Here is a 144,179-nt window from a genome sequence, read left to right on the forward strand (position 1 = left end):
CTAAAAACACACTTCCATTGAATACAATTTTGAAATAACAATTTAGTAGCACTTACATGGCACTTACTTATAGCACTTGTACTTTCCTGATTCTTGTTGTTCTGGGTTTTTACCCACATGGTTGAATACACTTATTGTAAGTCGCTTTGGATAAAAGTGTCAGCTAAATGAAATGTAATGTAATATCAGTTTAAATCCCCGTCCATACTAACACGCCTGAACACGTTTATCACATGAACAATCATGTACAATGCGCATTAGTGTACCAGTGTAAACAGGAAGCATTTGGTTGTTAGTTGCATAAGTGTCGCAGATTGCCTAAATAATTGCTTGAGTCTCCTGCAAGGCACTTTAAGCTCATCAAGGGGAAGACTGAGGGTTTCGATACCCCACCAAGCCAATTTAGCTCTGAATACCTGGAAGTGCTGGGAGTAACATTGACTGTGGAGTCAGATCTGGGTTACCAGATATTGCTCCGTCCTGGGGTCGTCCTATCCACTGCTGCTTTGCCTGTTGCCTCTTTTGCATTTGCACTGTGATTTGATATGAATTCTTTTATTCCATTAATGTGCGAATGGTTCAGGTTTATTTTGCCATCTCTTTGGATTCGCTAGTACCTCTTTACATTTTTATATTTGCCTGATTTGACCTCAGCCCCTTACCTTTTCCCTTTTTTTACTAATTCCCAAGTCAGGCATATACTGCGGTGTCGCATAGGTGCCCTTCTCCCTTGCACTGCATGTTGTGTAATTAGTTGGTGCACTTTTAACCGTCACTAGTGTGTGGTGTTCATGCGTTTGTGTGACAGGGTGTGTGTGTATGTGGTGGTGCCCATGTGGCCTGGTAGCGATGAACCCCCCCTATTTGTCAGGCTTGACCCTAAAGTAAATTTCCACATGACTGAGCTTTACTTTTGAAAAGTTTGTGTTTTTAAGTGTTTTTTGTTTTGCTATGTGTTTTTATGGCCCTATGCTATTGTGAAATAAAGGTGCCATCATAAATCAGAATCCACGTCTCTGTATATCATTACCAGTTTAAATAAATCGAACAATCATGAGGTCCAACCTTAGTTTCTTATTGAAAAATTTGCCAGCACTTGCCGTTAGCCTGCATTCAGCAAAGAACACAATAGAAAACAGTAAAGCTTACATGCAGTATTATTATTTTTTCTTTCTGTGTTATGGCAATCTTTGTTTTTATAGCTCAGTTATTTTGAACAGACTTTCTGAGCAGAGATAGACGGACTGTGTGAGTTAAAGATCAGCTGGACTTTGACATGATAACAGTCACAAGTGCACACACCAAGCAGACTAAGATCCTCCTCCACAATCCTTAGCTCTCATGTAAATTCACTTCCATTCAGTAGCCAATGTGGGGAAAAAAGGTACTGCTAACATAGATCACTGGACAGGACAGAGGCATTTAACAAAGGAGTAAATCTAGAAAGAACATGAGAAAGGCTTCATGTTCAACTAACCTCTGACTCAATGAAAAAGGATCCCATGTCTGACAGGCTAACATCAGAGCTATAGGAAGTTTCAAATTAAGATTCTGTTGGTCTTTAATGTAATTATTTTTGGGTTTTGTCAATAACACCTCGTCAGTAAATCTAACCATTACTGCTAAACTATATATTTATATATACATATATATATATATATATAAATATATATATATATATATATTTTTTTTAATTTTTTAACTCGTGCAGTTTAGTCTTAGATATATATTAGGTAGGGCTGGGCAAGTTAACTCGTTTCAATGGAGTTAACTCGAGTTAACAAGTGATGAGTTAACTCAATTAATTATTTTATCTCGCATTCACTCAGGTTTGATTATTTATTGTTTTATTGTGAAAGTCAGGCTTTTATTTTGTGAAAGTCTGTTGCTAACTGCTGCAGAACAGGAAAAAAGAAAATAATGCTGCAGAACAGGAAAAAAGAAAATAATTGGTGGATAAACAATCGAGTTAACTCATCACTTGAGTTAACTCGATTAAAACGAGTTAACTTGCCCAGCCCTAATATTAGGGCCCTAATATTAGGGCTGGGCAACGATTAAAAGTTTTAATCACGATTAATCGCATTTTTATACGCAAAATCCAATAATGAATTAAAAAGTAGTGTATAGCGCAATTTTATTTTCAATGTTCTGCCATATGAACGAAAGTGCCATAACATTTGTTGTGCAAACACTTTTAACATCAGCATTTAATCCAGTAGCAGTTAAATAAAATATTCAGTGTAAATCTCAACTTAACAATGTTATCAAAGCAAATACAAAGTTAAAGCTCAATGCCACTGCCAGGGCATTAATGTTATCCTCTTCGTTATGAAAAATGTATACTCCTCCCTGCGTCTAACGTAGTCTGCCGAAGCCTCGCTCCACTCGTTGTTTCGTTGAGTGATTTGCTGATATCAACTGTGTGTTTTGCATTCAGGTGATATTTTAGACTGGAAGTACTCCGGTGATAAGAAAATTCACCTTGGCAGTGGCTACAAATAACTTTGGTTCTGTCGACTCCGCCGTCTGGAAGGACTTTAAAATGAAAATGGCCATGTAAAAGCTCCGTAGCCTTATCCATGGTTGTTTATCCGCCAATTATTTTCTTTTTTCCGGTTCCGCAGCAGTCAGCAACAGACTTTCACAAAATAAAAGCCTGACTTTCACAATAAAACAATAAATAATCAAACCTGAGTTAATGCGAGATAAAATAATTAGTTGAGTTAAATAAGTGATGAGTTAACTCGTAATTAACTAGTTAACTTGCCCAGCCCTAATATATATATTTTTTCTTTGGATCATCAACTCATGAAACTTCTTGTACTTTGACCTCAACACAGTGAACTTCAAATCAGCATTCACTATTTGTCATACCTGTGGGTTTGTTGTAAATTGACCACCAAACTCAAATTTCAAGACTGATATAAAAACCTATAGATGGTGTGTGGAGTAAAATGGCAAAACAAATCAATGTAATAGCAGAGCTCTAATGAGGAGAGGGCTGGAGGGCAGGGCCAACACATCCACACAGTAGATGGGTCTGATAGTGGTGAGGGGTCTCTGCAGCTGAACACATGACCTTTAAACTTATGACCTGATAACCAGCTCATGAACTCTATCTAGGCTTCGTTAAGGGACCACAGCACTGGCTCAGCACTGACTAAACAGATCCATTCTCTCCTCTGTTTGTTTTTACAGGCGGCCTTTTGTTTTTGGACCAGGCTCAATCAGAGCTAAAACACCATGAAATGACGATCCCTCTTCGTTTTGTACGACTGTTTCTGTCAGAAACACTTAGTCACGATGTTCGCTCACACACACACAAACAAACACACACACACACACGTACACGCACACACACACAGGCCCCATCAAAACCCACAGATAGAGTGTATTGTTGAGTCAGACGATTAACCCATGTGTTCCTCTGTGTAGCTGTCCTCTCCTGTCATAACATTTCATTCATAATCCTCTTATCATTCCGTGTCCTGTATTTGCAGCATGTGTCATATTTTCCTTCCTATGTGTCTGATCACCTCTAACCTGCTTTTTCCTGCACCCACAAGGCAAGTATTAGTATTTTTCGCTACAACCTGTATATATAAATATGAATTCAGTGACCTGCAAAATGATGAAGAGTGCAGAGGTTGATACAACAACCTCCCTCTGCTCCAGCTCTATATTCTGTATTTACATTCTCAAGCATTTTCTTATTCATAGTCATGTACTGATTCAAGACTGACAGAAATAACAAAATGAAATACCGTCAACATCATCTTCATCATCATGACGATATCGATAATTCTGTATGATCCTCATATTCTTAAATGTAAATGGCTCTACATAAGAAAAAAACGTCCTTCATCTTCCAAGGATGAGGAGATGGTATGCAACTTTCATCTAGTTGAAGCCACGCTCGTTGAGATAATCACCAGAAACAGAAACAACCTTTTAAAATGTTGGGGCAGGTCAGACACTGTTGACCTGCTCTGACTCTGAATCTTTAGCAGAGTTGTTATTGAGAAATGTGTATGGAGACCTTCTGCACATGTGCCTCTAAGGCTTCCTCCTGTGCCAAAAGAGTCATTATGGCGATTGGTCATGGGGGCCTCATGTGCATAACGAATGCATGTGTGTGTGTGTGAGTGTGTGTTTGTATGTGTGCGCCAGTTGTCTTTCACAGTGAAACGTTGGACCGCAGCTGGTACTCAGCGATACAGTAAAGCTGTCGCGAGCAGCTGTCGTTTGGACAGTGGGAAAATATCTAATACAGACGACAACCGGTGGAGGGTGTTTATGCCAGTTATATAAAAAATGTGTTTCCACATGTATATCATGTTGATCAATTAAACTTTTCTTGCACACAGATCAGCACTGATGTGAGCGTGTTGCATGATGGCTTCATTAGTACATTAAGCTTTAAGCTAGACTTTTCCAGCATTTCATTTCCCAGAGGAACACAATATGTCTGGTGCCTACAATTCAAAAAGGATTCAATTTGATTCCGGCTGTGATTCCCTGCTGAGACACTAAAGTGACTGAAAAGCTCCTGGGAAGAGAAGCACGATTTCACAAATTGACCAGAATTTCCAAAGGAATGAGCCCAAATCTCTTCTTTTTTCTGAAAACAGCCTAGAACAAAGAGAGAAAGGAAGAGCCTGAGGCATCCCAAACACACACACAAACACAGACACACACACACGTACACACACACACACACACACACACACACACAGCACGTAAATAATGCACACAACTGCAACATTTTCACAAACAATGACAGCCCTTTATTTCTCTCTTTCAGGTCGGCTTTCATCCTCCTCTGTCTTTCCCCCTCTTCACTGAGCCGAGGAGATTTACAGGGAGTAAAAAACGCGCTCTAATTACATATGCACGATGTAGCCCACTTTTGGATCCAGCTAATGTCCGTGAAAATGCCTCCGTAAGGCTTCAAATCTTATACTCGGCTTCACAATCAGGCTCCTCCGTCACTCTTCTTTCAGTAAGGCGTGCAGTACGTCTCACGCACCAAACAAGCACACAAAAACAAATTGGCCTTTTTCTCTTGCATGCTAATGTCATGTGTCATCTTGAATGTAAAGGTTTTGTAAGTGACATTGATATCTCATACACAGGGAATGGAGGCTGCTTTGGTGAGTCAAACACTGTTTGAGCTGCAGCATCCTGTCAAGCCCAGAGTGTGTAAATGTTGTGTCACATTAATCTGTGCGTGTGCCTATATCCAGCTTTCATCAGGAACCTGCTTTGATGGGTGCTAAACTGATTTCGAGGGCGGCCCTGGCATGTTGTCTTTTCATCTTCCAAACCGGGCCACAGAGCACCACACTGCCAGGGGGCTCCTACTAAATTATGATGAGAGCAATGGAAGATAGTCAAAAGAAATGGAGCGATTTTAATGTGAAATAACCTGGTGATCCAGTGGGAAACCTCCTGACATGTACGTTACGGTGTTGGTTCTTCTCTCGTCAGCCACTCTTCACCACTCATATGAGGAAGAGTCCGCCTTTGAGCCTGGATTAATATTTCACTATTGTTGTACAAGGGATTTGTGTGTGTGTGTGTGTGTGTGTGTGTGTGTGTGTGTGTGTGTGTGTGTGTGTGTGTGTGTGTGTGTGTGTGTGTGTGTGTGTGTGTGTGTGTGTGTGTGTGTGTGTGTGTTTGTGCGTGTGTGCCTAGACGTGCAGAGGCTTTAACTGTGTCAGTGCAAGCGCGTTTGCAGATTCGTCAGAGTAGCATGCTGCATCTACTGTGCTGCTTCTGTATATGTCTTCATGCACTTCTCTGGGTGTGTGTGTCCTCAAGTGTGTTTGCATGTACACTGTAACTGGGCCATTATCAGTTTATCAGGTCAAAGGTCACTGTTTGGTCATGATGCTCCACAAGCCCAGCGGACAAATACTGATCCATACTGACCTTTAACAAATCGTAAAGGTCAGTGGCTTCTTTTTGCACCCTTTCTTTTTACTGTGATCTGTTTCTGTGTGATTCTATGTACTCATATGTATGTTCTTATAATTTATCGTAGAAATACAAAATATAAATATAAATCTGAAATGTTTAAATTCAAGCTGAGCTCAGGGACTTCCTGTTTGCTTTGATTATTGCTGCGATATCTCCTAAGCAAAGTTCAATTAACATGATTCAGAAAGACACACATGTAAAGGCTCTAGGCCACATGTAAATTCCTATAGTTATAGTGAATCACTCCAAGCTCAAAAGAAGTCTCTGAGGATATGTGTGATCAAATTGTGTTGAAGGAAATTACATTTCTACAGCTTACTGTTCTCGGAATCTCAATGGGCTTTAATGGACGACATTTTGGAACCACCACAGATAAAATAAGAATTAGATACATCAGTATGTTTTTGCGTTGTTGATGAGCTCTCTAGTATGGAGCAGGTTGGTTGTGTCTGCAAAAAGATTTCTCTATCTCTTGGAATTCTGAGAAGAATATGGTTTTTTTGCCTTATATTATGGCTGACTTTATCCACATTTAGCTTATTGCATACTTTTTCCAAAGTTGCTTCACTAAGTGCACCTCTCTTATATAAACTGCAGTTCCTGACTTGTTTCTAGTTGGAAGGACACATATTTCAGTAAAACCTCCATGTTCCGCTGCCATATGCCTTTTACTCCTGAGTAACAGCTGGAGGTGGTCAAAAGACACTTAAAGGCATCTGAGATCATAACTGTTCCCTGGCTGGAAGCAAACCTCCCATAAGAGCTCCACACAACCTCAGACAGCAGGAAGGATTCATCTTTTGACACAACCTGAGGCCTCCAGCTAAAACAGCACTCGAGTGACTTCAGGATAAGTATCTGATCGTCCTTGGATGGCCCAGCCAGAACCCCAGAGAACATCTGTTCTCATCCGGTCTGACTGGGCGTGAGAGGAGCTGCCAGAAAGAACAGGACAAACTTTTTAGATCCAGGTGCTCAGACATAAGGACCTTTTATAACAGTCCAATCCTGTGGCAAAAATAATTTTTCTGCAATCAGTAAATTCATTTGTAGGGGGTAACTTACATTTCCACAAATGTTTGATGTTGAGTTCAATTTTGGTTAATCCGTCATAGGCCTTTGCACTGTGCTAATCACAGACTGATTATAAAGATGGACAACGCGACTCTCCACATCCTCTAACTATCCAGGAATGGTAGATAAGTCTACAAGTACAACATTAGCAACCCTAATTCACTAAATGATGTGTGACTGTGAAGGTCCCCTGGTGGCCGTGGGGCCCTTAGCAGCTGCTTGGTTATCTTATAGGAAGAGAAGACTCAGACCTTAAATGGCAGAACCATCTTGAGGAAATATCATTTTGACTTCTTCTTTTACTTTTTAGTTTGGTCCACATCCCATCCACTAATATGGAGGAGGCAGGATTTTTGACCTATACTGCAGCCAGCCACCAGGGCGATCAGGATGCTTTGGCTTCACTTTCGAAGAGCAGGACTGTACCTTCTTTGATTTGGCTTCATGACAGTGTAATGTTCATCTGTGCTGCCTGTGTATAAACTGCTTGACACATGAGCAGATATTGATGTAGCAAATCTGTCTTTTAATTACTTTTGTGTATTCTACTTTGTGACAGTGCTAATGGGACAACTCTCATGGAAACTACACACCAGACATTACTTATTTTCCTGTATTGTTTTGTTAAAGTCAACTTCCTGATATGTTCAGTTTTCCTGACAGTTTTTCTGTTCACCTGTTTTCAATCATCCTATTAGACAGCCGCGTATGTATACCAGCTGTGTTGCACTTCATGTTTGCCATAAAGCTATCAGCCATTTTTGTATTTTCTAAGTATTTCCTTATCACGCTTTCCTTTAACTGTTGTATGGGATCCTTGTTACTGAATTAGATTCTGTGTTTTGATCATCACAGCTTATGACCTTTTATCTCTTTATAATTTGTTTATGATAGATTTCAGTATTATTTAAGCTTAGATTTTTCTACAAACATGGGAATGGCTGTTGATACCTGTCGTAGTCCAATCCTATCGCTTTAGGATGAGTGAAAGTGAAAGTGAAACACAACACAAAACACAAGCAAGTCCAGTTGCCTACATACACTTGTACAACTTCTGAAAGATACAATGACCTGGATGGCTGAGAATTGTCACAGATACTATGATATGTCAATATCATCAGTTGTGACATGTTTGTCTCTTTAATTTGTCTCATTAATTCACTATTTCATACATATGTATTTACACAAATTTTCCAACTAGTGCAACGAACCAAAGGCCAGAAAGAAATGTGAGAGGTGTGTAGATATGTTTATGAACACAGATCTGTCATATCATCATTCAGGTCAACAAAACTGGATAGCTGACTTGTTTAAGCAAAATATATAAATATAGCTTTTACTATTTATTCTGTCAGGCTGCAGAGAGAATTGATCATAAGCTCTCACCACGGGAGAATATTTATTATAGAGTGATAAAAACTGATATGGTTAAGTGAATAGTGAACAGTGCTTTTTCCTCAAGTCTTGCCAGTTGGTAATTGAGCGATTTCTCCTCCTCCAGCTCTATAATGGGCTTGTCATGCTGTGCTGCTCAATGCATCTTCAAAAGCAACCAACTCTCCGTGGCTCAGAGGCGAGAGTTGTAAACTAGGTCGCCAGAATGAGCCAAGGAATTTTGCAAGACAAGAAAGAAAGTTTGCGTATGAGTGTGCTCAGGCTAGAATAGTGCATTATTAAGGTGTAATGGCTCAGGCCTTCTGGTTAGATTTATTTGGGTCCGGGGAGACATTTTTAAATAGGTCTTGTGTGCTTTAGAAACTGCCATAAATGCATTTGTTTATTCAAGGGGCATGTTTCTACCATTTGTTGAGTGTTATGTAAAAGTGAGGCCGAGTTGAAGGTAAGATGAGGGGGAAATCACGAGGCGTGCAGTGTGAAAAGAGGACAGGATGTTCCTCTGCGAAAAACACTAACAAATCCAGACACTTCCTATCAGGGCAGGCAGTCAGACGAGGGCAAGTTTCACCTCCTCGTGCATGAGCATCCCGCTGCCCCACTGCCTCCTGTGTGTGAGGTCGAAAAAATGATGATGATGGCATTCATCGTTATCACCGTCCACCCTTTGCTGCCTGATGGAAATGGTCTTGTCCATAAAAGATGTCACACCATAAAAAGGTCTCCTCTGCTGTAGTGTGTTTGTGTTCCGACGTTCTACATTTGTGAACAATCAAAGTTTTTGATGGCGGCTCTTCTACAAATAAATAAAAATGGAGTCATAAATAGTATTTTCTTTCTTGGTGCAGCTGTGGCTCAGGAGATAAGAGCGGGTCAGCTGTTGTATGCCAAAGTGTCCTTGGTCAAAATATTGAGCCCCAAAATGTGCAGTGTGTGAGTCATGAGTGATAGAGAAAATGCTGCACAAAGATGCACTGTATAAAAGTGTGTGTGAATGGATGAGTGGCAAAACTGTACTGAGTGTTCATCAAGTCTAGAAAAGCTCTATATAAATACAGACCATTTACCATATGTTTGTGTCCAGATCCCCCCCCCCCCTAAATCCACTCCCCTTAACATGCAGATTGATAACAGCCAATCACAAGAAAATAAAAAATTGCAGACCTCCAAAGACACAGCAGCATTTAAATAAACTTTAAGTGACAATAAAACAGGGTGCCATATTTTCTAATTTAATATATAATTAAAGCAGATTCAATCTTCACTGCAATGATGTAACTCTGTCAGTCAGTGTGTCTGTGACAGTCTCCAGCTAAGAAGTCAATGATGAGCCATTCTTTTGAATACCTCTCAGAAATTAACAAGAGCCATAATACTTGTTGTGTGTGATGATAATAACCTAGTTGAGTGCCAGCTCTTACATTAGATGAGGTGAAATCCCATGAGCCTTTTAAACATCGTTTTGTCAATCAGAGAACACAAACTCCGGCACTGTGTGTGTGCGTGTGTGTGCGTGTGTGTGTGTGTGTGTGTTTGTCCATCCCTGCCTGTGCATTGAGTCGCAGTAGAAAGACATATAAACTAGTAAAAGTAGGAAGTGAGAGAAAAAAGTCCCATATATAAGTGTGTGAGTTTGTGTGTGTGTGTGTGCAGAAGTGTGTCACAACATTTCACCTTTTAAACTTGTGAATGCACGTAATCAGGTGACACCTGGGGGCCCATAATTCAGCTGCATTTCTCCATTAAGACTCAGACCTGGATGTCTAACTCATGAAATATGTAAACAGAGAATGTGTAAGTGGTTTTGTTGTAAGCCTGGCCCTGTGTGTGTGTGTGTGTTGGCAATTGTGAATGTATGCCTGCAAGCATGCATGGCTGGGTACGTGCATGGATGCATGTGTAGAAATGGTGTAGATGAATTATAGAGAGGCACTGGTTTTTATGAGCTGAGGCCAACAGAGAAGAGCAGCAGCTGCTGATGATTATGGTTCAGGTTGACTGTGCTTGCAGTGTTCATTGACCAGAGTGAACATGCAGCCCAATGTATTAATACACAGTCCATTCAATTAGCAGAATCTGCCAATGTGTTAGCTTTTACAAGTTTAGCAGTGTAGCCCAGAAAATCGAAATCGCAAAAGTCGAGACGTATCTCTGAAGAAAACAAACAGAAACATCGGATTTGGCTCAGTTTCCATGTTAATGCATAAGGTTTTACTGCAGAATTTACTGGTGAAGGGACAAGTATGTAGCCCATTTACGTGGTTTCCCCACGTAGCCCGCGCTGTGGCTGTGGGATCAAAAGGAGCAGAAAATTATGAATTCTGGTGGTTGTTCATGCAAAAAGTCTCATGTGAGAAGAAGACGCCTCAAATAGCACTGGTTAATAAAATTGCCTGGAAGTAAGTAGACATTAGAGCTCGTATTTCAGCACTTTGGCTGATGCATGAAAATGGTGGAAAATGACGGCACTGTATGTAGGAGGAGGCTGGGTGAGAAAGATTCACTGGAAAGATGAGAATAACCTAGTCCAGGTCAGTGACATAGTTTCTATAGCCTGTTTTATTTCTGTGCTTTGTACATGAGGTTGGTGTATTAATTTCTGAGAAGACTTTTGAGTAAATTGCTTTAAATTATAATTATTGGATTGCCAACTTGACTGGATATAAAGATGGACATAACAAGGTCCTAGCCCCTGAAAGTAAAGCCAAATCATCTGGTTGTGTCCTGGTGGCTGGCTGCAGTCTAAGTCATGAACCCCATCTCCTCCATGTTAGCAGATGGGACATGGACCTAATTAAAAAGTCAAAGTACACATCTAATAAAATGTTCTCAAAAGTGCAAAATGACAGCAGCCGCATCCAAGATATTTTGGATACCTTTTAATACATTATGAGGGAGTGGTGACATGTTGTCGATCTTTATTCACAGTCTATAATATGACAAGCAAAAGAGCCTATGGTCACGCTTAAAGTTGAATTGCGCTAACTGGCTTATTTTAAGCACTTAATTAAGCACAATTAAGAAATTGAGACAGGAGAAAAAAACTGAAATGTCTGGCTGGAAATAAACAAAGGATGAAGTGGATTGAAAACATAGGTCGTCACGATGTGTGACTGACAATCAATCCAGGTCACAAGCATGGGAATCTTGCATGATATCACTACAGCAGTGGTGCTGACAGGAGACAAAACACTGATGTATATCAGCCTGAGGAGCGAGAACATGGAGGTGGAGAGAAAACTGCGGGTAAAAGGGAAGACATTAACATTGGAAAGGAGTGGAGGGGGGCGGCCAAAGGGGGTCAAACAAAAGAGGATTAGAGGAAAAAAAGAAAGAAAAGAGCGGGGGTCCCATGTGGGAAAGACTTTATGAGTATTCCGTTGTCTTTGTTGTATATGAAAATGGAAAGCTGAGGCTTTGGATTGTGAAGTGGCCGTTTCCATAAAATTAAAAGAAACGGTTTGGCAATGTGAGAAAACACGTGCAAGGAATCTGTCTGTTCGTGCACAACATGTTAGGCAGGGGGAAAGTGTGACGTACTGTATATGTGTGTGTGAGTGTGCGTGTGGCACATGTGTGCAGTGAAAGAAAGAGGCCAGGTAAACATGGAGCTGAAAGTGTGAGTCCAGATGCCGTGAAGAGCTGATTCAAACAGATTTTAATGTGAACATACAGCTTCAGTGTGACGCGAGGGGGGTGGGCCTGTATCTGAAACACTGCCATCTTCAGCTCTGCTTTGAACTGGGAACATTTCTCTCTGCTTTGCCTCTCTCTCTCTCTCTCGAGAGATGAAACCCAGTTTCATCTACGGCTGCTTCAAATACTTGCATGCAAATTATAAAAACCATGATTTTGAATGATTGATCTGGAACGAAAAAGTTTGCTACCACAAGAATTTCATGAACGGATCAACAGGGAAATATGCTTCTCTGATTTGTTACCAAGAGTCAGATGATCAATACACTCTACTGTCTGAAAAGCTGCTCTCAGACATGCACTGAACTTGGGTGATCCGGACATTCTCTGGAAGGCCTTTCTATAAATTTGAGCCCCTGCCCCTCTGACATCATCTGCATGTCAATGCAACCCAACCTCTAGATAGACATTCTGATCATTATCATGTGTTAAGATACTGTGCAAAAATGCATTTCTCTTGTTATTTTGTTTCCTTCTTAAGTTGCTTTCAGAACTGGGCTAATAGGACAAATAACTCAATCAATATATCATCATTGTTTTTCGTAAACGATGGCAGAAGGTGTCATTTATCCAGTGTAAACATCAGCCCAGCCGCTCTCTGTTATGGACATGGGGGATGTGAACGCCTGTTTCAGCTCACACAGGATTCTGCCTCATGACCTACAATTTTCCTCATTAACAGAAGAGGAATGGGGGTACTCAGAGGGTAAAGGGTGACTGGAGTAATGATTATACTAAACCTCTTTCGTATTGTGTGATTGGTGCGTGAGAGAAGGGGGGTGGAGGGGATGAAGAGAGAATGAGAAGAGAGGGTGAAAAGAAACACACAAAAATGGAGAAATCCTGGTTGATGGTGGCAGATTATGATAAACTGTTGTTGACTGCAGGCTTACAGCTGGTTGATTGTTCATCTGTCTGTTTTCCCCACAGACTATTGGACACTGGACCAATCCTCTTACATGTACCCCGACCTGCAGCCACCTAATCCTTGGCCTCTGATTCCCAGGCAGCTCCACACTCACTGCAGTCTTAACCTGCAGCACACATTGATTAGAAAGCAATATTATTAGACACATTTTCTATAGAACGCACTGATGCCTATTAGATACACCTTTACTTTTGAGCACTTTTGGTGCCCTTCTACCTCCACGGTCCCCCTCAGCCTCTGACCTTCAGCTCAGACTCTGCTCTTTAAACACACAACCTTTTGCTTGATGTCTGTTTTGCTGCTGCATGCTCAACAATGACAGTGGTGAAATAGGAGTAATTCAGGCAGACAGCTTCAAACTAGAAACCAACTGTGAAGATGAAGAGTAAATTGCACAGGATCGCCTAAGTCGAATTATCAGAATGGTGACTCCACGTTATCCACAGCTAATAATATGTATTAAACCCTAAAGGCTCCAGTATGCTTCTAGGTATCCGTTTCTCGGAGAGGGCTCCACAGAGGGCGAAGAGTCTTTTTGAAGCTAGCTCCCCTCCCAGCTTCCACACACAGTCAACAGGGACTCCCGACACTAACTACTACTATCCAGTGTTTGCTTCTAACCTGGCGGTATTATAGAAACAGTGTCATGATAGAAGTGGAATTAAAGTCGTGACCGCGGGTTTTTGCTCTGTTACCACCGCAGTTAGCATGGTGGCTAGCCCGCTAGCCTAGCCCGCTAGCGTCGTTTTGAAAGCTCGTTATAACCGTATGTGACCGTGCACGCATGCCGTCAGTGCTCGAACGAGCCACCGTCAGCCGGACAACTCCGCTGGCTTAACACACACGTCACATTAATCATAGAATCGTAGTTGTGTATGTGTTTATTGTCAAGCAGGACGTTTAAGGTCCGGAAATGTGAAATCCGGAAATGACGTTGTAGGGAAATGATGTCGTTCGCAGACCAATCACAGCCAAGGTCTGTCCGTGGCCTCTCCGACATAAACACGGACAGTTAGAAAAATCAGAGGTGTACGAAAAGCTCTCCGAGGCGCTCGGAGAGGGCGTTCCACGACGGATAGGGCGGTCTTATCTGTCCGTAATAGAAAAGACGTAGAAGCATAAATTGGCCTTCACTGTCTGAATCCTTACTGACATTGGTTCACTGGAGCCAGTCCCGGCCCACATGCTGGGCAGGGTAAGGCCTGGAAAGGTCCCAAGTGTATCACAGGTCTGGCAGAGATAAACCCATACTCACTCTCACCTTCACACCTATGGTCCATTTAGAATCTCTAATTAACAAAAACCATACATCACCTGTCTTTGGACTGTGAGAGAATTTGAGCCAGGAACCTGTCTGCTGTGAGGCGCGGGCCTAACCACTGTAACAATGTGCAGAAAACACCAAATGGAAATAACATGGTTAATAATTTCATTGGGAATTTCTTTGCATATGAAGTAAGAGTCTGTACTTCATTAGTTTAGACGCATAAAAAGTGGAATATAGGGGAGGAATACAAATGTCTGCCCCTAAATAATTACAATCACCCCATAAAACCACAACACTTTAGCTTTACGCTTCTGTTTGAGCATTAAACAAGTGATATGTTGAATAGGGAGTTTAGATGTTATGAGGCTTATCGACATTCTCAGACAGCGAACAAGAATACTGCCCAAAATGTCATCCTATTTGGTGTGTAGACATACAGTGGAGTGAAGAATTTAGTTACACATAAGTGATGTGGCTCGAACTGCATTTATCTTCATGTACCAAAGCCTAAACACAGCACTTACATATAAAGTTGAAATGTCAAACAAACCTGTCTGTATGAAAGGCTCTGTTCTCTTCCGTGTTAAAGCTCAGGAGCTACTTCAGAATTATTCCTCATCATTAGTCCACCTCAAACAGTTCTACAATATACTGTCACTTTCTAGTGTTTTTTGTGTAGAGCTTTTTTTCAATCTATGGTGCAGAGTGAAGTTAGAAAACTTTTTGTTCATCCCACCTGGTTTTTCTGCAATAACGTTGTCATTGTAAATGTTATCAAGTTCACAACTTTTCAAAAATGAAATCTCTCTAACTCAACTAATTATAGAGCATTGCAGCTACAAAACAAACGTGCTTTTACTTTCAAGACAAAATGCTCAAGAGGAAGTGATTCTTTGAATATTTTTGCAAGGACGGAGATCAGCACCAGCGACTCCCACGAGTGTTTGTCAGTCTGACCTGGTGAAATAATAATAATAAAATGAACACACATATCCGGGGGGAATTTAGACCTGTGGTTTGACCCAGTTACTGAGCACTGCTGTAGTTTATCTAAGGAAGTAGAAGAAGACATGTCCACAGACTGTACCACCACACTGACTGCTACAGAGCGCTGGTCACCTGTAATTCAATTCTTATTAATATTGAACGTACCACATGTCCAAAATGCACAAAAATATACTGCATTTTCTTGGGCAATTAATGATAGAAATGCCAAGTGTGAAGCCAATTAGATGAATGGTTCACTGGATACACTTTCAACAGACAGACAGACGTTTGTGGAGTTAGCAGGCAGATTTGGACTTACTTTGAGACAAGTTTTCCTCTTTTACCACAGTTATTGATCTCCACTAAACTTAGAGTGAAGAAATGGTTCTTTAGCAGCTCTACAATGTTCACGAACCAGTGACTAATCCTGCTTCCACACATGCACTGCCACCCTGAACCTCTCTTGACAGTACCCGAGGGATGTGTGTGTGTACGCAAATGTTCAAATCAGCTGAACCGGACATTAACAGGAGTTCACTCTTTCCCTGGTACAATATTTCGCTTTAGCTCACTGGGGAACAGAGCAAGTCAATGTCTGGAGAAATTAACAGTGAGTGAGCGGATGTGTTAATCACATCTCTATCATTTTAATTCCACACCCTCCACAGGCTACATCTCTCCTAAACTCTGTCTACATTTTCTTACACTCATAGTATATTATATTATCTATTGTATAGTCAAATACTTATATTTATACCTCTACTATATATCATATCATATTATATCATACTCTTTGTATATTCTTTGTATATATAAGTCTATATACACATATTTATACATGTGTACATGTTAGTATTATTATTATTATATTTACTATTATTATTATATATACTGTTGCTGCCATTATTACTATATACTGCTATTATATTGGTATAATTACTATCATATATAAATATATATTATGTTGTATTATATACTATATATACTGTACTATTTTTATATACTGTCTAACAATAACATTACCATCATATCATCAGTACTATTACCATCATCTTGCCACTGCACCTTATTCTTGTGTTTCTGTTTTTATTCTTTCTACCTCAATATTTTTTATTTTATTCTATTGTATTGTATTTTATTGTATTCAAATATACTGGCTGCTATGACGACTTAATTTCCCTTTGGGGATGAATAAAGTAATCTATCTATCTATCTATCTATCTATCTATCTATCTATCTATCTATCTATCTATCTATCTATCTATCTATCTATCTATCTATCTATCTATCTATCTATCTATCTATCTATCTATCTATCTATCTATCTATCTATCTATCTATCTATCTATCTATCTATCTATCTATCTATCTATCTATCTATCTATCTATCTATCTATCTATCTATCTATCTATCTATCTATCTATCTATCTATCTATCTATCTATCTATCTATCTATCTATCTATCTATCTATCTATCTATCTATCTATCTATCTATCTATCTATCTATCTATCTATCTATCTATCTATCTATCTATCTATCTATCTATCTATCTATCTAAACCGAACAGAATATTACCAGCATATGTGAACACATCACACACAGACAGTCTTCTGTTATGTGCTGCATGTGTGAAAGAGCAAATGTATCTGTCTTCTGTTTGGCTGCCGATATACTGTATATGTATTTTTGTAGGAAATCCTCTGCCTGATTCAAAAGGGCACCCATGAGCTCTGAGACCAAACTTATCTGTGGACCAAAAAAGCCCTTTCCCTTTTCACATGATCCCATGATTCCCACTACCTGATTATTGTGTGTGGGAAATTGAAATACTGAGAGAAATCTGAATTTGATTATAACTGTGAAATTCCTTCAGCTAAGGACTAGGTTTTGTTAACGTCAGTGTTGCCTCATGGAAGACCTGAGGCTGGGCACACCACATTCATCACATGTCTGTTATTCACCCGTTAACTCCTTCGCTGCACTGTGGCTTCACCTCCCGGCTTCATGTAACACCGCAACACGCTCCTTTGACTCATTGTGCATTTCCACACAGAGGAATTCTGCTACTGTGTGAATCATCAGTGGAAAATTCCCCCACATTTTTCCCAGTGTTGGGTACTATTCAGATTCACATATCCAAGGTTACAGAAAGAACAGGAAAGATCAATAAGAAGGTGTGAGTGTACAAACAATCATGTCCAAACGTTCCAACGTCAGTGCTTCCAGGAATAGTTTGTTCTCATATCAAGTTGTCATCATCTGGCCAAATTCACCTGAAGGGTCAAAACAGATTTAGCAGATAACAGCTTTGGCTCACATCAGTGTGAGTTGGCAAAAACAACTAGGATGCTAATTATGAAGCAGATTTATTTGCAACTAAAACTTTAAACTTAAATGAAAACAAGAATTTGTGTTAAAGTTTACACGTCAGTAAAAGTGAAAGTGCTTAAATGAGTGGAAAAGTTTGAGGGATAAACTGAGCTGGAAAAGTTAGTTAGGTAAAAGCTAAGGTTCAATCAGGCAAGACTTCAATTGAGGAATAAACCCAATTTATTGCTGTTCACAATAAGAGAAGAAAGCTATGTAAATTAAAGTCTAACTGGCACTTCGACCCCTCCTGATGTCATCAAGGTTGAAAGGCAGTGTGGCTGCCTAGTACAGGAGACCCTATCAATCAGATTGGATTAATGTAAACACCCAATAGTAAATTGTAGAGAGAGATTTGAAGCGTTCTCTCCTCAGTAGCTGTGACAGAGTAAAGTGCTGAAAGCCCTCAGAGTAAATCATTTTTCCTCAAAAGTGAAGACTGAGGACTTGAACAGGTTTGATATGCCCATCACTGAAAGTAGAAGAACTCACAGCCAAAGAATAAGAAGTAAAAGCAGTGGCACTGTCATCTGAGGAGTAAGAAATAAAAGCTGAATTGTCAGGTTAAGAAGTCAGAGATGAACATGGTGGTTATGTTTTGAAACGAGAGCAGGTCAGACTTTAGTTAACATGAAAGCAGTTGAAGTGTCGGTGGACAGATCAGTGTGTGCAGCGTTTAGAATGAGGTGTAGTTGTCAGTTCAACAACCTGGAGTGAACGAGTGTGCAACGTAAACAGTTCACTCATCTCTGCTTTTAAAAAAATCCTCCTCCATCATTCTCTTGTTTTTCTTAGTCAGGTTCTGTCAGTGGAATAGCTGCTATTCATGGAGCACAGTGTAACCTGAGGCAGGACAGAGGGATGGTGTGGAATTTCACTGGAAAGGGTGTGTGTCTGCAGGTGTGTGTGTGTGTGTGTGTGTGGAAGTGATTGCTAGATAGTGTATGTGTGTTGTGTTGTTGGGCATGTGTGTCTCTACTGGAAACGTGGTTGGACTGTTACGGACCCCTCCTGGCAAGGGAGAGCTAATATCCCAGTGCTTTGGTTTCTCTTCCCACTCAGAGCTTATTGCATGTTATTATAGTCTGTCATGTTGTCATCAGCTCCACACTGCAGGGCCCTGTCCTCTCCGCTCCCCCTCTCGTGTTCCCACGTCACTAAAGCCAGGTGAGAGATCCGATCCAGTAGCTGGGTCACAGCTGAACACTACCACAAACACATGCACACGTCATGCTTTCCAGATTAGAAACAAATTGAAATATGTCTCCAAAATGATTGGACGCTATCTTTGCAGCTGAGAGCGGCAGGATCTGGGGTCACTGCAGGAGAGACTTGCTCAGTGACTTATCAGCAGGATGGTTGTTTGCTAACAGACGGAGTCAAAACCTGATCCGTCTGACCCTGAGCTTCTATCAGTCCTTCTGTCTGTCCTCTAGACCATTGTGTTTTCAGACATGTACTGTCAATGAGAATGAATTATCTTATTTTCTCAGTTTACCCGTTGTTGATTCTTGGAAATAAGCCAAGGGGATGAGACAATTTCAAAATGTGAGTCTGCTTATACTCAGAATATCCTTGAATTGTTTTCATGACCTCAGTGAGATAGTTTATGTTTTTTCTCTTGTCAAGGTGCTGTCACATGTTTGAAAAAGATTCTGGAGTGCTGTGCATGTCTGACAGCAACTTTAAGTTAAGAGCTTGATTTGTGCAACTTATTTAAAAATAATCAAGAGGCAAAAAAAAATAAAAGGCTAAATGGGTTCTTGATGGGGATATTTTTGCAGTGGGTGTTTCTCCCATCTTTCACTTCTCATCTTTTCATCCTAACTGTGCTGTCAACTGCTTTAAATCCTTCCCACTTCTAGCTCTCTCCCTCTAAAAGGTTCTATCAAAATCAAACCCATCACGCTCCAACACACACGCACACACTAACACACACACACACACACACACACACACACACACACACACAAACACACACACAAACACACACACACACACATACACACACACACACACACACACACACACACACACACACTCCCACACTGGACTAAGAGACTGAATCACCGGTGGCCGTCACTGTGACGTCAGTTAAGCTGAGGAGAGTTGGGTGAACTGCACACACACAAATAAACAACCACACTCTTGTACACTATAGAGCTCAACTTACACACTCTCACATGCACCCCCCTCCCCCGATCAGCCCTAAGCCATCATTGAGCATCTGTATACCTAGACAGAAAACACACAACCGATGCAACACTGGCACAACTTCTCAAAATGGAATGAACTTCCTATTTTTCCATCAACAGTGGAGGGTTCTTCCCTGTTCTTTCTGCTGTTTTACTTCTTGTTTTCAAAAGTCATTCAGTCGGACCAGCCTCCACAGACGTCATACTGGCTAATGTTTGCTCTGTCTTCCTCTATATGTTCACTTAATGGGCTTGTTAAGTTTTGTGGCGTAGTCAGTGGACTGCATAGCTGACATAGCTGTGAACTGACAGATGAGTCTTCAGGGGTACGGGAGGAGGGAGCAGATCTAAATATGATGTTACTTGAGCTGAGTGCTAGATGTGAACCTATTGAATAAATTGTAACTGTCTTGTTGACTGATCTAGTGTGTCATCAGGTTTGTGTGTTAGGTCCCACTTAATCTCAACGGACCACTTTCAAGCTGGCGATTTCCTAAATCTGGTTGAAATGTTTAATGTAAAGACACAAGATCTGTCGAAAAATACAAAAATTGTGTCCGATCAAATTCACCTGATTTCTTCCTTTGGTCCTGTCAGAATTACTGTGGCCACTAGAGGTCAGCCCTGCTGGTACATCGACATGTTAAACAGATTTTAGTAGGGTTGGGTATTGTTTTGGCTTTTTCTGATACTGGTGCGGAATCATTACTTTTGAAACTGTTCCGATGCCTCAACTGATACTTTTTTAATTGTAAACAGTGGCGGCTGGTGAAAATTTTTTTGGGGGGGGCGCACTTGGGCGGCGCGGTTTAAATAGCCCACCGCAATGAGAGAAAAAAAACTCCGGGGTGCTCCGGTCCTGTGCTCCGATCCGGACGTCCCCGGGGACGTGCTCCTCCGGGACCGTCCCCGGGGACGTCCCGGTCCCCGGGGAGGTGCTCCGGTGCTCCGGGAGGTGCTCCGGTCCCGGTCCCGGTCCCCGGACCGAGACCGGGTCGGAGACCGGGTCGGAGACCGGGTCGTCCCCGGGGAGGAGGGAGGTGCACCTGGAGAGGTGCTCCGGTGCTCCGGGAGGTGCTCCGGTCGCCGGGACGTCCCCGGGGACGGTCACGGTCCCCGGGGAGGTGCTCCGGTGCTCCGGGAGGTGCTCCGGTCCCGGTCCCGGAGGAGCACGTCCCCATGCACGTTAACATGTGGTTAAAAATTTCAGCTGATTATTACTGATCGATAAAACTACACACACGACACAGTAAACAACAATGATTCTATCTGTCCACTGTCTGTCCTCTACCTGTCTCACTCATTGCTCCGGGATCGGAGCTGCACCTCCGTGCAGATTAAAAGTATCTGCTAACTATGCAGCTCCTGTAGATCAGTGATAAGGTCTCTGATTGGACAGTCCTGTCAGCATGATGTATAAGAAACCCTTTCATTGGCTGTAGGCGCAAGTGAAGTGCGCCCATGGCTCGAACTGTCATCCGCCATTGAGAAGCTGTCCTTGCTCAAATGTTCCTGCCCCTTTTGTTGGCTTCCATAGACTTCCACTTGCCCGGCGCCCACAGGGAGGAGTGGCTTCTCTCTCAGTGATAATGAATGGCAAATATATTACCAAATATAATATATTAAGGGGTTTTTGACAGGGGCTTACGGTCTCCGGCACACATTTAACGCTTTAAAAACAGTACATTTCTTATTAAATTATTTGATATATAATGTTTTTGGACATGTCATTTTTTTTTTTTTTTTTTCTTTTTTCATCTCAAAATTGTAGGATGGGCGGCGCCCCAGCGCCCTGTATGACGAACCGCCACTGATTGTAAAGGCAAATTGGTAACAATAGACCAGCTCCAGACTTGGCGTCATACAAGCAGTGAAAGAAGATGCATCCGTCTTTCATTAAGTTTGTCCCTTTACTCTTGGTTTCCCGCTCTCTGCTTTGGCTCAGACATGCACGTTATGCTCCTTAACGATATGCATTCCAAAATGCCTAAACTTCTACCATTTATATATTTTGCTGTTGAACTCACTAACTGTAGTTTGTGTTGCCACCAGATTTTAGTGTAATGGTAGCTAGACAAGTGATGTTCTATGCTGCCTGTAAGCAGGGCAACTATTTCAGTACAGAACTCAGGCACTGAGATGAGGCACAGATATCTTCATTATGATTTGGTCTGTTGGTACAGGCCGTTTAGGACCCTTTGCACGATTGGATTTCGATACCCAACCAAACCAAGGATTTAGTCAAGATTAACTTTTTTTAATTGTGAAAACAAACTTTGCACACACGTCACTCTGCACAGTAAAGCTCAAACACTGGAGAGAAAGAGCTAAATACAGTACATTTTCAAGTCAAGGGAAAGGCCTGAGCTGCTGAAGAAATTGTAAGGAAACTCACCCTATTTCCATGTAATTGTTAATCCTTTGTAAAAGTAGGTCTGATTTTGTTAAAGACAGAGACACGTCTGTGGCAGAGTTAGAGAGTTCATGAGTGGGAAGCATCTAAATGGAAGGAATAGAACTCCATCATCATACAACTGGAATCCTGTCTATTCCTCATCATCATTATCATGCTTCTCCTAGCTGATATGCAGATAGATGTATTATGTATACATTTGTAATCTTGTACACACATACACACACACACACACACACACACACACACACACACACAAACACACAAATAAGATACAAGAAAAACAGCATAGGATGCCTCTTCGGGGCGTCAATTAAAAATGTATGTAATGCTCTGGTGAGCTGTTGGATGTATCCGATGAATATTTGATAAATAGTCTGAGTTTCATTTTAACATGGGCACCATTATGCTGCCCCAGGTTTATGGAACAGGAAGCCACTCTCCACTATTTCCTGTATTTCCTGTCTGATAACACAGACTTGTGGGAGACGGGAGGAAACCGCACCAGTAGAAACAGGGATGAGGAAAGGGGAAGGTGGGGCGTCACTTTCACTGCTCGTGAAAAAAAAGAAAATTGGGGGAGACGCTGTTATACGGATACATTCAGAAAATAATATATTTACCACCATTGTTGAGTTATTCTGGATGAGGCAGAGACCAAATGGGAGCTGCCACGCAACTGCCTAATCAAATCAAAGCAGATAAGAGGCTGGGAGAGAGTTTATGTATGAATGTATGAGAGAGGATAACAGGAGAGACAGGACGCGGGATGATAGACAGTTTGAGAAAGCAGAGCCACAAAGTAAAACATATAAAGATAGCTCTGCAACGACTGTCACAAGATCCAAGGACTTGTTTTGTCTTTGTGAGAATCAGAGAGAAGAGGAGGAGGGAGCCAGGAGCTGCTTGTGTGTGTGAAAGACAGGGATGAGGTGTGCGATGCTGGTGTGTATATTTGTGTGTATCTGTGTGTGTGAGAGACAGAGGGTGGAGGGACTCCAGGGAGAAAGAGCCTCGACTCAGCCTCCAAAAATCCCTTTCATGTGTGATTGGGGCTGTGCCTCCGTCTCCTCGTTATCTCCGTGCACAGGCCGGGTATCGCTCGCTCTGCTCCGGCTGACGCTGTAACCCACCCCAAGTGTCTGCAACACAACTTTGGACTGCTTCCCTCATGCATTCCAAAACTAATCTGAAAAAAGAGACATTTTGAGCTTTACTGGGCTCCAGATTATATTTTAAACCTCTTATTAACAATGTGTTTTCACTGTTGTTAGAAATTTCACGAATCAGGTAAAGTATGTTGCATCCCATCATAGGGGGGAGGGGTACAACACTAAAAAGTAACTGACTACCACTAACCGAAATTAATAATAATTATTTTGATAATAACTGAAATTTTTAAAGCAGCTTTCAAGGGATCCACTTTACATGTTTAAGGGGCAAATACATATTTTAGGGGAGAAACATGATGACAAGGGGGACAGAAGTAGGAGTGATTTTTGACAGATTGTATTATGTCAGTTTATATGTAGTTTTCAGATAAGATTTTAAGAATTTTTTGAATGTTCAGACGGATGTGGCATTGCAAATCCTGTTGGCAGTTCATTCCAGCAGGTGGGGGCCACCAGATTAAAAACCTCTGTCCCCAAAAGTCATCAATGTGGTGTTGGGGATGATGAGCAGACTGCAGGCGAAGGATCGCAGATTCCTGGACAGGGTGGACGGTTGCAGTGGGTCAGGTAGGTACTGCTGAGCAAGGCCATGGAGCGATCTGTGAGTGAGGAGAAGAAGTTTGTAGGTGATTGGAGATTTAACTACAGAAAACCTTTAAAACAACCACAATGATGGGATTCATTAACACAACAAGACACAAAATCAACACAAGACATTGTAAAGAAACAAAAAATTGCACTCTGAAGCGCAGCAAAACCAGCATTCCCCTCGCTGGAAGCCTCTACCTCTGAGCCTGACACAGGAGCTTTATGCCTTGTCCGAGATAATGCAGAAATTTTGCTAAATATCTTTGGATTTCACGAACTCTGGTTTCTGTGTGTCCGTGTAAAGATATAAAATGGAGCATTTGGGAAACAATGATGTCACAGATGATATCTGCCAAATAACTATGAGCAAAGATATAACTAAGGTAAGCTGCTATTTTGAAGTTACTATGTTTAAAAAAAAAATCGTGACAGGTGTCTGGGTCCAGGCTCTGGTATTTTCAAGATGCCGCAGCTGTGTCCCTTTCTATAATTTCTCAGATGGTAGAATGGATTAAATACGAGTTGAAACAAAGTTGGTCCTTTGCAGATGTCTGCCAACATTAGCTGGCTACAGTTAGCCGGGCTGCACAGGATTGTAAAGAACTGTGTGAAGACTACATGAAGTTGATCAAATGAGTTGAGTCAGGAGAGACAGGAAGGGAACAGGGACAAAGAACATGGACACATACAGCTGTAACTATTTCCGGTCAGATTTTCTATTATATTAAAAGGAAACGTCTAACCTTAAAGTGAGTTTAACATGTTAATATCCTGATGACTGGGTATGTGAGAGTCTGTGTCTACAATCATAAAGATCTGACCGTCACACCTGAACCCATGATGTCATCGGGTGGCTGAAATCCATCCTCTGCCTGAACCAGTGACGTCTGTGAGATAATACACATCTGTAGAGGTCCCATGGCTTCAACGTCATGTTATAGACTAATGAACGCTGTGTATTCTTTTACAGCGTCGTTATGCTCCTGAGATACTCCCTCAAAATGACTGTTATTTCACCATAAGGCTCACAGCTGTGAAACAAATAACATGGACATTAACATCAGTAAAATCACCTCAACTGCAGTTCTTCCCTTTTAATGAGAGACTGGTGGAAATGTAAAACTCAGACCTGTGTTGTACAGTATCAGAGTGTGAGCGCTTGGATTCAGTTTAACAGGGGTGGTCATTGGAGATGTGGTAGTGTTTGTTAGTTCTGGGTTTATCTATGACGCATGCATGCTTGTTTGTGTCAAATGTTACATAACCTAGGTCCAGCAGTGGCAAGTTTACATTCATTGATCAACTACGGTTACATGATCAAATGTTAGCCTGACTATATAAATTGTTTCATCATGTTGAGAAGGCATTTAGCTTAGTAATATTACAGGGTACCATGGTTGTAATAGGTCTTGTATTACACTACCCGCCCACTCTCAATGGCTCTGGTTCTGGAAGTAAGTTTCTCAATCATTTTCTCCATTGATGTTTTGAGAAAATCTTTGAAGCAGGCCGATGAGCTAGGAGAAGAATTGGGACCATAAAACATTTGATCCGGAACAAAAAAATATATTGTATAATGGAAAAAAGGTTAAGGTACAAGACTTGATAATTATAAAAGTGACGGAACCATGCATCTCGTAAACCATTGTGACTGATCCCTTTCCAAGATCTTCCACAGCTTCTTCAATTTGACTTCCTGCTGTAGTGACTCTTTTCCTCACCTCAGCATGTTAGAAAAATAAATCATGGTCGCTTTGTGGAAAATGTTATGTAACACTGAAAGATGTGATCATAGCCAACATCATTTTTGTAAACATTTCCATGGTAGCAGTGAGATGCACCCAGGAGAGAGGTCACTTTTACTCCTTGAAATCACAAATAAAACCAGATTTTTTTTACAGGAGCTTATATCATTTTTACAATCTTGTAGCTTGTGGTGAGTCTACATTGGATGGATAAAACATTTTGGCTGATAATCTAAATCTCTGTTCAGAGAACAAATGGGATTTTTTCACTACCAGATCCATAATGTTGAGCTCTATTGATGTGGCAGTAAGCTGCCCATAGATGCAATAAACTGTACTGTAAAGCTCTTTTAGTGGTCATCAATACTAGAAAAGCTCTATATAAATACAGACCATTCAAATGATGACAGCAAATGTTATATAATGCAGTGAGGAACGTTGCTGCTTCTTTCTCCCTTTTTTTTCATCTGTTAGTCTGCCTTTTCACAAATAAACGATAAAATGACAAACAATATACAAAAAAAAGAATAGTGAATGATTATGGAAAAAGTCTTAAAACATCAAGGTCAACAGAACAAATTTGACCAAATAATGTCTTTCCTATTGGTGATTCATACATGTCAGGACATCATTTCTACACCCAGAGTAGTCATGGGAGAAAATGGCGCACAGTTTATATTTTTATTTGAGAAATATTAATAATTCTGACATCTGTTCAATAACTGTCTAAAAACATCTTTTTCAAAAGGTGAATTTTTTCTTTCAACAATATTCTTAATGTTACTCAACATAGAAAAATGACGCACTCCTGGAAAATAAAAGGTTTATATTATGACCACCAGCTTCTTCTTGCTTATCTCATTTCGTCCCTCAGTTTGACATGGCGGTAAAGCTCTAAATACTAAAATACCCAGGAATAAATAGCATTTAATGACTTTTCAGTCACAGGAAGAATGTGAGTGACCATTTCTGTCCATGGTGTGTCCATTACTTTAAGATCTGTCCAAATCAACAAATCCGCCCTTTGCCACATATCTCCCGGTGCAGTCCTCTAAGCTTAAAGAGATTAGTTCATAGATGCCACTTTTGCCAACTTTCTGAACCATTCTTGGAAAGACAGCTCCCCTGGGCTCCTCCAGTTTCTCATTATAATTTGATTTCTCACCATTATAATGGTCTGCACAAAGTCCCTTGAAGTTTAATATGTCCACAGGCTTGTACCTTTGGCTTTTTTTTCAAAAACAAATTCTACAAATGAGGGCTGCACTGATGATTCCACCAGGAGACTTCCAGGCCCATCCAAGCTGTAGAGGTGCTCCAGCTGTGATGGTGTAACATCATCTACGGGAGAAATTATAGATTTTTACTTCTGGAAGAAGGAGATCCCATTTCACATCTCCAATAAGCTGCACTGTGTTGGTCTGTCTGGCTCTGCTCCCTGAATTGAGCTGTAACACTGTCTGTCAAAGTTGAAATTGGAAGTGAAATTTAGCTGTTTTAGCGTAGTAATGAGTTGTATGTTCTGTTCTATTCTCTTGTCCTAAACTTCTGGAGCTTCTTCAGAGTTATTCCTTGTCATTAGTGAGTCCTCCTCAAACAGTGCTACAATATACTGTCAATTTGTATTGTTTGTGTGCTGGTCATTGTGTGCAGAGCTTTTTATAAACAGTCTGTGGTGCAGAGTGAAGTTAGATAAACCTCATCCTTCCTAGTTTATCTGCAATGAAGATTTTATAGTCAATGTTCTCCATAAGATGACACAGAATTTGCTCTATTACTTTTTTATAAATACAAGTTTGAATGATTTACTGAGCTGTTGTTATTTTTCATACACTACATACAACATGCAACATGGGATCTAGAGCCTTCAGCCGCTCTGCTCCCCGCCTCCTGAACTACCTCCCACCAGACATTATTGTTATTATTATTATGTTCGCTATTTCAGAGGTAAGTTAAGCCCTTTTCAAAATAAAAGTTCTATATTTCAGCTTGATATAGAGCACAACATGTAAAGCACATAAAAGACTAATTCCTTGAGAGGAAGGGATTCTATGAATGTTGTCGTCATGATAGAGATCAGCTACTGTGACGCCCGCGAATGTCTGTGTTTCAGTCCGATAAAAATGAAATACTGATAATAAATAAATAATGATCTGCCTGCAATTTTTGACCCGCAGTTTGACCCAGTTACCAACCACTGCTGTATAGTTTATCAGATAACATAGGAGAAGATTTGTTCAGCTCAGTCCACACACTGACGGCTGCACTGACAGAGCACTGGTCGGCTGTTTATTTTATTTGTATCAATATGAAATGTATCATGTGTTGAAATTGCACCAAAGTCAGCACTGCACTCTCTCTGTATTCATAATAAGTGTGAAGGTGATGAGATTGAACGTTCCATGAAACAGACAGACGACTGTTTGTGAAATTAATAGGTGGGTTCCCTGTGACACGGAAAATAAAAGCAAACATCCTGCTTTAATTAATTTTTTCACAAGTGATATTGTGGCGTCATCAAAAGTTTCAGCTTTTTTGTGTTGGTTCGTATGAGATAGAATAGTCAACAGAATGGTCAACATGCTGCAGCGGACATATGTTGATTACATAACCGTTATATGGGTCAAGCTTAAAATACACAGATCCTACATTTCCCACAAAGCAGCCCATTTGCATGTTTTTTTTCAGGCTATGCTTTTTTGCAGCTTACTGCTGAAAATGTTTTGTTTTTAATTCCATCTGCAGTGTAAATGTGTATTTGAAAGTTTTCATCGGCTGTTACAGAAAATGGCAAACTCTCTGAGGAAAACGTCATCACTGCAGCTGACTAGCCTGCAGCTACAGAGGTATTAATCGTTATTGGGCGGATTTATTCATCAGTGCGGACAGTGATTTGTACGGCTTTAGCAACAGTCATGCATCTGTATAATCCTGTTAATTGCTTTCAGTCTTTCCAACTCTGTGCTTTGTCTCTCTGTCTCTTTCTCTCTGTTCTCTCCATCTTTCTCCCTCACTCTGCATCTTGCTTTTCTGTAACAATGAAATTTCGGTGGCTTACATAAGCACATGCATGGAGGGAGAAAAGCTGAGCCTTTTTCAAAGTGCAATGGCTGTACCAGAAATTCAACCCCCCCCCCCCCCCCAACAAAAAAAAAGACAACAAATAAAACAACTGATGAAAAGAAGATGCTTTGGAGCATGTGTTTCGAGTGTTGAAAGGCCAAGTTTGGATAAACCAAATCAAAACATTACCCAAAACAGTCATAAATAAGCATGCACAGCGTTAACAAAAAACTAAAAGGTGTCAGAACATGAGAAGTAAAACCTAGGAGCCACTGACTGAAGTCACAATAAAAATATGTATATATTTTCAAATTCACCACAGAGTCACCAGCCCCTCCCCCAACACAAACACATCCACTGCACTGTACTGTACACCAACTCAGACACTAAAGGCTGCCAAATGTCAACTGAGATCTGGGGCAGTTTCCTCGCAGGCATGGCACAGACGCCCGTATGCAGCCAGATGAGGTCCTGTATCTAGCCGAGCATGTGGTTACCACGGTGACCCTGGTCTCTCTCCCTAGCCACCAATGGGAATGCTGGAAAGCTGCAGAGGGGGGATTGTCTGGGAGGCATTTAGAGGAATGTCATGTGGCATTACCCCCCAAACTGTGTGTGTGTGTGCGTGTGTGTTCGCTTGTGTCTGTGTGTGCATGTGTGTGCATGCACATGTGTCAGTATTGGACGTTTAAATGGTTTTAAAGGGCTTTGGAGGCTGTCTGGATGCTCTGGTGTGGTAATAAAACACACACAAAGAGACCAGGCTGTTTAATGTGTGTTTATAGGCAGTTTTTTATCTGTGTCTGATTTAGGTTTAGTAGCCATTAAGAGCAGCGCACAGCGCCGAGGGGCTTTATTACCCTGATGATTACACAGGCTCATTGACTCTTTTTTTTAGTGTTAGGTGCTATTTAAATGGACACATGTGACCCTGACCACATATTCTGTGTTTTCTGCATTTCCTGATGACTCTTGCTTGCAGTTGCAGGCACCAAAACAAAAATATAAACATTAAATCATGGAGTATTAAAAACTGTCCCTACAAAATGATTTTGGGAAATTGGTAATTAAAGTGCAATTGTATATATGTTTGTCTACAAGAGAAAACTTTGAGTCCTCTCTTCAGTAATCATATTATTTTAAAGCTATTCCAGTCAGGAGGCATAAAGCTTAAGGCTCTTATATACTTCTACGTATCCGTTTCTCGGAGAGGGCTCAGCGGGAGACGAAGAGTCTTTTTGATTTTTACTTCTCCGACCACTGTACGTCGAATAAAATTCACCGCCAAACCCATATGTGGCGCAACGGAAGACGAGCTCAGAGAAGCCTACCCCAATTATCGGAAGAAGAAGTCCACTTGTGTTTATATTTCATATGTCATAGCCTGCCTCCCACACACTGAACCATGGCAACTAACAGAACTAAATAAAGTGACACCCAGCGGGTCAAGATGCTGATGTTATCGTTTCTTAGCGCAGCGGTTCCCCGGTCTTGTTTCCGAACTGTGTTGCTGATTCCACAGCTTGAATCTGCTTGAGGCTACACAGAGCTAGCTAGCTCCCCTCCCAGCTAGCTTCAACCTCAGCTTCCACACACAGTCAGCAGGGACTCCCGACACTAACTACTACCCAGTGTTTGCTTCTAACCTGACGGTATTATAGAAACAGTGTCATGATAGAAGTGGAATTAAAGTCGTGACGGCGGGGTTATGCACTGTTACCACCGCAGTTAGCATGGTTGCTAGCCCGCTAGCGCCGTTTTGAAAGCTCGTTCTAACCGTCTGTGACCGTGCACACATGCCGTCAGTGCTCGAACGAGCCACCGTCAGCCGGACAACTCCGCTGGCTTAACACACACGTCACATTAATCGTAGAATCGTAGTTCTGTATGTGTTTATTGTGAATCAGGAAGTTACAGGTCCGGAAATGACGTCGAACAGAAATGACGTCGTACGGAAATGATGTAGTTCGCGGACCAATCACAGCCAAGAGCTGTCCGCGGGCTCTCCGACACAACACGGAGAAGTTAAGGCCGATTTATACTAGGCTTTTTACGCACGCACGCACGCGAGAGACGCAACACGCCCCTCGCGTACTCCTGCGGCTTGCGTGCGTCAGCCAATTTTTTTGACTATACGACAAAGCGACGCGAGCCTCACGCAGCCCGCAAGGCTTGTGATTGGTCTGCTTACTACATCCCGTCCGGAGTCTAGTTTCCGGTTTCAATCCCGGAAACTGCGGAAACCACGGAAGATTTAGAAGAACGAATATGGACCAAATAGAAGAGCACTTGGCAGAAAAGATCCGAAACCATGTCCACTAGTATAACCCGTCACTGACCGGCGGATTTGTCCGCCAGAAAAAGGCTCTGAGGAGCCGCCGTGGCGATGTAAATTAACGTGTGCCACACACGAAGAAGAGCCGACTTCAACAAAAAACACTACTCCGCCTAGTGGTCTGGCGGTGAATTGCGTTGCAACACCCGCAACTGTGAGGGAACTATAAACCAAAACGAGTCCGTAGAAGCTGCGTGCGTGCGTGCGTAAAAACCGACTATAATTCGGCCTTTAGAAAAATCAGACGTGTACGAAAAGCTGTCCGAAGCACTCGGAGAGGGCGTTTCACGACGGATAGGGCGGTCATATCTATCCGTTTTACAAAATACGCTCAAGCATAAATTGGCCTTTAGTTTAGAAGAAAGGAAAGAGGATGAGGGAAAGATTATAGCTGGCTCACCGACATTCAAAAATAAATGCTTACCATTACCTGTAATCTGCACTTAAAGAGATAGATCAGCAAAAAGAGATCACTTTGGCTGAAACACTGTTGACCCCTGTTACGCCTGTGTTTTTTTGTCTCAAACACTTCACCCACCCCTCCATTGGCATAGTGGTGAGTAGATACTGGGTGAATTTAGATGTTTCTGTGAACTATCTCTTGAAGTTGTTTTCAGACATGAACTTGGAGCATGTCCTCAGAATCAAGTTCGGACTTTCTCCAGAGTTTGTCACACATGAAAAAACGGCCCCTTCGTATAATGTGCAGAAATGATCCTGAGATCAGTGCATGTCTGAAAGCAGCTCATGTAAGTTTTGCTGAGCAACAGTGACTTCTGAAGCCATAAGTGTTAACTATTCCTGTTGAGTCTGAGCAGTCAGGAGGTTTTAAAACTATCACTCCTTGACTGTGTCCCACTCTGAAACAAGGCTGGATGTTGCAGCTTCCCTAATGATCCCCAGCATCCTGTAACAGAAGTCTGTTTGTGTATAATCACCTAAAATTGAGAATCATTGTTTTTTATAACCTTGCAATGAGCCCTATATATATTTTCTAACTAGGACGAAGACTGAAAACAGTGTGAAACAGCTGATTCTGTCCATTTGTAATAAAATCCAACGTATATTATTTCCAAAACTTAATTGTATTAAACCAGTATTTATTGTAGATACCATAGCACATGTCAGTGGTCAGAGGTGTTGGAGCCACATCAGTCTAGTGTAATATCTGTGTTCCATTCTGTTGACCTCTGACTGTGTCAGACAATTGTCCATTATACACATATCAGATCTCATAGTGGATCATCAAAGAAAAGAAAAGAAAGTGCTCTGGTGGTTGGGATGCATAAATGACAGGGTTTGTCCTGTTATCGCATCTCCAATGACGTAGAGTATATCCAAAACATTCTGGCAGGTTCTTAAAAGGTGAGGTCTGAAGCTTCAGGTTCTGAACTGTGAATATCCCATGGTGAAAAGCAGTAAATGGATCAGACAAAGAATTTGTGAAACATATACTAAATACACTTCATGAAAGTAGTATAAATGTATGTATATATCTGTGTGTTGCACTTACGAAAGACACCATAAAGTTAAACTCTTGTGACATAAGGAGCAAAAAAACAACATCAAATAATGATTCTGTCTCAAACGTTGAGTTTTAACTATAATGCACTTCCCTCATCTCATTAAGTCACATGAAGTAATGAGAGCAAATTTAATTGAAATATTCTTGAATCAAATATGATGAAAGTAATTTACATAACCACTTGTTTTCTACAAACAAGTCAAACAGAAAACTAATTACAGATTGAATCTGTATCCACGCTGTATCCACGCTGCCCTAAAATTAGAATTGAAAGTGCACAAGATAGCAAATCCTATTTTATAAAAGTGTGTCAGCTGTAAATCACTGTGGGTTTAATTAAAACTTGCACACTGCTGTGTCAGTGTGTTACAATGTGGGAGTGGTTGGTGCTTGACCCTTGGTGACGCTGATGTGGAGGGAGAAAACGTACAAAGTAAAAAGAGGAAATGTTGGAAGGAAAAGGGGCAGGAAATTAGGGAATCGAGAAAAGGAAGAGACAAAGGTGTGAAAATAAAGGAAGGGGGAGAGACGATGGGGAGGAAGGGGGAGACAGCACAGTGGTTGTAGTAAATCTCTCTCTGGCAGACGAGCAAGGAGAGGGTTGTGTCCAGATTTATGACTGCCTGCTGGGGTAATAAGAGAATGGATTGGATCCTCTTCAATTGCCCCCTTCACTGCGTTGCATCGCCTGCAACCAATATCAGAGGAAACTCAGTGCTGCTATATGATGATCTATACACTCTGTGATCTGCTACATTAAGCATGTTTAATCCAGCATGATTCAAATTCTTGTTATATGTAGGTCAGTGGCTCCTCTCTGCAGACAGGGTTGTGCCAACTGTATCAAGTAATTGTCTGCCGCCATGGATGTAGTCAAAAAAACTGAGCTGGCTCTTTGGTGTTTAGAGAGAGAGAGTCAGGCAGAAAGACAGATTTTGAGTATTCGTACGTGCAGAGAAGCACCTTGTGAGATGCAGAAAAAACCTAATGAGCTATCTCGACAGCATAATGGCTGCATAGATAATAAGCCCCTTCCTCTTCCCTTCTTCCTGTTGATACCAGACTGTTTCTCTTCTTCACATTGTACTGAATGGGCTGAACCAAAGCTAGGGATGATGTTGTCTGGATTACCACCCTGCCTCACATTACTCAAGGGAAAGTAGTGATTAAAAATGTAGATATCGGTGCCTACAGCAGCGTTGTGTTACTTCTCTAGAATATTTCACAGTTGTGGAAGGTAATTATGTTCAAGCAGTGTACGCAAAAATCTTAACATGCTTAATTTTGATGCTGCCTCACTGTATCTGTAGCTAAATATGCACCTTACTGAATCAGGAATTGTTCATGGATGTTGGACATATAATTGGTCCCTCCGCGTAGATTGTGGCCGCTTTATGGCCCCTGATTAAAAAATATCCTTTTTATATATGAAAGGTTATGGTATCTCTGAAGTTATAACAGTGACAGACATCGTGTGGGAAACTTGTCCGGACCAAGGTTCCTTGCAAAGTGTCCAACAGTTGTTTAGATACTTCAGTTTGGACCAAAGTGGTCAACTGGCCGAGAGATTTCTTTAACAAGTCTAAAAGCTCCACCAGACATTTTCAGGGCATCAGGAAATTAAATACTTAAATGGTTTTGCCTTGAGTATTTGCACTTTTTCTACCACTACAGGTTGATGTCATCATATTTTGAGATCATACAACTTGCTGCAGCTTATCTTTGTCAAGCATGTGTTTCTGTTCAGGCATCAGGACTCAATGTCACACAATTATCAGTCATGAACTGCCTTCCATCCTATTTCTAACCTGTTTCCATGACTCTGTAGCTGAATGTGCTGAAGGTAAAATGTTATTGTAGATGGTATTGCATCTAATGAATGGGGACACACGCTTCTACTTGGGCCCCTTAGTGCCTAATTCTCCACATATTTAACACATTATAGAATGATGTAAGGTATGTCCCTGGTGTATTACGTCAGCCAGACCCCAAGAAAAAGATTTGACAGTTTGTAATTATGGTTGAGCTCTTGATGGGGGAGAACAAAGCCCCACAGTGACAGAGAACCCCCGGGGCAGCTGACTTCACCTGGACTTCAATGATGGTGTCTGGTGGTCAAAAGTTTCTCCTAAAGGGAAATACCAGTGTAACAATGTAAATGGTTTCAACAGACTAAACCACTGCTGGTGATGAAACTGATACAAGCAGTCTCCTCTGTCTCCTTAATAAATATATAACATCCTACTGGCTACACATTCTGTGGTAAACTGAATGAACATTTATCTACTAATCTAACTTCTCATTCCACAAACATCAACAAAATAAACTGTAGCAGATGAACAAACGTGTTGTGTCGATGAGAAGTGTCAAGTGTCTGTCAATGGAACCCATACCTTGGGAACGGTCCATCTAATCAGCTTCATGCTTAGCATGAATATTGTTAAAGGACAGGAAGTGCAGAGTCGAATCTAGTGCAATTTGGACATGATATAAATTCAACAAAAATAAAAAATGGAATAAACATATGAGTATATGACCAATAATCTGTAGCAGTCAGTGAGGGCGCGGCAGTTCATCTTCAGTCTGTGGACTGAGTTGAACATCTTTTCTACGTCTTTTAATAAATTACAGCAATTGTTGACAGCTGGGTAAAAAACGTGGGTCATTTTATTAATTTGATCATTTTTATTTCACCATTACAGACTGAGATGAAGACACAGCCCCACGACAGGAGCAGATCTCTGTCATGGCAACAACATTCACAGAATCCCTTCTTGTTGAACACCCTTCTTTTGTTGCTGCAATGCTTTATATTTTGCGGAATTACTTAGCTGTTATTCTGAAAAGGTGTGAACTTGGTTCTGAAGATTGTGTCATTTGCAGACCTCTGAGATAGCCAACATGTTATAACGCGAGACAAGTAAATCGTTTAAACTTAGAAAACACACATGAACAATAATGAGGCAAATCCAGTTTCATTTTATGAAAAAAACTGAATTTAAAATTTTCATAGCAGATAAACCAGATAGGATGAACACAACGTTTTGTAGCTTCACTCTGAACCATGGCCTGTTTATAAAAAGCTCTGCACAAGAACAATATAAAGTGACATTGTAATGCCAAGGAATAGTTCTGTAGAAGCTCCAGAGCTTTAACACAGGACAAGAGTACAGGCAGGTTTATAACAGACACTGCACTAGTAAAGAATAATTCATCATGTTGCAAAGAAAATAAAACAGGGTACTCGAGTACATAAATATAACTGATTGGATAAGGTGTTATTGCCAAACATGTTTTTTTTCTCGAGCACGTGTTGACCAGAATCCCCCTGCATGCTGGCTGCTCATACATCATGTCCAGTCTTGTTTTCAGATTCCCACTCTGAAGAACCAATGGTTTGTGACTGTTGACCTTTAGCAGGGCAGTTAACTTAACACAAGGCCTTGACCCCTCACAAAACGATGCCACTATTAGCTACTGTCTGGAGGCCTGGAGGAGAGGGAGATATATTGTTCTGCTTGACACTCCTGCAGTGGGAGGAGAGTGAACAAGAGGTGTGGGAGAAAAAATATACTTATGTTGTTATCTATTATGAGCCTATCAGGGAACAGGACAGTCCAAATGACAGGTAAGTGTAAGGAAATAAGTTTATTTTACCAACTATGCTTTTGATGTGCGTTTGCTTGCTGATCAGATCAGAACAGAAATTCCCACATTTAATTAAACAAGTCAGAGATAAGATGTCTGATTTGAATGTGCCTTCACTTCCTTATGCTTCCCATAACGTATTATTCAAAAGTGCATTTCCATCAAAAGGTTAGGTGTTTTCCTGAAATGAGACAAGTTGAGATCAGGGTGGGGTGACAAGACATAAACGATGCTGAGGTTCTCCTTTCAACATGGCGCCGTTCCCTGAGGGAAGGAAAGAAGAGCAAGATAATTTAACAACTTGTGCATATGTGATTTATAAGGTGGGTTACACAGATATGGAGGGAGGGTCAGGGTTTATGGATGCTTGTCCAAATCTGCTCGGTACATCAGGTTCACTTTTACAAGCTGCTGTTTTACCTGTCTTTCACAATGCTCTGCTGGTTATTGACCTGCAGGTGGCTCAAGGTTAAACTACCCTGCATGGCTGCTTGAGATATCTCAGAACAGGTATGTATTTTTTCTCAGATGGCAGAGTGCATGAGGTCAGATAATCAGGATAATCACACAAGACCTGATCTTCTGTTTTCAAAAATAAATGGAATTTTTGAAGAACATTTAGTCGTAATGATGAATGGGGATTTGTATTTAAATACTACAGTATGAAGTTTACATTGTTGTTGAACTGGAAATATTTTTGCATATGATCAATCTGCCTTTTACACCTTGTGAGCACAACGTCATATTTTTAAATCAATAGCTCGATATGTAGGGAAAGATATTTATATGTATGATGTTAACCATGGGACTGGAACCAGGAGGCATTTAGCTTAGCTTAGCTTAAAGGCTAAAGGCGGGGGGAAACAGCGAGCCTGGCTCATTTCAATTCATAATATATGCTTAACAATAACTTAAGTTCATTAAGATATGCTCTTGAAGACATTAATTCATCACTCTAATATCAGTAGGGGGATAGCTGTGTCTCGATTCAGGGGCTGAATCCTTCGGAAGCTGCGTTTGAAGACCGATATGAAGACAGCAACTGGTTGTCACATTTCGAAGGCTCCTTCAAATGTGACTGAAAAAATGCTTACTATCATCCTCGAGAAATGAAGGCTCCAATGCTTCAGGTCAACAGAACAGTGGTTAAAAAATACTTTTTCAAAATTCCATTAAATCTTTCTTGACGAGCTAATGATGCAGATGACGGAAAGCCTCTGTGGACCAGACAGTCTCATATTGGTTCAGCCCCCACATCCCACGTGACCCGCGGAGACCACCTCCTTTGTGGGCCAGGTAGACACCTGACTTGAGACAAAATTTACGTGTGACGATGCAGGAGAATTCAAAGATGAGATCGCATTCATTCTGATGTAAGAAGCCCACTGGGCACATAACCTGAAAAAGTGTCCACGGGCGTCCTCTTGGTTCAGCATTTTTTTGCAAATTGAGCTCGTACAGTCAGAGCAAGGCTACCAGTTTGTCCTCACATGCAGTCTTCATGCTAAGTCACACTGCAGCTTTAGCTTCATATTTTACAAGTAGACATGAGTATGGTATAGATTTCCTCATCTAAATCTCACGAGAAAGCAAAAAGGTATATTTCTCAAAATAATTTCCGGCAAAGTATTCTATTTAAAGTATAGTGGCTTTATGTTTGCTTGTCTCACCTATTGACTATACTGAATACAATTCATACACTTTGTTTCTTTCCATCAGGTTCACTGGATCCGTTCCTTGCATTGTCTTTTCTCTCTGTGTTCTTCCTCTTGAAGACTTTCAGGGCTTCAGACATTTGTCTCTTTGTGCTGACATTCAAATTGACATGATGGTGTCCACTGTCTGTTGTGAAATGATACACTGGTTGTGATATTACAAGACAACAACATGAGATAAAGTACATACATGAACACATGCCCTCAAGGCTTTCCTGAGGCGACATCCACAGCTGTCAACCCTCCACCTTATGTTATGGCTGACTCCGACTCTCCTAACCTGGTGTGAACAGTGTGAGGTACACAATACCAATGTCTGATTTATCGCTGTTGTCTGTAGTTCATTATTATTAGGGCCCGAGCACTGACAGGTGTATCATGACCAGACAAACAAAAAGGTCTGAGGTGCAATTGGAAAAAGCCTGCTATTATGCATTTAGTGGCAATTTTGGCCATAGTCCACATTTTTACTTTGATGTACCAGGGCTTTCATCAGATCAACTTCAAATTGAGATGAGTGTCATCACAACAAGATGGAGATACAAAGTTATTCACAGATCGATTTTTCGTCACATGGTGTGACCGTGGCGTGGCGTCAAAGTTTGATTACACGCCATTAAAACACGATGTTCTTTAACGCGAACATACATGGACCATGAATCCTTTGATGCTGAGCCGTAAACTAACAACTCCACTCCTGCAGTGTCAGTGTTCATAGATCAAGCACTGACAGGCACTGACAGGTGAGGCCCTATTGAAATTGTAAGGATTATTATTATTATTATTATTATTATTATTATTATTCAGGCAAATTAATTGGCTTTTTGAGGGCTTTACCATGCTCAAATTCTTACCAAAATTTGCAGAAAGTTAGAAAGTGGTGAAAATTTACGTATTCTGAAGGAATTTTCAATTGGCGTCGCATAATGGCTCAACGGTGTATCATGACCAGACAAACAAAAATGTCTGAGTTGCACTTGGAAAAACACAACAGGAAGCCTGCTATTTTGCATTTACTGGCCATTTTGGCCATAGTCCACATTTTTACTTTGATGTACTTGTACCAGGGCTTTCATCAGATCAACTTCAAATTTAGATGAGTGTCATCACAAGAATTGGCTTTTTGAGGGCTTTACCATGCTCAAATTCTTACCAAAATTTGCAGAAAGTTAGAAAGTGGTGAAAATGTACGTATTCTGGAGGAATTTTCAATGGGCGTTGCAAAATGGCTCAACCGTGCCCCCGAGACTCCCGGAACGTGTTCACATTGACCGATCTTCACAAAAATCGATACACAGGTGTATCATGACCAGACAAACAAAAAGGTCTGAGGTGCAATAGGAAAAAGCCTGCTATTATGCATTTAGTGGCCATTTTGGCCATAGTCCACATTTTTACTTTGATGTACCAGGGCTTTCATCAGATCAACTTCAAATTGAGATGAGTGTCATCACAACAAGATGGAGATACAAAGTTATTCACAGATCGATTTTTCGTCACATGGTGTGACCGTGGCGTGGCATCAAAGTTTGATTACACGCCATTAAAACACGATGTTCTTTAACGCGGTCATACATGGACCATGAATCCTTTGATGCTGAGCCGTAAACTAACAACTCCACTCCTGCAGTGTCAGTGTTCATAGATCAAAGGAAACTTTATGTCTTGCAAAGCTCCCATCTCTTTCTCTCTCAGAACTGATTATTAGGGCGTGAGCACTGACTGGCATTGACAGGTGAGGCCCTATTGAAATTGTCAGGATTATTAGGGCCCGAGCACCTCCGGTGGGAGGCCCTATTGAAATTGAAATGATTATTATTATTATTATTAGGGCCTGAGCACCTCCGGTGGGAGGCCCTATTGAAATTGAAGGCATTTTTCTTCTTCTTATTATTATTATTTCCCTTTTCTGGCTTTTTAAGGGCCTAGAAATAGTTAAAAAGTTTTGAAACTTTGCAGGAAGTACAAATATCCAAAAAAGTAATTGGATTCTGGAGTAATTTGAAATAGGCGTGGCAAAATAGCTCAACAGCGCCACCTACGGAAAGCCCACTCAGTTAGCTTTCACCGATCCTCACGAAAATAAAGACAGTTGTGTATCATGACCAGACGCACAAAAAAGTCTCTCAGTGCATTATGAAAAACGCAACAGGAAGCCCACCATTTTGGATTTAGTGGCCATTTTGGCCATATTTTACTTTTTTACTTTGATGTACTTGTCGTAGAGCTTTCATCAGATCAACTTAAAATGTATATGAGTGCCCTCCGAGACCCCCAAAAATCGATACACAGGTGTATCATGACCAGACAAACAAAAAAGCCTTTAGGTGCAATTGGAAAAACGCCACAGGAAGCCTGCTATTTTGCATTTAGTGGCCATTTTGGCCATATTTCACATTTTTACTTTGATGTACTTGTAACAGGGCTTTCATCAGATCAACTTCAAATTGAGATTAGTGTCATCACAACAAGACGGAGATTAAAAGTTATTCACAGATCGATTTTTCGTCACATGGTGTGACCGGGGCGTGGCGTCAAAATTTGATTACATGCCAATAAAACACAATGTTCTGTAACGCGGACATACATGGACCATGAATCCTTTGATGCTGAGTCGTAAAAAACAACTCCACTCCTGCAGTGTCAGTGGTCAAAGATCAAATAACCTTTATGTCTTGCAAAGGTTACGTCTCTCTCCCTCTCAGAATTGGGACATTTCCTCAAACCGTGTAAACATTGAGGTACGGCGAAGGTTCATCCTTCGCCAAAAGAGTCCACTGTGCATTGTCCTATCACAACCAAAAAGAGACGATCATAACTCCACTGTCCATTGTCCTATCCCCACCAAACTTCTGTCTCATGATCAGAGTCCAAGCCTGAACAGCTCTATGTGTCAATAATTATTCAGGGTCATAGCACCACCTACAGATAAGTTTGAAAATTAAGTTGTTATAACATTGTCCAATTGACACAAAATTGCTCACGCTACATCAGAGCCTCTACTTGAACAGATCTATTAGTCTGTATGTAATAATACTGATGGCGCCACCTACTGGCAAAAGGACATGAGCTTTGCTTTACAAATATCAATCAATTTACATAAAATGTTCGTTATTATCTTTTTCAAGCAAATTGGCTTTTTGAGGGTTTTAACATGCAAAATGGAGATATAAACTTTCAATAATCACATTCACTTCGTATGGTTTTTTTCTGCGATACCTGAAATAATAGCTCGACAACTTCACACATTAGTATTAAAAAGACAGCTTCACTCATCAAGTCAATCAATCAAAGTTTATTTACATTGCTCAAATTCACAAATGTGATTTCTCTCTGTGGGGTTTACAAATATTTCTTAAAGGAAAAAAATATCCTCATAAAACACCACTCACAACATAAATTTGGCTGTACAACTTTCTGACACTTGTCTACTATAAAATCAGACATAGTGATTGCGATGTGTTGGTTGAAACTCTCTCCATCTCAGCTTCCGCACCACATGAATCCTTCACTGTCCCCAGCTCCACTGCTTGTCAATTCCCAGGGCACTCCCTTGCCCATTGCCCAATTTTGTCACATTTGTAACAGGCGTCAGTTATTCCCCGTCCCCTTCCTCTCCATCTGTGACCATTTCCTTGGTTTTGATGTGCCGCCAGCTGTGCCATTTGCAGTTTATCTGTCAACTGCGCACTCCTTCTCTTTTTCTTGTTGTTCAAGAGTTTTTCAGCACGGAGAGCATGTAATTCAATTGTCCCAAGATTTGCACCATCTCACTGATCTCCATCTTCATTAGCAGTCTCTGAAGTTCAGTGCTGGTAGGTTCAAAAATGTTTCAAATTGCCCTGTTTTCTGCACTCCCCCACTCAACACTTGTGTGTTAAATGAAGAGGTAGATTCTTCCTTATCAGTGAATGTCAATGGTCTTTGCTCAGTTGTTTCATCTTCTGCAGCCACTTCCACTCTCGGTGCTTGCGAGGTTGCATTTAGGCCATGAATTGTTCTTTTTACATTTTGCCGTGGAATATGGGCTGCCACATATGGAGTGGTGTATGCTGGAAGCATGTCCACATCCTCCGCTGCAACAAGGTCGGAGTCTGGATAGAGGTTAGGGGCGTCTGGAGCTGCTACCTGCGCCCTCTGCAGTGGTAGCAGCTGAGTGTCCAGCTGGTCATCAGGCTGCACCACTACTGGCTGTGGTTGTTCTCTTGGTGGAGCTGAGTCCAGATCAGGGTGAAGTCGGAGACACTGACACTTGGAGATTATTAAGTCCCTGATATTCACTTCAGTTAAACAACAATCATTTAAACCTATTTTCTCAAATAGGTTGTCTCAGCAGTTGTGAACCCGACTTTCAGGTTGTTTCTTTTTCCTTTTGCTATTAGCCTCAATGCAAACACCTACATCTTTTCTAAACCAATGTCCCTGTTAATCGACCTAGATATAAAAGATCATTTAATCCCCTCATGATCACTAAAATATGTCAGCAAAACTACAGTTTCTTTGTCATAACATGTTGTTTTTATATAGATATGGTCAATCAATGTACCCTTCTCAGTTGTTGCTTGGGTGACATGTTGGATATATTTCCTTTGTCTGCCATAAATTTAGAAGTTTTAGAAGATTTGAAAATATTATCATTGAAATCTCCTATTACAGCAACTGTGGTACTTATCGGATTTAACCAATCAATTAACTTGGTAAGATTGTCTTTGAATTGAGACATAGGATATGATGGCGGCCGATAAATGACTGCTATAAGTATCCTGGATGTTGTGTAGTTTTACACCAAACATTCCAAACTCAAATTTGGTACTTTGATGACCTCATATGGTAAACTATCTAAACTATAAATGCCAACTCCACCATGTTGTTGTTCTTGTATGTTTGCCAATGTGTGGTTATTGCTACTATAAGACGTAGTACGTGGCTGGTTTTGAAAGCTATAATCTTGAATCCTTACAGATTCACTTGGGAACGCTTCTGGCAGCCATGTTTCTGTAACAGCAATACAGTTAAACTGCAAATGCGTTGTTCATGACACCAAATCTGTAATATGTCTGCTTAAATTTTGTACATTCATCAAAAACAATGTGAAACTATGTGTGTTTGCATTTGTAAAGCTTGGCCTTGAAATAGTTTCGACCAAGAGGGGAGGCATATTTATAATTGCATCTTTGATGTCATCCTTGCAATATATGACCCTGTCTTTAAAATCCTGTATAATTTTTCTTGTTTCCTTCTCGGTTTCTCCTGCACACCTCTTCTGGATCTTAATGCTTCACTCTGTGGTAGCAGCTTTCTCTTATTCCCAATGTCTTCCTGGTGTCTTTCCCTCTCTTGCCCTGATTTTGGGTGCTGTTGCCTCATCTCACGTACCCTGAAGCTTAAAACATCCAAAGGGGAAACAATAAATTGTAAAATCGCTGCTGCATAAACCGCGCTGCATTTTTTTTCTGATTTTATTTTTTTTCTTTGTGTGCATCGAGGAGAAGTGGGGGTTGGGCTCCACAAGGTGATGTGACAACATGGTTTTCGCAGTCTGCTGCAGTTTAATTAGCCCCAAAGATCAAGGAACCAACAGTGAACGCATGAAGGTTCGTCGACCTGTTTCCCACCAGAAACAATTAAGATGCTCCCAATCTGTCTGGTGCTTATTGCTTTGTGGCATCGGACCAACCTGCTATCACAACTTGGGTACCAGGTTATATCCCATGGCAATGCTCTCTCCATCTGTTTATCACACTGACATCAGAGGCAGGTGTTTACTGGAACAGTTTGTCAGAGGTGAGCTGTCTCCCACACCTGTTTCACTGCGGACTGGCACGAGGAGACAAATTTGAGATTGGGGCTGAAAAGAGAAATGAGATAAGACACAGATGATGTGACTGCTCTATTAGAACCTCTGCGGTATAATACTGAGATGTCACATATCACTTATTTTACAGATCGGAGTAAAGTAAAAGGAAAGTCATACAAACAAATATAGGATGGGTGGAAATAAGACACCCCTGATAAGCTCAACAGTCCAGACTGTGCTTGTATAAATACATTTACTACCACAAAATACCTAAAACGCCAAATCATGCAACTAAATGGTTGCAAAGCACCTTTTTCATCATCATCATCCAACTGTATTTCATACTGCTTATCTGTTTGAGGGTTGCAGGGGCGCTGGAGCTGGCATTGGGCGGGAGGCGGGGCACCTTGACAGGTCATCAACATATCACAAGGCCAACAACTCGTCACGCTCACATAAACACCTAGGGTTAATTTAAAGTAAACAACTAACTGTAGTTGCAAGTTTTTGGACTGTAGTAAGAAGCACAACTAGCTGGAGAAAACCCAAGTTGGGAGTAACAAACAAATAATTGTTTAAAGTTTCAGTGTGTAGGATTTAGTGTCATCTAGTGGTGACTTTGCCACTGAATCATCATCTTCCCCCTGTGGCTTTCATCATCATAATCCAATAAAAAATGTCCTAGAAAAACACTTTGAATAAAGTAAATATTTTCCATCAGATGGATTTGTACTATGTGGTGGATCATGATCTTGGTTGTGATCATGGACTACGATTAATTTACAAAGAGACAGCTTGATATACATTATATACAGTGTGTTGCCAGCATCGACACATTTTATTGGTCTATTGTTTGTCATTGTCAATCAATCATGGGCTGACAGGCTCAGAGAGCCCTGACAGTGCTGTCAATCACAACACAAACCGGGGGCGGGGGGAGCGGGACCTCATGGCATTGGCGGGGGGAGTCGCGGGACGGGCTGCTGCTGAGACAGAAACTTAACTTAATGGATAATAAGAGTAAAAAAACGCCCGGGTGGCGCTGAGAAGCATCGGGAAAAAAAAGCTGAAGTCTCTGGAGGTGGAGGCTGCTAAATGTGCCAAACTGACGGACCTATTTGGTGCCGGGTTCACCAGCCCAGCAGCAGCAGGTGCGCCGGGAGACGAGCGAGGAGGACTCGACAATGATGAGTGAGTGGAGGCAGACATGTGAGCGCGCATTTTCAATTTTCAATACATTCTCAAAACTGGCTCGTTACTTGAGCAGCGGAGGTTGGCGTCGCACGCCTCTACCCACGGCGCACCCCCCCCCCCTCTCTCTCTCTCTCCCTCTCTCTCTCTCTCACTCTCTCTCTCTCTCTCTCTCCCTCTCACTCGCTGCCCCCTCCCTCCTGAGATGTGCAGGTCCGGTGGCGTGTTTGCCGTCGGGGGGGGGGGGGGGGGGGGGGCGAGAGGGGGGAGAGGTTGGTCTATCCCTCCGCAGGTTCACCTTCAGAAATCTTGTTACGACTTTTACTTCCTCTAGAATAGAGATAGTGTCTTATTTTGTCTGCCTATAGTATAGTGGTTATACTGTGGTTTATTAATGTTCTTGGGCAGACACAAGAGGCACTTGTTTATAGTTAATTAGAAGTTCAGATGCACTGGTCCATTACTATTTGAACCTCAGCATCTAGGGTTCAAAATTGGTAAAATTATACATTATATGCATATTGTTGTTGTAATTTTTCAGTCAGTTGAGATAAATCTTGAGGAGAAACATTTTGGGTTGTTTTGTGTCTGTATAGACCTACTATAAAAAGCACTTTGCATTTTTAATTTTAGTTCTTGTACTTTTGATACTTAAGTACATTTCAACACCAGATACTTTTGATACTTAAGTACTTTTAATATGAGCTACTTTAAGACATTTAGAAGACATAAGTTACGTCAATTTAATGGCAGATGTGCTCGGCTAATTATGTGGGCCGGTCTGAGCCAAAAAAATGCCCGGGCCGTTTTGTTCTCCCAGTCCAGCCCTGAATAAGCCTACTCACATTTTCTAACACTACTGGCAATAACTTCTCTAATTCAATTGTTATTGCTGCTCAGATCCTCCTCAGTTTCTTTTGTCAAACATAAAGACTTTAAATCACAAGTCTTATGCACATCTTTTGTGATCCCCGAGTCAACGCTTCAGACCTTTGGTTCTACACAGACAAAGCGCAGGACCTATTGTGTAACACGTGGATAGCCTGCCACCTAGTGGTCAAAACAATAACAACGCCATAAATCGTGAATGTGATAAAACTGTGGACTTTCAAAATAGGTAATCCCAAATATTCTTGTAAAAATTATAGAAACGTATGTAATACACACGTTAGTCCTGTTATTATACTTTATATGTGTGTCTACGCCTCTGGGATGATGGTTCCTGCTGTGACGCCACATAGGAACCATCGGCTGTTGCTTGTTTCCTCAGGTGGAGCCGGACGAGTTGGCGGAGGAGCAAATCAAAATGGCGAGCCAAGAGGAGTCAGTGAGGGAGTTCGTCGCTGTGACCGATGTTGACGAGGAGAGGGCCCGCTTTTTCCTGGAGTCCGCCGGCTGGAACCTGCAGGTACGTCTTCTCTTTGCTTTTCCGCCGAGTTGCGGTTCAGCGTTGTGCGGCCAGTCCCGAGGAAACGGTGGCAACATGTCATGTGTCAGTCGGATAGCTCGCCGGCTAACGCTAGTCCTTGTTGCCGGTAATTTGTGCAAGTCATCCTTTGACAATGGCCCGGTCGCTTTCTGTCACCAACAACCCGGCTGCTGTGCTGCTCGTCAGCCGACGCGGTCTTAGCTTCAAGAAGTCCCTTCCATTTCGTCTCATTTAACATGATCTGCCGTTAAGTGTGGCTGACGCTAGACTGCGTCCATTGAGCCATGCTAGCTAGCGTTAGCCTGGGTTATTGTTGGTTTAACCTAGCTAACAACTTCGGTAAGCTACTAATGCTGTTGAAGTGAGTGTCTGTAGCCAGGAACATGAAGTCGGACACTTAACCACTCGTATTGTAATCCTAATGTGAGTGAGATACATAGAGAATGAAACCGAACGACTGTTGTGATTCCTTTTCTCTCCGGTTAGAAAGAGAAAGTACATGAGTCAGCTGCGGTGCCATGTTGTAAACATCAGTCATGAAGAGAACAGACAGGACATAGTTACTGAGGTGATCACACGTGTCACCTGTTAGACAGACGGTGAGATGTCAGGACTTAACAAATCAGGGTCTTGTTTCATGAAAACATGTGAGGGAAAAGTCAGTGATATGTGTCAGAGGAACCCTGTTAGAGAGAGAACATGTTTATTTATTTATGTTTCATTGAGAACCAAAGACTTGAGAGAAAAATGCATCAAAACCTGTATTACTAATTTCTCACCTTGTGTTTTGATGTATGCCTATGAAGTCCCTACCCCATTAATTAATATTAATCTAAAAGATTATACATACACGTACTTTCATTAAAACCTCCACTAATCTTTCTTGTATAGTTTGTTTATGCCCTTAACAAGTTCCTGTTCCCAATTTATTTAACACCTGCAAACTCCTTAGAAAAGTAAAACTGTAGGAAAAAAAATACCAGAACAACATTGAATACATCTCTATGTCTTTGGAGAGAAACAAATGGCTGATAATGCATTTGAATTTCTTAGAATATAAACATAAGAGTTTTCCAGGTGTTGCAGTTGGTGGAGAATAACTGATCTACTACCCAGCATGCACTGTGTTAAGATCAGTGTGCATCATGTTACGTCAGCACTGAGCAGAGCCTCGTTAAGTGGAATGCATCTGTTGACTTGTCACCTTTGTCTCTTTACAGCTCGCACTCGCCAGTTTCTTTGAGGACGGAGCTGATGACGACATAGTGACGCTCCCTCAACCTGAGGGAGGCTCCTCAGTCTCACGTTCTGCAGGTCCAAGGTGGGTTTGTATTGTCTTTTATTAATTCTCTGCCACGGTATCCACATCAGTACAAAGACTTGGCTCACTCCTCATCATATTTATAATTTAACGACATTCAATTAAATGCATGAACCCGGTGTATTTCTTTATATCAGCTCGCAGCCCAGAGTGACGTCCTTCAGAGAGCTGATGCATGAGGCAGAGGAGGAGAGTGACGAGGAAGAAGGTCAAAGGTGAGTTATATTTCCTGCATTGTCTGTTTGTTTATCAGTAGTCTTTACTTTAACGGTAGGGTTAGAAAAACATTCATGGCCCTGGTAGAGATTGAGTGTCAACCTTTGAGTGAATCAGGGATTGATATAGACGCTGGGACAAATATATAAATATAATGACTTCTTTGTGTGTGTAGTACCAGTAGCTCTCGTTGGGACAAAGTTCTAAAGTTTTACGAAGCGTTATGTCGGGGCTCTACATCCACAGTGTTTGTATGGTAGAAAGTATCACTCAGTGGGTGTTAGTCCAGAATGCACCAAACTATTTTAGGTTTCACCTCATTCATTGTGGACAGGTCGTTCATGTTTTTTCTGCAGCATCAGCATATTGTCCTGCTGGAGCAGTGCAGTGGTCTGGCTGTTAAGGGACTGTGTGATGTTGCTAATGGAATTTGTTCATTTAGATTGCAGTCCCTGAGCAAGCTGAACTAATAAACATTAATTGTTAGTTTAGAATCTTTTATACATAATTTATATTAGGGCAGCATGATGAATGGAAAAGTTATCTTCTTCATGATGTCAACATGGGTGATATACGTAATGCAAAAGACAGCTTGAACTGCGATAAATGGTGTTGCCTTCATGCTCTCTATGTCAATATATTTGGCCAATCAGATGGAGCCCTGCTCCCTTAGATAATAAATTAAAGATATTCATATCATAAACAGTTTTTTCGTCGGCTGCTCTCTCTCTATATATCTCTCTCTGTCGCTAAGACTATGCTGACGTCTCTGACTATTTTCCTTATTTGACTTAGTTGATCATTCATTTTATATTCCTTAATCTCTACTCTGTTACGTGTTCTATGGAAGAATTCCCTACTGTCTTGATTCACCCTCCTATGTCTCCCTCCAGGTTTTTTGCAGGGGGATCAGAGCGCAGTGGGCAGCAGATCGTTGGGCCTCCTAAGAAGAAGAGTTCCAATGAGGTGGTGGAGGATCTTTTCAAAGGAGCCAGAGAACATGGAGCTGTGCCTCTGGAGCGAGGTGCAAAAGGTCCAGGAGAGACCAGTAAAGCCAAGGTAAGAGAAAGCTCATCAGAGCAATCTCTTAATAGTAGCTGAAGTTTGTGTGTATTTAGATTTGGTTTGGGCAATTTTATGACCGTCTTTTTTGTTTATAATTATCCTTCCTCTTGGTGATCAAAATCCCATTGACTCATATTGTGTTTTTATTATCACCTCATCACCCAGCCCTTTTTGGGGGGAGGTTACAGGCTAGGAGCAGCGCCTGAGGAGGAGTCCGCCTATGTGTCTGGAGAGAGACGCGCCGCCGGCGGCAACCAGCAGGATGTGAGTGTACATCCTGATGGACTTTTTTCAGTTATTGTTTTGTATCAAGTACCTTTGGCACTATGAGACACCATAGTTAGGGGCAGGCACCGGTACTTACATGGAGGTTACATACTGGACCGACTAAAAATGTTGATTTCAGTGCCTCGTTTTGGTGCCTGAGGTCTTTACTGAAGCTGCCTGCTCACTGGCAACAAAATACATCACCATACGTGGCTAGTTAACATTAAACGTAACTCTGGTAGCATCATACTCTACATGGTTCTGGCAGCACATAACTTTAGCCTACTGGTTAGCTAGTAGTCTAGCTACCTCCGATTCGAGTTGACACGACAACCAAATTATTAAGGCTAAATGTTCAAAAGTGTGGCTGTGTTTCATGAAAAATAATTCCGACACCAGGGACGTACAGCAAATGTTTGAAAACAATTCAGTGTAAAGGGAGGAACACGACAAAGTTAATGGGGCACCGAGTGATGCACAGGATGCATCTGAAAGCAGAGGGATGCTCCGTGTTTGACTGCTTGTGTGACCCCATTCCAAGCGTACATGTGACCAAAAATCAGTCTTAACATTTTCCTTGAGTAGTTCAAGAATTTATGAGACACTATTTAACACATTGAATAACAGCCCAACATTTTGTGCGCACTCTCTGCTACGCACAAGATGAGTGTTAAGTGACCAGAACAAACCTGATTCATGATGCAACACCATTGATTCATAACTAAATAATTATGATCGTCTGTGTGAAGAGCGACAGGGACGAGCAGCCGAGCACACAATCCTAGAGGAAACGTGGGAATCCTAACCCTGATACAATCCAAAGCTAAAAGTTCATGTAAATAATAACCATCCTGTTTGATCGTCTGATTGAATATTCTATTTAAAATTGTTTCACAATGATGACAATTTCAATCAATCAAATTGTATTTGTATAGCCCATATTGATTGATTAGAATAAACACTTTGTAGCATAAAAGAAAGGTCAATGAATTGATGGATTATTCTCAGTATTGGTCGAGTATCTGATGAGAAATATAGTATATCCAGCAGTCTTGTTGTATCATAGTCCATGGTCAGCAGCCACCACGATCATGATCCACCATCACAATCGGATGCCACTATAGTCCACATTCATTGTGCACTGCCGCCGCCATCAGGATCCACCATCAGCTGCCACCTCAATCGTGGTCCACCAGCACTATCAGATGCCAACACGATACAGGATCCGCCATTATTATTACGATCAGCCAGCACGATACAGATTCCGCCGTTCAGGATCAACCATTACGATCATGATCTCTGATATGTGATCCACCATCATAATCCACGATAAGGCAAAGGGACTCCGGGAAGAAGTCATGTCAGTAACATGTATTAATGAGATATTATTTTCTTTAACGTGGTAAGGATGGAGTAGAGGAAGGAGAAGGTCTATCAAAATGAAATGGGACATTTTGAAAAAGCAGCTGTGCTCACTAGAAACTAGAAAATAATAACCAGATTGTTCGACTGAGGGGAAAAAGTTTTGTGGATAAGCAGAATACGTTTGCATGGTTGAAAAGAAAAACTCTTTCTGACCTCAGAGCAAGTCAGAAATCATTTACTAGATGCAAACTGTCTTACTGACAATATATGGTCTGAAGGCCATCTCTTTCCCACCTCTGCTTATAGTGAAGGTGAAGCTTAATAAATCTGAGATGATAAAAAAAGGTCTAATGATTCTAAGATACAAAGGCTTTCATTCAGTTTGTGGTTTTTAAATTTCAATAGTTATTTACAGAATGGGCTAGAACTAAAGAGAAATTATTTTTCTATAATTCTTGTTCACAATCAGGTGGGCAAACGCATTAAATACGCATCAATTAAGATTAACGTTAATAGCTGGTTACTTTATCACACTGGCTTGCTACCTCATATTTGTCTTGAAAGCCCTGAACTTAAGTGTGTGTGTGTCTGTTTTAGGTTCACGTGGTGCTCAAACTGTGGAAGACAGGTTTCAGTTTGGATAATGGAGAACTCAGAAACTACAGCGATCCCGGAAATTCCAACTTCCTCGAGGCAATCAGAAGGGGGTGAGAACACTCTGCCAACTACATCTAGGTTACACATATGGTCATCATAGGCCTGAGAAAACACACTGTCTGTTATGTTTGTGTGTGTGCACGCATGTCTTTCTTTATTTATGAGGGTAAATTTTGGTTAAATACCATCATTGTGAGGACATTTTGGCTGGTCCTCACAAATTCAAAGGGTTGTTTGAGGTTAAAGACTTGCTTTTAGGGTTAGGGTATGTGGCTAGTAAATGCATTATGTCAATGAGTGTCCTCACAACTATATTTCACCACAAGACACCATTTTCTGCTTGAACAGCACACATTAGCAACACTGACAGCATTCAGCCCCTGTTACTGTTGGTTGTCACCCTGCAGAGAGATCCCCCTGGAGTTGAGGCAGCGGTCTCGAGGGGGCCAGGTCAACCTGGACATGGAGGACCACAGGGATGAGGACTTCAGCAAACCCAAGTTGACTTTTAGGGCCTTTGGAGGTGAAGGACAGAAGTTGGGAAGGTGAGATTGATGAGTCTTTTTTTTTCTATTTAACATGGTTTGTGAATCTTTACAGTTCCAAAAAGCAGCAGCTGAATTCAGTGTAGGTAAAGGCTGGCAACCCAGTCTTACTTCATATGGGAATGAATCATCCTAATTCTAGGTCTTGAATGTCAGACGATGTTGTTATTTTTATTCCAAACTCTTGTAGCACCTTCAGCTCTCAATCAGAGTTGTCTGTCCTGTCTAAAAATATATCAGCATACATTTCAAATAGCACATGTGCTTTACGTTCTACACTTTTTTGTATCGAGTGAATACAAATCTAATATCCACTTTGTGCAGCTTCTTTCATTTTTAGCACAGGGATCATATTTTATAGAATTAGATGCCAACTTAGAATTAATTAAGTAAAGAATACTAAGCAACTTTACCTGCTTACAGCAAAGTGGATGGTTCATCTTTGAGAGCAGCTCAGGACAAATCATTTGTAAGCTCAAAGCAGGAATTAATCATGAAAACCCTTTTAAAACCACTGAAAGCAGTTCTTGGCCTTACACAGGATCCAAATATCTTCTTACAAAGTTTTTAAGTTCATATTTGTTTGAATAAAGAAAAAATGTTAAAGCTATTGTCTACAGTTGTTAAGTTCATATTTATAATAAAATTACCAATAATGTACTTTTATTGCACTTTAAAAAACGTAATTACCAAGTACAGAAATGATCAGTTGAGAGAACTCATATTAAAAAACAACATTCCAACATAAAACAAAATATTACATCTGACAAACTGAAATATTTATCCTGGGTAAATACGATCCATCATGACCACGACTCGACAAAATATGAAGTGTGATCTTCTCCCCCCCCTTGTAGTGCCACCCCAGAGTTGGTTACAGCTCCGTCCTCCGCCCAGCAGGACCAGGCTGCCAACGAGGTCCAAGCCAGGACCTCAGTGGCCCTCGACCCCTCCCAGCCCGTCACCAACATTCAAATCCGACTGGCTGACGGTGGCAAGCTGGTCCAAAAGTTCAACCATACCCACAGGTGACTGTGACAGAGACTTGTGTTCCTGCATGTTTACTGTGCCCTGATAAAACACCACGAGCAGCAACTTATTGCGGAGAAATTAACCTATGCTTGTGTCATTGGAGCAGCTGCTTACAAACACCAAAGGTCAAAGGAAAAGTGCATAAATCAGTAAATCATACTGTACTATATCCTAACCGTACATGTCGCTGTTTCCAGCCATGTCCAGCTCTCTCACATATCATTTATAAAATAATTTGGTCAAGATGCAAGCAGAATTACCATCGGCCAGTTACTATTTACTTTAATCGCTAATTTTTTTCTTGCTCAGTAATCTGACAACATACAGTTATGACTATGACAAAACCTGATGCAGTTGTTGTTTTTTATTAGTTGATGTTTGGGTTTGGTTCAGATGGGTTGTCTTCAGCTTTTTATCTTGAGATATTTGAATCATCAATCATCTCGATCATCAATATATCTACATACATTTTTTTTTTTATGCCAAAAAGTAGATACACAATTTGAGCACACACCTCCATATGTTAGAGTTTACGTTCATAGAGGGGATGGGGTTAATTTTACAGTGGAAGAATGATACAAAAAACACAAAGATTTGGAAGCTCTGTATTAAGTTCATTAAAAATAATTGATATCTTACCGATTGTAAGGAGTCCAAGTTGATGTTGTAGTAACAAAATGTTATTTGAAGATCTGACTATAGCCATTAAATAAGAACCCTGCATAACGTATTGTTGTGTCCCTCAGAGTGTCTGACCTGCGCGAGTTTCTGGTCGCGGCCCGGCCTACCATGGCCGCCAGAGAGTTTGTTCTCATGACCACCTTCCCCAACAAGGAGCTGACGGACGAGAGCCAGACACTGCAGCAGGCCAACCTCCTCAACGCCGTCATCGTTCAGCTGCTAAAGTGAAGTGCGGAGAGTGTAAGGTCAATCCCTGCTGGTGAGGCCGAGTAGTGCAGCCACGTGAAACCTGCTGCCCCTTCTGAGGGAGGAGAAAACATGGACTTATATATGGACTTCTAATTTCTGAGTTTTGTTTTTCTAAAGTCAAATGTAACATTCTGCTCCCCCCCCTACCCCCCCAAACACCACCACCACTCTCACCCTCCACCCTTGCGTGGTCTGTGATGGCACTAATAAAGGGGGGAACTTAAAAACCTTCCTAAATCAAGCAGAGAACTCTCAAAGATCTGGAAAGCTGCAGATGCTGTTGCTGAGTGTGGTCGTGATGGGGACGTGTTCCCCTGACGGTCTAATCCAAAAACGCAGCAGCAGTCCAGCTTTCTGAGGAGCAGCTTGGTTGCAGAGATGGCCACTAAACCTGGCTCTTTTTTTCCATTAACTTGCTCCCCTCTTCTCCTTTTCTATTAACCTTCCTTTGGCCCTTCAGCTGTGTTAACTGTCAGGTGCTGGAGCCCTCACTAGACCACAGGCAGAGTCCCAGTTCCAACCGCACAAACCAGAACCACATAAGGAATACTAGTCTTATTAAAAGTACATGTTGACAGTGTGGTTTTGTAAACGTGTCCTTTTCTCTCCGTAAACTCTGCTTGGAGAGAAAAGTACAACGTTGTCACAAAACACTTTTATCTTTTCATCCAAACTAACCAATACCAGTAGCCTTACTATCCTTTATTCACCTACACAAACACATTTGTTCAAAATCAAGATGGAATTATTTTTTTAAGCTACCTTTTTTCCCTCTTTTCTCTTTTCCTTTACAGATTGTAAGATTGTCCCTGTTACACATTTTGATATTGTGTAACATCACAGCTGCACATGGCTTTTTTGTCAAACAGAAGATCATGTAGATTGTAAACTCTGGTTTGTAGTAGTGGACTCCTATGACACACTGACATCTTCTATGCATCCTGGGGCAACACAGAAATATGTTTGGACCTCCTGGTGAAATAAATCCATTTTATGGTTGATGTATAAAGAACTTAATTGTCTTGTGTTTTTGTTATAGTTAGAACAATGGCATTTAGACCATATGTGAAGTGAGGAGCATGGATTCCAGATTTTTAAGAAATGTAACTGATGCCTCTCAGGCCCTCCCATCAGTCCTCTTTCAAAGCTATGCCCCCAAAACACATGAACATGCAGTGTTCAAAAACTGCTGGAAGCCGACTTGTACATTACTTGCCAGATAGTTTCTGACTTTAGTTTCTGACACTGGTTATGTCTCCAGTTTGTGAAGACTCATCCAGAGATGTGTGGGCAGGGTGTGCGAGGCAGGTACGCCATAATTGGAGGTGTTTATTACGATCCTGCAAGGTCCGAAAGACATCGCCTTGTTTTCCCCCAGAAGATTTTGTTATTGCTATTGGGACATGAAGAGGCTTTCAAATAATAAGATAAAGTGTTTCAGAAACAACTTACCAACTCTACCTTGGCACAGAGCATGTTGAATCATTCATTGATCATTTAAATGTTTCTGTTGTGTTGGAGAGGGACCTTGTATCTTTGTATTCACATTTCCAAAATATCTCACCATTGATTAAGAGTGTATGCAAATAAAAAACACCAAATAGGTTGCTGCATCATAATTCAATAACCCAATTATCACCTAATTTGTTATATACCTGGTGTTTAAGCAAACTTGAAGGAAAAAAAGTCAAGCTAAAATCAACACGGATCCTTAAACCATGTTTTAAATCCGTCTTGTTTATAAGAACCGTCTTTTACTGCATAATCTTTGCTTGAAAATGATTTATGCTTGTTCTCTCCAGATAATGTGTGAGGTCAGTTTTACTGAACAAGTGTTGGATTCTTACAAAACGGTGAGTTTTAAAAGAAATATATTAGCTCTGATATTTAACCAAATGCTGTGGTTTTGTTGTACAGTTTTGCATAGAAGCAGTGCTGACATTTTCATAGTGTCTATGCTGCTTAAAGATCTTATTGAGGGTTTTCAACTGTGAGCATATTACCTATGTATATCAAAAATCTTTGGTTGAAGAAATGTGACACAGTCATGTAGTAGAAGAGTTAAAGCAGGTGTTTTAAGCTGCTTTCAGACATGCACTGAAATCTGGAGAATCTCCCAACATTTTCCGGGGAGGGCCTGTATGTGAAAACACAAATGCCTGAGGGAGTGGCTCTGCAGTTTCTCCTGCCAGCCCCCTGTTGAAAACTCTGGAGAGTGTCCTGTGAGAAAACAGCAAGAGAATTCATTGCAAGCGAGTGGGGGTGTTGTTGATGTGTTTTTTTTTACAAAGCAACCTATGCAAAAATTAAAAAAACTAAAAGAACACATCTCAGGGTGAAAAAGCAGTGCCTTAAATACAGCAGACATTGATGAGAGCTTTTGACCCCTGCTTGTTCATTAAACCTGAACTCTTGCTACATCTTTTCTCTACAAGTGTCGTGCTATTGGGTTCTCGTTTGCCATTTTGTGTACCTTTCTACAGAGTTATTAACTTAACAAACTCAGTCTGACCTGCTATGCTGGATGTTCAGTGACACCTCCAGTTACAATCCCACTCTCACAAGTGTTTTTCTTCCTTCAGTTTGATGTATTTTGAACCAGCACTTATCTCCTTGCTTGTGGACACTAAGGGAAAATTCAACTGACCAGGTGTCTCATTGCTGTGGCCTTGGAAAGCAGGGAGTTTGCTACAGCGGATGGACACAGCAGATAGACAAAGAGGAGGGTTTCATATCTTTTTCATATTACATTTTATGAAGCACCTCTTTGTATAAGTACTGGCATTTTGAACTTGCAGCCCAGTTGTTCCATTTTGATCACCTGTGCTTGTTGTATAAACTCTGCAGAGATAATTATTATCAAGACTCAAAAGCAACTCCGGTCTGGGAATTTCATTATTTCAAATCAATCATTTCAAATCAATTCAAAAAAATAAAATGCACCAACAAAACTGTGTCGCTGCAATTAATGAGTATTGTGGGGAGTTATAAATTAAGAAGTTAAAATGTGAAAATAATTGACGATTCTAAGAATAGAATAGAAAGTGAGTGGCTAAGATGCAGGTGTTGCTATGGCTGCACATTTGCTGTGGTGATGTGAGGGCCTGCTGGGACAGTGCTGTGCTTTGACTCAGAGTGCCTCACCTAGAATAGCATCATCTCTCTCTGCCACTCTGCCTGCTCCCCTTGTTCACTCTCTTTTCATTAGTTTTACACTGCAGTGGCATCAAGGATGGCCTTAAGCAAACTGCAGTCACCTCAACCTGAACCTTAAACAAAATCTAACCTTAACATAAACCTTACCTTGACCTCAAAAATGTCTTCACCTTTAAATGTGTTGCATTATGTTTGGGGGACAAGGAAGACCAGCCCCCTTAATGTAAGTGTGTAAACAGATTTAACATGAGTAATACTTGAACCACACACATGCACACACTGGATAGTGTCACAATGTGCACACTGCCTAGCAGATATCAAGTTAGTTGCAGATAAGGAAGAAAAGAATAACCTTTCCCTTGTGCCTTCAAAATAAAAGCATTTATCTCACCTACCGCTCCTGTCAGTCCCCAGAATCAATCGATCAATTGATCAAAAAGAGACATTTTACAGACCAAGACCTCCAGGGGCCCTAAAAGCCTAAGGATTTATTACATATCCTTTAGGTCTACACAATTTGATTCATTACAAATATACACCAATGCACTCCTGAAGTCCAGATGAAATCAGAGTAGAAATCTCCGCAGATACACAGAAAATGTTCCATCCCTAACCATAAGGCTAGAATCAACATAGTTTGTAAATTATTTTAATGGTTATTTAATAAACAGGAAAAGTCCCACTTGTATTTCCTGAGGCCCAAGGTAATACTTTCTAACAATTTAATTTGGTCTAACTGACAGTCTAATCCCACAACACGTGTTTACTGTCATAGAAAACATATCTATGGTGCAGAGTGAAGTTAGAAAACTTTGTGTTCGTCCAACCTTGTCTATCCACAGTGAAGATTTTGAAGTCAGTGTTTTTCATAAAATGAAACTGAATTGGCTTTATTACTGTCCATGTGAGAAGTTTGAAAGCTTTACTTAACCATTGTTATTTACATTACGTGTCGGCTATTTCAGACGTCTGTGATCGACAGAATCCTCCAAACCAAGTTCACAACAGCTGTAGTTTTTGCGAGGATACTCTGTGTGTTATCTGCTGTGTCTGTCCGTACGCGGTACCAGTTGGAAGAAAAACAGCACCAAATAAGGGTTCCATCCTTGGAATTGGAATTATATTTTTATTTTTGGGTGTATATATTGGATGTATATATGCAGTCTATGGTATATACATACGTTACAGTGCCTCCTGGTGGTTGACATGCCTCTGTGAAGGTTTTACTTTGGAGGTTACGACCGGAAGTGGTGTTGTGTAATATGATAAGTAACGCTGGTGTCCCTGCAGAGGAGAGAGAGAGCGAGAGAGAGAGCGAGAGAGAGAGAGAGAGAGAGAGAGAGAGAGAGAGAGAGAGAGAGAGAGAGAGAGAGAGAGAGAGAGAGAGAGAGAGAGAGAGAGAGGACAGCGGGGGGAGCGCGCACATTTACAGACAGGCTGCGGGAAGAGGAGTGTCGCCGGGCGCAGGGAGAGCTCCACAACACACCGCCTCAAACATGGGAGTCGAAATCGAGACTATAACCCCGGGTGACGGTAATGCAACTGCACAAATAATATAATAATCATAATAATAATTATCATAATTATAATATAATATGGAAACCGGCATGTGTCAACCACTAGGCGCATGTTTGCACTTCTCTGTTTTCATGTAACTAATACAGCCGCAGAAAACACCGCCTTAATTGCCCGTTATTCCTCTTTGGTCTCTCCACAGGAAGGACTTTCCCCAAAAAGGGGCAGACGTGTGTGGTGCATTATGTGGGTGAGTAGTTGTGCGTGCACGGATCAAACTCTGCTGCACATTTCAGCCCGTGCACTTGGGCATTTTTCTACTAATGCAGGCCGCTCAAGTGGAGTGACGGCCGCGGGCAACTGTCTCCTGCAGCCGTCTGACAAATACCCAGGCATGTGGTAATCCTGCAAGTGCCCCAGCGAGCACCGTGAATCCCCACGGGGACGCGGGGTTGTGCGGGTACTAAACGCCGTGCAGCGCGTTCAACTGTGCGATCAGACATTTATTTTGCAGGCAGTGGTTCCTCAGTAGGGCAAAGAGTAAAATGACTGTCAGTCAGCGGCATGAAGATTTAACCCCTTCAACACACCATCACTCTCTGGAAGCACATTGGTGTTCACGGTATGTGGAGGAAGATAGTGGTGTTGTAGCGGTGGTGATGGTGATGGTAGTGATGGTGATTATGACGCTGATGATGGTGACGGTGGTGATAGTGATTATGATGGTGATGGTAGTGATGGTGATAATGATGGTGGTGATGGTGACTATGATGGTGGTAATGTTGGTGATGGTGGTGATGGTGACTATGATGGTGGTAATGTTGGTGATGGTTGTGATGGTGTTGGCGATGTTGTCGACTTAGATGATTATGATGAGACACTACAGTTTGGGCCAAAGGGTTGTGAGAGACAGACATACAGGCAGAGAGAGACAGAAAGAGAGAGAGAGAGAGAGAGAGAGAGAGAGAGAGAGAGAGAGAGAGAGAGAGACTAACATAGAGAGGGAGATAGATATTGAGGGAAAGAGACAGTCACCTCAGACAGACATTCAGCTCAGACAGACATCTCAAGCAGACAGACAGACAGACACACAGACTGCTCAGACAGACAGACAGACAGACAGACAGACAGACAGACAGACAGACACGAAGAAGACAGCTCCGACAGACAGACAGACAGACAGACAGACAGACAGACAGACAGACAGACAGACAGACAGACAGACAGACAGACAGACAGACAGACAGACAGACAGACAGACAGACAGACAGACAGACAGACAGACGCTCAGACAGACAGACAGACAGACAGACAGACAGACAGACAGACAGACAGACAGACAGCTCAGACAGACAGCTCAGACTGACAGACAGACAGACAGACAGCTCAGACAGACAGATTTAAAATCCTGTCTGATTTCCAGCGCCTCTCTCTTTGTTGGAGTTTCTGGGTGGGGGGTTAGTTGAGCGGATTATAAGCGTCTGGGCCACAGAAATAATGTCAGACTTACTGTAATAAACCTGTCACATTCCCTCAACACACACACACACACATACAAACACACATACACACACACACACACACACACACACACACACACACACAATATTTAAATGTATATGATTACACTAAATAATGTAGTGGCTCATCTCAGTCGGATTCTATAGTCTTCTCTATGGTAGATATTTTAAAGGACCAGTACTAGGCTATATCTAGGGAGGCAACTAAGGCAGATCATTTTGATAATTTGAATATTTTAACAACATTCTCAGAATCACTTCCTGTTTGAAAATTTGTCATCAAAGTTAAAGCACAACGTTTGTTTTGTTACTGCAATTCTTCATATCAAGCTTAATAATTATTATTTAACTTTGTGAGCTGGAGCTTTGGTCTGAAGATTGTGTCAGACTTATATATGAGCCACATGTGTGAATAGTTATGAAGCAAATTCAGTTTCATTTTATGAAAGACGTAGACTATAAAATCTTCATTTGAGGTAAAGCTCAGCACACTATATCCAGCACACAAACAATAAAAAGTGACAGCATATTGTATAACTGTTAAAGGACTCACAAATGACAAGGTATCATTCTGAAGTAGAGCTTTAACACAGGACAAGAGAACATGACATTACAAACAGGCAGGTTCAGCACAGGTACTCCATTAGTGTTGTATACAACACTATTTGAATATAGAACCAGTAAGGAAACATGTAGCATCTGTAGAAAATTGGGATTTCAGATGTCTTTTCAGATGTCTTTTACATCCTTTACATGTTAGACATTTGTCTGCATCTATTCCTTGTTCTGCAAAGCTGTTCTCAGCCTTCTCTCCTGGTCAGACAGACATAACTCTCACTGTAATACAAGCCTGAGTTGAACATGAAGTATACGATCCAACTTGGGCTGTCCTCAGTGAAATATGTTTTTGTATTTCTTTTAAGGTATGAGTCTGCATTCTTGTTTTTTTTTAATATCATACAAACTACAGGATTTCCTCTCTGGGCGGTATCCCTTCCTGTCAGCCCACAAAGCGGCCTTAAAATGGGACATGAAACAGGATTGTCCCTTACACAAGCCTTTTGAAATGCAGCACATGTGAAGATGAAAACTTGGATTTGCTGTATTTTTTTTGAAAGGCTCTGTCTGCAGGAAATGGTTGATGTGAGAAAATGTCAGCGCTGTGTTGTGTGATGGTGAAGTGGGAAAATCAGTGTATTGATGCTCATTGCCTTTGATACTTTGGTAGGGCCTTTCAGCTCCTGCACATAATTCCATTGGATAATATCTAGATGTCCAGAAGAGGACAGAGCACCCACTCCACTGCCTGGATTAAAGGCTGCATCCTGCCAGACGCCCCCTGATGTGCCCAACAACACGTGCAATTGTTGCACCTTCTCCCTTCTCCCACACACACTCACATCACAGTACACTAAACCATTACACATACATGCAGCCTTTCTACTGCTAATGACAGTAATAGTTCTGGCATAAATAGTCTTGGAGGGGGTGCTATTCTGCGGATTGATGCTTGCGATCTTCCAGACTGTCACACTGAAACCCACCCTGCAGACAGCTGCAGCGGTTATTCTGAGATCCTTGGAATCCCTTCATTTGTGCTCTCAATATACACAGAGCAGGGAAGGCGGATGTCAGACCAGCTTGGAGACATATTTGTTTCCTATGTTTTTTATGAAATGTTATTGATTTAATGTCTTAAGGCTGAGGTTTTCTGCACAGGCGACCTGTATTGTTCAGGTGTAAGAGCTGGATTCTGTCACCCTGTGCAGCTGCTCGATGTTTTGTCCTGACTGTACCTCTCTCTGTCTCCTTGTTCCTAGGCTCCCTGACAGATGGACGCAAGTTTGACTCATCCCGTGACAGGGACAAACCTTTCAGGTTCAAGATTGGCAAGCAGGAAGTCATCCGAGGCTGGGAAGACGGAGTGGTGCAGGTGGGCTTGAGAGCATGAATCATACATGTGCATCTAAAATGCACATATATTTTGATGAATCTGATTTTAAGGATTGTGAACTGACATAGATTCTGAACTCAGCCCACTCAGAGTACACCTGACATTCTACAGTCACTGTATTTATGCCACCAGTACACAGAGATTGAAGTAAACACATTTTGCTGCTGATGTTGCTGCTGAAATGTATTAATTTGTAGACACGGTTCCATTATCGAGTTTTAACGCAGCAAGGTTTTCATTCACTCTGTAAACATGGGGCCATACAGCCATGGACACAGCTCTGTGTCTTTCGCACTCAGCCGTGCAGGCCAAGTGGCTGATGAATAGTCCTGCCTGTGTGAAGGTCCTGTAGATTCATGGTGGCTTGGTGTCTTAGTTATGTTCTGTTTGTGGGTTAGAACATCACCTTTAAACTCTTTTTTCACTATTACTGTACGAGTCTGCATCACACAATGAACTGTATAGCTAATATCTCACATGTTATTGTCTGACACCTGTTGTCTCTCTCTCTTTCTCTCTCCTGTGTTTGTATCGTCTGCTTCCTCCTACCTCCAGATGAGTGTTGGTCAAAGGGCCAAATTGACCTGCTCGCCTGACTACGCTTATGGAAACAAAGGCCACCCGGGCATTATCCCTCCTAACGCCACCCTCCTCTTTGATGTTGAACTGCTGGGTTTGGAATGAAACAGATCCAAAGCCTATTTTCTTTTTTGTGTTGTGTAAGTAATTTAGTTTTAGCTACAAATCACTCCGTTCTTGGGTCATGCCAGAAAGTGGCAGAGCAGAAGTCATCAGTGTGAATTAAGGGATGACAGAGCCTTAGGGTACATCCACACTACTACGTTTCCATTTGAAAAGGCCTCTGCTGCGAATCCATCTGGTGTCCACACTACTATGAATTTTAAAGCCACTAAAATGGATAAGTTTAGAAAGTTGCGAGCCATTAATTATTTTGAAAACTGCAGGGCTGCATTTAACCCTGGATGGGCAGAAACAGAGATGTTTGGAAACATTGACATTAACACTCCCGGTCGCTTGGTGATTGGGTCTTTTTGGTCTCAACGCAGCCCTTGCTGATTCGTCAGGCTCTACCACATGACCCCCATCTGGAAGAAAATTCCCGTCATTAGCCTTGGCTACGAGCATAGAACACAAAACATACATGGATTACAAGTGTTACTGATCCTGTTGTCTTTGATATCAACTGTTGTGTTATCAAATTCTGCATTTTGGAATGAAACAACTGTTAACCTATGCAGGAGACAAGTTATTAAATTTCCTGTTAATACTGGCACACACATGCCCAGTGTACGCGAATGGTTACACGATATGCATTTTCAGGCAAGTTAAGTTAGGGATTAAAACTGATAAAGATCTCCAATGCTTATGATGACAGAACGTTTTAGTTACAAAAAAAACCATAGTAGTATGGATATACCCTTAGTGACATTTTGACAACTCATAAAGCTGTAGCTGGTGAACTAGTGTATTGCAGTTTGGCCATTGTTGGTGAACTAACAGTTAACACGTGAGCAAGGAGCATTTTAGAGCTGGTCAGTCAGAGGCCTTTAGTTTCTGTTTCCTCTGTACTGTGCTACTGACTCTTCCCTGGTGTAACTGAATGTGACTGACTCTGCTTTAAGCAGCCTCTTGACTCTGTGTTGTTGTGATGGGTGGAGGAATGATGGATGGAGGGCCTGTTTCTAGCTTCTCTTTCTGTGAAGTCATATGTTATCTTGATAGAAACAGAATAGTTCTGTTTGACATTTTCACATTTTATTCAACAATATCAAATACATTCATAATTGTGATTTTCCTGTAAAGCTTTGATGTGTTTTTAAAAAGTCCTTACTAAAAAATGGTCAAATGACTAGAAGTTGTCAGGGACATTGAACGTCACCAAATGTAAATAAGACAATCTACTCTTTAATCTCCTTTGATAGCCCCAGTGACTACATTTACATGGACACTCACATTCTGATATTAACCTGAAAAATAGTCAAAATATTACTTTACCATGTGAACATCACTTTCAGTTAACCATAACCTGAATAAGGTCAGACTCGGAATAAACGATAAACAATTAAGATGTGCTGTATTCTGACCTCAGTTATGTTATGTAGACATGTATAATTGTTAATCATATTATAACGTCCTATTTGAGTTTTCACAGGATTTAGCATGTATTGTCAAGCAGTTAACAACTGCTTGACAATACATGTCCTGGTTTCAAGTGTAAACAAGTACTAGGACTTAATTTGCTCTTTTCTATCTAAATGAGTAAATGAAACAAAAAAACTATTTCCAACTAATGTTAACATCATAATCAGAGTAATGTCCAATTCAGAATAAGGTCAATAGTCAGGATTTTGTAGGCCAGGTAAATGTAGTCAGTGTGTTTACAACTGTTAGTAACTTTCCAAGAGGAATGGCCTTTGTAGTCTTACCTTTAGAGGTAAGACTCTAAATCAATCTTCAAGTTAGAAGCTAATGATAGTGACGTTCAATTTAAGCATATAATAATAACTTTATTATATAAGTGTAAAGTGCTGCACAACAGAAAATAATTGGTTAGAATACAGAACAATATAATAATGGTTATAATACGATAAGAGATAAAAGACCATAAATAGCCTGGCACACCAAGTTCATTTAACGGTAAATTGAGTGAATAGGTAAGTGTTTATTTGAGACTTGAAAGAAGAGATCTCAGACAGCCTTATTTCCTCAGGTGATTCATTCCAGTGCCTTTGGGTCGTGTTGGCAAATGCTCTCACCACCCGAGTTTTCAGTCTAGATTCAGGAAGTTACAGCAGACCCTTGCCTGATAATTGCAAGTTGAGCAGGTAAATAGGGAATTAAAGATCAGAGATATACACTCTTGTATGTCCCATCAACTAAGCCAATGGAACACCATTGTATTTTAGAAAAGAAATGAAACAAAGGAACTGCACTAATGCATCAGAATGTACACTGGTCTGTGGTGCCTAACAGTGACCTGAAGCGTGCTTTTACTTGTGCGTAATCCTCCTTTCCTTTCTTGTTGTCTTCACAGGTGACTTCCTACCTGGGTGACTTGGAGAGAAGCTATAGGAGAGTCTGCATTTGATTCTATAAGAGGCTTGAGTCTATAGTTCCATTACGTATTTCATCAAACTATGAAAGTTTGTGTTCTTTTGTCTATGTGACTGAGTTCATTCTATATTTTCCATCATATCCTTCCTAGTGAGAAGTATGGGCCATAACCTCACAACCTCCATGTTCTCAATCTTGAATTGTTTTGGATTGCTCTTTACTTTTCTTTTTTTCTTTTGAAGTGCTGGTTGTGCATGGTTACACTGAGAAGTACAAAATAGCATTGAACCACTGGCAGCGATAGTCATCCTTAATGAGTCAGTGCGTGTCGGTATAATCACGTTTGAGAGCTGGTGGTTGTTATATTATAGAAACAAAATAAAGCGCACTTAAGAAAATGAAAAGCACACAGCAAGTATCCAGCCTAAAACCAGATCAAATGCAATGAGTCTCAGTTAAGGAGATGAATTTACTGGCGACCTTGAGTGAAATGTCAAGTCATGGGAGGCCTTAATGGCAACTGTGCCCTAAATATAAAATATAGTGCCACTGTGTTTTCATTCTCTTTTAAATTGTTAACTGAAGTGAGAGCTCCAGAGGGGTAGTTGACAAAAAGTAGAACCAGTCCCAGTTGTAGATAGCTCTAATGTGTGCCTAAGTATTCTCACCAGAAACATGGTTCATACCTTACACTGTCTGCATGTTCAAGTGCCGATGGAAATCTTAGTATGTAGACGCTGAACGCTTTGCATCCGATTTTGCGTTTGTACCGCCTTCTCATCTCGCCAAGTCTTTAAACCCCATTTAAAGCCATACACAGCTCGAACAGTGCACAGATCGGATTTGTGGTGATGCACAACAATTGGAATTTTTTTGTCTTAGAAAAAAGGGAAATGCTTGAAATTTACTAAAGGGGGTTGAGGAATCAATAAAATTGTGACCTCCCCAAACCTTATTTTGTGTAACAACTTCAACTATGTATTTTTCCGATGCCAACTTTCTATTTCTGAGAATCAACAACGTTAATGAACATGTAAGCTATGATGAATAATGATGCTCTTCTTTTTCTTTTGTATTTTGTTTTCCTGCCAGGGTCAGTAAAGTACCACGCTGCCTACCCAACGTCTGTGTGGTTGTAGAAAAGAAATGCTGACACACAGGCATCCTAGCGGTTTTGTATCTCAAATGAATAGTTTTAAATGGAGTTTAAATGAAGGAACACGCTGGCCTGGCTGTCAGATATTGACTGTGGCTGTCGATGTTACATATTGGCCAAGCTGCAATTGGTGTGGCAGCAGTCCACCTCTGTACTGTGTAGTTATGTGCTGATACGTTACTGTATGCAGGCTGAACCAATGATGACGTATTTAAAATAAAAGAAGTACTCTCCACCTGCCTATGGTTGATTTTGTTCCTCATATTTTCTCTCAACTACACCACATATTTGAGTTATTAGAAATGTGCCACATACAGATTTGGCGTGGTCCACCCTCACATGAGGCCTAACACAGTGCAACAATACTCTACTCTACATTTTGTAGTCAATATTTTTCATACAATGAAAATGAATTTGTTCTGTTACTGTTCACATGTCTGGCTTAAATATGAATTTGTAAGATTTACTTAGCTGGTGTTATTTTTTCATACATTACATGTTGCCTTTATCAGAGGTCAGTTAAACAACCGACAGAACCTTCTGGTCCGAGTTCACAACTTTTCAAATAAAAGCTCTGCAATTCAGACAGATATAAAGCTTGTCAGCAACAAGACCAACATTGTGCTTTTACTTTGATGACAATTAGCTATTTAGGAAGTGACTATGAATGTCGTCAAGATGGATGTTAGTACCGACAACTATTGTGTTAGTCCGATATAATGAAATAAAAATAATACAGTTTTAAAATGATGTGGCAGCAATTTTTAGCACTGCTGCAATTAATCCGAGGAAGTAGAAAATTCATGTTCATGACTGAATGTGTTGCTATTCTGATGCAGATGAAATTTAAGTCTGGGATGAAGATAAAACAATCGCACAAATAATTATGTTTATTCATAACTCTCAAAATATCAAAGCATGTGTTTATCCTCTTTAATGTTCAATGTGGAGCTATCAGGTCTGTGATCAGTCACCGCCCATGTGACCCACACGGGGCGTGGCTTAGGGCGTCAACAGTGATTGACGTGGGCACCGCGAACCAGGAAGCCAGCCGTGACATCACTTTCCAGAATTCCCCCTCCAGGAGCGTCTCATCGACGGAAGCCAGAGCGACTCAGGAGAGCGAAACCAGAGAAATAAAGAGAGGAGAGTGCCGCTGTCAGCCGTCCACACGTGTTTCAGTCTGTTTCAGCCACCCACACATTAAAGGTGAGTGTCTCCATCAAGCCCGCCCTCGAACCTCAGCCTTGCTAGTTGCAGCTAACGGTCACAGCCAGGTTTACCCAGCAAGCTAGCGTTGCGGCTATAAGGTTAGCTGCCTGCTCCGCTGCTGTTTGTGTCGGAACAAAGACGCGCAGCTCTCAGCCTGCTCCGCTGTCCTTCATGTACTCCACAGTGTGGGCTTATTCCACACATCTGTTTGCTAGGCTGTGGAATAGTCTGCCCGGATCAGCTAACAGCCTGTGGTTCATTTTTAATGACAGTGGAGTGGGGCACCGCAGCGTTAGCTAACCTTTATTAGCCAGTCAGTCATATGACATACACAGGGCAGTTATACCGGCCTAACATTACACACACACACACACTTCCTCTCAGTATTATAATATGCTTAAGAAGCTTACGTGTGTTCAACCTGTGTGTTGTCTCTCAGCCTAAGGAAGTTGCTGTGTTGTTATAGCGTCATTACAACGACTCCTTGAGCCTGTTTACATGAGATAACTGAATGTGAGCCTCTGGACTCGTGTAATAGGACCTGGTCTATTTAACATGTACATTAGGAGAGAAAGGGTGTGGGTCACTTCAGTTTTTTCTTTTTCCATTAACAGTCCTCTTCCTCCCACTCCTTCTGTCTCTTGCCCAACCATATCAATAGACTGGAATAAGTTGCCAAGCAGACCACATTCTTCTATTTAACCAATTCGTTCAGGCTGGCTGAAGTTAGCTCCGTCTTTCCTCTCCAGGATCCACCAAAGCTTTTTGGTTTGCTTCCTTTGCCTCACACCTTGAGGCAGAGGAACAAGTAGCACAAAAGCTAAACCACTCTGAGTAATATAAATTTAATCTTACATGTTGTTGTTTTTTTGTGTGTTTTTTTTTACAATTGCTGGAAATTCCCCCTTTTACATTCCACTTGTCCCTCTCATCTGAGCTGCAGTAGCAGAGGTGACTCGGGGGATTAGATTATGTCATTTTTCCCAGGCTTATTTACTTATAACTCTAGCCTGCACGTCCGAAGGTGGGAGGGTGAGGGTAATAAACGAGCAAACAAGCACAGCTGAAAAGTAAACACTAGAAGGTACTGAAATGGCTCTCTGTGTCCACTAACACAATGGTGCGCTTGTCTGCCAGCACTGACCATATGAGACTGGAGTAGTGGCTGGAGTAGCTTGGAGAGTGAGATGTCGCAGTAATGTGATTGTGGTTTATTTCAGGGAAGACTTGGGCTTTTGACCTCATATAGTGATGTCCTGTGTCAGATTTTCACACATGAACTACGACACAGACATCTCCGGAAGTGAGCGGTTCTCGAGCAGACATCACACCATATGGCCAAAAGCTCTCTTGTCGACACGTATGGCACTGCTTTTTTTATCATTAGATATTTTGCCAGCGTTTCTTTGACTTGACCTGAGTGTGTTTTTCATATAGCTGCCTTCTGTGACTGTCATGTCAGTACCTATTCATTTTCACAGAGGATCAACATATCTGTGTTTATATAATACTGTTCTCTTCCTTGCTTTGTTTTTCTGTGTTTTTTTTTAGCAAGATAACAGTTAACATGTCTTGTGATGGTGACACAGTGTGGTGAGGAAAATCTGTGATGCTTCGGTTCCATTACTAGAGGGTCTGGAAAGAGAAAGACTGAAGTTCAGTCCGTCCCAGGTTAAGCGGATCATGTATTGGCTGTGACATGATCACATGACAACATTGAATATAGTTTTCTTTGTCACTGTCTTCATAAAATTCAGTGTTTTCTTTATCAGATCATTCAGTCACGTAGTCATCGTAGGATGCCAACTCAATTTGGCCCTGTGGCCACTAGAACAAGTTCCTAGCTGTGTGATTGATTTTAAATTTGAGTTTGAGCAACTGAAATTGGTATTGATTTGCACTACTTCAAATATTAAGTATAAGTTATAAGTTTTAACCCAGAAATAGGGGTTTACCATGAAAGACAGATGAAAAACATTTAAGGCTTAGATTGGGAGTTTTTGTGCTTTTTTAATATTCAATTAATGATTTATATAGATAAAGTGCTTTATTTTAGTATTATTTGGAAAATATTTTTATGCAATTAGAGTATTTTTTCTAATATTTCAGAAACAAAAGTTTATGTTTAATTTTCGTACAATATCATGTGAATATACAACCCCAAAAATGTTACATGTATTTTCACTTTGGTAATTATTAGTAATTATAATTATTCTTATTACAGATTTATGGCATGACACTTCATATCTTATTCAGCTACCAGAGAAATAAACAGCAGGGAAAGATTCCATATGACAAGTCAAGTGAGTCAAGAGAGAAATGGAGGGCTGCACCCAGTGCTAACAGAGAATGTAAAGATATGGCAAACACTGTGTTAGACCTTATCCCGCCATCTGTGGAGAACATTCCACCAGTTGTGGTTGATGTAGCACAAGAGCGGCCAGAAAATGCATGTCCAACATGCCCCACTTTAACATGTCATGTTTAATGAATTGTTTGTTCACAACAATGTGTGCTGCACTTAAATGTTCTTAATGAGATTTTTATTTTTAAAAATGTTTATGAAATGTTTGTGTTCATGAAAATTCTATGAAATAAAAAAAATCGGGTTTAAATCGTTTTTTTTAATGGAATTTATTGTTTATTGATCTCTCTAAACGCAACTACTTTGTTTTTAATGACTTTATATTAGTGAGAAATTGTAAAAAAAAATTATGCATATTAAGGAAATGAATTAGGGCCACAGCCATTCATCTAGATCAGACATGGGCAGAGTACGGCCCGCGGGCCGTATATGGCCCGTTGGGCTTTTTAATCCGGCCCGCCGAACTTGTCCAAATTAAAAAAAATTAAATTAAAAAAATTCTTTTTTTTTTTTTTTTGGAAACTAACAATTTTGTAGCACTTATATGACACGTACTTATAGAACTTTGTAGTTTTGCTTTATTTTTGAAGAAATCGTACTTTCTTGATTCTTGTTGTTCTGGGTTTGAACCCTCGGGGTTGAATGGACTTATTGTAAGTTGCTTTGGATAAAAGCGTCAGCTAAATTAAATTTGCCAGGGAGTGTGGTGTATAGGGCTTGAAAAGGCACATGATCTCCCTTCACCTTTTCCCTTTGCCCTGTGAGCCCTTCTGTAAAATGAGAGGATCAAGGAAACAAAAAGTGGACAATGAGTGCCGAGTGTTTAACACGGAGTCGACAACAAAATACTTTTTCACTGATGTCCAATCGAAGGCTGTATGCCTGATATGCCGAGAAACTGTCGCAGTTTTCAGGGAGTACAACATCAGCCGTCACTTTGCTACGAAGTCAGTCAACGCAAGAACGGGTTGCTGCAGCTCAGAGGTTGGCGACTTATTTACAGACTCAGCAACATTTTTTTTCACAGACAAACTGCGATTAAAGAGTCATCTACCAAGGCATGTTTTTTGGGGGGCATTCGAAATAGCAAAGGCTAGCAAGCCTTTTTCTGAAGGCGGGTTTTTGTTAAATGGCCTTGCAAATAAGTGCTTTGCTACTTGGTAAAGGCAAAAATCCTTTCATGTAATGATTTTTCCATGTCATTTATATTAGTTCACAAAAACACCCCATCCATCTGTTCCTGGCCCGGCCCCTCTGTCAAATTTTGGAACCCATTGTGGCCCGCGAGTCAAAAAGTTTGCCTAGAAATAACGTTTTTTTGTAGGTCATACCACATGATATCCAAATGTGGCAATTACATACCAGCTCTTGAAAAGGTAATTAGAGAGATTTACAAACCTGTTGCTGCTTCCATGGGTCCTTGGCAAAATGGTTTATGATGCAACTTCCTGGATTTCAACATCAAAGTCCCAAATTGGTCATTTCTTGATGGTGTGATCGTTGCACCACATGATATTTCATAAAACGGACAGCATCTGAGAAAATTTGTTCGTGTAATATGATGGAAATATAAACACAAATGCGTTGCAATTTTGTATAGGAGAACAAAACAATTTGGAAATCATGCAAAATATGGCAGAAAATAAATTTGAATAGATTTTGAGTAATTTCAAAGAAGTTTTCACAACAGCAGACATGGCCGGACATTGGCACCACATGATATTTTTTAAACTTTAAAAAACAGAAACATTGAAATAAGTAATGGTTTTTGGAAATTTAAAGTGTGTACATATACATGAGAGGAACTAAATATGGTATTTCTTCATGTATATTTAAACCTTTTAACTGAAGAAAATGCAGTCGGACAGAAAATATAGGCGGCACGTCAGTGACTATCTTTATTATGTCTAATTGGATCTGTACACCTTTACTTTGACAGTTGAGACTGATAGAAAATACGTTGAGAGGAGGGGTGACATGCAGCAAATGTCTGCAACTTGAGTCAAACTGGGGACATAGCTGTTTATATAACCCTTGATATAATAATTGTGTACCTTTTATGTAATGGTTCCAAATCACCATAGACAATATGGCACAGAGAGAAATGTGTTCATTGGATTCAAACGAACTGTTTTCTGACTCCAACATACTTGTGTTTACTAGCCGTCAGATCATATCTGCATGTCTCTGCTTGTGTTATTGTGCTATGGGCGTGATGCTGGTCAGGTGACTGACTTATTGCTCACTTCCTCTTCAGGCTGCTGTTTAGTTTCTGTGCTGTACTAATGAATCTAGTTTTGGTTGGAGCTGGACCACAGGAGTTCCCACTGTCATGTAGAAACCATTATGGTTTGTTACATAATGGGATCCTGCGAGCCAGCACTGCCTGTGCTTGGGTGCTTTCATGCTTTATAAAACTCCATTCATGTTTACACATGTATGTCCTGCATCAGCTTATACTTGTCACATGTCAAAGGTGTGCACAGGTTTTTCATTGTAATTTTGCAGTTTTAAGTGTGTGTTGTTAGTGTTTGAGCAACAAGTAGAGCAAGAACAGTCTGGAAGTCCAGTTGCCCAATGTAGCTGAACTACTTCTGCTCCCTCTGTCCTCCTTTCTCACTTTGGTCCACATGTAAGTCATTTGCAATAATGATGCCAAAGCTCAAAGTCATCACACTCATTTATCAACCGTGTGAGAACAGGTTTAGATAAGAAGATGTGGTGCCTGGGTTAAGTGATCCATCGTGAAGTTACAATATGTGGCCCTCTTATTGTCTCAGTGCTTTACACAGACTGACAGTGTCTATGCAGGCACCCGTCCATAAGCTGATGTGCTGTGGTAGTTTGTGCTATTTCTGGAACATTGCTGCCAGTGCTTAACTGTGTTTTCGGAAATTGTACTGCATAAACCTGGCTATTCTGTGGCTGTATATTATATATATATGTTTTTCTACCAAATGATGTTTGGTTCCCTCTGTTTTTTGTGTTGGACAATAAACTTACATTATCTGCTCATTATCAAGCAACAAACTGCAGAGGTTTAAAACAATTCTGTCAACATATATGCCAGGAGCGGATTTTACTTATATTGCCCATGTTAAGTTATCCTCCTATAATTATTAATTGCGACATAAATTCCATCCATATATAATTAGCTTGATATAATAAATACACATTGTGCAAGCACAGTGAGGACGTATAATAGTTCACTGACCTACCTCGTATTTGTAACATTAGTCTTTAAACTTCATAAGCCAAATACTAATAATATGAAATTTATTATTATAATTATCAATACCGACTGATTTTTATTTGGCCGAATCGTTTATTAGGGCCCGAGCACCGACAGTGCGAAGCCCCTTTTGCTTTTCCTTTGATTATTTTCGATCTTCACGAAATTCAGAAGACACGTGTATCATGACCGAATTAGATTAGATTAGATTAGAAGTAGATTAAAGCAACGGGAAATTGGCAATTTTGGATTAAGTGGCCTTTTTTTTACCATTTGCACAAGACAAACTCCTCCTAGAGATTTCACCAGATCAACTTAAAAAAATTCAGTGAGTGTCATCTAGACAACATGGAGATTAAAATCAACTGTTGTAATGAAGTTGTTGTAACTCCGCTGTATATGGTTGAATCTGCCCCGAATTGCTCACACTTCATCAGAGCCCAAACCTGTGATAGTGATAGCGCCACTTACTTTACAACCTTAATTTGGTTTACATAAAATGTTCACCTTGTGGTCTGCACTTGATGGCATGGACTGTACTGTGTGATTAGTAGGCGGAGACCGGCACATGTGACGGATGCAGGAAGTGACGCCTTTATCCCTCCTGCGGTGAACATAACGCACGCACCACAGGTCCGTTTTGCCAGTCCCCATCCACCCTCCCCATGGCAGCATCAGGTTCCTGGTTCGCAAATGTTCGGCCTCAGTGCTTTATATAAAAGATCACTTTTAAGGATTCATTAAGCGAAGAATTTCTTGTCAGTTTGCTTTAATGTCACAGTGTCAGTGGTCATAGATTCCTTTGATGTCTTGATTGACTGTTGCAAAGGTGAAAGATTTATACGATGTGAAAAGAAACAGTGTTTTTGACCAGAACAGATCTATGCCTAGTCTTTCTGTTGAGATAGTGATAGTACCACCTACTCCAATAGAAAGTAAGCCTCGTTTTACAACTATAATTTGATTTACATTAAATATTCACTGTGTGGTCTACACTTGATGGCGTGGACTGCAATGCAGTGATTAGTGGGCGTGGTCCACTGCTGCGGGACAAGACACACGCAACGCAGAGCCGTTTCGCCCGGTCCTTGTTCGCCCCACGGCAGCATCGGGTCCCGAGTTCGCAAGTGCTCTGGCCCTCACAGTGCTGCTTCACAGCCCTAATTAATTATTATAATCATGTTCTTTTATTACTTTTTTCCTTAAAGTTAAAATACGTTGTAAAAAATTTTTTTTTGCTAAACCAAGCGTCCAAACATATTCAATTTACTGTCATAAAAAATTATGAAAAGCAGTGATTCTAAGATTTAAGAAGCTGCCTGAAGCTGTGGTTAGTGCTGCCAACTCCTGAGCAGAATATGTGTCTCTCTTTGGTTTTCTTCATCAGTTTCCTGTTTGTCAAGTGAACAGCACTGTTTTGGTTTTGTCTGTTGTTTGTAGAAAAAACACACTTAACCAGAGTTGCTTTTGTCTGTCTGGAAAATTGCAGGACTAGCATCCCTTTAGAATCACATGGTAATTTGATGCATTATCAATGTAGAATGGAGCTTAAAGGTAATGGATAACTTAAGTCCTTTGCTGAGGCCTATATAGTAGGGTTATTATCTGATTCAGCCATTCTGTCCTCCTTCTGTTTAGGTCATCGACTCACTGCTGTTTGTGTTTTCTCTTTAAGATGTCTCTGTATCCATCTCTTGAGGACTTGAAGGTCGACAAGGTCATTAAGGTAAGTTTTAGTTTTTTTCAATTTATTCTACTAGTCTACTGTAATATCTTTTAGATCTTTAGAGCTTTTAGAACTTTGAAGATCTCATAGAAATATTATAATAATCTATAATAGTTTTATGGGCAGATCAGGCTGCTTTAGTTTTTGTCATTCTTTGTTTGATCTGTCTTTTATGAGTCCTAAATTAATAAAAGTCAATAAAAAGTAGAGCTGCACAATATATATCGAAAAGGCTTCTTCATCGAGATATCAACATGCGTGATATACGTATCGCAAAGTAGGGATGTCACGAGAACCGATACCTACGATACCTTTCGATACTAACATAACAAAACGATGCCGATGCCCAAGTTTTTGAAGTACCGTAGGCACCGTCAGCTTCGATGCCAGCAGCTGTTAGCAACTTATCATTAGCATCGGTGCTGCGCCAGTCGACGTTTACATTCTGAAAACCAAGACGGCAACTGCGGCTGCAGCGTTCGCCCCACCTCGACTTGTTTATTAAAAAGGCACAAAGAGTCGTGTATGGAAGTATTTTGCGTTTGACGCCGGGTTTACACCGGACACGGAAGCAACGCCGCCGCTCCGCGCTAATCCTTAGCGCGCCTGCACATGGTTGTTTACACCGGAAGCTGAAGCGGCGCATGGGAGTGGATGGGAGCCAGCTGTTATTTAAGGCTTGGTGCTGCGCTTACGAGTCGCTTTGGCGTCGCTTCAGCGTCCGGTGTAAACCCGGCGTGAGGCAGATATATCATTTAATGCATAACGTGTCTCACAACAAAGCGTCACTCGCATGCGACCGCAACTACCGTATAACCCTCAGTATATGCGCAGCGCAAGCACATTGAATTACCGTATATGACATTAACAACATCCAAATAATGCACTTTTTTTTTGCCGTGGTATCGAAATTGGCATCGAGAATCGTGTTATTTTACTGGTATTGGCACCGACTACTGAATTTTTGGTATCGTGACACCCCTATCGCAAAGCACGGCTTAAACTGCAATAAAGGTTGTTCCTTTTCACATGTATTCACGCTCTGCATGTCAATGTATTTGGCCAATCACATGGATCCCTGCTGCCCTACATAATAAATTAATGATATTCATATCATTGACGGGTTTTCCTTCAACGAATCATTGTCGGAAGAAGAGACTTAGAAGAGAATAGAAAGAGAACAGAGAATTCCTCAAATCTTGCTCTGCCTGCTCCCAACTAAATTCTACTATGGAAACTTAAAGGGCTTGCATTTCTTTTGAAACTTCATGTGACCTTGTGACCAGCCTACTTCAGTTTCTTCTTCCTTTCTTCTCATTTGTATTGTATTGATTGCATCTCACTGCCATCCACTGACTCTAGGCCCAGGCCCAGTTTGCTCAGACCACCACCCCCATGCCGGCCATCACTGAGGGAACCTACCAGCCTCAGCTTGCTACTCTTGGGATGCCAGGATCAGGTGAGTGTCATATATAGTTTCAAAAGCTTTTATAGAATATTTTATCCCTCTTTTGTGAAGAAAACGTGTTTACACATTAAACATTACAAGTCAAAGCCATTTTCCATTTTCTTGTTTGTAAAGGGTGTCTGTGTGTGGGGGGTCTGCGGTTCATTGAATAAGCACAGATCTCTAGTATTGGGGGCGGATGAATACGTGTGGAGTGGAGTGAGGAGACTGGGGTGGGAGGTGTAGTTATGCCCCCCCCCGACTATGATTTCTCAATCTTTCTTTCTGTTTCACCCGTTGTGTTTTGGCTCATGATATTGTGTTTTTTGAGATTGTATGAAAATGGGACCTAACTGCAGTAAATTTTACTCGGATGGAAGAAAATAGAGAGAGACGAGTAAGGCACCCACACATGATTAAAAGTGGGTAAAAGATGGACATGGGGCCCATTAGAGATTAGAGAAGACAAACTTTCGGCTTATTCTCAATCACATCTTTCAATTTTCTCAATCTCCAGCTCATTCTGCTTCTCTTTTCTCTGTTTGGATGTAGAGTCCTGTGGGCTTTTGGTCTTTTGTTTTTATCTCAGCAGTGACCAGAAGTTACCATGGAGACTGGCTCTGGCAGTTGTGCTAGGACAGGGCATGATGGGAGACAGAGAGAGGAGGAGGAGTTGATTTGAAAAAGAACGAGGAGGGAGGGGGCGGGGGGCAGCAGTAAGCTTGAGGGGTAAAGGAAGAGTTTGTACTCTTAGTGGTGAGGAAAGAAAGAGACAGGGAGGTGAAAGGAGATGGCCTGGTTGACATCCGTGCTGGACCACAGCCCACTCTGTTCCATCTTCTCAGATGTGGCGTCCCTGCACACAAGGCAATGACAGTCCAGACCTGTCCTGATTGTGGCTCTCCCATGGTGGAACAATGTACCAAATGCCATCAGAGCACGTCCGTCCCTCTTATCGTTAAGAACCTCTGAAGTCTCCCTTATTTCAAAGCAGCTCCTCTCCTGACATTAAACACCCTAGCAAGTTAACTTATTAAAGCCTCTGTTCCACTGCTCAAAAAACCCACTCACATCTGGCTGCTTTTGTCTGCTACGGGAATAAATATAGTTGGCATTAACCTACGGTTCAAATGACTATGCAGGTTTGTAGTGATGGAAACATTAAATCCAGGTGAATGCGCTATTGTGCGCAACTGAAAGGCAAACCTCTTTTATTGAGTTTATCGGAGTATTTTTGGTGTAAAAGAGGCACGCTCAGCACTTACATCAAGGTCTACTGCTGTACTGAAGCTTTTCAGAATCAGTATCAGAATCAGAAGTATTTTATTGCCAAGTACGTTCACACATACAAGGAATTTGCTCTGGTAATTGGTGCAAACAATGAACATAGAACATAAAGACGCAATAAATACAACATGCATGGAGAGCAATAAAAAATGGGAAACCAGTATATATTTACTCACTGTTTACTTCTTATTTACTCACTTTTTATCAATATTTATACAAAGTAACATTTATTTTGAGATAAACATTTCTGAATAAAAATATATAAAAATATAAAATATAAAAAGTGAAGTAAAAAGTGAAATGCTAAATGCAAAACAGTTAACAGTGTCATATTGCAATATGCAATGTAGTGCAGTATAATATAATATTATATGATATAATGTGTTAAATTAACACATCCTAGAGGTGTGGGGGTGGAATAAAAGTCCGAGTCAGGTGGGGGTCCCGGGCCTTGTTGATAAGGCCAACTGCAGTCGGGAAGAAGCTGGTCTTGTGGCAGGAGGTTTTGGTCCTGATGGCCCGCAGCCTCCTGCCCGAGGGAAGAACCTCAAAGAGTTTGTGACCCGGGTGGGAGGGATCGGCCACAATCTTACCTGCACGCCTCAGGGTCCTAGAGGCAAACAGGTCCTGTAGAGATGGCAGATTGCAGCCAATCACCTTCTCAGCAGATCGGATGATCCACTGCAGCCTCCTTTTGTCATTAGTGGTGGCAGCAGCGAACCAGATGGTGATGGAGGAGGTGAGGATGGACTCAATGATGCAGGTGTAGAAGTGCACCATCATTGTCTTTGGCAGGATGAACTTCTTGAGCTGTCGCAGGAAGTACATCCTCTGTTGTCCTCTTTTGGTGATGGAGCTGATGTTAAGCTCCGCTTTTGTGTCGTCCCTCAGTTTTAAGTCGCTTTGGATAAAATCATCAGCCAAATGAGTAAATGTAAATTGGTCAGATTCCCTTAGTCTGTAAATAGTGATCACTGCACATACATGGCCTCAGTAACATGGTCTTGCTTCTGCCTGCCAAGGTTTTCTTTAATCATTTTAGCAACATTCGGGCTATTAACATTTTGAATCTGCATTTTCAAAGCTGAAAGATCATTTCATTTCAGATTTTACCCTGCCTTCCTTATAGCTTCAACAGGACACATTTGCCTGGTAAAGCAAGATTTATAATCAGCCAGCAGCTTCTCATTTACTGACTAATTATGAAGTATAGGTTGAGTTCAAGGGCTGTTTCCCACACACTGTTATTGTGTGAAAATGGTCAGATAAGGCAACTGCAAGAACAGGGCAATTGTATAGTTTCTGATATAGCCATTTGTTTTATTTTTATTCTGTGGGCTTGGATGTGCAGGCATGTTTTGGAGAGGTGAATGAAAGAAAAGGTGAAGAAGAAGGAAAGCACAGAAATCTAAATGTGGAAAAAAGAGTAGGGGTAGGCCAATAGAAATGACAAGGCTTTCTCTGTTTTCTAAAATATATTAAAAATATTCAGTAGCACATGATGAGTCAGACCTGACTTGTTCTATCAGCTGTACTGTTTGTGTTAAGCTAACATGTTGCTCTCTTCCTGTTTTGTACTATGACTAGAGCTGTTTCCTTCTGATCACATGGGTGTGGTTAATTTGTTGCTGACTCACACCATGTTGACTTGACATTATCTTGTAAAATCACTGCACAGTCATTGTTGTTGAACGAGGAAAGTCACTGAATAATACATACATTAGTTTCGACTTAGATCCGGATCATTAAAACTGGCAGCTGAAAAGACATATGGTTATATATTTATCATATCATTTATTTAATAAAAGCCAAGTTTTTTACCTAGTAGTTTGAGAAACTGACTTATTGAGATATGTCTTAATTTTCACATTGTTTAGTGTATATTATATATTTCAATTATGATATTACTAGTACACTATAAACCTGCCTGTTTGGCATGGGCTGTTCTCTTGTGTTAATTCCTTGGAGCTACTTCAAAATTATTCCTCATCATTTGTGAGTACTCCTCAAACAGTTCTACAATATACTGTCACAGTCTATGCTGCAGAGTGAAGTTAAAAAACAATGTGTTCATCTTACCGTATTTATCTGCAATGAGTTTGAATGATTTACTAAGCTACTGTTATTTTTTCATGCATTACATGCCAGTGGTCAGCTTCAGGGCGATAAGAAGCATTGCAGCAACAAAATTTAAACATTGTGCTTTAACTTTGAAGAAAAATGGCAGGAAATGTGTCTGTGTCTGGCCGATATGGTGAAATAAAAATGGTCAAATGATCAAAAACGATTTAGATCAACCACTAATGTAATTTACCGGAGGACATAAGAGAAGACATGTTCAAATTGGTCCACAGACTGAATGTCAGCACCCTGCCCTGCTACAGTCACCTATTTGTTTTCAAATCTAGCGTTATCTATATTATTGACTGTATCGCCTTTTCAAATTGCACCAACTTGGCAGTGCACATTCTTGGGCCATAGCGGTTTGCGATATATTCACATAAAGACAGACAGATGTCTGTGATATTAGTAGATAAAAGGAATCAACATACAGACCGTAGCTAGGACTTTACATTAGCTTCTACTTGGGCGTTACTGATTCTGAGACTTAAACATATGCCCATACTTTCATATCATAAAACAGGATGAGAAAACCAAGATATATTTCAACCTTATGTAACACATATTGTCATTACATAATTAACAGTAAAACACGTGTTAGTTAGTTAGGGACATGATAATATTTTGTTAGAATTATAAATGACACAATCTGTTATCTTCTTGTTGCATTTGTCACATAAGTATTTTGGCCGAACAATGATCGAGTGATTTCACCTTCGGTAAATGTTTGGCAAGTTTAATCAGCCCAAGTATAACCTGAGTGAAAAGCACAAAACTGAATAGTGGTGCCAGGAACGTTTATTGCATTGCAACCTACAGTGGTCAAAAGAGGCTTCAGTGAATATCATGAATGACATTGTTGAACAAAAAATACAAAATCTAGGAAAGAATGACATCTGATTTGAAAGAAAAAAAACTCATGTTTAGTGGCATATTTGTATACCTGCAACTTACAAAATAAAATGTACATTTGGATGTGGACACAATTTCTTAATTTTATTTGATCACGGTAAGAGCTTAAGAAAAATATAAATTTGTATTGCCATATACACCTTAATGTATTTATGTATTCAATATGTAACCAAAAGTTTAAAAATGATTTTCTCTCCTCCTCCACCGTCTCCCTCTTCTCCTACTAACCAACTGTCTCTCACTCTCCATCTCTCCCACCTGTTTGCCCTCCCTCCATCTGCTGTCCACAACTCAATTCTTTCTTTGGCCTCTCTCCACCCACCTCCTCCTTTCACCCAAATTCGTCCAGCCTTGTACCCGAATCTGGAGGAGCTGGGCGACTACATGGGCCTGGCCCTCAACAGTGATGAAGTCCACAGGAACCTGGCCCTCATGCCTGTGGCTGACAATGTAAGTGTTTGTTGTGTATTTTTTTGATTTTCCCAAATTGTTTTGGTGTTTCTGCTGCCTCCAAGTGGCCATTGTTTTGTAAATAGAAGGCGCCATGAGCTGTAGCTGTATCCAGGCACAGCAGTACTTCCTGTTGATCCACATTAGTGAATGACTCAACTCAGGCCTGGAGCGGTGTGTGGGAGTCTGTGAGCTCTTCACTCTCCTCCAATTCAGTGTATGTAGGGATGTGTGTGTGCACAAGTGCGTGGATCCTGCACATGTCAAGGCTCTTGTAGCACCTGAGCTTATCAGCTGGCATCTCTTTGTTCTCAGCCTTTTATTAGTGTCTTCACCTCGACCATTATTTGTATTTTTTTAACACGTGTATGATTTCTTCATTGTTAGTGCGAAGCATATTAATGATGGAGTTTTCAAAAGCAGTGCCTGTAGCATTCCTGACCTCATTCACTGGTGGAGGAGGAGATGACATTGAATCCTCCCACATACCTCTATTTGATGCAGCATTCCATTTTATCTCAAAATTGTAATTTCCATCTTAAATCCTTTTTTTCCTGTCATCTCTCCCAACCCCCCCCCACTTCCTCACACTTGCTCTATCTCAACCCACCTCTTCACACTTGCTCATCCTCCTTCCTGTCTGGCTTTCGTTCTTCACTCCTCAGCAAGTAGCTGTGCCTTCCAGCTCAGGTGTTGGGGGCATGGTGCGGCCCGTGACAGGGGCAGACGTTGGCATCATGCGGGCAGAGATCCGCCCGGGGCTGCGGGAGATTATACTCTGTAAGGACCAGGATAACAAGATGGGACTCCGGCTCCGCTCCATCGACAACGTGAGTCAGCGTCACTTCCTCTTGACAGGGACTTGCATTGTTGTTAACCCCCATTCAACACCACACAAACCATGCCCCCTTATACACTCGCCCATATAAGTTCAGGATTAAGTAGGGGTGTAGCAGTACAGGTATCCCAAACAAACACTTCTGGTACAGGCCTTTGCAGCGAGTCCAACTGCAGACATTAGTGGATGTGCTGTAGGCTTGTGGTCTTAGCGACCACAGACAAGTGTGATTTAAATCTGCTGTGTGGGAACACATCAGTTTTACAGTCTACTATAATGACAACAGACAAAGACAAGTGGATCTTAAAAAAAACGCTAATTTAGACTGTGTCAAAGTAATAACAAGCGCCTCAGGTGTAGCAGCGGTCATGCAACCATTCTCTGTTGTTGAGACCACAAGGTTTAATCACACATGAAAGTAATTGAGACCCGTTACGAAGTTCTCTCTTGTCCACATTTCAGCCAGCAAGTCACACCAGCCCTTTATAAACCTCTGCCCCTAGCGTTTGAGTGTTCTCCACAGCGAATAGATTGTTAGTTCAGCTAAAACAGTGAAAGAGTTATGTTATTATCGAAGGTAAAGATGCTGTAAGAAAAACAATAACAGTAAATTATCTGTTCTGATACTTGGCCAGCTTTAGAGTGGTAATAATGAATGTGCACTGGGGTCACATTCTGGTCTCAGACTTTTAAAATTCACTGTTGTTAATAATTCAGTTTGTACTGAGTTGCACTAATACAGTGGGCAGGGTTGATAAATGAGTTGGCAAATAAAGAAGATGCAGAGTATTGCAGCCATGGATTTACTGCTGAAAAGAAATGGACAGCTCAATCGTGATGTTTTTTTTACACAACGCAAAATATTCTGCAGGAAACAAAGCAACCAAAGAAGAGACAACATGCTCCGTTTTGACTTGTATTATTCATCAATTTTCTGAGTCCTCCAAATAAGGCAGTAAAACCTGAAGTGTATTGCTCCAGTCAAGTAAAACAGTGTAGCCCGAGCCTTCTTTTGATGTTTTGCATCATTCCCTTCAGTTGTTCATTGTTTTAAATCATCTAGAAATTCTTCTCTCTTTTTTTTTCATGAATATCTAACATCTTTTTCCTGAGTCCTTTTTTCTAGCCACCGTCAGTTTTCGGTCTCTTCCCCTCCCTTCTTACATTCCCTTGAGCCATGTTCAATGTTTTATCTGTTTCCTCTTTCCTCTCACAGGGAGTGTTTATCCAGCTGGTGCAGGCTAATTCCCCTGCGGCCCTGGCCGGTCTGCGTTTTGGGGACCAGGTCCTTCAGGTCAACGGTCAGAACTGTGCCGGCTGGAGCGTAGACAAAGCCCACAAGGCCCTGAAGGCTGCAGCTGAGACACGCATCGAGCTTGTGGTCAGGGACAGGTGAGGAGTCTTTGATTCACTGAGGAAAAAAGATTTTAACAGTGTGTCCTGAAACTTACATCAATGTTCTTGACTTGTTTGGCGATTTTACCATTTTCAGCTATCGGATTTCATCACCAAAATGACTCATATGTTGACTCCTATTTTAGTGTGACATTTTTTTTGTTAGTAGAGATAACTGTCCCATATACTTTGACATACAGAGACACACCAGTCAGTTTAACTTCAGGTTTATCAATCTGTCCATTTTGGAAGCAGTGGTGATTGTGAATCTATTTCACTTGCTGTGGTGCAAATGAAAGTAACAACAGGTGCGATGGAGAGGCTTAAGCAGGACAACCCCCAAAAGGAATGGTTTTACATGTGGTGGCCACAGAAAATGGCTCTCTTCTTATCCTTCCTGACAGATTCTTCTCTAGTTTTGTGTTCTGCCAGTGTCCTTATCACTAAGGTAGCATAAGGTGGTACCTTCAGCCCAATCAGGTAGCACAGGTAGCCCAGCTCTTCCAAAATGGCACATACATATGTGCAGTCGCAATTAGGTTTGCAGTGTCTCCCAGCTCAGTCTCAAGAGCATGGAGGAGATACCAGGAGACCAGCAGTTACACAAGGAGCATCATTATCTGGTCCTTTGTGCGAGGAGGAACAGGAGGAGCACTGCCAGAGCCCTACAAAATGACCTCCAGCAGGCTACTGGTGTGCTCACAGCCCAGCTTCGATTGGCATTTGCCAGAGAACACCAAAATCGACAAGTCAACACTGGTGCCCTCTTCTCTTAACAGATAAGAGCCAGTTCACACTGAGCAAATGTGTGAAAGAGTCTGGAGAAGCTGTGGTAAACGTTATGCTGCCTGTTACATCATCCAGCATGACTGGTTTGGCCGCGGGTCAGTGACGGTCTGGGGAGGCATATCCTTGGAGGGTCGCACAGACCTCCATGTCATAGCCAACGGTGCCCTGACTGCTGTTAGGTACCGGGATGATATCCTCCAAGCGATTGTCAGACCCTTCACTGGTGCAGTGGGCCCTGGATTTCTTCCTGGTGCAGGACAATGTCTAGCTTCATGTGGCCACAGTGTGTAGGCAGTTCCTGGATGATCCAATTTAGATCCTATGCAACGTTATGGATCGGTGTATACAACCCCACCAAACGTTAGCTACTGTTGCTGGCAGAGACAAACAGTCATTGAAAAACAGGCTGCAGCTCATGAGAACAGGCCCGGAAGCTAAATCAGCCTCTGAAGAAGATAGTTCATTTTGACAGCAGAGGATACTGTTTGCCAGAAGCACACAACATGGTTCTGTAGATTCATGCTGGATCTAACAGAAGCCTGCAGTCAAACAATTAGTTAATTTGTCTATGTGACATTATTGCTTAGTTTTTTGATGAACGTTTATTTTTTCTGTTTTAATGTTTAATCGTTTTGGTCCCCATGGTTTTGTTTGTAGATGTACTTAGTTTGAGAGAAAAGTACTGAGAATGTCTTAAATGCTTTATGATCCTCCAGATTATATTTTGATGATCATATATATATATTGAATGGAATCAGGCAAAGGATTTGTTGATCTCATCTCTATATCTTGTATTTAACAAATACTCTCCATTTCGCCAACAAACAAAGAAAGCATACAAACATCACATGTACATAAAAACCTTACATTTCTGTATGTATTTCTATATTTAATCCTAGAGAGATTTTGTCTGTTTCCTGTCAGTCTCACAGTAAGCTGCAGTGACTTCGATGTTTGGCTCCCTCTGGTGGTTCCTCCATCATTTGCTCTTTGCTACTCAACTCATCTTTTATCTATAATTTCAAAAACGTCAAATAGTTGTAGTAGTAGTAATAGTTTTTATTTTATAAATGTACAGATATTCTGTCAAAGAGTCTCATTATTACTCTTTGTAACAAAGCTTTATACCTGTGGATCCCTAATCCTTTCTCTCTCTCTCTCCCTCTCTCTCTCTGTTTGTGTGTGTGTGTTTGTGTGTGTCTGTAGGCCATTTCAGCGCACTGTCACCATGCAAAAAGACAGCTCAGGTCACGTGGGCTTCATCTACAAGTCTGGTAAAATCACCTCATTGGTCAAGGATGGCTCTGCTGCCCGCAACGGTCTGCTTACCGAGCATTTCATCTGTGAAATCAATGGACAGAACATTATCGGACTCAAGGTCAGACACTTGTTTCTCTGCATGTGATCCTTTGCATCAAATAGTTTGATCAGTATAAGTTAATAATTGGGTATGAAACAATGTGTGGGATGTAATCTGATGCATTTGAGAAGAGCAGAGAAAAACATGGACTATAAATTATTCATTACAATGATTCTCATAAGATGTTTGGTGGCTTTTAAGTTTCCACCTGGATGGCTGCTCCTATATAAATGAATGTAATAAAAAGTGGGCACGTGCAGCGATTTAATGTAAGTGCAGAACTCACCAACTCCCAAGTCCTTAAATGTAAAGTGTTTAGTAGGTATCAGCAATGTTTTCTTACTAGTTTGCTAGTTTTTTTTACCCTGTGGTTAGATTTAGTCTGAACCTAACATAGTGATTCTACAGTTTTTCTCCTCTGATTTGATGCATTTCATGATCACAAAACCACCCACTTCTCTTTTCCTTTCATACAACTAAAAGAAAACGTGTTGTCTGTCTGAAGGAGTCACTGTGTTGCTTCATTCACTTTGTGACAATTTACCAAGCTTCAAAACCTTAGATTCCATCATCAGTATGAGAAAGGATAGAGACTAAGCACATCAGTTACCTGGGGTTTACTAAAAAACCCTGAGGCAAAGAAACTAGAAAAAGTAGTTCTGATGTTTGACTGAGTAGATGAAAGTTGGGCAAATCTTTGAAGGGACACAAATTGTTGTCGGCAGTTGAGGTTTTGTGAGACTGTAACGCATCATTTGGAAAATGTAATGCTACAGGAATCTCATGTCAGCTCACAACAACATCCTCTGACAAAAAAAATGTACAAAAACAAATTCAGATTTTAGTATCTTAGGTCCAGACTTCCATTTTGAGCTGGTGATAGGTTATTTGGACCCAGAGTCCCAGCAAAGACATCCCACAGGGACACCCACCTGACCAATCACGAGTCAGTCGCAGCTGTCAATCATGTTTTATATTATCAAATATTCAATATCTGGTGTTAATGCCCTATACTATAGCCAGTCACCAGGGGGAAAGCAATATGTTTTGGCTTCACTTTTCTGTCCTTCATCTTTATACATATATTCATTGGGTTATACCTGCACACTACCTCATAGCGTGTGATGAGCTCTGGATAAGTCACACAGCATTTCTATCTAAGGAGCAGGTAGATGTGGGTGACGTTCTATGACCTCCTCTAAATGATACACATATGGAGCAGTGAACAGCATGCCCGAAATATTTAGTTCCTATTTTTTATCTCTTTTTATCTTCCAATATCAGACAACAGGTTTAAACTTAGTTAAAATGTTTTTTAATACCAGTGTGATTTATGTCTATTTTCTATCAACACATTGGAGAAAAACTCAAGTAAATGTCTTTCTCAAAACCTTTGTTTTTAATGTCATTTTTATTCAATTAAATGTGAATGTATTTTTTTTAAATAAAAAATGCTGACCAGTCACTTTGTGTAAATTCCAGGATTCTCAGATCAAGGACATTCTGACCACCTCTCCGACCACCATGACCATCACCATCATGCCCAAGTTCATCTATGAACACATGATTAAGAGGTGAGATAACAGTTGACCTGATCTAGTGAAATAAGCTCATCAGTCATGTAGTCAATTCATGTCAGTGAGTTATAAATGATCCGGTTACAGTTCACTTGGGCCTATGCTCAGCTCTAAGTCTGTGATGAGTCCACAGATTAACCCCAGGTTTTCTGGTTCCCCATGTTACACCCTCCCTTTTCCGTCATTCATTCCATGATTTGTAATATGTCTTAAACATATTGGTGTGATTTTGTTTTCCAGGATGTCCACTGGTCTCCTGCGGTCATCCATGGATCACTCTGTCCCAGAGGTGTGAGAACCAGGAGGACCAGTGTAAACTGTCAAGATATCTACTATACAGATCTCTCTCTCTCTCTCTTTCTCTGTTCTTTATTCATATCTACCTGTCTCTCTCCGTCTCACCCCAAATCACCTCCTGCATCAGAATCGCATCACCGTTTCTCATCCTTAACATCATAAAAATGCCTTTTTTTCTATTCAGTTGTTCACTCAATTATTTTACCTTTTCAACATTCCCTTCTCCTCTGTTGACATTTTTACTTTTTATATGTATTATCCTTGTAGTCTGAGTTATTTTTCCATTATTTTGTATTTGAGATGGAGTACAAAACAATTTTTGAAGCCATGCATACGATCATGAGTCCAGAGCTTCCTCCTCAGCGTCGAGATGAATCACTGGCAAATTATGTTTTTCACCTTGTCAAAATGCTGTAGAAGCCAGTGGTCAGTCGTTAAAAGCTAAAGAACCACAAAGATCACGGCTGCACTTTCTGTCCTAAAATTGACCCTTCAATGTGTATAGGTTACATCTAATCATGGCTGAACTAACACCCGGGGCCTCATGTGAAAACGTTGGCTGACTTTGTAACAGACCCCAGTGTATGGTTGTTTTTACTTGCCAGTAAAACTAATAGATTTTAACAAATTTGTCGATTTTAGTTAAAACCATATAATGGTGAATATTAGTGTTGATTTTCGGCACCAAGATCATGTTTTGATTATTTTGTTCCTTCTACTTGACACCTAACATTTATAGACCCTAGATTCTAACATGTACAGTAAGTGAGAGATACAATGTGGGAATTCCCAGCTCCTCAATGAGATGGCGATGAATCATTGCACCACACTTCCTGTCTCTGTGGGCGAACGTTACGATGAGACTCTGATGTGTTCGGCTGGTCGGTACTGGGAACAGCGTGTGCACATTTCAGGGGAAAGTGCAGGGAGATGGGCAACAGTACATGTTTGTTGTCATATGCAGCTTGGACTCGGCCCTGTCCATAAACACACGAGCAGCACAGTCAGACCAGATCCTGGTGCAGTGTGTTGGTGTTCGTCTTGTGTTACTTTCAAGGGAGTCTTTGGTATTTGTTTGGACAGGGTCCGCGCTGGGCAGACCCACTAAGTGCACTTTCCACTACCTTTTAAGAGGTTGATTTTCCTGTATCCATTTCAAGTTCAATGGTCGTGTTCATGGTGCCTCATGTTAATGAGAGAATTCATGAAAACAAACTTGTTAACTGCAGAAAAAATATTATGCTGAAAAATCATCTGCTCAGTTTAAATTCCTTCCTCTGCTGATGAGCACAGTGAGACTGAGCAGAGCTCGCGGGGATTTCTACTTGTTATATATAGAGTCGCTCCTTTTAATGCTGTTCATGTTCGGATGCATGCATTTCCTTTAATTTTCTAGGTATGTAATCAGATAAACATTACTGTCATTCTGTAAAAAAAAAAGTTTATATACGAATGTAACCAAGATAATATTGTAAAACAAATAAAAACTCCTTCTGTTCACATTAACTGGTTGGTGTTTGTTTCCCCCCTTCGCCTCATGTATATTAACATGTTACACAACACCAAGCAAATAAACATCCAGAGACAAAGACGACAAAAACATTTCCTCCATGCTGTTTAATATAGGGGCTTCTGCTCTTTCTTTACACAGTGTGGTGGGAGTGTGAATGGAGAAGTAGTCTACTGATGTATTATACTGTACACACTACTATTGCCATTAAAATAGTTCATTTACAACACATTATCTGTAGATACTAATGATGTCAGCTGATTGACTAAACAAGGCATTGAATGCCCTCAATGGCAGAATGTTAAAAGACTGGATATAAACTCTGTATACATACATTTTCATTACATAGTCTATGGAACATATATTCAGACAATCAGACAAGGAATAAAGCATAAAATGACATCACATGTTCAAATATTGACAACAAAAAAAAGGCAAACTCCCCTCCCACCTCCTCCTGTTGTCCCCAGGAAATATTCAGCATTATGTATGTCTAAGGATATACGTAGTATATAATCAACCAGTCACTGCCTCACATCGTACACTGACACAACCTCACACCACAGCAGGAAGTTCAGGTGTATTATGGGACAGAGAGGGGTCACTGTAGAGGTACAGTGAAGGACAGACGAACGTTACCCTGCGTTACAAGGATCTTTTGATAAAGTGCTGTACGGTCAAGATTGATTGGAGGAAACTTTTCAGTCACATCCAGACGAGTCTGAAGCCTCTGCCGGGACTCCAACATTTAACATTACTGGACTGTCAGAATCCCAAAGAAGACCACTTAAGCCCATGGTGTTTGAATGTTAATCAGCTACACGTAGGAGATTTAAGATGTGACTGTCACCAAACCTGCTTGAGTTAGTGAAGTCATGCAGGTTTAATACAGGCCTCTCTGAACATTGAAAACATTAAATGAAAGACATCAAGCTAATGAATACAAAGTCCTCAAAGCCCCATTAAAAAAAAGATTGATTTAGTGTTTGCAGGATAATAATTGGTGTACACTTGTTACCATCTTAAATTGACTCAATAATCAATTGGTAAGAAATTCAAGATAAGCATAAAAGTAGCACAATTAAAGAGATTTAATAATAACCTGTGCGTAACTTGTATGTATATGATCCATATTGTGTGGAAGATACACACAAGTTATTAACTCGTGAACAAAGTCATGTTTATTTTCTAGGAAAAGATAAAAAAGATTGTGTGTAACTTGTGAACAATTTAATAAAAGATGACTTGTGACAACTTGTGTCCAAATGTGTCACCATCATGTCTGAACAAGATGAATGTGTGTGTATCAGATACATAGAGATAGGAGAAGATTCACTATCATCCATTAATCCATCAAACTGCTGAATTTTTTTACCTGATTTATTGCCATTTTACCACGTCCAATTTGCATTGCATTTGACTTTTTTATTCCTTCTTTTTAATTACTCATATGTAAAGAGCTTCTATATGAATTGGGCTATGCAAATAATGTTTATTATTATTTTATTCAAATGCAGAAGATAAGCACATACTGTGAGATGATGTATTTCTGCTAATAAGTTAGTACAAGATAAGATCATATGCAAACAAGATAAAAACTTGTGGTAATAACAACAATATAACATTTGCAAAAATGATAATATGTGTAAAACAGCTCAAGGTCTGTGTTAATTAATATTTATTTATATAATTTATAATCTTGTTGCCTCATGCACACTAGTTGCATCTTGTGAAACTATAATTACTCCTATGTACAATTTCCTTTAGAAATGCTAGTTCCACAAGAGCCTGTGTGCAGAAGACATTGAGCTTAACTCGTTCAAACAAGATAATGACCTGCACAAAATGAAAAAAAAAACTTTTAGGACTTTAGGGTCTTTGTGAAACACTAGAAATCCACTTCTTGGTCATCACTTGTCTCATGACTTTACAATAAGAGCTTTGAGAGAATAAACTTATCAGACACATGACCACATAATGCAGCTGTGCATAGAGGTAACTTAACAGTGCTGAGTTGATCGCTGCTACCCACAACAAACCTGAACTCCTGAACTTCGAAACACAGCATCACGAGTTCACCACATCCGCCCTCTCTTCTGCTTGGACACCCTGTTTCTGTTCCCACAGCCTGTGTTCGGTGACCTCACCAGACTCAAACCCCAGTACAGTGCAAGCATACACTCGCCATCACTCTCATGAGTCATCATTTCTTTACACAGAACATTAATATTGAGATTAACAATCACATTCTCACACCTGCTCCCTCACAGGCTTGTATGGCTTTTAGTGAAACATGAAATGTCTCTATCGTTTGCTAATCCCCTTCAACCAAGACTTGTGTCACTGACAGCGGTGACAAAGAGGAGAGGAGGTGGGTGAAGTGTGACGGAGGGGAAAGGAGGCAGTCCTGTGCCTCCAAGCATCCACTCAACGTTATCATGGATAGTCATGATTGTCACTGATGTCTGACAATCACACCTTTTTGACCGGTTAGCATAAACACTGCTCATTCTCTGCCTCAGTCTCTGTGGCCTGTAGACACTGTACATGTAGAGCTCAGGTCAAAGGCTCCTCTCACAGATGAAAGAAAACTGGTTTGCAGTATTCACACGTGTTTGAAACTATTTTCTACCTGAAATATCTGCATTTTCTGATATGAACTTACCTGCAGATTTTTTTGTACCACAATCACCAACATCACTGTGTCAAACTGGATTGACACAACAGACCAACAGAACATTTGATCTGAACTCAGTGGACACACAACACTTCCAAACAATCTCAACTTCAATTAATTACTTAAAATTCTTTAAGTGAGGAATAGTGCAAATATGCCTACCAAATAGTTAAAAAAAAAAAAACATGATTCGCGCTGTTTATTCAGTTCAGTTGGTGTTTGACTATTTTTGCAGGTTTGTGTCCACTTGTTGTTTTAGGGATCCACAGTTGGCTCAAGGGTCTCTGACAGTTGGATGAGTTTTCTTTTTTCAGAGTCACTCTCTTGCCCTTGTTACATTTAAAATCCAACATCTGCAGAACAGCAGCAAATCAACATGTCACTTTCATCGAAGTCCTCTCATAAAACACACATTCACACAAAAGAACACAGCCTGATCCCAAATGTAAGCCCAAAGCGAGATACCTTATTATTATATCACATAGTGAGTGTTATGTAACATGTGGTGGTGTGTCTAGAAATGCTTGCACAGTGGACTTGAAATACACACGATCAGAGTGACGGTTAAACTACACCACAGGAGCATTAAAGTAAGCAGAAATATACAGCGCACGGACTGAGCACGACTCACTTCATTCAGATCTACATCAAAGTGTCACACTGGCCTACTGAGTATCTACAAACAGACGTCTGATTTTTACATGACTTCTCCTGTTTGACTGGAGCGGTTGATAATGTTTTCTGTTTGCTTCAGATGCAAAATTCAGGGTATGAGGATCAATCATATGACTGAGGAATGGAAAAATTACACTCTAAAACATAATATCCCTGTTGTTTTCAGTACTCTATCCCACAGACCAAAGCCTGTGGAAAATCCCCTCCTACTGCTCCCTGTAGCTCCACCCCAAGAATCTATACAGGAAGTCCGCTCACCTGAAACATCCCTTCAGAACTAACACACCTGGCTGGTCTCATGGTGGAGGCCTCATCGTTCAAAGTTCAGACTGTGTGCAGAATGTGATTTTGTATACCTAGAGGCCCCGTGTGTAAGATTTAGGGGAAAGGGATCTATTGGCAGAGATTGAGTATAAGATAATCGTAGTGATGTATTCACTAGTGATTTTTTCATCTAAATTGTAAGAATTGTTCTTTTCTTTACCCTAGTATTTAAATACTTTATATTTAGTTTGGGAGAAGGTCCTCTGTATGGAGGCCGCCATGTTTTTTACAGTAGCCCAAACTGATAAAAACTAAACACGTTTTGAGTTTTTATGACAACTGAAGGCGACCTCAGGTTCTAATGTTTGGAAGGGAAGGGTGAGGTGAGGGGTATTCAGCTGCAACTTGATACTTTACCACTAGATGTCAATAGATTTACACGCTGAACCTTCAAGTACTAGATTGACAACATCTTAGTTAGTGTTTTGGTTATCTTTGTTAGTTGTTCCAATGAAAGATGTATATATATATATGGAGAAATATTTAATTATATTTTATCTGCTTTTGTTGGAAACAACAAATATTTCCCTATCGACATATTGTATCGGAAATCCTGAGAGCTCTCTCATCTGTACAAATACACTCGACATTTAGTTGATTGTTTCTAGAGCCAGATGATTGAAGAACAGTATCAAACCCAAATATTCATCCTGCAATTTAGATACCTACAACGATGTCACTTTGAAAAGTCAAACAGATTTGAGAGCTTTTGGTGATGACGGCCAAGTCAGTGTTGATGTGCTGTAAACAAAAAGCTGTGATCTCTGCTGTGGAATTAATATGTTACGTCCTGCTTCTGCCTGCTCCACCACCCCTCAGCCTTACACTCCAGGGAGATGTTGTGTTGTTATGAACACGTCTGACCAGAGAACCTTCTACTTCTTTGTTCATAAGTGAAAAACTAATGTGTGTCTGAAAATGTCTGAACTCAGCTTTAGTGAGCTGTACAGCCGAGCCAGGTTAGCTGATTCTCTCTGCTACTTGCCGTTATGCTAAACTAAGCTAAGGTAAACTAAGCTAAGCTTGTCATCAGCTGCAAGCTTGGGGATGTGATATCAATCACTTCGCGCAAGAAAGCTTAATTACACACATTTCCCCAAAATCTCTAACTGCTCTTTAATGGCTCACAATAGGTTTGGGAGTTTGATATATGTTGGCTGTGGTTGGAGCTCCCATTCATTAAGTTTCGATTATATTGCAAAATCCTATTGAAAGAAAGAATATTAATGTGTCCCTTGGGAATGTGGAATATAAAAACAAAAGGAAGTGATTGTCTGCTTTCTGTCTTTCTATCAAATCATCATTTGGCCAATAACATCGAATAACTGATTTCTATGGCTTATTCAATTCAATATTTATCCTGATCTGCACTGACAATCAGTTTCAGTTTTTTGTCAAAGCTCCAACTTGGTCTTGGCTATGTACTCAGTCACAACATTAAGTACAGAACTATAGTTTTGAAATGTGTCCTAGCAAAGTCCTAGCAACTCTAAATTTTACTAACAAGTTAGAGTTTATGTATTTAACGTACTATAAAATGAACTTGTGAGGTTCAGGTTCCTCAGGCTGCTGAGGTTAGCCATGCCTTCATTATTTCAGTCTGCATGCTAAGCTTAGCTAATGCCTGCTGGCTGCAGCTTCCTATGAACTCCCTACAGTTAATCAAGGGTAGTTCATCACTACTCGGGCTTTAGCCCTGAGTGAGAAACTAGTTCAAATTAAACCAAATGAATGACCACCAGTACAATGGCCTATTAAAACCATCAAACGAAAAAAACTGCCCAATACTCAGAGTTGGAATGGGAACAATGGTGGAATCAGCAGTAAACTGTCTTTGTGGTACTTGGCAGCCTTACTTTGTTCAATGTGTTTCTACCTTTTTAGAATCAACTTGAGCTCTGTGTCTGCATTATTGTTCTTGGTCAGTTGATGACGTTAAGACTCAAAAGAGAACCCAAAACATTTAGGAAATGTGTGGATTCTGAATTAGGGTGGATTCTATTTGAAGAAGACTATTTGGTTACACGTGTGCACATACATACATCATGTACACACACATACCGCATTTTAAGTTCTCACTCATCTACACATGATCATTTTAACATGCCAAATGTGAGTCAGATTAATAGGTTGGCAGATCAATGGATCTTTAACATTTTCCCTGCACATAAAAACAAAACAATCAGAGCAAACATCCAAGCACTAATCATTCATTTAAGTCAGCTCATTCAGTTTTGCACAATTCAGTAGTGTTAGCAGACATATTGTTAGCAACAGCAGGAACAAGTGGGCGAGAGACAATAAGGAGCAGGACCCCACACAACAGATTACAGGTCAAAGGTCTAAATCTTGAATGCATGTTTCCTGTTCCTGGTGTGTCCCTCAGCTTTAACACTTGTTAAGAAATGTAGGCCTTTCTTTTCTTCTCATCAAACGTATTTTGCATCAAGCTAAAGACCCAGACCCATACAAGAGAGGCTACATTTAATGAGCATAGAAGTACTGAACGTATTTCCCTCTCATATCTGGGATCCACCCAAATCTCCCCCGCCTGCGGGGTAATGCCTCAATCCACCTCCCCTGCGCAGCGAGTGCAGTGCCACAGTGCAACAGCCTCGCAGCAGTGACCCTATATGATACATGGGCTGTCCGTCACGGACTGGACCGCGGCACAGCCATGCCACTGTTGGTACCACTGGGATGGCCACTGCTAACAGATCAACCAGGAAGTGACGACTCCAGTAGCTTTTCTCAACTGTCTCGGAGTCAGACGAATGTGCCTCCTCTGCTGCGGCACCCTCTGCTGAGTCTTGTTCTTTAGTTTTATCTTCGTCTTCATCCTCATCGTTAACCTCCACGACAGTGATGCCAGCTATCTCCTCATGGGAAGCAGATCTCCTCGGCTGGGAGGTATGTGGCAGCTCTACGTCTGGTGATAATTCTGACTGACCTGGACTCAACTGTGCTGTCTCGACTTGAGTTGATCCTGCTGATAGACCAACTTCTTCCGCGGTGAGGTTTTTCTTTGTTGTTCCATTCTGCCTGCTCTCTCCACAACATCCTGCAAATTGAAGCTCGTCATGCATCCCTGATGATTTTTCTGATAAGTCAGACAGTTTTTCTGATTCAGCCTCCTCCACTGGACCTTGCCTTTCAACCTCAGTTCCTCCTACTGCGCCCTGGCTCTGCTTCACATCATCTTCCAGCTTGATCACTGTTGTGTCATTATGCATCTCTGTTGATTTAGCATTTGCATCTGTTGCATTCTCTCTCTTTTCCATCTCCTGCTTTTCCTCTTCCTGCCCTCCCTCCTTCCCCACACATGAAGGTCTCTCCGGTGTGAATGCCATAGTAGCAGACCGTGGTAAAGGAGGGACCAATGGTGTTTTGGAGGCCGGGATTGGCTCTGTTGCCGTACTCATTAGTGTCGCTGTGGTCACTGAAGTTGTGGTGGTGATAGAGTCTAGGTCCTCCTCGCCCTCATCAGACATCCAGGTGGAGGTAGGGCTGCAGGCCTGAGAGCGAAAGGTGCGTTGCTCTGCAATGGTATCTAGATCAGAGGGGTAACCTGCTGTAGCAGGGATGGGGCAACTTTCAGTCTGAATGCCCATTTCTCGAAGGGGATGCAGGTACAGGTGGTGGGACAGGCAGGGGTGGCTCATACAGCCCACTTCACCCATGCCACAACGAAAGGGCATTATCCGTTCACTTGTGCACAGCTTCTCGTAGGTGGACGAGTGTGGCATAGTGTGGGGAACAGAGTGGGACAAATTGCGAGGGAAAGAACGAGGTAAGGTATGGGAGTAGGTGTGAGGCAGAGAGTTGGGCAGAGAGTTGGGCAGTGAGTTGGGCAGAGAGTTGGGCAGATAGTTGGGCAGAGACTGGGAGAAGGTTTGTGTGTAGGAGTTGAGTAGTGCTGCTGTTTCCTCAGAGAGAAAGGCAGCCTCCAGCAGCAAATCGGCCCGGCTGGGAATGCTGCTCTCACCACAGCACACAAAGCCACTGTCCTGGGTGCCGTCACCTGACAAACAAGGGAAGTCATGTCCATTGCCATTCTGGTCTGCCTGATCAGTGAGCTTAATGTAGGTGGAGCTCCGGGTAAGAGAACGCGCTGGGGAACCATCGCAGGAGCAAGACCCCCTTCCTCCTATTCCGGGTTTGGGTATTCCCCCTGGACTCTCCCCAGATACTGATGCTGGCGCCGAACCCCCAACACGGGTTCGACAGCCAGGTAACACCTCCCCCTCTTTGGCTAATCCAGCCTGGGCTAACTCCATATTGAGCAAAAGGTTCTCGAGCTTGTGGTTCTGAGTGTTAATTTCCTGGAAGTACTTCTGGACCCCTATGTCCCCACTGGATCCTCCTGCATCACTGAGCCTCAACCGGACAGTATCCACCGCCTGTTTGAGCTGCTGGATCTCCTGACGTGCCTCCTTCAGGGCAAGCTGAGCCTCTACACGGTGACACTCCTCCTCAACCCAGTCTTCCTGCATCCTGTAAAGCTGGCCTCTCAGCGAATCTATCTCTGTGTCCCTACGGGGGTGAAAAGGACATGAGAAAAGAAAGCGTGAATATAAATGAGTAGGAAGGATACAGATTTTAGCAAGGGAAAAGCCAACAAAATAAACAGTCTTTCTGATTAAATTCAATAATTTCTACTCCCCTTACCTGTCTTGCAGTGTGGTCATGGTTTCCTTTAACCTGGACCGCAGGTGTCGGATACACACCTCCTTCTGCTGTAGGGGTGTGAGGTACTGCTCTGGTTGAGGTGGCCGAATACCATGGTTGTCTGTACATGAAGTGTACTTCTGGTGACGTCTAGGACACACAGGGCAGGTAAATCAATAGACTGATAGTGTTTCTGGGTAGAGCTGCTCTTCAAACTGAAGTGTTGCAAGTTTTTATTCTTTGGCAATATGTCTTGAAACCACTTGTGGGTTAGATTAAAAGAAACATCAAAATCTTTATTTGTATTGAACAAGTCTATTATATTGTAAACTGTGGGTTTTGAACTTAGTGTGGATCTGGATCAGAAAATTTCTTTCATTGTCAGATCGGGTGTTTGTTTGTTGTTTGACATTTCTACAGATTTCCAACGGAATAGTTCATGAATCTTAATTAAAAGCATCAGGCATGTTTAAACGACTGATATCAGGACTAGAGAGAGAGCCATCTTCACCAGCTTCTAATGAAAAAGCCATAGGCCTTTTCGGAGCCATGTGCTGCTCACTAGCTAGCTTTTGTGCTGGTCCAGTATTTTACAGAGATAAATTTGTATAACTTTGTTGCTTCCTGTCAACTGAAGATAATTATAAAAAGCAGAGGGAGACAAAAGCTGTAGAATTAGAGCCTGATTCCAGGCTTGTGAATTGCTGCCCTCTTCTTGTTGAGTGATTTCGATAATTAAGTGACAATGACAGAGCAGGTCAGTCTGATCATCAGGCTAATTAAACAGAAAGGGAATGGAAAAATGTTCACTTTTGGATTGAAATGCATACAATCATCAGTTTTACTGAGCAGGCGATGCAGTGTGTGATGTCTCACCCTTTGGTGGGGCTGCAGTCGCTGCCTTTACAAGAGCCAGAGTTGCTGCTGCTGCTGAAGGAGGTGTTGCCATAGGGATCTCTATTACTGGGTGTGGCCGGAGTCCGCCTGGTTCAAAGTAAGAGGAGACCTGTTAATCTCACGGATCACAAACCTCTTCCACTCTCCCATATAAGTTCAGGATTGAGTCAAACAATCTTATTCAGTGTAAACATTCAGTCTGTTATATTCTGTATATGAGGCATCAGGTGTTCACTAGGGGTTAAACCTTTAGTAGCTAGTACTAGTCCCTCGTTTTCCAAAACAAGATATCTTTCATACTAGTCAACCCCCTAAAATGATCTGAGATAGACCTGTTTTTATTATCATGGAATATCCCTGGGAATTTAGGGTAACTAGCTTAAGTTAGCTTCTAAAACAGTGGAAGAGTTGTGTTTATTTAAAAGGTGAAGATGCTGTAAGAAAAACAAAAACAGTAAATTATCTATTTTGATACTTGGCCAGCTTGAGAGTGGTAATACGCTTCTGAATGTAGACACTGACGTGACAGTCAACTCTGTGATCTGCAAACATGACACTATTCAAATACAAAAAGTCTAGATAGACACAAATGAAGCAAGCTTTAGTTCACTTAGATGCAAGTACAACACAGATATGCACAAATACCCACAGACACGTTACAAACACTACCCATAGACGGTCCTGCCTGAGACACACACACTCGCTTGTGCACTGATGGTGATGTTGCAGTTTGTTTCAAAAAGACAATGTGCTGTGCAAAGATGGAAACCAAAAAAAATATCAAAAACAAATTACCCGCTCAATGACATAACTAAAAGAAGCATGCATAAAAAGAAACAAATCACTAGAGAGTATGAAAAATAGAAGAGTATAAACAAACTAAAAGGATGAAGCAAGAGATACAGGTCAGAGTAGTCATGACGCTGAGGAAACAATTCAGTCTTCCACAATATAACATCATGAAACGTTCCCAACAGTCAAACAGTCTCATTATTCACATGCTTCAGAGGATCAACACTGATCTGAAGGAAACAGGAGGGACTCAGGACAGACCGAGAACGAGGGGTGGAGGGAGAGGTTGTGGAACGGTTGTGGCGGTCCGGAGACTTGGTGGAGGTGTATCCTTTACTTGGAGATTTGGTCGATGGAGAGCCTTTAGTGGGACGCATTGAGACCATATAGCCTGTCTCCATGGGGACGTAGTCTAGCTCTATGAACCTGCAGTAGTCAAACCTGACCAGGCAGAAACAACAGCGTGTTAATTCACAGAGGAGGACCATACCTGAATGAAGCAATGTGCATGCTACAGAAGGTGCACACTGCCTTACAAAGGTGAGACAAAGCTTTCCTGCGTGTATAATATGTTATAAGATTAACCTGATTCATTCAAAGTCTGAGCTGCCGGCAGCGTACATGCCAAATATCAACAAGCACTCAAACAACCAAGTGGCCCTGGAGAGCTGGCTCTCTGAAAGCTTTACAAGAGGAAAGACACAGTGCTTTCATAGCTGAGGCTGCTCTCTCGGCTTCCCATCGAAAACATCTACAGGAGGTCATCTGCAATTACTGGCACAGAACACAAACTAACACTGCAACCTGAAATATCATCCACAAGAAGTCGGTGATTAGAGGAGCTGGGCATCGGCTTTTCTTCTAAGAGCCTCATCGCGCAGAGCATCTGACTTCCAACAAGCTTCCACACAATTTTTATACACAGAATATAAGCACTACTAATGTACACCAAATAATTGTCCGAACATGACCATGCATTGTCTTTCTTCAGTTATATTTGCTTGTTAATATCTTTATAGGCTATCGGTCAGCTGTGAAGTGACTGATCTATCTATCTATCTATCTCTCCACAAACCACCTGAAAGGATGTCACCCTTCTTCTTCTACAGAGTTAACACTGCTGAACAGATCTTTGATGTGGTTGTTCTCAGCTCCTCCCAAGCACATAATATGGACAGCCTCAGCTGCTCTGCGGCTGCAGTTTCTAATTTATAATAATAATTTATGACAACATTTTTGCAAAGCTCCCATATGCTTGTATTCACTTCTGTGCTGAGAGTTAGATGAGAAGGTCTATGAGAAAAGCTAGATTCAGGAGGCTTGCTTAAAGACTGGTAGCAGCTGTCGTACTCCACAATGAGGTTGCCCGGGAACTATAGAGTAAACTCCAGCATGCTACCACATCCTGTGAGAAATGTGGTGAATGAACGCTGTAGACCTGAAGCTGCTGGGGAATATTATGAAAATGGATGTGAAGCTTGAGTCTTTTTGCCTGTTAACAAATTAATTCAAACAAAGGCTAGATCAATATAACTACATTTTAATTTGAAAATCCCTCTGTACTTCTCTCAAGTTTTAGAGCTGATAAAACAAGGAAGTTCATATAGACGCTGCTGACCCATTTTTTGTTTTAAAACTTTTGGGCAGCAATGTAGTCCGGATTGGTAGAATCGGTGATGTTTGACAACAAAGGCATCTCACAACCAATTGCTGATTGGGTCTTTTACGGTGTTACCTTCACTGATTTGTCAGGGTCCTATTACAGCATTTACGCAAAATGGATTATCAATTACAAACGACCCTGCTGGCAGATGTTGTACAGTTAAATTCTGCATTTTACAATGATACAACTGTTATGTGTAAAAGAAAAGCTGTTATTCGAGCAATCCATGACAATTTTGCAACCAACAAACAAATGCTTCCTGTTTACTGCCCAGCGTATACCTCACGTACGCTGGGCATGCATGTACATTCGTAGTAGCTTGGACGTAGACTACAGCTGATGCAGAGCCAAAATGCTTTTGTGGACAGAGATTGTAAAACGTAAAGTATGGATGTAGCCATTGTTGAAAATCTTAAGAAACATCAGTGAAGAGCTATAATGATTCTAGTTTGTCTGAATTTACTGTATTAGAAAGGTTGATGTAAGAAATGTTAAATGAGAGATTACAGTTGACATAATGCTTCCGTCTCTGATGACATAATGCTTCCGACAGGCAGGTGGACCACTAGCAGTTTCCCCCGGCTTGCAGTATTTGTGCTAGGCTAAACTAAATATCTGCTGATTCTAGCTTCATACTTGATGTTAACTGAGACTTATATTGATCTTCTCATCTAATTCTTGGCAAGACAAACACATTAATTCCAAACTATTCATTGAACCTAGTTGATGCACAAATAACCAATGTTGAAAAGTTGTAACACATTTCCACCTTCAACCAATGATACTATCTTGTTAAAGTTGTTGGGCATCACATAACAGTTACATAATTGGTAGCCAGTACAGGGAAGGGTGATCTGTGATGGGCAACTTCTGTCAGGATATCATGATCAATATGTTTCAATAATCAGTGACACTACACAACACATAGTGAATGTTATTGACCTGTTACTCTAAGACATGACTGTTGCCCAATCACTGGCCTCCATAGAGGGATGGCGGGACAAACAGGGCCAATCAGAGCAGCCATGGGTGATTTGTAAGCAGGACACGATAACTCAGCAATAGAGCAAAACATGGAAACAGTTATAGACCCAGTGCACACAACCATATGTGTGAGGCACTAACAAAATAGACAATTCCAATGGCAGCCATTTTTCTGACACCACGCTCAGGGTGGGAAGCTCGATGATGTACTGCTGTAAGTAATTTAAAAAGAGAATCTGACAAACTGTTTTCATTTCACTGCCCTCTGACGGATCAGGAACTGAAAGGTCAATGGATAATTGAAATCCTGAAGGTTATAGGTTTCAATGATGATCAACATAGCCCTAGCTAACATGACAAAACAGCTAACTTTAGCATTCAATGACTTCTTGGCTAACATCACTGTTTAATAACATTATGTGATACAATTGGAAATACTTTTTAATCCTGAAAAATCACTGCACTTCTGGGATTTGAGCCTGGAAGACAAATACACCGGAAACTAGCTTGTTATCTAATGCTAAGTGCTGGAGCCACAACCTAGTTTTTGTCAGAATTATTTATTTGTATGCAGCACTCTAGGGACCATACGTAATATATTATCTGAACACTGGGTGAAGCATTGCCAACGGAAGTGCATGTAGCGTGCATCACTGTCACATATGGTTACATTGTGTTTAACTGAATTTGCTAATGAAAAGCTAATGAAAATTTGCTGGTCGTTGGTTGAATTGAAATATAGACTGCTTACCTGTGTTAAGGTAAATATAATAAGGATAATGATGAACACCCTTGACAGGGTTGTGAGGTACATAAATAGGTCCCTGTACTCAAAGATATACAAAACACTGGACATGGTTTACATGGTTTCCAAATGAAAACCTGTAGTTCAAATATGTAGTTTAACCTTGAAACATGGTCCTATTTTCCTACAGATTTGACCTATTGTGTGTTCACTTACTGATCAGTTATGGACCTATGGTCCGTCAGATCTCTGTGTTTGTGTGACTTATAAACCTTGACCATAGCAGCAAAACCTCATTCTGATCATAACAGCATTAGAGCTTGTGAACAAGAAAATGGCCACTGTGTGAATAAGGTCTATGATTTGGCGTTCTGACCTATTTGTGACTTCAGATCATCTAATTTTACAGTGTACATTTAATTTTCTTGGGCTACACCAACTTCTTCGAGTATCTTGCAAGAGTTGAGCTGAGTGAACGTGTCCTGTGTGCAGGAAGAGGCCATATATTGACTACTCAGTATCTCTTTGAAGATCAATATGTGACAAGAAGCCAAGACATTAACAAATCAGAGAGAGGAAGGGAGAAGCAGCTGATGCGGTGAGCCTGGAGGAGAACAAAATAAACAGCACAACAGTGTTTGAGGTGGGACAGTCTATCCCATGCGTCTGGTGGACGTAGTGGTTGGCTGTAAGCTGTAGGTGCCTCCCAGGAGGCAGGTGTTGATAAGTGTGAGTGGGTGGAGTGCGGAAATATTTCTTTACGCTGTGGTTTGTTTTCGGTGGAGACAGAGACTTTGCTCAAGAAGCATCCCAGATACGATTTTTAATAGTTCCAAGAGCACATTCTCATTTCAGGCAATGTCTGTGTCTCACCAGTTATCTGCTGTGGAACTGGTTAGTGTTTGTAAAGGAATGTGGTGCTGTCGATTGAGCTGCTGCAGTGAACCAGTGATCACTTGTGATCACAGTATGCTGCAACAGCAAAACAGCAGTTCTATTTTTAACCCGCATGTAGCCGCTAAACACAACGTCATGCTTTGAAAGAATACACAAAACTAACCCTCCAATTCTAGTGTACAAATTGAACTAGTGACACTACTGTGCATATGTCAGCAGCATGCCTAAGTGCACACCTGTAAACCAGGCTTTCCCTGGTTTTGTCCAGCGGACTCGGGGGTAGTGTTACAGTAGAATGCTGTGTTTTTAAACAGTCTGAGCTGAATATGAACACTGGCAGTAGTTCAGCTGTTTACTAAACCTCACCCCCAAGTCACAGTCACAGCTTAGTGAGTGTACCTAGGTGCATGGCAGGACTGTCAAGCTTTGGATTTACATGGAGCTGCAGTGAGAGAGTGAGTAAGAGGGTGTGACAGTCTTTCTTTTTCTTTTAGACGAAAAGTACAAACTAAAGTGTAAAAGTATAAAGGAATGAATTAAACAGTGTCTATCTATGTAATGGCCGTCATTATTTATTAAAAACCTTATTGAAACGTGGGGGGGAAAAGTCTAGAGAAGCATCAATAGACAAACTATTGGTTAGTGCTATCAAGGATGCAAGCTAAACCAGAAAACAGCGTTAAGTTAGTGCTTTCGGGTCCAATTTAAGGTTATCTTTCTTTCCATGTCTTATCTTTGGGTATGTAAAAAAGTGCATATTTAAGACACTTTTACATAATCTTTGTTTCAAAAGAATCAGAAACATTAAAAAGTCGGCTATTGTTTTCCTGGAGCTAATCTTAAATTAAACTAACTGAGTCATCTAGAAATGAGAAACTTTTTCTTAAATCAATTGCTGTCTCAAATCAAGAACCCACCGTTTCAAAAAGCACTCAGAATTTGAGGTTAAAAACCTATCGCCGTTATCAGTATAAGTGCCGATGTGCAGTGCTAAAATGGAAAGCTTGACAGGTGCAGTAGGTAAAGGAGGTTGTGCTTCATTAGTCAATAAGAAAATAGAGGGACATCTATGTCTAAGACACAAATGTAGCATGAACGTTGTCCGTGTGCTGTTGCCGGCCTTGTTTTAGTGGCTACATTGCATGCCGGAGCTACAGCACGGAGCATGCTCTCTGGGACAGTAACTGTAATGAGTCTCACGAAGGGGCCCTGGGCACAGGAACGGCCACTGGTGCCGTAGCGGCTGGTGCCTTAGCCGCTGGTGCGGTAGCCGCTGGGGCAGTCGTCCCCGACCCCGTCGCCGGCTTGGGCACCGGCGAGGGCGAGGACGCCAGTATTTGCTGCAAGCGGCGTTTGGGCTGCAGAGCCTTCAGAGGGTTGAATCTGAGGAAGAGAGACGAGAGAGAGGACACCACAGCTACAGAGTGAGCTGCGGTGGCTCAACACACACTGGCATGGCAAGCACACTGCTATTACCACAACAAATATACATCTTGGCTCCATAGTTTATGGGGGAATTTATCTGCCTCTAATCCCTATATAAAACCTGAAACACCTGAGCGAGAATAGTGATTAAAACACATAGGTGGTGTTTTGACAATATGTGAGAAATGTCTTAGGTTGAGATTATTTAGCTCATGAGCCATTACGACAAACTGAATGATAAGATATCAATCATTGAAAACATCAAGTATAAGGGCACGTCCACACATAGGTGAATGTGAAGTGAATATCCCAGGTCAAAGTTCACTTAGGTTGAACTCCACATAAAGCCTTGATATGATTTGCCCCGCCATAAGAAGCAAATTTTGAATTCACCTCTTTGCTCTCACGGGTTGTAAGCGAAGGGATGCAAAGGTTTGCCACTAATACTTTCACTTATGTGTGACCGTGCCCAAATACAAACATGCTCTATACAATGTTACTGGAGTATTTGTGTTGCAAAGGCAGAAAACTGACCTCCGAACCTACATGGCTTAATGGATGGAAAAGTCATCACTGTTTCCTACCGACCATAACAATCTCAACAATGCATTCTCATCCTTTAATCCCATGTCCAGTGAACAGGCCAAGGAAGTTCCCGTAGCTGTGGGAGAAAATACATTAACATACATACTTGATAAACTGAGTTCAGGTAGTAAACCTGCTGCTCATTGGTCAGTCTGTAGGAGGTAGCTGAGTGTATCTTTTTTATATTAAGCCCACTTCTTTATCAAATTTACCAGAGTGATTCCAGCAGCAGCATCAGGTGAGAAAATAGAACAACAATTAAAACTAGGGTAAACAGCAGACATGACTGAAAAAGGAAGATAGAGTGAGAGAGAGAAGCTGTTTTCAGACATGAATTTGGGAGGAGGTCTGAAGAATTGGATCCGGTCTTTCTCTGGAGTTTGTCTTTCACACATGAAAAATGAAGCAGGAGATTCTCCGCTCAGACGTGTTCACAACAAAACAGATATATGTGGAGTGCTGTAACATAAAATGCTCTCTGAGATTATATTTATAAAGGAAATATGAGGGGAAGGGCTAGAACAGTGGTCGCCAAACTGTCGATTGTGATCTACCAGTCAATCTCATTACCGTCGAGCTGCTGGTTAATCTACTGCGTTTCAGAATAAAAGCACTCCAGCGTTTCTGTTGAAGGAATCCATTCTATTGTTTAAAAAACATGTTTTTATTGTGAAATATTTGCAGGAGCAGAAGATGTGTGGCTTCGTATTGTATTGTACTGGTATTTATTTGAGTACACAGGACTAGTTTTATGCAATGAAATAGTCCCATCTACGGCCATATTCAATTCAAAGCCCATGTTAAAAAACATTGTGCTGCAGTAGCAGGTCCTCTGCAAAACATATTGTTGAACTGAAGCTAAAAATTGTGCAACAGATTCTGTGTTAATCTTGATATTAATGTGAACATTGTGCATTGAACAGAAAAAGTTTCACAACTGCCTTTCTTTGTGTATAATTACTTGTACATTCAGCCTTTAACAGAAATTGCAAATAATAATAAATAAGATCCTCCTAAATGGGATTTTTTGGAAGATATTAGGGCGGTAGATTTCGGCTTATGTTTGGAAATAAAAAGTGATCTTGGGCTCGAAAATGTTGGTGACAACTGGGCTAGAAGATGAAAAAAATTCAGTGCTCCTCATTGGTCACCTACCGGCGTGAGCCAGACCCAGACCTCCGATTGGCAGGAGCAGGGGCAGACATGGGGCCAGAAACCACAACCTTACGTTTCTTCTTTGGTCCTCACGCTCCCTTTTCTCTCTGTTCCTCAGTTGAGCCTGGATCCTGCAGAAGGAAACAGACGGTAAGTGACCACACCCACCCAGGAAGAAAAGAGAGTCAATATATAATTTAAGGCATCATAACATATAATAAAAGTTCACATTATTTTAAACGTCCTGAAACCCACCGGGTCCCCCAGTGGACACAGACGAGGTAACATATACGAAATAAAGTTTGGTCAATATGTAAATGCTATACCTCTTTAGAACGGGTAGAAGCTCCACAAAATGACCATAACATCCATTTTCCACTTAATCAATAGACCAACACGCAAACTATACATGATGTCCATAACATCATATTTCATGCTCAAAGCCTATGACTATACTATATTTTCTATGACCAACACTGAACAAGCTGAACGAAAAATAAAATGTCCCCATCAAAAAGCGACAAACATAAGCAAGTCTTAACTAATTAAGTATTTGTTTCCCTGTTTGTGTTTCAGCTAAATTAGGACTCATATTGGTTGACAAATGCATTTGTTTAAATTAAGATATTTTTATTCAAATATTTATTTCATTGTTGTTTGCCTTGATTTGTTATCCTTGTTTACAAATCTAGGGCTCTAAACCAAGATCTTGGACTTCAGGTCTCATTGTTGAACTTCCGTTCTCTCAGACGGACTGCTCACATCCTGAGTTTTTAAGGGTTGAAACTGCTATCCTTAACAGGTACCAAAAAATGTGAGCATTGTTAAGTCCTGTGAGATTAAACAACTCTCATGTTAAGCAGTTGGTAAGTGATCAGGTCAGTTAACCTTTCACCAAAATAAGCGCACGTTCAATGAACAACAACACTCTTTTATGGAGGTTCTGTTGCTTTTCTCGCATTGCGTTAGGTGGTTGTCAGAATAGCCCTTGGTTTTCATCTGGTTGGGGAATTTATTTCCCTCGTACCTACCTTTAACATTTCATGGACACTTTAGCGTGTTCCAAGTGGTAAACTGCGATTGGATGTTGTCATTAAGACAATTGATCTAGAAGCTTCTGTCAGCCATGCCCACTGTCAAGCGTGAAAGCAACCTGTACGTGTGAGTGTTGCGTAAGAAGTGAAGTGCCACTCGCAATGTCCTGTAATGAGGCAGTGACAACTGCATTGGTCAGCGTTGTACCTGGTATTCTATTGGCTAGGGAATTCTGATAAGGTCATTTCAAGAAAAATTCAAGAGCAAGAGCATAAATCTGAGAGCAGACGTTTGGTGAACAGCCAGAGTGTAAAGAGATGAAGGACATTTCGCAGGGACAGTTTATCTGAGTGAACAGTTCTGAGCAGGAGCAGAGCACATTGTCCGACCTTTCCATCAAGTCAACACAACGTAGACATCGCTAGACTCCATAGGTACATCTGCACGCATGCAAGTGCAAGCACACAGCTTTGTGGACAGAACAAGGCCATGCTTCCATTCTCATAAACATCATTATGCAGCTGCAAAGGCCAAATGCAAAAATGTGTTAGCATCTACATAGCTGTGGTTCTCATGGTGTATGTTGATCCAAATTAAAAACAAAATCAAATCCTGCCGGCATCAGTTGTAAGATGGAGTGTTAGGCTGAGAATGAGAGATGAGATAATGCAAATAAGAGATGGAAAGAAAAAGAGAGGAAACGAGGAGGATTACTCTCATCAATAATACATCGCACACTACATGTTGTGCTCCTCAGGGTCACGTTTGTGTGTGTGTGTGTGCGCCAACTGCTGTGTGTTCTCTCTGCCGACCATCAACTCCTTCCTGTCTCTCCCACCACAGACAGTGAACATACCACAAGTAGATGGGTCTTCATTCAAATTCTGCCTCCTAACATCATCCACATCTGAGCTCTATTGTAAGTCTTCCTCTGCTCTCTCTCATTTCATTGATTGGATTCTGAAGAATGATCAGAGGTCTGATGGGGACTGTGTGCTGTATGTTGTATGTTGTAGCTCCATACGAGAATACGAACAAGACCCCCACTGCTAAAGCCCCAAATGCAAATTTTTTTTAGAAGTACAGTGCAGATGATACACCAGAAAGGTTCATTTTGATGAAGCTACACCATCATCATACACCATTACAAACCTACCACCACCAAAAAATACCTGGTTTCTGCCAGCAAACAGATTTATTTCTTATTAATATCTACATTCTACTTAATTTAAAGTCTATCTGCCTTACTATGATGTTGTAAGAGTTACATCAGAGTCATTAGAAACAGCTACAATATTCTTGGAGGAGATATAGTTCAGAAACAATCTCAACCGCAGACTATTTTCATTATACAGACAGATGATCGATACTCACAGTCAACCGCAAAGCCCAGATTCAATAATGGGCTCTTTTCCAGTGATGAATATAAACCAAACATATTAGAAATAATCCGGTTGAAATGCCTTAGGCAGACAATGGCAGCTCTGACCAGTCATTTAGGAAACACACACTGAAATATGCTCACTGAGACGCTGGGTGTGCTTTAATACTGACCATCTAACGTCTTTGTCAAGGTCGAGTGCTTTTGAAGTTAATATACACACCTGCTTACTCTGTTACAACACCTCCACCCCAAGATTCTAAGCCAGACATTATGCACAGGCCTCTTGCAATTATATGCATAAGGTAACCATCACATAAACTCATGTGCACACAAACACAAAAATGTCATGCCTGTTGAAGTGCTGCACATTTTGTGTAGCTTCAATGTGTTTTCAAACTGGATAGACCTGCACTGCACAGGGCTAATAACTCCAGCCTGTTTTAATAAGCCTTTAGGATTTAATTGATTATCACTCAGTCTGTAACTTGTAAACTTGGACTATGGGCAGAAAAGGTCTCTGGTTCGTCTCTGGTTCGACTCCACGGAGAAACAACAAAAAGACGAACCTGGATTGATCTGTCCAAAAATCCAAGAGGATTCTCCCTACCCTGTCTAGTGCCCCTGAGCAAGGCACCTTACTCCCCCAACATCTGCTCCGTACATGGCTGCCCACTGCTCTGTGTGTCCTGCACCAGATGGGTTAAAAGCAAGGTTAAATTTCCCTACAATTCCCTACAAAAGTGTGCTTGTGCATGTCTGTGCATGTGTTTGGGACAAATAAATGTATCTTAATCTTAATCTGTAATAAGGAGATGTATATGAAAAGCGCTATATAAATACAAAACCATTTACCATTTACCATGTAACAATCATCGTGAATCAAGGCAGTGAGGAGCAAACACAAGGAGCAGGGAAGATAAATGGGGATAAACCTGCAGTCATTACTTAAATGTGATATGCTCACTTATAGAAAACCTCATAAATACTCCGACACAAAATTAATCACAGTTGTTTACTGTATTACATCTGCACTAGGGTGACTAGTAAAAACAGTCAAATATCTATTTTCAATTTTCTTAATGAAATTTCACTCTACTCAGTTTGACCTAGGCCCAAGAAGGCAGCTGTTCTGCAACTCTGGCTGCTGTGGCACCAGATCAAACCACATGACAGCTCCTTATACAGGATTTATAAGTTAGGCCTGTTTACGTACCACCCTGCTGATAGGACAGAAACACTCAAAGCAGGTGAATGGATGAGATTCCCTGTGTGTGTGTGTGTGTGTGTGTGTGCTGTTGTACAGCTATATTTATGAGGACCAGTTTGAGCCTACAACTTACTTAGTGAGGACATTTTGGGAAAGTGAGGACATTTTTGCCAGACCTCACTTTCTGACTTTAATGGTCTGTTTGGGGGTTAAGACTTGGTTTTAGGGTTATAATTAGGTTTAGGTTAGGTTAAGGGTTAGGCCTTTAGTTTGGATGGTTAGGGTAAGTGGCTAGGGAATGCATTATGCCAATGAGTGTCCTCACTAAGATAGAAGTACAAGTGTGTGTGTGTGTGTGCGTGTGTGTGTGCGTGTGTGTGTGTGCGTGTGAGAGAGAGAAGCCAATGAGATGAAAGGAGGAGGACGAGGTGACACGTGTTGGGAACACACACACACACACACTCACACACACACAAACACAAACACACACACATACAAACACAGGGCCATTGTTCCCTTGTGTCTGCAGCAGAGATGCTGCAGTTTCTCTTATGAAAGACAGTGTATCCTTGTCATGTAGGATAAAAGCCTTGATTAATCTCAGTTCATAAAAAACAAATAGTGTTGCTGCATATGTGTGTGTTTATGCATGATAATACACACATACAGATGGTAGTGATAGTGCTAAAAGTAAGAAGAGTTGAACTGAGTACAGAATATATAACAGAGAGATGAGTCCCCCTCCTCGTCCTGACTGAGCAGACTGCAGAGTTGATGTTGACGTGCACTTCACATGTTGTCATCAAACCGATTGGGGAAGGGAGGAGCTGTGCATGTGCGTAAAAGGAAAGTGTGACTAACACCAGCTACACTCAAGAGTCTCCTTGGTTTACCTGTGTAGTCCCAACGGACTGACCGGCAGATGCTGTTAAACAGGGGTTTGGGACTGTGAGACAGCTGCGGGGTCTGCGACACTAACTCACTGCTGTTAGTAAGAGACCCATTCAACAATGAGAGTGTCTTTATGTTGTGTTTGAAAACTGGAGTCTGATCAGGCACAGGGAACTTGTTTACCTCCTGTCTGTATTAACGGAGATCAACAATGTGCTGAGTCACGCTGCTGCAGTGAGCCGTACAGGGCCCTGTCATCATGTGCCGACAGTAGCTGACATTAGCTGTCACCATTCACACATTACACAACAGAGGTGCCATTGGAAATGTAAGAAATGTCACTCACAGAGTCACTGATAATAAACTGTATTAGGTGGGCTGTGCAGAGCATGGTGCATAATGTTATTCTTCTTCTATAAAAACAACATTTTAACTTTAGTTTTATTTATAACTGTTTTACATATGATCGCTCTGTCGACCAGTACCTGGTGCTTGGTTCCTCTCTGGTGTTACTACCCATCCTTTTCATTTGTTGAGCCATGTGCCTACTCATCCTGCTTTTGCTGCTGTGATGCCTGACAGAAGCTTCCATGTTGGACAGAGACATTGGAACACTGAGCCATATTTTAAGCTTAGATGTTGGGTTCTCAAGTTTCCTTAGGTCCCACATCCGCTGCATATGTCTCACACGGGTTGCTTGTAGTAGCATTCCAGTAATTCCATGTTTTCCACCCTAGGCCATGAATGACTTGTTGCAGTCGCCCACCTCTCATCAGGTTGCCCTGGTTTCCAAACTTGGCTTTATCCGAACTTTGAAAAAGCTGCTTTTTTCAAACTAAGACAATACATAATTTTTGTACTGGTTCCTTCGTGTTTGTGCATGGTCGTTTTCGTGTAAAAATTGACATATGTATTAACTTTTAAGCCATGTTTTGATAAAACACATTGGAGATATTGGTCTTTATGAACTAAATATAAATTTGATAAAATTATCGTTTCAGTTGCACAGGAACAATGTTTTTGTTAGCCAGCTATCCATTGTTAGCAAAAACAGTTCATAATAACGCATTATGTGGCATTTCACACATACTAACACTGATACTCTTTTCACTCATTTGAGCAAAGCAATTATGGGTTTTTTGTTGCCTTTTTGTAACAAACGAACAAACAGCTAAACATATATAAATAACATGAAAAAGCAAGTTGAGTAAATTAAAAAAGGACAGCAATTTCTGAAATTCTTCTGATGTTTCCTTTAGCCAAGCTAATGAGCTAAGCTAAACTAAGCTAACTCATATGTAGTGGCTCATATTAAGTGTACAGACATGAGAGAGATGTTGATCTTCTCATTTTATTTTGAGTGAAAAAGTGAATAAGCTTAATTTCCTATTAAATTCCCTTTGACATCTCACATAAAAAGATATAAGGTTTCACATTTAGTAAAACCTAGAGCATAGCTGAATCGCTCAGAGAGTCAAAGTTTCTCTGTCTGCAGAGATGATGATTCCTTCTCTAACCTGGACTGACTGCACAGTCAGCAGCTTCTATTTGTATGTCGTCAGGGAAATGACAGTGTGACCCTTCATTTGTGCTTGTCCTGTAAATACTCACAACTGTGCACGTGACAAGCTAAAAAATGAAGGGTGACATTGTATATCATTTTTTTTGTTTTCATGAAATGTTATACACAAGTGAATTACTATATTTGCTGGTATTAAACATAATGGTCCATTATTGCCTTTGGTAAGAATACAAACCTTTGTATGGAATAAAACACAGAGTATATCAGTGTAGCCAGTAGGAGGCAGTGGGGTGAGACTATTATTTACTTACTTTTATGTATACTTACTTTTTCTACTGAGTGAAGCTGCACTGAACAGAAGCACCTGTTGTCTGCCCTCTTCTTTCTCACACACATGTTGACTAAAATTTGAATTCGATATTAGATCGATTTCCTTTACTAACGCACTGAAATGGTTTGTGTGCCCCAAGACGGTGCCAGTTATAAACTTTCATTGTGATATTAAGTAAGGAAAGAAAGAAAGGTCCAAGCATGTTTAAACATTGTTTTGCTCGAGCACATTTCATATTTTTAAGAATTACTGTCATAGGTTCACCACGTTGTTACACAGTAGCAATGTGCTAGTTTATTTTTGCACTGTCAGTGAGGTAACTAAGAGAACATGGGAGAACCTCTAAATTACACATTTCATGATATTGTTTTCTTTAAGGTAGTTGTGAAGTTAACACTTTCTGTAGTTAATGGACTGATTGTAGGTACATCAATGCAATATAAGCTCATAATAGTTGGAAAATCAAGAAATGAATAGAAAATCAGTTATAGTTGAAAGTAGCATTTAGATTCAGAAAACAGAATAGAGAAAGAATATGAAAGTGGAAAGAGAAGAGCAGTTTGGCAGATTTTGAGTTAACAATATGGCGAAGAAAACATGTTTTACAAATTCTCTAACATCCACTTGCAAACCCATTGTTGTTTGCAAATACCGAACACCATCAACAAACTAATGCATTTTGTTTCGCGAAACAAATACACTGCATATTACATTGTATTTGCAATGTGCACATGCATATTCTGATTCTTCAGAAACGAAAAGCCTTCCGTATTTCATACAAGTCCAAAACAAATTATGAAAGTTGCTCTTGTCAGATGCTCTGGGCTGTTTCAGCATGCACTTACTGGTTGCACTCCAAATTTAGAGGTGGCTGGTTAAACTGAGCAGATCTAAACCACGGCTGTTTGACTGCAGGCCTGACTCCTGCACACCTCTCATTAAGTGTTTTGAGCTTCCGTGGCCACAAAGCCTTTATCTTCTCGTCCACAACGTCTAGTCGTGTCTGATAGTGGCGGTTGTATTCGATTGGGTTCAATTACTCAGGCCATTTGTAAGAAAATCCTCAGCATGCCAAGATAGTGGAAAATCTTTCTGTGTATTTGTAAACCACACTGTTTGCAAGTGAATGGTAGGGAATTTGTAAAACATGTTTTGATGTTTTTTTAAAAAGTTTTTGGCATGAATTTAATTTAAGTCTGACACCTGTTACACAAAAACAACATAGCATACATTCTAATTTTGATATTTCTTTTCGTAAATTAACTTGTTTATATTTGATTTAATGATATACACAGTGCTTTGACAAGTTTAGACTAAATTAGAACCTTAAAACAAATGAAAACAAACAAAGCCGAAAGTGATCGTGTTTGTCAGTTCATGAGGCGAGGTTCCGTCTTTGTAGTCTACAGCAATTGCGTAAGAAAACTAGAATTACCGCACTGCTGTTGTATGCCTCCGCCCGCCAGTGTAGTTTCAGTATACATATTTCAATGTTCTTTTTCCTCCAGATTCTTATAAGGTCACTGTGACCTTCGTCCTTTGAAACGTAATCACTTTATACTTGAGTCCAAGTGACAACTGATCAAAAGTTGAAGAAAATCTCTCAGGTAGTAGCTTCTCTAGTCCTGATGACCACTCAAAAGCTTGACAGTACAGTTTTACATCTATGTGCAGGACTTTCACTATGATGGGGGGGAGGGGGGGGGGGCATATGGGGTTCAGTATCTTGCCCAATGACACTTCAGCATGCAGATTAGTAAATACTGGGATCAGACTGACAACCTTTTGGTTAGAGGATGTCACTCAAACCACTGAGCTACAGCCAATATCACATTTACGAGGCAACAAATTTGATGCTGACCTTTGACCACTGAAATCTTTTCAATTAATCAGTGAGTCTGTTATGTGCAGCAAGGTCAAGCAGGGTCAAAGGGCCTGTGTGTTTTCCTCCCTCTTGCCTCAGTTGCCTGTCTCTCCATTTGCCTATCAGCCTATAAAGGGAGCAAGCCTTCACAGTTCCAGGCTCGGCTTGACTCGGTCTCAGCTCAGTTGCTACATGTGCTGTTTGCTATTGAGACTATTTGTAAGGTTTGTGGTTTGAGTTTTTTTGGACAATAGGTATGTGGGGGTACCCTATGCACTTTTGCACACACAGAGTAAATTATATAGAGATACTAGGATTATTGGTTGGTGTCACCAGTGTATTATTAGAGCTTCTTCTTAAGATGAATTAGTTAGGCATTTTGTTTGTTTGTTTTATTAAAAAAATTGATAATAGATCAGGCCCTATTTTGTTACATTGATTTCAGTTTCTGTGGCACCAACCACCTTGTCCTCACCTCCCCCACATTTGTAAAACCTTCGATTTGTTGCTATTTTATACACATTATATATCTGTATCTAACCACAGAATGTCTTATAATCAAAAAATCTGTCAATCTAATGTGAGACAATGAGAAAAGAGAAAAGAAAATGTACAAACTGGTGACGTCCTGGATTTATGCTGTTGATTCCAAGATAAGATAACATATTTATGCATGTTAGGCTTTTTTCATAGAGATTTTGACTTGTGTAATAGTGACCACAGATTCAGACCTCATAAATATGTGATCAAGGATCTTTTACTAACATTAATCAGAGCAATATTACATCAGACTGCTACTCCTTTTCTAATACTACTACTACACACAATATCATGTCATACAGATGTCCCATTAAACTGCATCCCATACAGAGCCAAACTTCTAGGGTCAGGCATCTGCGAATAAGCAAATCTGCACGTGAACGGATCCAATTACCACTAAGATCGGCAGTGAAATAAACACAACAACAGGGTGCACACACGGATATCTGTCACCTGTCTCCATGAAACACGCTGCACAGAAGTTGTAGTGATGGGAATTCTGGCTCTTTCAAATTAGCCACTTCATTTGGCTCTGCTCAGCACTATGAGGAGGCAGTTTGAGCTCCCAAACTACTCCTCATTCACTTTCTACTTTTATAATCAACTCACATTTAGCAATGTTATGACCTATGATTTGTACATATGCACAATTGGCTCTGGGAGTACGTTTAAACTTTGTATTTGCTATATGTATGCTGTATAGCCTCTAAGTGGCGTCTCACATTCTGACACTTGTTTCTCGTATATTCAAGTTGGCACATGATTAGTAGTTTTAATATGTAATTTTATGCAGCAATCAGTGCCTCTTTCTTGAACTTATAATTAACTAAATAGTAATTTACTTAGCTTGGGGGGAAAGAGGCATGTACACACTAAAAATTTGTAGGACAATCTTTCAATCTGTAAGTCAGAGCCTTTTTTCAAGGCATGAACCAGCTGTTTAGTCAAGTCCAGCTGCCAGTGTCTGACGGCAGCATATATCAGAAATGTATTCTCTGAAAGCATTGTTGAGCAATCACAAGAAGTAACGATGGAGAGAGAGTGTTATTCCAGTGTAATTAGAGTCGTGCTATCATTTAAATGTGCTACTTGTTTAGCAACGTCAATGTTACCTTAACTATTCAGTCTGTGTTTTTCTCCTTAGACTTAAAGTAAACTGAAGTTAGACAGATTAACAAAAGACAAAAAAAAAATGGAATTTGGCTTCCGTCAGAGAAGCGGAGGCGGCTCATAGGAAAAAATTGTTCATGAGAAACACATGTTGAGGAAGTAGACCTCAAAGAGAGAGGTATATTTTTCCCAAAATAAAGCACAACATAACAAAGCATTACAATTCTAGTATTTATGTCTGTGTTTTCTCACCTTTATGAGCTGGATGCTTTCCAGCTTCCTCATAGGATAAGGAAGATAAACTGGGCTCCTCTTACTGTTTGGTTTTGAACTGCGGTGAAGGCTATTTGAGCTTTGGAATATCAATTACTCTGCCAATTTTAAAAGCCACCAAAGCAGCTTCATTTCTAATGGAAACCATGAAGCACTTGAGTAGGCTGGATAGTAGAGTAATAAAAAACTACACAAGCCTCAATTGCTCTGTGGACATGCATAAAGCCCAAGGATGAAGCATGCAATATTGTGGAGATACACAGTCCAGAACATATACTCACACATTCATCAAATCAATCTTCTGTAATTGCAGGTTGAAAATAATGTTCAGCAAAAAAGCACAAACAATGACTTAGGCTTTTTTATGGTGCACAGATCAGACCAATCCTGCAGAGTCACCCTCATGCTGCAGCAGATGCAGAGCAGGTGAGCTAAGATCCAGCAGAGCACAGCACTAATGCTACAGCAGAGCTTTTACTATGCCAACCGTCAACACAGCGCACACACACACGCACGCACACAAGCACACAGGGTGAAAGGGGAAAAGAAGGGAGAGGAGAACATAACATATTTTCTTGAACCTCAAACAATCTTTAATAATCAGCTGTTCACTGATCTGAGATAAAGCCCAGTTTTGTCCGACCCTTTAAACAAGTCTCACTGGACTCTGACAGGAATTAACCCTCATTTGGATGCAAGTTCTGGGTAAACTACATGGCAATAGTTTGACTGCAGAGGTTCTTTACACAGCTCTTTAATGTGAGCCATCTGGGAACCTCCTATCTGAGCTTAATTAGGCCAAAAGCTTAAAATATCTTCTGTAAATTTTTTGTCTTTAGTAAGCCAAGCAGCAGCGATTAAAAGTGCGCCTGAGCAGCCTAAGTGATCATGCTAAATGTATGTGGAAACTATTTTTTATCAAAAGCAAGACAAGCATTGATAAATAAAGGAAATATATCTGCAATCACATGAATACCATGTGGGAGGAGACAGGTGGCCACACCCATTGCTCTCCTCCTCTACATTAGGCTCCATTCCAGATGAAGATCCACTGACATTTTCATGCTAAAAGTAAAACCATATCCTCACAATGGTATAGCAAACATTAGAAAATGTTGCCTATGTGTACATCTAATAAACATTAAACAGCAATAGCATTTGAAGTTGTGTTTCTGGCCACTGGTCTCATGCCTTGTTAACATTAATGTGGATATTTTTTTGAACAGATATTTCCCCTTTCATTTAAAAAAGACTGCATAACAAGAATGCTACGCCACTAGGTGGCGATACAGTCTACATCATTGATCTGTCAAAGAAGAACACTGTGGTCCAATCGTTGTTTCCAAATACTCGTTTAAAATGCACACACAAATATATGTAAACCAGTTTTTAGAAAATCTGCACTTTGGAAGGCATTTGCAAAGTCTCTGTTTTAGTGACTTAAAAAAACCTTTGACACAGGAAAAAGTTATGTAAAATATCTGCATTAGTGTGGAAAGGGCATCATATTGAATCACTATTTGTTCCAAAACAGTGAAGCTGTCATGTTACACATAGTCATAGTCATTTGTTTAAGTGTTAATGCAAAAATATTGAATATTGACCCTTTAAGAGTCACAAATAAACGCTACATAGGTCCTTATATTATTGTAAGACATGCAGATCGTGGTTAGCTTAATTAGCTTAAATTGATTATAGGTATGAATGTGAGTGTAAATAGTTATTTGTATGTTGGACCTGTGATATGCTTGCACTCTCATGTTAGCTTCCCCCAACAAAAAAAGCTTTTAAAAAGTCACGATGTACGACCTGCTCAGAACCAAAAGCTGAAAGATACCTTTAGATATGAATTGAGGAACAGTATATGGCAGCTGAGGAGCAATGCTTTGCTTTGTGGCATATAAGGCTAAAGTTGAGAAAACGTCTTTTCAAGCGGTAGCTTCGACACCAGCCAAACAAAATGCATTCATGCAAATATTAGGCATCGGTGATAGACAATCAAATCATGTTCATGCAAATACGAGACTTTGAGTGTCAAAATGACCCTGGAGAGACAGTTGGTCATCTGGTTTTACAGTTCATTTCTTGTGTACTTCCCTTTAGCATCGTATGGATAGCTGGCATGACATGTTGGCAGAAAACCTGGCCAAGATGTTTGGGGACAACTGGCCTGGGCCATAGAGCATAACTATCTCATTTAGCTTACCGATATGTTCAACCATGCACACATGCATACCCTGTTTCAGGCCACAGCTGCTTAGCTTTTAGTAACATCATCTCCAATTTAACATTGTGCAAACAACTGTTGCTTCTCATTCAGGATAAAACCAAGTTAATGAAAATTTCCCTCCTGTCTGGCAGCGACTGCAGTCCTGGTGTGACGAGCAACACAACATCCATACGGGACTGATGGCTACATGCTTTGCATTTAAGATGAATGAAAAACAATCATCAGGTGCCGCTGGAGAATTTGCACAAATAGAGACCTGGAGTTAACTGCAGCATATATCAGACCACTGCAATGATGTTGCACTCTTCAGGATCAATTCTACACTGTAAAATCCAATAGCTGCCCTGACATACATTCATTAGTTAACTTTACTAGGTTATCAACAATATGCACTTATGACTGGTAGTTATCAAGTAACAGTTACTTGCATGGTGAAAAACGCAAAATACTTAGTGTTTAGAGTGAAGATTACTTTATTTAGAGTTATGCTCACTCGCAACAATAAGTAGCCAACACAGTCTCACTCCCACTGCGCATTCAAAGAAGAAGAAGAAGTGTGCATGCGCAGTAGCAACATTCAGTCTCTCCCGATCAGCAACCTACGCGCCAGTCCAGCACACAGGCCGGGGCACTGAGGGCAGCCTGCTGAAAAATAATAAGGTAAGTTATCAAGCAAGTGTTTCTGTTAATATGTTTTAATTACTGCTACGACTGTTAGCGTTCGCTAGCTAGCGTTAGCGTTCGCTAGCTAGCGTTAAGCCTGGATTTTGCTTCTGCGTAGTGAGCACGTAGTGAGCACGCAATGGCCACGCAGTTGCTTGGACGCAGTCAATAGACCGTGATGGTTCTGCGTGGGTTAGGGTTAGGCTTTAGCGTTCGCTAGCTAGCGTTAGCGTTCGCTAGCTAGCGTTAGCCTTAACCCTAATTTTTAAATCATGACCTCTACCTCTGATATTTAAAAATAAATCTTAAGACATCATTTTAGCCTGAATTTTAAGCAAGGTGCCTCCATTATTAGTTGATTTTGCCTAATGCTATCTTAATTTTTGTGCCCTTGCTCACCTGTGGTTTTTGTTTTTGTTGCAGTGTCTTTCTATCACGTGCAGCACATTGGGTGTAGACATGTGCTATATAAATTAAGATTGATTAATTACATGAATACCTTTGAGGTCTAATAAAATTAAAATGTTACATTTTCATATTTTTCCATCCGCTCCCATTCTAAGCTGCTGTGCCAATGTGAGGACAGAGAACTACTGCATAATAGGAGCAATAAAAAAAAAATCTGATAATTTTTTTGACCAAAATTATTAGGAAACTATAGCCCAAGGTTGGATTTGCCTGAACTTGTACTTTATTATTAAAAACAGGTTCCTGTAATACCTGTGTTAAGCATGCACATATTAAGGAACGTGTCAGTAATCTACAAACCACGACATCAGTGGAACTTCCTTGTAACTACAATATTTTTCTCTTTCAGAACAAGTGCTCAGAGCTACTGAAGAGCTGCTTTGACAACGTGGGCCCAGTGCACTGGAGGTGAGATGCCAGTAGTTTATATTATGGGGGACATTTCATCTTAAAAAATCCAAAAAACTTCTCGTGAGCCATAATCCATATGTCCAGAACCAGCGTCATGTAAATTTATGTGCAAAAGATGCCATTTAATATATGTATACAGGCTAAATCCGTCTGTATGCTGTTAGCTTTTAGGCACACGTGCACGAGCAGTCATTTTGTAATTTTGCATGTTGCGGGTTCCGGACATATGGATTATGGCTCATGAGAAGTTTGGAGGGTTTTAAACCTTTTTTGGGGGTACTTTTATTCGGTTTTGCCTGTGCTTACCGCAGACATCCATTGTTTGGAAAAATACAGGAAGCTGTTTCCCCGTGGAGCTCCAGCAGTGCTTAGAGGGCTAAAAAACCTTCACCTGACATCTTATCAGCAAGGGGGTGAGTAGATGATGACCGTATTTTCATTTTTGGGTTAACTATTCCTTTAAGGAGTTATAACCACCAGCAGTAGAACAGTTTTTGACAAAGTGCTGCAACTTAATTAGATTAAATTGAGAGACTATTCTTACTTATAATCTCCTTTGAAAATATTTCTTGCAGATGCTTTGGAACTGTAAGCAGTGCCTCTTTTCCGCAGACAAAAGAGGACAGTTGTTAAAACACTGTCGCCTAAAAAATGGAGGTTTTACTCAGCAACAACCAATACTATGTCTTCATATGGATTGCTTGTGCGTTTTTAAATCTTTTAATGCACTCAAAGTTCATTTACGTGCTTATGAGTTGTGCTCCAGTTGGGCAGGTTCTCTCACTGTCACACAGTTGTCTGAGCTGAATGATGTTTTCCCCTTATCCTCCTACCAAGTGAAAGGCAACGTGTATGTGACACTTAAGCGTTACATATCATGCTGAATGACAGTATGTGGACTGCACTCAAGTTATATTCACTTTTTTCAGGACCATGGAACGCTACAAATTGAGAGTCATCATAACGGAACAGGACATACAGAAAGTGTCACTAGATGGAAAACCAGAAACGGTTGAAGAACTGAAGACCAAAATCAAGGAAAAATGCAAGCTGCAGTATGACTTCAGTGTTATGTATGAAGATTCGGACTTTGCTAATGCCCTCTGCAACCTCGATGACATAGGAGACTTGCCAGCTACAAGAGCTACTGTGAAGGTCATTCCACTGACTGCTGCCACCACCAGCACATCTGATGCCTCGTGTGCCTCCGATGATACAGAGATTCTGTCCCAACACAGCTCAACTTCATCAATGAGACAAGAGCCATGGCCAGACTTTTTTGACATTCCAAATTTCTCAGTTGATGTGGAATTTAGACTGAGACAGGCTAATCTTGCATATCTACGAGACAAAACACCCTGGAATCCACCAAAAGACGTGAAGCATAGTATTCTGGAAAAGCTTGCTGAAACAATTTACACATTTGATGCCTACCCAAGTGTTGAGCGGCTCCAATCTGTGGCACTTGCACTCATCAGTAAACATCCCTGTTTGAGGGAACCAGGTTCACTAGATGGGTGTTCTGGCTGGAAGCATAGCTTGAAATTCAAAATGGGGAACTATCGCGGTAAACTGAAAAGAGCAGGATGTATAGAGGTTGCGATAAATGCTGGGAAAGGAGGTAGACCACAAATGGCTTCGAAAGGCCTCAAAAGACCCAAAAGGTATGAGGTTAATTACCTATCGGACATTCCTGAGGGTCAGAGTGAAGATAGCCTGGAGGCTGAGAGAAAACTCCTGGTTGAAGAAATGAAAAAACGGAACCCCAGTGGAGCTGTCATCGCCTCAAAGATGGACCAGACCTTCCCATTGCGGAGAAGAGAGATTGTCGAGGCCGGGCCTCCAGTGAGAACTTTGAAGGAGCGGTGGCCAGCTCTTTTTACCATTACCATTACCCATCTTCCGTAGTTCTGTCATTCTGCCTCGTGACTAAATACTAAATGGCAGTCTGCCAATTACTGTTGTATTTAAAATTAAACTTTTAACAGTTGTGAATGTATTTTTCCACACTGGCCCAACCCTATTTACTCACCATGCTTTTTGCTGTGTGTTGCAGGTGTATGCAGAGTTCAATAGGTTAGTCACCAAGAACCTACAGGTGGACTTCTTTGAGGCCCTGGACCGCCACGCACCACGCTTTGTCGAGATCTTCAAGGCAAAGAAAGGAAGTGTGGGACAGACCCTGACAGAGTTGGTGCAACAAATTGATGCAGGGGTAAGTCTTTTTTTTTGCAATAACAATTGTTAGGGGGTAGAAGATGGGAGGACATGGCTAGAGGGGCAACAGTAGTATTGATGTGTTTTAAATTCATTAACAACATATTTCAAATTCATGTCACAACTCAAACGGGACCAAAAGATAATATTTTTCTCCTCAGTCACTGCCGTTCATATTTTTTTCTGATCGAAGGTCCAATGAGGTCCACTGGAAGGGGTGTGACTTAGGCACTCTATAATGCACTTATGTGAACAGTTGTAATGAATTTGAGTGGGTGGGGGTTAGAGATGTTCCTGATTAGTCAGTTTAACGTTTCTTACATCACTAGTTGGCACCAGAAACACTAGTTGGTTAAACTATTTATAAATATTGTATTAATGTACAATGCTGATTAACTGTTGCGTCTAAGATGTTATGCAGCCACCCACTACTAGCCGGGGCTGCGACCCCCTCCCCAGCCACACTCGCGTCTCTCACACACATCTCCACACTCGGACAGAAATTCAAATGGCTCCCGCATACATGCAGTATTTTTTTCAGACCGTGTCGATTAAATTGTTGTAAATTTCGACAGTTTTCTGGGCGTCTTCTTACTTTTAGACCAGTCGACTAGTCTAAATTTAAATTTTAGACTAATCAACTAGCAAATTAGTCGCCAGAAACATCCCTAGTGGGGGTGCATTCTAATGGTGTGAAGCTAGTTTTTGGCCTTGAAGAACTTGTCCTCCTGATGGAAGTAAGGACAGACTTATACGTATATGCAAGAGCTGTCTCTGATGATCACAGCGCAGGTGTCCAACTTGCCTCCACTGATGAACTGAGATGGATTGTCCCAAGAAATATACAGTACATATGATGCAATATAAGTACAACTTACAATCCCTTTAGAACTTATGTTGCTACTCACCGTTACAGCTGTGGATTGTTTCTTAAAAATTAATTCTCCAATCAGTAACTTGTTTGCTGCACTGTCAAATAATGCAGTGACACTTGTTTCGTATAGACTTTCACAGACATTTTTGTACTGTAGCTTTTGAATGCTGCATTATCTATAGCTGAATTTGTTCATCATCCACTTCTAGAAACCAGATGTGACAGCGGTACGCACCGTTGTACTCCGAGGCCTCCCTGTTCTACTTGGTGATGACCCCAGTGACTTCTAAAACACCTGCTTCGTAAGTTTTCATAGGAGCATCTTAAAGGAGCACACACAGTTATGGGGAAATTTGATTTGTATTTACCAGTGTCTCAATGAGAGTGAGATAAAAAAACGTAATACTGAATATATCCATGAGTTCAGTACAAACATTGGCATGGGCTGCTTGCTGACTGACAGTTTGATGTCTACCAGAAGGGTGAAGTTACCAGCCTAGCTCCTGTGAAGTGAGAGGAATACCTTTGATCTCCAAAACTGAGTTATTTAAGTACAAGACCTTGTACATATTCTTTTTTGTGGTTTCTGTTTTATTTTGAATGATGCAGTGGAGAGAAACAGTAAATCCAGGGGGAGGGAGAGGGGATAACATGCAGCAAATGGCCCAGGACGGATTCAAACCTGGGGTCGCTGTGGTAAGGACACAGTAGGAGATGTGTCCCCCAGCAGTCTAAGCCTATAGCAGCGTAGCTATAAAATGGTTAAGGGCTACCTGAACCAGCCCTAACTAAAAGCTCTGTCATAGAGGAAGGTTTTAAGCCTGGACTTAAATGTAGAGAGAGTGTCTGCCTCTCTGACCCATTGAGAGAGCTGACTCCACAGTCACTATCAAATAAAGCAGAAATGCCTCAAAAAAATCTTAAATGTTTTCAACTTAGCTTAGCGCAAATCATGGCAGTGAATATTTTGTTCACTTTTACACAAAAAAGGTATTGATCATGTTGTCTCACTATGAAAATGATAGAGAAAGTATTCCTTTAATGCACAAGGCTGGAAGGCAGTGTCGGGCAGGACACAACAACTGCCAACAACATTTCCCTGTTGTAATGTAATGTTTTTGTTTGGTTTCATCACAGGATTGTGACACTGATGAGACCTGGGTAAAAGTATCTGTCGGGGTGCTGACTGTTCTCCCTGAAGATCTGCAACTCCTTCCAAATCAGCTCCACCTTCACCCAATGTCTACTGCCATCATTGTTGAGGGAGGTATTGTAATGGATGAACTCCAGAACCTACCTGAGGCACTTTGCCTTTTGTTTGGAATGTCATACGCTTTGCATCTAGACTACCCTAAAGCCATGAAAAACACTTTCTGCTTCATTCAAAGAGTGATGCTTGGCTTGGGAGAGGACAAACTCCCACCAAAATTGCAAAGTCTTAAAAATCTCTTGTTGAGTTAGAATGCAAATGTACGAGTGGATTCAGTTGTTTTTTATTGTTCACTAAATTAACACACTCCACTCAAATTGTCAGCCCATGGGTTCATCAGCAAGTTACTAGAGGCTGTACATGTATGTATATTCATTCACATATATGTGAGATCCATTGCCAGTTATTACCCTGTCAGGTTTTTGCGCTCATTGAGTAAAGCCACTTTGCACTTTTTTTTTTTTTTTTTATATATATGTAGTTTTTATTTAGTGATTTTTGAGTAACATTATTCAGGAATACAAAAGTGCACTTGTCAGCTTGTGGGTTATTTCCCATTGGAAAGAACTGTTAGTTGTTACAGTTTTAAGGCTGTGTTCTTTAAGAAAAAAAGTTGATATAAATGGAAGAAAAATTTAAAACAATTGATATATTTGAACATTCAACTGTGTTATTACCTTGATTTATTATGTTTAATTGTAACTCCGATTATTTTAGGAGATTGGAACCTTTTTTTCATTCCTGTATAGATATTTGAGCCACTTAGATTGTTGAAGTAACACTTACTTGTTTTTTTAAGTGCAATCGGTTTGCATGGTTTTAGCAAGTAAGTCAGATTGCTGTTCAAGTAAATATAACTTAGAAATGCTAAGTTAGTCCAACTTAGATAATTGTGTTATATGGACTAAACACAGAGTAAATTTCACATGCAATGACTTAGTAGATTAAAATAGGAATTCTGAGTAGTCTTTACTAAGTCGAGAGTACATCTAAAGTAAGTTATCAAGCACACTCTACTTGATTGTTTTAGTTGCTTAAACTCATGTATAAGTGTACTCTAATAAGGAAGCACTAGTTAGTACAACTTAAAATACCTAGTTCTCTTTACATGTTTTTTTAAGTGCAACCGGTTTGCATGCTTTTTAAAAGTAATGATAACTAATTGGATTTTACAGTGTAGTTTGATGTGGTAATTGTTGAAAAAAGGGTTGAATTAGAGATTTTCCCTGCATGGACGTATCTGATCAAACACCATGTAGTGCAGACGGATGCCAAGTCACCATGGTGACGATCAGCCCGCCACTTGAGAGGAGTGTGAGTAGGAGAGCTGCCATTGGTTGTATATGCTGAGGGACAGGATGGAGGAACCTGCTGCTGACAAGATGGCCATGCTGCAAAGGACAAGAGTGACCTGCACCAAAGCACAGTAAACAACATCAAGCTCTGCCTCTGTGTTCGAGTCTTGTCTTGCTTCCTCATCCCTGCATCCACACACTAGACAGCGTATATGAACTTATAGATAAAATGCCTGTTCCAATGGCTGAAAGGATTACAGCACAGGACTACGAGTGCAGGACCAGGGTGCACTACTTAATAGAAACATAGAAAAAACAAAATAGAAACAACAACAAACACTGTATTTCACTACAAAGAGACTTCAAACAACAACAAAGAGACAAACTGACAACAAAAAGCTCCAATATGATCAAGGAGACACAAAATGAATATGGCTCCATGTTTTTGTTCCAAGGTTATTCAAGAAGATATGAAAGAGTCTGCAGCCACATTCAGTCCGCACTATATCCAGTCATTTATTCATTAAGAAATGTGCTTCCAGGCTTTTAGTCTTAGAATTTGGAATTGAAATAGTAAATTCAATGAACAGTGGCCTAACCCCACACAGCCTCGTTCAAACTGGATCAAGCTTTGATATGATTAGAGTAACTTGTTCAAATTGACAGTCATGGCGAAAAGAGCTGTGCCTCTGTTTTTCTGTCAGGTGGGACAGAGTCGTTCCTGGAAAAACAGAAATGCTGCAAGGTCAAACTGCAGCGGCGGCCAAGCTGTCACGACTTCACTGCCTGCAAACATGGATGACACTTACTTTGGCTCCAAGACACAGGGAGCTCTCACTCCGGCCACCGACCTTTACCAGAGAGGAGTACTATGAAACACATAGCCTGTTATTACCCGGTGCAAACATGGATCTGACACACACAGGCCCTGGGGGGGTTACGCGCTCCAACATGGGCGCACAGGATGACAACACGCGCACACATCTGGAGGAGCGCAGTGCGCAGCATCCCTCCGTCAGCTGCATCAACATAAACAGACTCTGCAGGAAATAGTCTGATCCCTGTGAAACACGCAATGCTTCACGCATTTCCCGCACGATACTCAACTCGTAGGTTATTATCGACGCACGCTCCACTTCCCATTCCACAGAAGCGTCCTCCGCAAAATGACAGCTCTGCAGCGGCCACCGGTGATTTCAATGACGCGCCCCGGCCTTACCTGTGCCCGCTTCCCTGTGTGTGGCTCTCACTCCTCCTGTCGTAGCTCCATCGCTTCGCTTCTCATCGTCTCCCCGCTGCGCTTCTTCACCGGGAGCTCCGCTGGATGGAGCCGGGAGCCAGGCGCACACGCCCGGGGAGGAGGGGAGAGGAGGGGCGGAGAGGAGAGGGGCAGGAGGGGCAGGCTGGATGGCTGCTGCTGCGTGAGGAGGAGAGGCACAAGGGGATGTGGACGGAAGCACATGCGTCACGTTACGTCGGGTTCCCTTTTAAAGGGAAACTCCACTGCATTCGTTAAAGCTTCAGGCCCATCCAGCTCCTCAGTGACAGAGACACTGTGATTCAGGCATTAACACTTTGAAACATTTTAGTTATCACTAAATCCAACAAAACTAAATGTAACAATGCCAATTATACTGCAGTATCCAATGTGCATTTTAATTTATTTCATTTGACATTTGACAGTGTTTAGTGAAAAAAAAAATACCTGGAGGTAATGCTGTCTGATCTACTGAACTGACCACAGAGCTTTCATAACACTGCCTTACAAGCCAGTAGCCAGTCAGATTTACCTTTAGCCTCAGCGTACCTTCAAGTTCGACCTTGCTATCATTGATTACAAGGCCAAAACACTTTATGATGCCAAGGTGCACAACTGATGTCATGTCCCTAACATCCGCTGGTGGCTGCTAACACCTGCTGACATCTACTGGTAGTTGGTAACTTAAATTGTGCAGAAGTCATTCAAACATACAAGTGATAATCACCATCTTGTCCTATATTTTAAAACATTTAATTTTATTGTTCGTTACTCAAAATCTTCGTACACGCTTATAAGGTGACCTGTGTAGGCCTGCATTGTCATTGTGTAACGTTCTGTACACCTAGGTCCACTTCTGGATGACCCCTCCTCACATGAGTGTGTCCCCTGCATCACCTCTCCCTTTTCTGTTGTTGTGCTCCATGTGAGAGGTATACATGACATTTCAGTCATTCAAGTTGTTGCATGTTAGCTTCTCTGCTATTGTGTTGTCGTGTTGCTTTTACTCGGTAGTTGAAAGTTATGGAATCATATGCTAACCGATTATTTAATTTGAGTAATGGCTCCACTTGTAAAAAACTAGCAAGAGGATTTATTTTTCAATTGGATTATCAAAATAAATGAAGATCCATTCCAGAGACATTCATGATCCGACCTTTCCATTTAATACATCACAACACAGACATAGGGTGAATCGGGTAATCTTGGACACTGGGTAATAACACCTAAGCTTCAGTGTGTCTATTTCCTGCATTGAGTTGTTTAAAATGTGTTTTAGTTTTTTTATTTTCAAACATTTTTAGCTGTCCCACTTTTTCAAATATGATTGATAATGTAGGGCAGCAGGCTTTGGGTGATCTGGGACAGTCATTTAAATTCTCTAAATGAAATATGCATTTTGTGACTTCCTGTACCTTATGATCTGCAGTTGACAGCAGGAGTTAATGGTAAATACAGTCTGTACCTGTCCGTTTAAACTGATAACTGGCACATAATTAGTTCGCTCTCTAGGACACAGGTGATACAACAGCACAGAAGAGTGTCTGTCCTATGGTCTGCAGCCATTGGTTTCGCCAAACATGTTGAGAAGACAATGGGGTGGTCATTGATGATGATGGTCTAATGACACTTATATGACTAATATATACTTTTTTAGTTAGCTATCTGTCAATTTATTTTTTTGAATTGGTGATATTGAACTTGACATGCATAAAGCAAGGTGGTTTAGGCTTTTGGTGAGGTTTACAGAAAGGTATAATAAGTTAATATAATGTGTAAAGAGATGGCAGAATAAGCCTCAGGAGTAAAAATTGCCATCACCATCCACCATCACGATTTACCATCACAATCTATGATCCAACATCCACCGTGACAATCATGATCCACCCCCACAGCAGCGATCCTGGCTCTGCAACGATAAAGCACGAAGACTCCTGGGAAGAAGTCAAGTTAGTCAAATGTATTGATGAGAAAAAACTGTGATGAAGAGGGAGAGGAGGAACGAGAAGCTCCACGTGTCATATGTCCCTTGGCTTCTAGGCCTATAGCAGCATAACTAAGATCTGGTCAAAGGCAGACCTGAACTGGACGTTCTGTGGTTGAAGTCTTAACTGTGGTAACTGGAAATTCCTATATGCCTCGTCTAACTGATTCACCACTGACAACATCTATAGCTTGTACCTTAATGATCCATTATTATATCATTATGACTGTTTGTCCAATGATATACACTGCAGTTTGTAGGAGCGAGTTGATAAATCTGGGCCCTCTATGATAAACCTGTGAACATCAATTTGACTTGACTTACTGTATAAAGTGTACGCCTACATGTTATTTTCACGATTACTCATTTCCTGCCAGAATAGGGGCCTGGATTTGGATTTTGTTTGTCTCTCAAATTTTTGAAGTGTCTTGATTTTATGCTCCAGGTGGATCCTGAAATTGGTCACTATGCTAAGAAATCTGTTTTGGCCAAATTTTGACTGTAAAAAGCCTTATCAGAATTATCTTTCTCAAAATGTCACCATCCTGGAGCTCAGTACATGTTGTGCCACAGAACATTATTATATTGTTATCTCCCATGACAAAAGAAACGTCATTACCTCAGAAGCAAAGTGCTTTTAAGGGCTTTAAATCTATAGTGCACGGATAACACATCAATATAAATCTGTCAGAGACTATTTTTCATCCTCTATTAAATCTGTACTCTCAATGAAATCACCACCGAGTATCAGACACCACCTGAAGGCTATAAATCTCAGAGCCTGTTAACATTTAAGTACTCTGCACTGTCCAATTCATAATAAGGAGTCTGATTCTACTGTGAAGTCTTGCAAATAATTGCATTTGTAATATTTGTGCGAGATTTCAATGTGTTTGTAACAGCAGTTTTTGTCCCAGAGGGAAGCAAAGACACATTTGAATGTGAAGGACATATGGCTTATTAGCTGTTCTAAACCTGCCTGTTTGTAAAGTTCTGTTTTCTCATCCTATGTTGATGCTACTTTAGAATATTTCCTTGTCATTAGTGAGTCCTACTTAATCAATTCTACAATATACTGTTTTGGGGGATTTTTATAAACAGTCTATAGTGCAGAGTGAAGTCAGAAAACTTTGAATTCATCCTACCTGGTTTACTTGCAATTGAGATTGTTTATTGCAGTAGTAGTGTTAGTGTTTGGCGTCTAGGCTCTGATTTCAACACTCCCCCCAGATAAGATTACATGATATAATGGAAGTGATGAGTAATGAGGCCCCCGTCTGAGCCTACAGGTGGATTCCGGGGGGGCGGTGGAGGGGCTGAATAGATCAGTTGCAATACTGGCGCAGCAGCAGCAGCAGGGGGGCAAGTAAAGGGGATGATGGGAAATCTTTGCTGTTTAAATAGATAGATGGATAGATAATTTATTGTCATCAACGAAACTTGATGTAAGGTTTTTCTCTAATGATACATAATAAATGAATAAAGGCACATGGATGGCACTGTAAACAGTCAAGTATAGTGCTTATAGAAGTGCAGATTGTGCGATTTGAAAAAAGTATTGCACCACAATTGGCTAATTAAAAGCGATAGTTAGAAAACTTTACATTCTGCAGTCCTCAGTCCACAACAGCAATGGGAGGGTGGGGAGTGATGGAGCTCACAGCTCTGAGGTAGAAGCTGTCCTTCAGTCTGCTTGTACGGACTTTGATGGCTCTGAATCTCTTCCCCAATGTGGGACAAACAGACTCTGACCTAGTTGGGTTAGGTCCTTACTGATGTTGCCTAGCATACACCGTTTCCAGGTTTGGGAGCACATCTCCCTCAATTATCTGTGCAGTTTTTACAATGGGGACCAGGGCCTTCTGGTTCTCTGCAGTGCAGCTGGTGTACCACACTGTGGCACAGTGGTAAATTGTACTTTTACTTTGAAAATCAATTTTTTAAGAGGAAGTGATTCTAAAGAAGTTGTTTCCAGATCAGCACCAACTACTCCTGATATGATAAAATATAATAATCTAAAATATCTGCCAGGACAGTTTTGAGCTGTGGTTTGAACAGGTTACTGACCGCTGCTGTAGTTTATTTGAGGACATAGAAGTGTTCAACAAGTCACTTAATCACACCAAACTCAGCACTGCCCTTCCCTGAGCAGTTTATAACACAAGTGCTGTGAGTGTGAAGCTGATAAGATAAATGGTTTACAACGTATCAGTTCCACATACAAACAGATGTGCATGTGAGCCATAGGGCTGTACATACAACAGCATTGTGAGCTTGTTACTGTGAGGTCAGCTGTATGCAACCTGAGGTCAAGAAAACCCTGTGAGCGACAGCATGAAAAATCACATGATGCCGACACTCAATACAGAAACATACAGAAAAATGTTCATTGATGACATAAGGACATATATTCAGATAGTTGAGTTTAGATCGGCGTCTGTAGATCAAAGATACAGTTCATGAAATAACAGTGGAGACATTTCTGTTGTTTTTCTGACTGTAATGCTTAACCCTCAACAGCAGAGGTCACTAAATCATTTCATTCATACTAAATCATGTCCATTTAATTTACTCTGACAGTATATAACTCATAGAAAATCTAAAGAGCTAATCAGACTAACGTATGGAACATGTTTTGAACAAACCTTTAACAACTTTTGCTTTGGATCTTGTTGACCACTTCCAAATTACATAAAATAATATGATATTGTGGCCAGACCATATGCAAGAATCTTACTTTATAGTCTGATGGATTTTCTGACCAACATATCACAGTGTCTGTGAAAGGTGCAACATCTATGATTATTTTTTATCTAAAACCAGTTGTTAATTTTATAACCTTTGTTGACTGATGAACTGCAACCTACTGACCATCACCAGCAGAAAGTTATATCTCTCTGTGTCTTTCTGGATATCAATAATTAATTGGCACCTTGGCCACAGAGATTGTATCTAGTTAGTAGGTTGAGTGGATTTTGTGCGGTTGTTAATTAGGTGGAAGCTATTTCATTGTCAAACATGGGAACCTGAACTCCTTACCAACCCTCTGCACTTTGAGCTTTTGTCCTGAGTGAAGCGCTATCGAAGTAAAAGTGAGAGAAACCATAATGTATAAAGCAACATTTTCTTGCCAAATGTAATTAGGATGCTGAATGCTGAGGCTACTTTACTCCAGACCTTTTTTTTTATTTTATTTATTTGTTACAGCATTTAAATAATGTTAATGTTAAGAAGACTGCCTGCACATGTAATATATGTTCTTGGAACATTTGTGTGGTGTGATGTGTGAAGCTCATTTAGGTTCCCCTGTAAAACCAATGATATCACACATGACCAGTGACCACAGCGTTTAAGTGCTTTTCTCTAAGCTGTCTCTGGTTTTTTCACATTGAGCCACTGGCCCCAGTGGTCCACCAGTAGATGTCCCGGGTTGACAGCCGGCCTGTGAACTCAGTTCTCTAAGATCTCTTTTTCTAAGGACTCAGGTCCAGACTTCAGCCAGTCATGTGCTTCTGTAAAAGCAGCACAACTGTCCAACAACCAACTGAAACTATTATTAATAACTTTATGAAAACATGTTGATTATTAATTTATTTTATGTAGTTATATGTTTGCTATTTGTTGAAGCCATAAACAATTAAAAGTGAAGAGTAAAATAACTAAGTAACTAATAGCATATAGTTTTGTATTCTTTAGGGATTTGAAACTTAGGTTTCATCTACTATGTATTCTTGAATTGTACTCAGTTACGACACGATTAAATAACACAAACAAACAAATAAATTGGATTTCCTCAAATATATTATGACCAACCACTCAACCAATATAAAAAAATAAAAAAAAGCCGGCTTTTTGTATTTTCAAACTGAACAGTAATGTGAGTACTGTCCTGTAAGATATAGATGAGATTCTAAATGTATTAAAATAAGAGTGGAGGACAGATGCATGCTCTTCTGAATCGACAACACACATTCAGGCTAATGACTTAATCCCCTGCTGAGGTGTATTGATTTTATAACCCATTTAATTTTAAAATGTTCTTTCTTCCTCCGCCATGGGTAAAAGGAAATAAGGTAATACGTCTCTGGTTTAAACATCATAAATGTGAGTCCTTGATTCCAAATATTATAATTGCAAATAATCTTGTGAAAAATGACTCGTGTGCGCCTGTGATACAGGAGGATTGATTCTGATGGAGCTGCCACAACACAGACACTGTCACCTTAACAGTCAGTAGTCATGCTCAGTAAACATGTCGCTGCCTGGTTCTGTCCTTATAATCAGGAGCTGATGGCATCCCTATGTGTTTGTGTCAGGTGGGTTATTCTGTGTTTTTAATGACCTCTGTCTGCAGTGCATGCAATGCTACTTGGCTCATTGGGGGGGCACCCTGTGATGAGCAGTCTATTCCCGCAAATCAACTGTTTAATGCGATTAATGAGTCTTTATCCTTTAACAGAAAACTGTTTGGGGCGAATGTTGTGGACGTGCAGCACTTGTCCGACAGCGTCTAAAAGAAGTCTAAAAGAAGTAGAGAAAAGAGCCTATAAAAGAGTCTAACTGTTTAATGATTCGTAACCTAAGGCGTGTTTAAGTGAAGGTGGTGCCAGGAAGTCCTCAACAGTGACTTTCCATGTTTAACTGCAAGCTACAGTTAAATCTGGAACAGAGGCATTCTGAGTCCTATTGGCTGCTGTAAATGCCAATCAATGTCAGATACAATTGCCTCTAAAGCTTTGTGTATCTTCTGAAACCATGTTAATATGCAGATTCAAATATCGGCTGGAAGTTTTTTTTATCTGTACTTTACAGTGTATGGAGAAGATTACGGATTCTCCAAATGTTTGTTATTGTGAAAATAAAAAAAAAATCCAATAAAATGACCAACCGTCAGAACCTGTGCTCTGTAAGGGCCAGATCTACAAAGATCCAAAATAAAGAGCGCTATATTGCCTGTGCATTAAAACAGATTGCTAATTTGGTTGGTGGGTGTTTCGCGGATGATCTACCAAAAATAATTGCGTAAATGGTAACAGGTGCAAACATGGTAGAGGCAGTTGTATTTGCAATGAGTGTTTGCGAACTGGTTTCCGCAGAATGAAATTTATGCCATGGAATCTGAGGTGTTAATGGAAGGCAAACAAACATGTTGTTGAGCTACAGCAAAGAAATATTAATAAAACTCAAAGAAACGCGATATGAGAGAGTATCTGTGTCTTCTTCCATTCTTGTCTCCTCCTCACCACATTAACAACAGCCATCTGTGTGGAGCGCTGTGGCGATTAGCACCTGCCTTTCAAACAAACTACATATAGATGCAGTCACAAACACCGCAATTATTTTCAGGCTTTGTAAATCACATTGTGTGTGCTACATTAAAGTTTTTGCATTTACTCCTTCCAATATTTTTTGCACTCGGGTAGAAACTCCAGATATTGCATATTTATTAAGTTAATGGTACTAAATGGAGAGCGGGTGATATTCTGGCTGCGATCCTCAGTTATGAGATCAGCTGGCATGTTTATTGTGAGTGAAATCAAGTTGCACACGTTTTTACATGAGCAAACTTTTAGTAGATCAGGCCCTAAGAGTACAAAGAAGGAACATTTTGGATGGGACCTCTATTTAAACAAAACACACACTGAAAAGTTTTTTTAATAATATTAATCATACAAATCAAAAAAGTATATGAAAACAAAAACTTAAAGAAAAGTAACTGTAATTTTTATTTAATTCTATTTTAAAAGAATATAAATGTCAGTGAGTAAGTGAGGTTAGCTATGACCCAACTGACCCGTGCTTGTAAGATGTTTGGGAGGATGACAATAAGATAATAAGACTTAAAATAATCTGGAAGATTTCCAGATTATCACTGTATTTTATATATAAGAGTAGATATTTGTAAATGTTTATAGAATAAACTGTAAGTTGAGTTGCCTGAAATAAAGCAGCCTCTAAAACTGTGAGAGTGTTCACATGGAGTGCGAGATAGTTGGTCTGACACTGGATCAAAATTCCGTTCAATAAAAAGTCACAGCAATAAATTGCTATATTTCCTCAGAGGGTCAGTGTGTCAGTTATGTTTTACTGACAGGTCTTTATTGCAACATCCTCCCCCTCTTCCATATTTGTTAGGGCTTTATGCATTAGGGACATGTCATGAAATTTGACAACACCCAATGTTTCTTTCATATCTGCACATCTTTTGGATGCATCTCACCATGTCGTGGCCGGATTCAATTTCACGGCTGATGTTTTTCATGGAACAATTCACTGATCATAGCTCTGTGTGTGTGGGGCAAAGGGCCCATCAGAGGCTTGATGGAAACAGAAAAACCATTACGACAGATAGACATATTGTATTTTCTTTCGCCAAGTGTCTATTAACCTCTTCACTCAACCTCCTTAGGTAGTCCTTACGGTTTTAAGGGGTTCCAACGGGAACTGATCTGTGGTAGCACGGAAACTGTAAGAACATAGTTTCACTTATTTATTCTACTTTTGTTTCTCTATCACTGGCTTTATTTTTGACAAACTGCCCTCAGAATGCCACTCAATTATATCTTCTTTAAAATCCTTTTTTCTTCATCTCCAGAGATCAGGATGTCACAGGGACAATCAACTGGGATTCTGAGAGATCAGTACTGTTGGCCCCTAATGTCTTTTAGCATTTGTTGAATGAAGGACATCCCACAGAGTCTGAATGGATTTAAACAGCACTTTTCCAATTTTATCGACCACTCAACTGTCCCAATTTGAAGGCTCCTTCAAAACAATTGACAAATATATCCTTCCACCCCAGAGAAATGGTGGTTCCACTAGGTGGATCCTTCCTGGCCCAACAGATTCCAGGATTGGCAGCAGCAAGCAATTAAATATTGTTTTTATTTAAGGCTTCAACTTTACCGAATAACATGTTTTTAAAGAGATTTTGATCAACCGAAGAACTTTCTTGTCTGTAGCCCTGTTGCTTTGCCTTGCTATAGTGGCCTTGAAATTAACACTAGATATTCTATGTTGGATAGAGTTGACTTGAACATAACTCATATCTATATATATTTGCATTAAGATAATTCAGCCATTCAGAGGAGAGAGTTTGTCTATTAGTGCTGTTGCAGATTGTTTTTCAAATAAAATAAATTGTAGAGGTTCTGTGAGACAGGACAGCTCAATCATGGAAGATATGAATCTGTTAGTAAGTCGTTGTTTAAGTGCAGCCCTTTGGACTGGCGGGAACTGATTATTTATATAGAATGTAGCTATCTTGCAGCTTAATTTATTTAACAGCTCATCTGTCATGCTGAATATGTTGCTGCATTGACGGAGACTGAACTGATTTTTCATTGATGCTTTTATTTTGCTTACAGAGTTAATTCAGCTGAGAGTGTTTAATTAGAGACACTGATTCAGCATCATTCACACTGTGGGCTTGACAGAAAAATGAACATTCATCCATTCAAACAAATTAACAATCACGCTGTAACATCACAGCAGCAATAATGAGAGCAATTACAAGTTATCAGTTGGAGGCGGGTCTATAACGGAAGAGGAGTTGAGGACTTTGACAGAAATCAAACAAGCTGTTAATTAAAGTGGTTAAATAAATGTGTGTTGTGTTTGGTAAGACAGTGCTCTGCTATTTAGCCCTAGCTTCAAATATTCCCATCACCTCTTAGCCCAAATTAACAGCGTCAGTCATTTCATGTGCAAATACAAACCATCTGCAGTCAAAAGAACTAGACTGGTGCAGAGAAATGTATGGACTTTGCAATACTAACAGAATGGCTGCAAATTCCCTGCACTGTACAAGCTTCCAGATGGCTGAGATCGTGGTGTATAGTTCATATAGTCCGAGTTGACTGACCCCCTTTCTCTGTGTACACGCAATGTGTCCTCTTCCGTCAATGTTCACAGAGAGACAGAGAAAACACTTTCTATAGTCAGAACACATTACGTTTCTTTTGAATGGGTGTGAAATGCGACGGCTTCAAGTTCAAGTTCAATCACCGTTTTTATGAGAACATATGAAAAAAAGGTCAGTAGAACAATAACAGAGGATTTGTACATCTTTGAGTATTTGTATATTTATGTTTAGAAATGTCATTGTCTGTGGACAAATTAACCTAGATGGAAAAGAACAAAAAAAAGAACAAATACAATGTGGTATTCAATAGTGCGCATACCTCCTTCAAGGCCAAACTATGAAACACTGATGTAACACTTTTCAATCTCATAGATTTTTACAATTTCTCACCAAAGTTTCCGAGGCCACAATCCTCTACCAAGGTTGGTGCACTTGAATTTTGTCCTTTTGCATATCCCCACAAACAAAACAACAAAGCGACGGGGGTGAAAACACAACTTCCTTTTTGGGGAAAATTTAAGAAAGACATTTGTGGAAAAGGTGACTTCTGGTGGATCATGACATTCAACAAGTCTCTTAAAGAGATATTCAATGTAAACTGATAATTCACTCATCTACTCACCACTATGCCGATAGAGGAGTAGGTGTCCACAAAACACTTTCGGAGGGGTAAACAGCTTCGCAACAAAATCCAATACAGATGAAGTAACTGGGGGATCACTTCTTCAAACAGAAAAACTACAGAAAAAAAAATGCATCCAAACACCTCCTGTGATGTCATCCAAGTGTCCGTAAGCCACAACATTCAAATTCAACTCGTAACCACCAGACTCCAGATCATTTTTTGTTGTTGTGAACACATCTTAATGGAGAATCTCCTGCTGCATAGTTCATGCGTGAAAGAGAAACTCCAGAGAAAGCCCAGACCCAATCCTGCAGACAGGAGGCTTTTATTATCCTGTTATCTTGCACAGTCAGAGCCAGTGAGGACCACAGCTGTAGAGAAACATTTTGTGATGCATACAAAGAGTGAGCATTGTGGTTTTTTTTTAAATCATCATCATTAATGCAGGACTCAGGATTGTGTGAAGATAGTGAAAGTGTCGTTTGGTTTGGTTTTTCTTAATGTGATTGGTGAGGCCTATTCTATGGGGCTGAGATCTCTGCCTTGTCAACTCATGCACTTATATTGACACGATAAACAAAATAGTAGTTTACATAGTGAATTCAAACAACATGTGTAGCGTTGCATTTCAGTAATTTAAACTTCTAACAAAGATGGAGCATTATAATATGGATAATTTAGCAAGAAGTAATGAACTAGATACACCAGCTGTTTATGCTACTCGGGGCAGCAGAAACAAGTTGTGAAAATGGCCATCACACATTATCTCCTCATGCTTTGATACAGTAAAGTTGTTGGTAAACAGTTACGGTTTCATTAGTATTTCTTTGGTGCTGTGTTTACTCATGTTCAGCTCTATTCATGGGCTCCATCAACTCTTCTTTCTATTTAGCTGGTAAAAGCTTCAGGTTAGTTAAAGTAGCTCAATCTGTCAGCTGTTTGTGTCTGTGTCAGTGACTGTGTATAGAGATGGACAGTGTTGGGGAGTAACGGAATACATGTAACGGCGTTACGTATTTAGAATACAAATTATGAGTAACTGTATTCCGTTACAGTTACAAATTAAATAGATGGTATTCAGAATACAGTTACATTGTTGAAATCAGTGGATTACATGACGGTACTTCTCGAGTTTATTCACTCTCTCGTAAATCCACCGGAGGCAAAGCCCCCAGGAAGCAGCTGGAGACCAGGGCTGCCGTAAGAGCGCCCGGGCCCCCGGCGGCGTGAAGGAGCCTCACCGCTACCCGCTCGGGACCGTTACAGGCCCGGGACCGAGGCTCTGAGAGAGTTCCGTCGCTACCAGAAATCTACGGAGCTGCTGATTCGCAAGCTGCCCTTCCAGCGCCTGGTGAGAGAAGACCGACCTGCGCTTCCAGAGCTCCGCTGTCATGGCTCTGCAGGAGGCCAGCGAGGCACGCCGGGTTCACACCGGACGCTGAAGCGCCGGGCAGCTCTAATAATATCACCCGTTGACCCAGTTGTATAAAAGCATATGTTCACTTGTTGCTCCAACATTAACTGCAACAGCGTCCCAATTTAATGTCATCCATCTTCAAGAACTTCTCCGCTGTTTGCTCCGTTCAATGTCGGGTGTCGAGGGTAAATTACGTATTCTCCACTCAAGCCAATGGGGAGGCCCCCCCCCCTCTCTTTTTATCTTTATGACTGCTTGTGTGTATGGAGGGGCAGAGGGGGGCATGTAATAATGTGATTGGTAATATTGGTAAAATTAAAACTCCAGGACAACAGAAGGGGAATTTAAACTATGGGATGCATACTTTATCATTTATATCATATAAAATATGTCATCAATATCGTTTAAAATCATTTTTCAGTGTGTTTCCTGGAGCGATACGGTCGCGTCAAGCGTAAACAAAAATAGACTCGACGCCGAAACGATCGCTGCACGACGCGAGGCAGCCTTGCTGTGGCGCTGCACTTCAGCCTCCGTTGGGACCGGCACAGAGGTGGGAGTGGATGGGAGCCGGACATCCAGCTCGCCCGCCGCATCGGCGGAGAGAGAGTTTAAACTGCTGCTGCTCCACTGACTATAACAACGCCGCAATCATACACTTAAAAAAATGCAATACAAACCGGAAGTATTCCAAGTATTCAGAATACGTTACTCAGATTAGTTAATGTAATGGAATACGTTACAGATTACATTTTTGGGCATGTATTCTGTATTCTGTAACGGAATACGTTTTGAAAGTATCCTTCCCAACACTGGAGATGGATGACATGACAGCTCCCAAACGTGAAGCCAAAACATCTCAATTCCCCTCTGGCAGCTGGCTGCAGTATAAGTTATAAACCCTACCCCTTCCATATTAACAGATTTGATATGGGCAACACACTAGAGCGCGACTCTGGCCACATTTTCTCAGGCTGACCCGATCCCGACCAATTAGTGCCCCTAGACCAGTCTGAGCCAGACAGGCACTTTGGTCTTCTGTCTGACCCAGACCTGAGAGAGAGGTGCCTGAGCCTGACGCTGACCAGTGTGTCCTCGTCTCTGAATATCATGCAATTCTTGTTACCATGGTTACAGCTCTTGTGCTTACCCTGGTTACACATGCGTGAGCAGACTGAGGGCCTTGTAAATGATCAAAAGCATGGTTTCACACATACGGAAGGCTGCAGTTGCTCTGTGTTTTACATTAAAAGTACGTTTAGCTATTGCTCACCTATTTAACATCAATAACTCGCTAAAAATGATGGTGCTCTTAACTTGACAGCCACTGGAAAAGAGGTGGATCAGTAGGCAGGTCATCCTAATTAGTATTTCAAAATTAAAATATTTGCTCCTGAGTTGTTTGACCAATGTGTCCAACCTCAACCTCGACCTGATCCCCAACATCCTTTATATATTTCTGTTCGCACCGGACTCAACCCATCGGATTTCTTAAGGTTCTGGTTGAGTATTCATAATCTACACACATGCACAAAAGAAAACAAAAACACATGCAAAAGAAACTTTTCAAAAGGTGATTTCTGAAATTTTGAGAAATTATATATCATATCACTTTCTTGATAATGCCCCCTTAAATCAACAGAGATGAACACTGATTTCAGTCCAGCTTTTTGTTGGTCAAGACTGCAAGCACTTTCTACAAGTCACATCTCATTTTCTATTGGTGCATTTGTAATTTAAAAAACAGCAATGACTGTGTTGCCCTGAAACGAGACACTTTGCGACGATGTAAGGTGCCTCAATCTTACAAATTTTATCAGTGGTGAAAAGCCACTGTTCATGTTAAATTGCATTTTTCATAACTTAAAGAGTCTGTAGGGGTAAATGAAAAACCATCAGGGTGGCACAGTCTGAGATTCTTCTAAATATCAGCTATGCTCATTGGAAAAACAAGACCATAATCTGAGTCTTTTGGTTTCACTGCTCTAGGTTCATGAAGCACATCATCACAAACTCTAGAGCAGGGGTGTCAAACTCAAATAGGCAGTGGGCCGAAATCAAAAAATTGCTTCAAGTCGAGGGCCACATGGGTTCAACGTTTATTGAAAACTTATTGAAAGAACCTTAGTGCACCTGGAACTAACAAGGCCTATAGAGTATTGCCGATAAAACAACATTAATTATGAAATAAATGAAAACAAATAATAAATAATACATAAATAAATATAAGTAATAAAATCAGTTTCATTAATTGCTTTCTGGCTTTATCTGCAGTATTTCCAGAGTAATTTCCACTGAAAACATTTTCTACAGGCAAACAACAGACAAAAATAATTGACTTCAAAGAAAAATCAAATGTCCTGTAGTAGCAAGAGAAAAACAAGTTTTCCTGCAGCATGTGCGTCTCGCGCAGGCGCAGCTTGGTTTTAAAGCCCTCACTGTAGCGTACATGTCAGTGATGACACGGCCCCCCCCCCCGCCCCTGAAGCTGCAGGTTGAGCGCATTCGGGTGACACGTTGTATTTCGGAGCTTTCAGAAAAGACTTGAACTGGCGGTGATTTAAACCTTTGGCTCTGATTAAGTTAACCGCTAATGTTATGATGCTCATCACATGTTCATTTTCAAGGCTTTGCCACACAACGACTCCTGGTGTATGATGCAGTGATAAGCTGTCAACTCACTTTTTTCCTCACTTTTTTCCTCCTTCATATTTTCTCGGATCCACCCTTTACATCCGGGAACCTATACTCTGCCTCCTACCTGTCTTGAAAGCTCCTGTTTTCAAATGCCACCTTTCTTTTGGCCATTTTTGGGGAGCGGGATAGTTGAAAGTTGTCACAAGTGATATGTGATACAGACTGTGAGGTGCGCGGTCGCGGGACCGTGATTGACGTGCCGACACACGGGCAGTGCATTGTGGGATCTGTCATTCACCATTGACCCGCCCACTCGTCAGCCAATGAGAGCCTGCGATTGGTCTAGAACTGTCACGTGCCCCATCCCGATGTGTTCACTGACCCTCAGGAATTGTCAGTACTTATTTTGTATTGAGAACTTGCAAAACACTGCCGGCGGGCCAGCTCTAATAGTAAATAGATTTTATCATGCGGGCCACATATAATGCGGGGCCTTGTGTTTGACACATGTGCTCTAGAGGCTCTCATTAACATTTTATTTTCAGGGCAGACAAACAACAAAAGCCAATCTGCCTGTGACTGCAATGACCTTCAAAATGATTGTGATCAATGTGTGGTCCTCCGTCTGCCACTCCATCCTCGAGGTTGCATCTCAGAAAATCATGTTCACTTTCATTTCCCTCAATATCCCTGAACACAGCTCCCTGTTTGGCTGAATTATTAAAGAAAAAAGAGTAGAGCTTAATTGTGAACAGGTATACACCATGTGTGTGTGTGTGTGTGTGTGTGTGTGTGTGTGTGTGTGTGTGTGTGTGTGTGTGTGTGTGTGTGTGTGTGTCTGAAAAAGGCAGGTCATGTACGCACAAAGGCCTTATTCAGGAGAAGAGGTTATGTTTACACTCCCAGCAAAGTGATAATCTCCCTCTGATATTTCTCTGAGCAATCATCTCATTTTAGCTTTTTTCTCCTGCTCTCTTTCATGGCTTACTCGTCTCAGGTTTTAAAGTTTATGTCTGTGTGTGTGTGTGTGTGTGTGTGTGTGTGTGCTTGCATCACAGCCTTTATGTTGTTGGCTGTTAATGTCACCCGGGGCTACTGAGAACAGGATTTTCTCTGACTTTTCATTTATGGCCTCTATGAGTTTGATAGAAATTAAAGTTAAATATTTCCTTTTTTCACTCCCCTGTTGAAACTTTCGAAACTGAACTTGAATTATTGTTGGACCCGCTGAGTCAAAAAGATGAAAGATCATGCTTGGGTTCTTGAAACATCTGGGTCTTTGGTTTTCACGCAGTATTTCAGAGTAAAATTAATTTCAGTCCTGAGACACTGTCCTCTCGTAAAATATAATTATAATAATTATGATGATTTGGGTATTTTTGTGGTGCAGTCGAGGCAGACTGACGCTTTGAAATGGGATGCAGTGATAAAATATGTCAGAAAGACTCAAATAAGTGTGTGTTAGCTAAGCCAAGAAATGACACTGGTAACAGATTTACCAGAAGAGTAATTAGACCCTTTTATTATATGTCCCAATTGTCCCAAAGGCTCATGCCAGTTGTGTTTTTTCCATTTTCCATATTGAAATAACACTTTATACAAGGAAACCATCCAATAAATACATGATCTAAATAAAATGTTACTTAGACATTAAGCGATTTTGTCCAAGGTAGCACCTGATTTCCACCGATGAATAGTTTTATCATATCATTAGGAACTTTTCTCTACAGTACAAGGCATTGAAGGCGTTTCAGCAGGCTCTGGCTGCAGGCTCTCACACTGGGTTGTGTTGTATACAGATGTCCACCTCATTTTAGTTTCCAGGTCCAGTCAAACATATTACAGTGAATTGCTTGCAAATGTGTGAGGTCTGTCTGATGGTTGTGGCCAGTGACATCAAGTAGTGAAACACACATGTTCGTACTTTTATCTTAGCGAGGACACTCATTGACAAAATTCATTCCCTAGCCCTAACCCTAACCCTAACCCTAACCCTAACCCTAACCCTAACTCTAACCCTAACCCTAACCTTGACCATCCAAACTAAATGCCTAACCCTTACCCTATAACCTAAACCTAATTCTAACCCTTAAACCAAATCTTAAACCTCAAACTGCTCTTTTCAAATATGGGGACTGGTCAAAATGTCCTCACTTTCCAAAAATGTCCCTAAACTGTAGGGTCTATCCTTAAAATGGTCCCCACAAAGATATAAGTACAGGCACACACACACAAGAAGATAAGGAGGCACATGGACACAGATAAAATGAGAAAGCACATCTGTTCTCTATTTTTCTCTCCATAGTTTGCATCCGCTGGCTGACTGGTACAAGTGCAGACAAATGAGCATTGATCCTTCTGTGGAGCGGTCAGTTGTGCCGCTCTGGGCTGCAGCCGTGATTTATGTGCTGACAGTACGAGGAGCTGACCCTCTATTCAATTTCAGTGTCTGGACAATTGCTTCAGGGTTTTTGCACTTTTTGGGTACTCCTTTCTCCACTTCTGTGTCAAATTCACTCCTTGGAGGGAGGCAACAGCAAGTGTTTGGTTGAGGTAGAAAACTCCTCATGTT

General features: G+C 40.8%; 4 protein-coding genes across 4 annotated transcripts; 3 read left to right on the forward strand and 1 right to left on the reverse strand.

Moving 5' to 3' along the window:
- The first annotated feature begins 46,384 nt into the window (after positions 1–46,384).
- Positions 46,385–54,928, forward strand: nsfl1c (NSFL1 (p97) cofactor (p47)). The gene is made up of 9 exons (XM_061074401.1): positions 46,385–46,497; positions 47,739–47,839; positions 47,977–48,054; positions 48,949–49,114; positions 49,286–49,384; positions 51,350–51,459; positions 51,817–51,954; positions 52,812–52,982; positions 53,733–54,928. The coding sequence occupies exons 1-9, from the start codon at positions 46,396–46,398 to the stop codon at positions 53,893–53,895; spliced, it is 1,128 nt and encodes a 375-aa protein (XP_060930384.1). The 5' UTR covers positions 46,385–46,395; the 3' UTR covers positions 53,896–54,928.
- Positions 54,929–58,509: 3,581 nt separating this feature from the next.
- On the forward strand, positions 58,510–66,527 carry fkbp1ab (FKBP prolyl isomerase 1Ab). Its single transcript, XM_061074961.1, has 5 exons — positions 58,510–58,605; positions 58,790–58,837; positions 61,928–62,040; positions 62,617–62,780; positions 65,117–66,527. The coding sequence occupies exons 1-4, from the start codon at positions 58,569–58,571 to the stop codon at positions 62,743–62,745; spliced, it is 327 nt and encodes a 108-aa protein (XP_060930944.1). The 5' UTR covers positions 58,510–58,568; the 3' UTR covers positions 62,746–62,780; positions 65,117–66,527.
- An 809-nt stretch (positions 66,528–67,336) lies between these two features.
- On the forward strand, positions 67,337–88,806 carry sdcbp2 (syndecan binding protein (syntenin) 2). The gene is made up of 9 exons (XM_061074360.1): positions 67,337–67,501; positions 74,777–74,827; positions 76,190–76,286; positions 80,944–81,044; positions 81,710–81,874; positions 83,099–83,274; positions 85,273–85,444; positions 86,909–87,000; positions 87,244–88,806. Exons 2-9 carry the CDS (start codon positions 74,777–74,779, stop codon positions 87,296–87,298), a joined length of 909 nt encoding a protein of 302 aa, XP_060930343.1. The 5' UTR covers positions 67,337–67,501; the 3' UTR covers positions 87,299–88,806.
- Positions 88,807–95,005: 6,199 nt separating this feature from the next.
- snphb (syntaphilin b) lies at positions 95,006–106,347 on the reverse strand. The gene is made up of 8 exons (XM_061074679.1): positions 106,298–106,347; positions 104,333–104,515; positions 99,105–99,284; positions 98,031–98,138; positions 97,155–97,304; positions 96,380–97,019; positions 95,809–96,232; positions 95,006–95,700 (listed from the first exon to the last, which is right to left on the reverse strand). The coding sequence occupies exons 1-8, from the start codon at positions 106,345–106,347 to the stop codon at positions 95,006–95,008; spliced, it is 2,430 nt and encodes an 809-aa protein (XP_060930662.1).
- Positions 106,348–144,179: the final 37,832 nt, after the last annotated feature.

Source organism: Limanda limanda, chromosome 7 (assembly GCF_963576545.1).
Source record: "Limanda limanda chromosome 7, fLimLim1.1, whole genome shotgun sequence".
In the NCBI taxonomy this organism is placed as follows: domain Eukaryota; kingdom Metazoa; phylum Chordata; class Actinopteri; order Pleuronectiformes; family Pleuronectidae; genus Limanda; species Limanda limanda.

Coding starts and splice junctions, on each gene's coding strand:
- nsfl1c (XM_061074401.1), top strand. CDS start 46,396: ATGGCGAGCCAAGAGGAGTCAGTGAGGGAGTTCGTCGCTGTGACCGAT. Junction 48,055..48,948: donor GACGAGGAAGAAGGTCAAAG/GTGAGTTATATT, acceptor GTCTCCCTCCAG/GTTTTTTGCAGGGGGATCAG. Junction 51,460..51,816: donor CTCGAGGCAATCAGAAGGGG/GTGAGAACACTC, acceptor GTCACCCTGCAG/AGAGATCCCCCTGGAGTTGA.
- fkbp1ab (XM_061074961.1), top strand. CDS start 58,569: ATGGGAGTCGAAATCGAGACTATAACCCCGGGTGACG. Junction 58,606..58,789: donor GACTATAACCCCGGGTGACG/GTAATGCAACTG, acceptor GTCTCTCCACAG/GAAGGACTTTCCCCAAAAAG. Junction 58,838..61,927: donor GTGTGTGGTGCATTATGTGG/GTGAGTAGTTGT, acceptor CCTTGTTCCTAG/GCTCCCTGACAGATGGACGC.
- sdcbp2 (XM_061074360.1), top strand. CDS start 74,777: ATGTCTCTGTATCCATCTCTTGAGGACTTGAAGGTCGACAAGGTCATT. Junction 81,045..81,709: donor TCATGCCTGTGGCTGACAAT/GTAAGTGTTTGT, acceptor TTCACTCCTCAG/CAAGTAGCTGTGCCTTCCAG. Junction 81,875..83,098: donor GGCTCCGCTCCATCGACAAC/GTGAGTCAGCGT, acceptor TTCCTCTCACAG/GGAGTGTTTATCCAGCTGGT.
- snphb (XM_061074679.1), bottom strand. CDS start 106,347: ATGTCTGCCCCTGCTCCTGCCAATCGGAGGTCTGGGTCTGGCTCACGC. Junction 97,305..98,030: donor GACTGCAGCCCCACCAAAGG/GTGAGACATCAC, acceptor TGTGTGTCCTAG/ACGTCACCAGAAGTACACTT. Junction 97,020..97,154: donor ATGACCACACTGCAAGACAG/GTAAGGGGAGTA, acceptor TCACCCCCGTAG/GGACACAGAGATAGATTCGC.